General features: G+C 38.5%; 5 protein-coding genes and 2 long non-coding RNA genes across 10 annotated transcripts; 3 read left to right on the forward strand and 4 right to left on the reverse strand.

Moving 5' to 3' along the window:
- The first annotated feature begins 12,890 nt into the window (after nt 1–12,890).
- Nucleotides 12,891–51,946, forward strand: trpm1b (transient receptor potential cation channel, subfamily M, member 1b). Of its 2 annotated transcripts, XM_082159851.1 has the most exons (28): nt 12,891–13,317; nt 28,891–29,115; nt 37,018–37,094; nt 37,519–37,720; nt 38,013–38,226; nt 38,573–38,697; nt 38,850–39,021; nt 39,601–39,775; nt 40,058–40,181; nt 41,743–41,815; nt 41,904–42,004; nt 42,102–42,272; nt 43,084–43,218; nt 43,414–43,464; nt 43,628–43,768; nt 43,853–43,882; nt 43,976–44,268; nt 44,482–44,710; nt 45,310–45,438; nt 46,282–46,413; nt 46,654–46,782; nt 46,907–47,158; nt 47,244–47,418; nt 47,811–47,831; nt 47,981–48,125; nt 48,247–48,449; nt 48,557–48,689; nt 48,793–51,946. In XM_082159851.1, exons 2-28 carry the CDS (start codon nt 29,038–29,040, stop codon nt 50,267–50,269), a joined length of 5,187 nt encoding a protein of 1,728 aa, XP_082015977.1. In that variant the 5' UTR covers nt 12,891–13,317; nt 28,891–29,037; the 3' UTR covers nt 50,270–51,946. The 2 variants fall into 2 exon arrangements, with proteins under 2 accessions (XP_082015977.1, XP_082015976.1); XM_082159850.1 differs by lacking the exons at nt 12,891–13,317; nt 28,891–29,115; nt 41,743–41,815; ... (16 more) ...; nt 48,557–48,689; nt 48,793–51,946 and adding an exon at nt 30,758–35,790 and having other exon boundaries at nt 40,058–40,464.
- LOC309490669 (ras-related protein Rab-8B) lies at nt 50,929–63,125 on the reverse strand. Its single transcript, XM_082159877.1, has 7 exons — nt 62,922–63,125; nt 59,447–59,507; nt 56,904–56,964; nt 54,792–54,869; nt 54,484–54,573; nt 54,139–54,255; nt 50,929–52,718 (listed from the first exon to the last, which is right to left on the reverse strand). Exons 1-7 carry the CDS (start codon nt 63,043–63,045, stop codon nt 52,626–52,628), a joined length of 624 nt encoding a protein of 207 aa, XP_082016003.1. The 5' UTR covers nt 63,046–63,125; the 3' UTR covers nt 50,929–52,625.
- Nucleotides 63,126–64,435: 1,310 nt separating this feature from the next.
- On the forward strand, nt 64,436–66,187 carry rps27l (ribosomal protein S27 like). Its single transcript, XM_082159880.1, has 4 exons — nt 64,436–64,593; nt 65,525–65,633; nt 65,714–65,824; nt 65,977–66,187. Exons 1-4 carry the CDS (start codon nt 64,588–64,590, stop codon nt 66,003–66,005), a joined length of 255 nt encoding a protein of 84 aa, XP_082016006.1. The 5' UTR covers nt 64,436–64,587; the 3' UTR covers nt 66,006–66,187.
- Nucleotides 66,188–66,756: 569 nt separating this feature from the next.
- On the reverse strand, nt 66,757–76,364 carry dnaja (DnaJ heat shock protein family (Hsp40) member A). 3 transcript variants are annotated; one of them, XM_082159855.1, is made up of 8 exons: nt 76,269–76,364; nt 75,800–75,957; nt 72,038–72,212; nt 71,789–71,893; nt 71,449–71,676; nt 71,123–71,353; nt 70,869–70,969; nt 66,757–67,467 (listed from the first exon to the last, which is right to left on the reverse strand). In XM_082159855.1, exons 2-8 carry the CDS (start codon nt 75,929–75,931, stop codon nt 67,252–67,254), a joined length of 1,188 nt encoding a protein of 395 aa, XP_082015981.1. In that variant the 5' UTR covers nt 75,932–75,957; nt 76,269–76,364; the 3' UTR covers nt 66,757–67,251. The 3 variants fall into 3 exon arrangements, with proteins under 3 accessions (XP_082015981.1, XP_082015982.1, XP_082015983.1); XM_082159856.1 differs by lacking the exon at nt 76,269–76,364 and adding an exon at nt 76,118–76,245; XM_082159857.1 differs by lacking the exons at nt 75,800–75,957; nt 76,269–76,364 and adding an exon at nt 75,529–75,791.
- A 44,798-nt stretch (nt 76,365–121,162) lies between these two features.
- Nucleotides 121,163–121,503, reverse strand: LOC309489948. Its single transcript, XR_014202577.1, has 3 exons — nt 121,451–121,503; nt 121,324–121,370; nt 121,163–121,194 (listed from the first exon to the last, which is right to left on the reverse strand). It is a non-coding gene; the product is annotated as an uncharacterized lncRNA (long non-coding RNA).
- Nucleotides 121,504–127,769: 6,266 nt separating this feature from the next.
- LOC309490163 lies at nt 127,770–128,536 on the reverse strand. Its single transcript, XR_014202613.1, has 2 exons — nt 128,126–128,536; nt 127,770–128,095 (listed from the first exon to the last, which is right to left on the reverse strand). It is a non-coding gene; the product is annotated as an uncharacterized lncRNA (long non-coding RNA).
- Nucleotides 128,537–137,040: 8,504 nt separating this feature from the next.
- LOC309490225 (uncharacterized protein) lies at nt 137,041–142,944 on the forward strand. The gene is made up of 2 exons (XM_082159259.1): nt 137,041–142,457; nt 142,847–142,944. The coding sequence occupies exon 1, from the start codon at nt 137,174–137,176 to the stop codon at nt 142,202–142,204; it is 5,031 nt and encodes a 1,676-aa protein (XP_082015385.1). The 5' UTR covers nt 137,041–137,173; the 3' UTR covers nt 142,205–142,457; nt 142,847–142,944.
- Nucleotides 142,945–144,179: the final 1,235 nt, after the last annotated feature.

A 144,179-nucleotide genomic window follows, 5' to 3' on the forward strand; every position in this document is an offset into this window, starting at 1 on the left:
GGCTAAAGCCCAACACTTCAGCTCTAACGATGCACTGTTCTCCTGTGGGAAAGCAATGTATTCTCTTTCAGTCCTATTCACAGTACTTCTCTGGAAAGTTCTAAGTGTTCATTGAGAGCAAGGCTACATGGCATTCAGAGAGCCATCTGGTTGTATTACTTTACATATTCTTTCACCACCACAAGAACTGGCTGTTCTTGCATTTCATTGCAGTGTTTCTGAAGCAAATCACAGGATAACGACAAGACGACAGTTCAAATTTCACAAGATGGCTGCCTCAGGTCTCAAATGGAAGAAAATGACCCCTAAAAAGATCAATTATATTAAAAATATGTATTCATAATTGTAATTAATTATATTTTGTGTTATTATTTTTTTACAGAATTATTTTTGCTCTTTATATAATATTCTGTAAATTATATTCTGCACCTAAATGAGCATTGCATATTAGAATGCATTTAAATGAACATGTCTGTGATTCAATAATAAGTGTAAGATTCTCCAAGAACACACCACAGGATGTATAAGCGCACCTCACCATACAATTTGACTTTTACCATTCAGCAAAATGCATTTTTGATGCCGGTGAGAAAATGTAAATGAAATTCCATGTTCCACACATTGAATATTTGTGTCCTTCTCTCAACAATCAATAAAACGTTTCAGGAGTGTTGAATCACATTCTCAATTTCACCATGCGAGTGAGATGACTCAGCCATTCTTCTATACTATCAAGAAATATTGTATTCCCCTGAGGCTCTGCATCATTAGGCTACTGATGATTGTTACGCTTGTCCTCTCTGGCTTTTGAGATGTAATCCCATTGGACTTACAAACAGTTTGTGAGGACAGCCTGACCGTATGAACAGGTGGAACTGCCCATCCAAGGCCATGCTGTCCTAGAACACAAGGCGCATATAGCCGCATGGGCTGATTAGACTTTTTAGATTAGTTTCCTTGTATGGAACATGGAAAATTTAATATAACCTTTTTATTGTTTATATAGAACTTGACTTAATGAGGCTCTTTCTGCCTTTGTCAATATAGGAAAAAAGAAAAAGTGGTTAGGACAGACAGACAGACAGACATAAGACATACAGACAGACAGATAGATAGATAGATAGATAGATAGATAGATAGATAGATAGATAGATAGATAGATAGATAGATAGATAGATAGATAGATAGATAGATAGATAGATTTTAACCTCCCTCAAAGCCCTGTCAGCTTTACCGAAGCAAGTTGATACGTTTTACGCAGTCATTATAGGTGGAAACTGATACTTTCCAGTCATGACTCATGTGGGTTGTGCATGTGATTCCTTTCCCTCACTAAACAAGCAAAGAAGGACAATAATGTGGCAGCTCTTACAGTGTCTATCATAATCACCACTTGACTGCACGCTTCCTAACAACGTGTCATCGTGATCTGAGAGTCTGATTGGCAAACACACCTCAAAGGACTGAAGGTCACATAATACAGTTCAGTTTGTCTCCTTTCTGTGGAAGCCATAAATTAGAAATGACCTGCACTCCCATCACGGCCTGACTCTGATAACCAGGGCTTGATTGCTTTTGTGTTGCCTTTTCTTTTTTTCTTTTCGCTCTTTCTCTCGGTTATGTTTTTGTGTGTTTTTACATTGACCTTACTGTAGCATTTAAATGTCAATTTAGCAGCTCTGGCACATGTGAAACTCAGAGGCTGTTTACTACTTGTGGTTAAGCTTTGTACTTTTGATCTAGAGTTGGGAAACATATAATTTCCCATCATGCATGTAACAACTCTTCCTGTTCGTCTTTAGACAGTGTCTTTATATGTTGATCTTGGACCAGCTTTGTCTCAGACCAATTCTGATTTTAACCATCAAAAGACAAACCACAGATCTGGTCTCAGATCAGCACCCAAAGACAACTTCAACAACACCCCTCTGCAGACTTCAGCAGCACACGACATATAACAAATGTGCTTATACCTACAAAACAAACTCCACCGTGAGAATAACAACCTGCATGAACTTCCCGAATAACATCAACAGTGCTCTTGCATAATATGCTGACTGGTCAATCATTTCACATGGTGAAATTTCCTCCCTTGTCCTTGGCATGATTTCTGACCTCAATGACTACTGTGGATCACGCTGTTCTGCACTGTCCCAAACACTCCAGAACAAACATCCCACAAAAAGGTACATGAGCTGAGCTTCAACCAGATGCTGCGCTATTGTTTTGTCTGTTCAAGGAGACTAAAGCACAATATAAAACATCAAGCTGTAAAAACGGACAGCTTGTCCAAAATATTAAGCAGTTTCAAGATAAACTGAGAACAATGAGATGTATCATAGATGTTAAAGGGATAGTTCACCTAAAAATAAAAATTCATAAGTGTCTCTGATTCATGTGAGCATAAGTTAAGGATTTAATGCTTCTGAGAGACAAACACAAGTCCAAAGTGCAGTTTATTCAATCAGTGTCCAGAACTTGGCTTTGGTCCAGCTGGATATTTAGGTTACACATGCCACAAAGTTATTTTGTCTATCGCAGCAATAAAGTAGTCAATTAAGTCACTTTAAATACTCCATGGAAATCAAAATGGCCTTATCCCTTGTGCTGTACTCACATAAATGCGTATTTGAAATATATTGTCTGTGTCGTCTGGGAAAACAGACCAAAAATGTTGATGACTTATCCTGCACCACACAGATTTTTGTCCAATCAAATGCTCTCTAGAATTAGAAAGTCCGGCCCCTAAATGACTAGCAAGTAGAACATTTCTTGAGTTGGTACTAATTTTGAATAAGTGATTACTAAAAAAAGTACGTTCTATGTATATGAATGTGTGTGAATGTAAACCGGATGTACTAGATTCATCATGTTGTCATTATCATGTGACCTACTAGCAGGGCCGGAGTGGGGCCACTTTTCAGCCCGGGAGTTTCAGGCCCAAGACCGGCCCACTTTTTCCATGGTGGAATTCCAAACATTAGCACTTTTTCCAAATTGGATAAATGAAGCAACAGTTCAGCTCTTACTATTGTGTTGTTTGTATTAATGCCATGGTTCAACAAATAATGTAAAGGTTAAATCATAATTCACTTAGACTTTATAAGAAGCAATTGCGACTTTATTTCACACAATTCTGACTTTATATCTTGCAATTCTGACTTTATAACATGCAATTGCAACTTTATTTCACGCAATTGCGACTTCATATCTCGCAATTCTTACTTTATAACACGCAATTGCGACTTTATTTCACGCAATTCTGACTTTATATCTCGCAATTCTGACTTCATATCTCGCAATTCTTACTTTATAACACGCAATTGCGACTTTATTTCACGCAATTCTGACTTTATATCTCGCAATTCTGAGAAATAATGATAGAATTGCGAGATGTAAACTCGCAATTGTGAGATAAAAAGTCGCAATTATCTTTTAAAAATGTTTTATTCTGTGGCGGAAACAAGCTTCCATACCTTCTGGCCTCTTCCTCCCATCCATCCTCCCTGACGCGTACCGTTACGGTAGGGCCGGCCCAGCTATCGGTAGGCGCCGGCGGTGCCGCGGTAGCCTACCTGAGAAAACGTTTTGGAAAAGACGGGCTATGGATCCAACCAACTCTATAGGAGGGGAGGGGAGAACTCCCTCACATGGTACAACCCATGCAGAGGCTGCGCGCTGCGGTGTCAGAATGCGGAACGTGTGTAGCCTAATGTAACGTGACAAATGTAAAAAAAAAAAAAATCCTCGACCGGCCCAAAAGTGAAGCGGCCCACCGCGAATTCTCCCGATTCTCCCGATTACCCACCCCCATAGATATCATATATAAACGCTAGATGTCTTATGGCGCCGTCACTTCCGGCATCACCGTTCGGCCATCTTGTCACAGTGAAGCTGTGAATTAGGGTGAGTGATCAGCATGCACACAAATCCTCTTATCTCGCTGAAATCTTGACGGATTTACAAACGGTTTGGTTTCTTACAAACGTTATTAACGTGGCTATAATTCAGAATGCTTGAACATGCATGTTATAATTATTCATATGTATGCAGTGTATGTATGCAGTGTCATAACTACATCTCTGACGTTTATAACAAACCAAACCGTTTGAAAATCGGTAGAAAATTTAGCAAGTTGTGGTTATTTAAAAGTACATGCACCATTAAACGAGTGAGCGAGCGCCCTGTGATAAGATGGCCGCCACGTGCGGACGTCGACCTCCATTGGCCAGCAGCGCGCACGAGACATCTAGCCTTGATATATGATATCTATGCCCACCCCGGGCCTGCCTACTAGTATCAGTTGCGTCACTTCACTGCCATTCATTAATCCGCTTCTGTGGCCTCATGTGTCCATATGCACACTTCAGAATCTCACCGGAAGAAGTAGGTCACAGGTACTTTTTGCCTTTTTGTTTTTTGTAAGTACTGTGAATTCAGACACACTTTTTTTGTGACCTACTGTTTTTCAACTACTATACTGTAGGGCATCGGTTCCCAACAGGGGGGTCGCGGCCCACAAGGGGGCCTCAGCGAGCTCTGTGGGGGGTCGCGTCATATTTTGAAAAGTTTTGAGCAATTTGCATTAAATAAAATTCCTTAATTTTTTTCTGTTCAAAATGTATATAATGAGCGAGTTCATCATGAATCAATTTTCCAAACCGTGTTTTTGTCTTGAATCACTATGGTACACCTATAATAAGTGTTTACATTGGGACTATTTTACCCTGGTTCGGATCGCTGCCGCTGCGGAGTAGCCCAGTACCTGCGTGACTCGTCATAGATGCACACAGAGAGAGAAGTAGTTCTGGCTACAATGTTCTTCCGAAAGACGCATTATTCTGTTAATAAACGCATGTTTGTTATCGCTCGCTATAGCGACAAAAGCCTCAAAATAAAGCCTCACATTGATAAAGCCTCACAAATAACATGCAAGTATTGAGGCCCCAGACAGAAGTCATTTAGTAATAGCCTATATTCATTCTTTTTTTTACCTACACACGTGTGAATACTGATATTTTTGTAATTGCATTTAAAATAGGGCAAATGTATAGGCTACTCCTAGGCTTACATTTTTAAACTACAAAGGGCCTACTAATGTTTTTGTTATTGTATTTTCAATATTATAGGCTATTATTTGTGCATAAACATATCTGTTTATAGTAAACATACCGTTTGTTTGAAAACAACATATTTTGTCATCCTTGCTGCAAGCTTACAAGAGCGATAATATCATTAAATGTGAAGGGGGGCCCTAAAATATTTTCTTGGGAAAAAGGGGGTCTCAGACAAAAAAAGGTTGGGAACCACTGCTGTAGGGAAGTATGCGATTTCGGATGCAGCATTTACTTTTTTTTTTCAACACTTGAATGTCGCGTTTTTGTCAAAATCATCGTCCAAATCAGATTCAGAACAATGATCAATACATATATTGCAGTCCTATACCTCTTCCTGGGTTCTACATTTCATTTGGTAACGTTAGGCAGTTTAGATTTATATGCTGTTGAATGTTTGATGATCACGTTAGCTTACTTATGCATAAACAACTTCTATCTGCTCCTTATGGTTATGCAGATCTTCTTCTTCGCTTGTTTTTGAATCCGGAGCTGCTGTACTATTTCATCCCCTACCATATAACAGTGAAAGCACGGATTGCCGGAAAAACTTGTCAATGGTGGGGGAAGAGTTAATAGCTTTGAAGGGGTAAAACATATTAGCTACAGTTGTAATCACAAGTATTCAACCCCCATTGCAAATCAGGTTTATGGGCAAAATGTATAGACTTTCAGCTGTTTGAAATGAACAAATCAAACAAAAAATTAAATAGCTCAAAACAACAAATGTTTCAAGTGGTTTCCCCAAATTCAACTGAAAATGCATCTTTTAATGACTTCTGTAGTCTCAAAATTACTCAACCCCTTCATGGAAAGCATCTTCAGTACTTAGTAGAACACCCTTTTTCTGTTATGACCTGCTGCAAACAAGATGTATAACTACACACCAGCTTCTGGCAGCATTTCTGAGGAATCTTAGCCCATTCTTCTTGAGCAATGGCCTCCATTTCAGAAATATTCTTTGGTTTGTGTGCTGCAACCGCCTTCTTCAAATTCCACCAGAGATTTTCTATGAGGTTCAAGTCAGGTGACTGTGATGGCCACTATAGAATCTTCCAGGACTTCTTCTGCAACCAAGCCTTGGTGGAATTTGAGGTATGCTTGGGATCATTGTCCTGATGGAAGGTCCAACGACGCCCAAGCGTCAGCTTTCTCACTGAAGGTATGACGTTTTCTCCTAGGATTTCCTGATACTTCAATAAATCCATCTTGCCTTCCACACGCTGCAGGTCTCCAGTGCCAGAGGATGCAAAGCAGCCCCAGAGCATCACTGAGCCCCACCATGCTTAACCTTTTCACATGTAAGTTTAAAATATGCTGGCTGACCCACCAGCGTGAGTTTATCAAGGCGACCGTTATTTAGAACGTGTCACTTTATTGTTTCCATGGTGACACATCATTGCTTGTCACGCTACCACTACAGCGCTGAATGAATGATGATCTACATAGTTCTGGCATGAAATTCTGAATGGTGCAGGCTGATAGGTCTTGAATTTATCGGTAGCAATCATGTAGTTATCTACATAGCACAAGCTGATTTGTTGCTGTTTAATCAGCAGCCAATGAGCTTCCTGCTCATACTTTTAAATACTTGGCATTGTTTGCTGTTTCAGTCAGCAGTACTCTTTCAGAACGCATCTTGAATCAACATCTTAGATAAGTAAATTAGTATTTTTATTACATATCTTTGCGCATATTGTTTGGTCCGGTTACGGAGCAATCTTTACAAGTTTTAAACTAGCTTCATGTTAGAAATGTTTTAAACTAGAGTCATGTCAACAGTGCACGAGCGAATCACTGAAGCATATTGTATAAGCAGCAGTGGTCTGTTGTATATCATTGCTGTTTTGCATGCTGTTAGCATGGATATGAAAACAGTTAAAGTGAAGCATTATACTTGAAATGGCGTTCACCATATATTCAAAGGTATAACTGCATGACGCATTCATTTATTTCCAAGAGGATGTTTTATTAGCGATGCTAAATGTGTGTGGTTGATTAAAATGCTTGTTGTGTTTGAGTCACGCTAAAAGAAGAATCAATACAGTTAAACTAGTTTCATGTTTATAGTCTGGCGAGTATTTACCAAGCATAACCTGAGTGTTATGTAGCTGTGTGTATGCAACAGAAAAAAGAAAAAAAAAGCTATGCTTAATTAGCTATGCTTAACATGTTTACTCCACTTCCCATGTACTCCGTCTTGTCGATGTTGAGCCGTAGGCCATAGCATGAAATATCTGATATTCTGATTGTGTGCAAGTGGATGTGTTTTGTTGTTTAAACACCTTTATAACTATCGCATTAGTTGAGCTGTATGCGCGATGGGTGGCGCCATGTTAGTTTGTGCCACAGTTCAGAGAACCGGATCTGCATTTTCAGTTGAATTTGAGGAAACCACTTGAAACATTTGTTGTGTTGAGCTATTTCAATTAATTTGGTTTGACTTGTTCATTGCAAACAGCTGGAAGTCTGTACATTTTGCCAATAAACCAAATATGCAATGGAGGTTGAATCATTTAGATTACAACTGTATTTTTTAAAGAAACTCATTAATATGGCTCCAACTTCCTGTTCCAAAAGGAAATACATTGACATAAGAATGAAATCTGCTGTGTTTTCAATGCTAACATTTTGATTGTTCAGATTCAATAACCAATGTAGTTATGTTCATTAGCAAAAGTCAGTGACAGGCTAAGTGAAGCGTAGATTGATTTTATTTGGCGGATGCTTGCTGAGGCTAGCAGTAACCCACTCTGAAACAGGGAAAGACTTTGTCGTCTCCACACAATACAGCTAAAAAGAACACATTGGAACAAACACACTTAAACTAAGTCTGCTACTGTAGATGCCAGTGAGGTGCAGCTCTATTCATGAGGCATCAGTCAGTGGGCTGGTGGGACATGTCTGATGGAGGAAACCCTCATATATGTCTCTCTTGCCCTCTCTCCATTCAACCGCACAGTTTGACCCCAGGCTCTGCATTAGCACGCCTTGATGATGGCATGTGTAGAGGGCCTTTGCCTACCCCTATTCAAACTCAGCAGTGACATATAATCTACATGTGCACTATGCACAATCTATGTGCACTATGCTCGTGTAACCTACATCACACAATGACATGGCCTTAGGGCACATGTATTGTACTCAAGGTAGAACTTTGAACATTGTTGTTCCTGTTCTTTAGCAAAAGACCTTTGGCTTTCACTAAAATACTTTTTCCACAGTGACCACACACTTTTTTAGCAGCCTTTGTTACATAATTTTCCCCATTAATTTTCTTCATAGTGATTTCAAGTCGAGTAAAAGGTGCAAGGTGTAATTATTCTTTGAGGTAATTAACTTTTAACCATTACATGCCGAAATGTTTCTGCTAATCATTATTACATATTCAGGTCTTTAGCGACCCGGATCTATATCTAACACTGATGGATCGCTACAGAAGATGGATCTCTCTCTATCGCTGACAGCTTCTTCACCAGATCCACCACCAAGTGACAGTGACAGTTTTGCTGATGATACTTCCTATTCTTTTGTTTTCTACCTGTGGTAATTATGAGTGAAACATCACATCATCATTGTGTAACAGATATTGCCACCTTGTGGAATAAAGGTGAATTGCACTTATTCAGTCATCAAATTTTCAATTATTGTTGTGCAGAAAAAAATATATACTTACACAATTTGTAGAAAAAAATGAATGGGAAAACAGGCATTTTATATAAAAAAATATATAATGAATGGATTGAGGAATACTAAGAAAGTTGATGTCTAACTTTAAAAAAAATAATGAGGAGGAGGGTAGCGAATGACGTCCTGGGTCACTAAAGACCCGAGTGGTATGCGTTTAAGTGTTAATCCAATAAACCATTGCAAATTACCTAATGGAACAAACAAATGTCCCCCTACAACAGTGTTAAACTACTTATATATTTGTATTTAACCTTTGAAAAGTCATATAAATATAGTACATACACTGTAGATAGATAGATAGATAGATAGATAGATAGATAGATAGATAGATAGATAGATAGATAGATAGATAGATAGATAGATAGATCTACTTCATTACAGGAGTGTAGTTTTTTTTTGCACAGAATTTGGCTACTAACCACAATTTATTTAAAAAGAAAAAATGCATTGATTTGTGGCTTGTGATTTACCATTTAACCAAATTGACACTTATGGTCCAGTAAATCTTCAAAGGTTTTTTAATTCTAATGGTTACAATCCATTGAATGAATGGGCTTTTTTCTTACTTCCGGTACCCTACTGTTGCACTCTATTGGGGCACAATCAATAATCACATATAACATCCATCCCACCCCAACTTTGTCATTCAGGATAAACTATGGAAATTGACAGAACATCAATATTCCAACATCCACACCTCACAGCAGATGTCAATAGGGTGAACATATGAAGAGCCAAACAGGCCATGCCCTCTAGCAGCTAATAAGAGAACAGATTAACAAAGCTCTCATTAAATGAGAACAAATCCTTCTGAAACACAAAGAGGTCACAGGCTGGATTTGAAGTCAACTGCCAAACTGAAAAACACCAAGATCATTGTTAAAACCATTAAATGGTATTTTGAACACTTACGATTTAGATCAGTATTTATTTAGTACTGTCCTCATTCAATATCGTTTCAAAAACAAAACAAATATTTGGATTGTTTTTATTGATTTTTTTTTTTTTCTCTGGGGATTTGTGCTTGAAGGAAAAGGTCTCAGGGCAGTCAAACCGACCACAATAAAAACAAGGCTAAACACAAACATAAAATGACCACTGACTCTTTATGGAAACTTGAACTCTATAGGTCTGCATAGTAAACATCTATATTTTTAATTAAATTACTTGAAGCCAGTGTAGTGGGTGTGCATTTCTGCTTTCAAACTTGATTTTTGTCAGGAAATCTTATGAAACCAAAATGAGAATTGCAGCTGGCAGCGCATGAATGTAATTTTCCAGTGCCTGTGATTTTGTGGCTTGTTCTTTTGGTGCTCAACAATGACTCCAAAGGACTGTGATATACAGTCTATAGGTATCCATGTGAAATGTGGATGTAATTATAGCTAACACGAGATATACCCACATAGAAGAACGCATTTTTCAATAAAAAAGCAAATCCAGTACATTGGCTTAAATAACACCATTTATCTGCTGACCTCACCCTTGTTGAGTAATGTATGGACTTTATGGCATATTTTTATTGCGTGCACGAGGTATATGTATTATTGCATGTTCTCACATGCTGAGGTTGTAATGTATTTGTGATTATCGCCTTGAATGGAATTCATTAGTCACATCTGACACATGCTCTTTGCATTCAAAATTGGACTTTGGAAACATAAATAATTGAGCACTGTACACAGAACCACTGTTATCGAGTTGCACAACATAGTGTGGATAAATCACAGGCAATAATGTGAATTATCTTAAACAAGATCTCTGAGAGTTAGGGAATAAGCAGAGATGATTGTAACACTTTTTTGTTTTGATTATTTACTCAGAAAATGTATAGCCTAAAGCTTTGAAATTCTGCGTAAAATATCCTGGCAATTCAAATTAGGTTCCACTTTATTTCGATAGTCCACTTTAGACATTCTACTAACTATAAGTAACTTTGCAACTAAATGTCAACTAACTCTCATTAGAGTATTATACTGTAGTAGACTGTCAGTAGACTGTTAGTTTATGGTTAGGGGTTTGGGTTAGTAGAATAAGTTGACTTGTAGTTGCCAAGTTACTAGTCAGTAGAATATATGTTGGGGAACCATCAAAATAAAGAGTTAGCAGATATTAAGCATACAGTCTACTAATACTCTAATGACCGTAGGCTGACATGTAGTTCCAAAGTTACTTATAGTTAGTAGAATGTCTAAAGTGGACTATCGAAATGGTGTTACCTAAAATTATAACTAAAATGGGTCAGATACAATAAGACACGATTGCATTGGAAGTAGCGAACACCTTTGAAATGGATTATAGAAATAAAAAAATGTTGGGTGGGGACTTTGTTCAATCCACTGGTTGTTGATTGGATGGAGTCAGATGAACGCAAGCTTATAGTCAATTGTAAGAAAGGGGCGGGGTTTATGCGGATGGAATGATTGGGTCCAGCATACGCCACCAGAGAGTAGTCTACAATTTCAAGAAGTCTACAAATATTTTGATAAAGAATTACAATGTAAACATAAAACATACATGGATGAGTCATTCACAATGAGATCAATAAAATGCATTTCTGTCGTTACAACACTCTAAGTGTTTGGCATGGTAATGGTTATGACAATGTTGATATGTTTGGTCTTGACTAATGCGGAATTGATCTGCTAAACTGCTGCTACTGCTGTTGGTTTTTGCTGCTGCAGAGCAAACACGAGACTTGCTACTGCCGACACGCTGCTGTGAGCAAGTAAGATGATGCTGCTGCTGCACAAAATAGCGTACATTAATTACCTGTAGCATATCTATACAGGTGGAGCTGGGGAAGGTGGAGGGTTAATGAAAGCAAACTGCAACAGCAAATGCTGGCCAAGTATTTGAAGGTTGAGCAACAAGCTCATTGGCTAAGGATACAGTAGGAACTAATAAGCTGTGCCCTATTCGCCTTATTTTCGAACGTGGAAGTAAATATGGGTCCAAATTCCGTTTTTTGTGCGGCACTTCCGTTTCCTCGCTTCCCTGGGCTAACTAACGATATTGATCGCGAAGGATTATGCAGAGTTCACAGAAAAATGTTACACATGCCGTAGCAGATGAATACAACAAAGAACTAAAGCCCCGCCTCACCCAGTTCGGGTACCTGACCTGGTTGAAACACTCATGCATCTAGCTGGCAGAGTGCCAAAACTTCGCCGGCGCCTTCAGCACCGCCCTAAACACCGTCGAGCCAACGCTACACTAATATATCTATGGAGGTATTTTGTCATGTCAAATGGATTAATAATGCCATCAGAATGCAACCAAAGCACAGAATAGCAATAAGTAGATGGCTATAAATAATTGTAAATCATACAAAATAAATGTGATGATCATTAGATTTTATAGGTGTTACTATAATGATTTTGTTAATGGTGATCAGCAACCAAATATTGATAATGTGGAAGTTACTGCCTTTTGCCTTGGCATGACTTCTCACTTTTTGCTGACAATACAAAAGCAGAGTACAGTAACTTTAAAATAGTGGTCAAAAGTCAAGATTTTTTTATGTATATAATTTTCATTACAAAACATCTATTTGCCAGATCAGGTCTTGTCTTCACGAAATGAAAAGAACAAACATACGGTCACTTCGGTGGTTTCTTCAAATTTAAAGCTTTTAACCACAGGCGAAGGGATTCCTCATTCTTCGGCGGGGGGTAAGGTCGTAGGGCGCCTCGCAATTACATTCAGCTCTCGTACGCGTTCGATGATTAAAACATTCCTGCTCCAAGTAAATCTTTCTTTTGTACCAGTTATTATGACAACCTCTAACTGCAAAAACAATCCCGGTCTTCATCGAAGCCATAACGATGAGTTGTTACGAGGACTTATTTGATTAACCGCTACGGTGAAAAGTGAGCAAGCCAGTGACCGGAAGTGCCTGACCGGAAGTCTCGCACAAAAAAACGTCAACTGGCTGTGTCCGTATTTCCGATAAAAATAAGGCGAATAGAGAATGATGTGATTGCAAGCAGATTGAGATAAGGGCCGCTCTCAAAAATATATACTTTGTTTTGTTTGTTTTTTCACAAAAAGAGACATGCTTTATGCTGTAGTGTATAGGTGAATGATTTTCATTTGTGTTGAATTATCACTTTAATTTCAGAGGCATTTTAAAAATGATTTATAGCTACTATTGAAATAGATTTTTAATGCACCATCTATGAATACTTCAGTTCATGTATCATAATGGTAGCTTCAATAAGATGTATCCTACCCCTCAGACCGAAAACAAAACCCTCCCCCGTTGAGTGCACATTCTTTGTATGGTTGTTTTCATCGGAGTGCAGCGAGTCAACGGGTTCAAAAGTGGGCGAGGCTCAGAGGCTGCGTAGCCTTCAACTCTTTTCCCCAAACCCAGTGTGCTCTCTCACACGACAAAACGTGTGTTATTCCAGCGATACAACTTAAATATCTCTTTTCTCGCAGCCTTACCAAAAGTGCAGCGCTCAAGAAATACTGTTCACTGTTTGTCCTCAAGTGACCCGCTGCAGAAGTGAGTACATCCCGTTCCTGTGATATTAATAGCTCCCTTGCGTCACCAAATTGTGCTAGACTGCTCTGCTAGACACGCGATGCTAGGCAGCTTCGCATTCACACTCCAAACAAACATCGTTATAAAACAGATATCTATCATGCACCAGATGACTGTCTAGGTCGGATGTGGGAACGTGTGCACAAACATCATACGTGGTGTATTGATTACGCCGGAGGGTTTAACAGGAAATGGTTATGCTAATTTTCTAATTTCAAGAGTATTAGCCTACTTAACAGTAATCTCTCAAGATCACATGCATTTGGAAATGCAATTTTAAATTAAAGTTGCTTAAATTTAAGTTAGTTTAGTCATGAAACCTGTCAGGCAGAGAACTGTAACATAGTTCATGAAATCAGAATGATTGCAGGCTATATACAGTAGGCTACAATAGTAAACCGTCAATTATATTGACTAAATATGTTGTACTCTTAGAATTGGCACAAAACGTAATAGCAGTGTGTTGTCATATTCATTGATCATCTTTGACTTTTTGATACGTAACACACTGGATACATGTTACAGGCATAATGTTATGTTAGTTTGGTTAGGTAATGTAAGTGTACTTTCTAATGGCGACTGTAGCCTAGCGCCATCACAGTACTGTAACATTTTTCATTCAGCACTTCTAAAGGCATTGCTATTAGAGTTTAAAAAATATATATATATCAGTATTTTTCATGCTCATTTCATATATTTTTATATTTAGATTACCTTTGCTGTTATATAACACTCACTTAAAGTTGAGAACACTGTTAAATGTAATCTTTATCAAATCACACATTTTTCATACTGTACATTATAATGTTGCAAGCATACATTGACTTGTAGCATGTAAAATTATTTTATTTTAGTGTTTTAGTTTAAATGTATGTAGACAAAATAGTGTGACATTTTAATAACGGCCATTTGTTTATCATATCGGCCAGAGTTATAATATTTCTTTCCAAATTCACACAGGTAAGTATTCCATTTTTCTCCATGCGTCTCCTCGGGTGAAAGCCAACATTTAAATCCACACCTGATGCTTTGAAATCCCCATGTCAAAACGTATGATTTTGTAAGCCTATTTTGTCATTGCTCTTGATCTTTGTAAACATACTGTATTTGCATGATTCACATCCACACCTGTTGTTTTCAGGAAACTCTTTAACCATCATGCCACGCAGTTTGCAATGACTTGGTAACATGCCCTGCAGTTGCAGCGATGCATAATGTGTACAGTATCTGGTTACATTTTTAGAGCAACCGCTGATAATTATCATTCATTAGCTTAATATAACAATGTGATTAAAAGCAAAGTAAAGCGGACGCGATCGGCTTTGGCCAGCTTCTGCTGGAGTTTAACGCTCGGGTGCAGTGGGATCTTGGCCCGGCCCCAGAGAAAGGGGATAGTAGACAGAGAGGAGGAGGGAGAAAGAGACAGACAGAGGAGGGAGGTGGATCTTTCAATTGCTGGGTTCAGTGCTGTAGTCTGTGGGGAGATGGGGGTGTTGATGCATAGAGACAAACCTGACCGAGCTCCCCTGTGTGTACTGCATACAGACAAACCTATTCAGTCACAAACAACTCACCTAGATATTTTTTTATTTGACTTTATTTGATCTGTGTTACCCGATGGTGTTTTCTTTGTGTGTATGATCCTGTGCTCCATCTAGCTGTTGTCACCAGCTTTTTACCGTACATTTAACTGGATATTATTTTACAGTTTAATTCTGTTTAAAGAAGATCTATTATGCCTTTTAACTTTCTATAGTGTGTAAGGTTGTTAAATATGTGAAAACAAGTACTAGTTGACCACAAAATCAAGAATTTGTAAAAGGGAATAATAGGTCGCAATCTGTTTCAGGCAGTACAATGATAAAGCATGACAACAGTCATTATGTTTTTACTTTTATTTAGAGTTATATATCACAAACTTTTAGTATTCATTTTAGTGCTACTGTTTTATCTTTGAGATAATTGAAAATTTGCTAACTATGGAAGCTTGTTTCCAGGAAAGAAAAAAACATTTTAAAAGATAATTGTGACTTTTTTCTCACTATTGCGAGTTTACATTTTGCAATTCTGACTATTTCTCAGAATTGCGAGATATGAAGTCAGAATTGTGTGAAATAAAGTCGCAATTGCGTGTTATAAAGTCCAATTCTAAGGAAAAAAAAGACTGACTTTAGTTTACATCTCACAATTCTGACTTTATAACACGCAATTGCGACTTTATATCATGCAATTCTGATTTTATATCTCCCAATTGCATGTTATAAAGTCAGTATTGCGAGATATAAACATGCAATTCTGAGAAAAAGTCAGAATTGCACATTTATTTCTCTCATTTGCGAGTTTATATCTCACAAATCTGACTTTATAACACCCAATTGTGACTTTGTCACACAATTCTTACTTTATAACACACAATTGCGACTTTATGTGATACAATTCTGACTTTTAAACCCACAATTGCGACTTTATATTACGCAATTGTGATGAAAAAGTCAGAATTGTGAGAGAAATGACCTTTTTTATTTTTTATTCTGTGGCGGAAACAAGCTTCCATAGCTAACTGTGCTACTGGCATGTGTAAAATAAGTGGAGCAGATCCTCCAGTTCATCACAACCTCCTGTCTACCTAAAGACACATCCCATCTTGGTCCACTTCTGGCAAACCAGCAATTACAGGACCCGTGCATGAGACCAACATCCCCGGGTCTCGGTTCAGTCAGTTCAGTCAGAGCCTCACCCAGACAGCAGGCACCATGCAAATTACAGCACAACCCCAAACACACCCACTTACAATTACCAGTGAGACAGCAGCCCCTACGGAAGGAGCACGTCCCTCTGAAGCAGACCCAGACAGATAGTAGAACAGGACTAACAACTCAGTGATCAACCATTTGAGTCATGAAACGCAGAGGCCCTGCCTATAGGCCTCACATTTTATTACCCATGAGGGTGATTTGTACTGCCATTAGATACTCAGGATCGTAGCTGTGCAATGTTTTGTCATGTCTAAACACAAACCTACTCAGGCTGAATGTGTTGGATGAACAAGCAAACCGTTGTATGGTTATAATGATGTTTGAAACTATTGAGCTCTGAAACTGCTGCTATCTCATATAGATGTGCAGTGCTAGTTGTGTCACTTGTTTACTATAATACTGCTTAGATTGCTTTTTGTTTTCACATGGAAACTGAACACTTTCAGTTCCTGTCCTTACACATGAGTGTTAGGAGATTGTGCTGCATAAGAAGTCTGTGGAAATATGATAAAATTACATTGGTACTTAATGTTCAGAACCTGCAGTCGTGATTCTGGAGAGTTGCGGGTGGCTGCCAGGGTGTTGTTAAGGTGTTCTGTGTGTTTTTTAGCATGTTGCTAGGGTTCTGGGGTTTCGTACTGGCCCTAATTAAAAGAGCCCACTCAGAGTTTCTAGATTTGGCACTGTGTGAAGAAACATTACCTGCCTATAGACTGAACACGAATTCCGCATACGCATGACGTCACCATTTTCACAAATTCAAGTTTTGAGGCGATAACGGTCTCGTTTTCAAAAACTTGGGATTTGAAACCCGATTACAAAAGCATGCATTTGTAGGCCGCCAAAACACTATTGTCATGTAGGCTAACTGAATGGCCAAAATGCATAAAAAGTGTAAACGTTGAACTAAAATAACTAAAACTGAATAACTTAAAACTTAATAAAAACTATATAGGCATCAAAAATAATAATGATAATGACAAAAGCTCGTAACAGACAACAAAATTACTAACACGGACTAAAATAAAAATGAAAAAAGAAATCTAATTAAAAATGTAACAATTTATACTAAAATATTTAAATTATACTAAAATAACACTGGTATTCGCCAGAATTTTTTATTTGGTGCATCCCTATAGTTAGGTGTTCATTCAGATCACTAACCCCAAGTATTATGCATAACATATTTTAACTATATACAATTTAGAGTAAAAGAGTAATACATAGTAATGAGAACATACAAAATGTTATTTGGAAATTCTTGTTCCCTTTATGCTGCTTAGCAACTAAATACTGGGTAAATATTGGGGAAATGTTGTCACTGGGAATTCCTCTTTCTAAAATATGCTGCTGCTAGTTCTAGGTTCTTCTAAAGAGCACAATGTTCAGGACATTATGAATGTGGGTCACATATTTGTGAACAGGGAGAGCCTTTGGTCGTCCATATGGACACAACAAAATCTCATGGTGTTATTTTGTGTGATAATACAGTGTGTGTATGTATGTAATGTGTGTGTGTATGTGTATATATATATATATTAGATAATATGAATGCAAGCTTTAGGGTTCATTTAAAGGCTAAAGCGTTCAAGTATATTGGATCCCCTTTCTTTACAGATACCACATGGCACACACTAATCTCATTTAGCCTTTGCCCACAGTCAACTTGAGCAGGTATATTCTGTCCACTCTGCTGAAGCATAGCCAATTACGACATTTCCTTCCCATTTGCTGTGACCCCCCCTCCCCACACACACCATCTGTTCTTCAGATAATACATCTACAGATAAGGTCCCATAAATACAACGCAAGACAGCTATCATCAGCAAGATTAAACCGATGCTAATAGGCTGACTCCAATCCATGGCTTCGATGAAATGTTATTTTTGAAATGCAGAAGTCTAAGCATTAAGGATGGACATGTTTTATGAATGTCCCTAGTTGCCTTTGATCCACCTCTGTATTTGATGAGTACGTTTTATCTGACTGGATATCGATACAAATTTCCTGTTTCGGTTGGATTCTGAGTCACGAGGTTTCGATTCTAATAGGCCATGTTTTGATTTGATTCAAGTTAATTTGAGTATATTTCATTCGTAATGTCGAGTTTGCTTACATATGAATGAAATCCTCTCTCTGCTAACTCTGTAAAATATAGACAGCAGTGTTTTTTAGACTAAATCAAACCAGTAACTCTTCTTTTTGAACTATTCATTTAAAGAATAGCCTCAAAAAAGTAATTTGGTTTGGAATTAGCCTAAATTATAATCATGAATCACTAAAAAGAATGAGTTCATAAGAGTTTTTTTTATTTTTTATTTTTTATGAATTGGACCACACACGCTGTTTGGTTTCGATACGCTTAAAATAATTGATTCATAAGAGTCAGTTGTTCATGAATTGGACAGTCCACATATGTTTTTGATTCTCTATAAAGAGGTGCACATGCTGTATGTTTATGATTCACCAAAGTGAACCTGTTCATATAGGCCTATATTTCATGCAGCCCATGAGGTCCTCCCAATTGAAAGTTTCTTGTCATTATTTTGCTGTACACTGTCTTTTTATTTACCGGGTAATCCAGAGTTCTCGCGAGAGCACAAATTGAATTTGCTCAGCGAGTTACTCTGGTGTCGAGTAATGATGCTCATTAAATATGCCTCTCTATCTGAGCTGCACCAATCACATCGGGTTATCTGATATAGGCGAGCCAGAGGCGAGATGACGACAGCGCTGCGACGTCGAAGTCATTAGTAAACATTGCAAGATGGCTATGGATGAACACCATTTGTTTGAAACGGCTTTGGCCGCTACAATGAAAGATTTGGACTTTTTCTCTAAAAGAGGAACAGAAGACGGCGCTCGAATCGTTCCTTTGCAAGAAGGGCGTTTTTGCTGTATTGCCGACCGGATACGGTAAGAGTCTAATCTACCAGTTAGCTCCGCTGGTAGCTAAGCAATAACTTGTTGTGATTGGTCGTAGTGTTATCCAATTGCGTGCTGTGAGATTTTCAAATGCATGCTTGGTGCCACCCTTCGAGCTGGCCTATTTTCATTAGTCGACGCCAGACCATTAATCTTTTAGATTTAGGTCTGGATTTCCAGGCTATCTTTTTATTCCATACCATTCAAAATCAGTTGTAAATATGAAATATGAATTTTTACCTAGCCCTTTCATCTGTAAATACTAATGTCAAACCCAAGCAAGAACAATATTGCCAACAATGAAACGGGATGACGGTTCAGTCCTCATCAGACCAAAGATCTTCTATGCACGTTTATTTGAATATTTTTTTCATGTCCCTCGTTTCTTATCGTTTCATCTCAACTGTTGCTTGACGAGTCGGTGCTGGTGCTCCAACGATAAACAACAATTGTCTTCATTGTCTTCTCCACCCAAAATGTTCTGTTGAGAACTAGATAATAACCCTTCTGCATCACTCTTGACAGCAGGCATATTTGTTTTGTGTCTCAGGCTTTCCAGCAGACCCACAATTACGTGCGCTTTTATGCATTCACAATCTGTTCACATCAACCTTTAAAGTTCAATTGCAGGTCACATCTTTGTTGAAAACTGTGGGACATCATAAGTGCCGAAATATAAAATGGCGAGTAAACAAGAGCCTGTGGATGAAATAAAGCACAAGACTACATTTCAGATTTGTTCTGTTAACATGCAGTGTAATCTGCCGAGTGGCGCTGTGGCTCGCCACAAATCACCCTGAATTCCAGCTGAGCTATGTGGTTTACATACTCAACACACTGACCCACATTCGTCTCCTCCATTTAGCAAATAGGATCCTTGGCACAACTAGAAACATCTTAATTGATGATTTGTGTATGCCATATACAATGTTTCAAGGTATCATACTTCAATTGGATTACAGTTCTGTAATATTTATGGGACTTTGAGATGCCATGTTGAGAATGATTAAGCTTCTGTAACCCAACGACAAAGCCTAATTTGGCTAGTGTTGAGTAGCTGACAACATCCTTTGGCTTAGGTGGAACAAATATTGACCATCCATGCTTGTTACACATGCAGCTATCACCCTGTTGCCCAAGACTGGCTTACCACTGAAGCTACGCAGGGTTGAGCCTGGTCACTATCTGGATGGGAGACCTCCTGGGAAAAGTAGGTTGCTGCTGGAAGAGGTGTTAGTGAGGTGCTCAGTGCTCACCCTCTGGTCTGAGTGGGTCTGGGTCCTAACGCCCCAGTAAAGTGACTGGGATACTAGGCTATACTGTCAAAAAGCGCCATCCTTCTTATAAGACGTTAAACCGAGGCCCTGACTCTCTGTGGTCATTAAAATCCTTAGAAAAAGTGTAATTGTAATTGGCCTCTGTCCATCATCATGGCCTCCTAATCATCCCCATATATACCGATTGGCTTTATCACTCCATCTCTTCTCCAACAATAAGCTGGTGCACATCATCCAGGTGGATGCTGCACATTGGTGGTGGTTGCGGAGATTCCCCCCTTCCATATGTAAAGCGCTTTAGGTCACACTTTATATTAGGTGTCCTTAACTACTATGTACGGGCATCAAATATTAAGTACAATGTTCTTATTGTGGTCATATTGTATTGCAAAACACTTTTATTGAGGTGGGATACGGGTATGGTTAGAGACTGGTTTGGTGGTATGAGTCGGTTTAATGGTTATGGTGTAAGAGAAGGGTCAACAGTGTAATTATAGATATAGTTTTAAAAAATACCTGCATGTAATTACAAGTACAATGTATGTAAATAAATATAAATGTAACTTATTATTATTATAAATGTAAACCTCCTTTTGGAACCTTTATTTTTAAGAGTGATAGTCAGTCAAGCATTATCGAGACTGAGACAGATCTTTGGTGATTATATTCTCTTGTTCATTTACATTATGGCCGTATAATGGAGAGTTTGTTACTGTAAAATGCATGTGTGATGGGCCGTGGTTTGAGATGGGGTTTGCCTCACTGTAATTTAGGTTAGTTATAGGATACTATATGCTGGTTAATGTAAACATGTGCAATGTAGACATGTGTAGTAATGCCATATGCCTGTCTCGTGAGTAGCAGACAGCAGACATGTCTATTTTTGTCTCTTGTTGTCTTGCAGTCTTGGAAATTACCCAAACAGCAGATTTGTTGTTCCTCACAACAGTCTGCTGGTGACAAACATCACACTAGTAGTTCGCTCTGGTGCAAATGCAACAAGGTATAGTTCAACCAGAAATGGAAATTCTGTCATTTACTCACTTCCAAATCTGGAAGTGAGTAAAGACTTTCTAGAATCTTGCCTAGAACACAAGAAGTGGATTTTGGAAGAATATTGTGGTCAGTCATTTTTTTATAATGGAAGTGACTGGGGCTTTCAAGCATTAGTTTTCTTAGGTCATACAAGATTTTGCTGTGTGTGGAACAGACTGACATTTCATGAGCCTCCATGAGAGAAGTAGCGATGTCTGATTCATAAACAAACTGTTGTTAGTCAGAATATTTCAGTAAATCAGTTGATTTATTTAACTAGCAGTCTGAATGAGTCAATCACAAATCGGACTGACCTGGTTCTCGAGTTCAACTCACTGACTCAGTTCAATTGCTGCAGTCACCAGCTCACTGGAAAGGTTGTTTATTAGTGAATAACTTTGTAAATTCTGGTCTGTTCATCATGCAAATATAGCATATGACTTCAAAAGACTTTGAATATAATGCACATGTTTTATAAACTTCTTTTGCACCACTTTTCAGTTGAGTTGAGTGTTAAATCTTCAGTCCTTATTTATTATAATCAGTGGAAAAGAGCAACCAGTGCAGTCTTGTTTGACAGAAGAAAGTAAGTCATACAGATTTAGAACAAAATAATACATATTTGATGACACAAGTTTCCCCCCTTTTTTTGCATAATGTCCCTTTAGCAGAACATTTGAGAGATCTTGAAATGGTAGTTTTCTCCTATTTTGTAAAGGCACATCAACTCCAATTGAACCTTGGAAGTTGACTTAGTTTTCATAAGAGGCCACTGCTGAAAGAAAACAGAGGGGCTTAACCTAAGCCTTCCCTCTGAGGAGAGAAGCCACTCTTTTTTTCCGCTAGACAGATTTTTAAGTTAAATCGGACACAGTGCTGACAGGTGACAGGTCAAAGTGACTTGATAGCCAATCTGACATTAGTTTTGTTTACTTAAATAACTACCAGGGTCGCACAAGTTGCTTTCAGTTACAAATTTAAGGGCACCCACAACTCACTGGCCTTCAAAATCCATCACAACTCATCAATTCCAAGCTAGTGAGCAAGAGGAAGCCCCTTCAGAGGGATTTCCCCTCACTCACCCGAGTGTCCTGTTTGGGGGCATGACCTTTTGTCCAACTTTGTTCTCCGAGAGAAAGGGATTGGAACATACAATTACACGGCTCACTGTTCCCCATCACCCTTTCTAGTACTCGAAGAGGGGGATTCATGGAATGCGGTATCCCTCAGGGAGAGTTTCTAAGTAGTGTTTACCCTGAACGTGAGCCCTGTGTTGAAGACCGAGAGAGAGAGAGAGCAAAAGAAAGGGAGGTAGGTTGGTCCTGAAGAGATACACTGAGGTTGTTCCACCCATGAGGCCTCATGATTTCAGGGGCAAATTCGCTCTTTCCCAAGACCCAGAGACAGACTGGATTGCTCCTTCTCCACCAGCTCCCATCCAATCTGGGGCATGACACATAGACGGCCACACCTATTCCTATGTTTCCCGTCAATGCAGAACACCTGCTCTATTTGGATGGTTCAGCCCCCTCGGCAAGGTTTGGGAATAGAGAACTGTTGTTAAAATACTTACATAACATCTAAAGAAAATGATTTTCTCCTCCTCCTTCTCATGACTCAGGAGTAAGATTAACTCATTAATGGGCATTGCTTAGGCCTGAGTTAGCCTACTATTTTGATTGCTCATACTTAAGGTTACGGATTTTAACAAATTGTGGCACATACTGCTATGAACATGAATTATACTTCAAATCATGCAAATTGTTGTGATTAGACGGGTTTATTTTTACCTGGTAAGCAATAAAACTGACAATAAAATCCCATAGACTTAAAATGAAGGAGGGATTAGGCCTAAGGAATAGAATATGATGGAGACTTGGAGGTGGTTGTTTTCTTCAGAAAACATAAATATCTAGCATCTGAGAAGTTGAACCGAAAGTAAATGATTTACTTCGCAAGATTTCATAAGTTTTATAAAGCTCTTTATTGCCAAATGTATATTTATGAATAATTTAAATGATAGTAATGTGCTGTCTTTGCCATGAGTGTATAAGCAATGGCGTCAACATAAATCATATTGAACATCTTGAGTTTCATTGGAAGGGACATTGTGCTTTGAATATTCATCGACACAGAGTGTATCAGAAGAAAGTCTTTTAATAAAAGCAGGAAAACCTCAGAATCAGCATGGAAACTGCACCACTCGAATGTTTACCTAAAACATCCAGTGTAATTACAGTAGGTCTCTCATGAGAGTGATATGACACCTCTCCCTGTCTGTCTCTCGTGTTCCTTCCCTCCCACCCGTCCCAACCCCCACAATTCCACACAGGAAACAAGCTGTAAACCTCATTACTGTTGTTGTTTTTTACTGCTTTGTTAGGGCTTGCTGAGTAGCAGTCAGTCAAGACGAACACGTTTTTGAACTTAAAAATGAACCTCACACTAATATTACAAACATAATTATGTGGAAAGACTGGTTTAATTTGGGTAAAATGGGTAATTATGACTCCTAGCAATAACAAAGGTTGCATATGTACTACAGAAAGAGAAATCTAAAAGTGTGAAACGCCTTTTCTTCTAAGGAAAGTTTAAAAAACAGGCATCTTGGTGTCTGTGGCCAACTTATAAACCAGTACCTGATTCATGTTAAAGGTTTCTTAAAAGCATGGGACTTATATCTTTCCTCACAGCTGAGGATAGTCACTAGTGAATGGTTTAAGCTGTGAACCAGACAAGCACCTTCCATTGAGATGAATGGAAATGCTAACAGGTAACTCCAGGTGTTATAAACCTCCCTGATTTCACATGTTCTGCTGGGCATGAATTGGTACAATATTAAATGAGCCAATTATTAATTAAATAGCATGACTCCTTTTGTATTTTCTTTTTAGCTCACAGTAAGGCTGTCTTTAAGGTTTTATCATTAAAGTTAATAAGTTATCACTAAAAATAAACTTCCCTATGGAGAAAATGAATGGAGGTTTTACTTCTGGAACTCGACTGTTTCACTCTATTCGTATAAAGTTTACACCGCTTTTTTTATTTTTATTTTTTATGTTTTGGAATGCTGAAACTTAAAGGTAAAATTATTTACATGCACAGTTTTAGAAATGCAAATAATCTTTAAAAATTCTTTATAACTACATTTATTTGTAGCAAAATGTTTATATCATATATATGTTTAAGCCCATAACTTCATCCCTACCCTAAACCTGAGCACTTCTTGATAATATAAAAAGCTCAATAGGTAGATAAATGTACAGCAATAATAATTTAAGTGATGTTTAAATGTTCACAAGATTTTCTTACATTTTAAAGCCTTGGGTACATTTCTGAGTATTATAATATCAAATTATGTAAATATGTTCAGGCATAAAACTCTAATCGAGCACTGATTGGTTCTTCCAACTGTTCTTCAGTACTTTCTAATTGGTTCTTCAGTAATTCTTAACCATATATCTTGTACCCTAGCCTGCAATCTCCCTGCTGTGCGATTATGAAAACTTCTGTCCATCCCTCCTCCTCCCCAGCACCACCTGTAGAGATCTACTATGAACGTTTTACCATTTTCTTGCTGCAGCTTCTTGCTTGTCCGCCAAAAATCAAGCCTATGTATATTCCATGCCCCATGCCAATAAATGCTATAATAATCCACTCCGAGAGTTGTCATGACTAAAATGCATTTAATAAATGTGAAAAATGGCATGGAGTATATTTAATGTAATTAAATCTATGCAGCCTTTTAATTCCAGGTCTCAAGAAAGCCAACTAGAGGCCACTGGCCTCAATTTCAACAAATGTGAGTGATGTTTACCTGAAGGTGAGGATGATTAGGAGAGGCGCGTGCTTGTGATGGTCTCACACTCAAAGTATGCAGTGATGTGGTAATAAACGGGTGCGTCCCTCACTGCATGCGATACTGGGACTTTGTTATGACTGTCAGTAAAGACCAATTGCGCACTTAAGTTCACAGTTTTTTTGAGTATGAGGAAATGAAAAGAAAAACAAACAAAGTGAAATGAACAGGATTAATGATTCTAAAGTTCATAACAGTCTCTCCAGTGTCTGTTTTGACATATCCAGTACGTTCTGCTGTACTTCATAGAAGATTGACTAGTTGAGCTTGAGCCACAGGTTCAAATCCTCCTGTCTCAAAGCTCTGCTGGGAGAAATTGGCATGCCGTGGCATGCCCTGATATGAGTTCTGTGTAAAGTTTTCCCTCTGATGCTTGTCCAGCCTGTGTTTCCTTTTTATCGGGATGACATGAATTTTGAAAGACCCAAACGTCCACCTTTTGTACCTTCTCTGAGATGATTCTCTCAGAACATGAGAGTCTGGTGTACGTGATCCACCATTCGTGTCCATCAAGTTACCACTTTCCCGACCCCCACCCCTCATCAAAACACACGTTCAGAGGGTAAGGAGTGGAAACGCATACTTTATGCCTGCTGGGGCTGTTGTCTGTGGCCATAGTAACCAGGTGAGGTTGTCAGCTTCCAGGTAGGACAGACACCTGCTGCATTATTCATCTCTGTAATGCGTAGCTGCCTGTAATCTGACTACGCAGGAACAAATATCTCTTTACTATTTGGTAATATATTGTCTGTAAGGTTACTTTTCCACATTTACTTTGAACCCACTTCTTTTATTCTGTGACTTTGCTTTGTTTTTGACATAAAGGAGGTTGAAAAATGGCCTTGTTATACATTTCTAAGAAGTGTTTTCCATAGATTGCCACATATGGAACTAATTTTGGGGGGTTTAACCTGCCAGCCAGCTGTTTACTATGTTTTCATTCTTTTTGGAAACATGTCAGGGTGAAAACATTTGGAAATTAACAAGTAGAAAACAAAACAATGATTTCATGACAGCTGTTGATCTACAACACAATCAGACTTTGTGTCTGTATATGTTTGTTTAGTCGGCTTGATGGTTCGGGTGACTGGTTGGATTCATTTTTCCGATGTGGACCAAGCGGTGATTCAGATTTTCTGAAAGGTTATTGGACCAAAATGTGAGCTTTTGGGTGAATCTGATGGGTAGACTTTGTACATGACCCACTGCTGTTTGCCTTGACATTGACTCATGGACATGACCACCGGCAAGGTGCTTGTGACAACTGGTTCTGCAAAGATACCTGACATAATTGCCTGAAAACATATGAGTCATTTTCAAACTGTTGACAAGGAGTACAACAGGAGGAGACGTTCAAACATAAAGCAAATTAGTATCTTCAGTAGCCTGGACTGTTGACCTAAAACTTATGCAAATCAGCCAGACAAAGAGATCAGGAAGTGCAAGTTCATGCCAGCAAGTTAGAATAAGTGAAATATGTGAAAAACAATGCTGTGTGAGCGCAATCTAGTGGTAAGAAATATATCACAACCCCAATGTAATGGGTACAAAGACTGTTAAACACCTGATAGACCGTGATAACCTAAACACACACACACACACACACACACAATCAAAAGTATTTTATATATTTAATATTTACAAATTATTTTATTGTACTTAACAGTGCCTTGTCTGTCTGGTAGACTGTTTCTACATTAAGGCAATCTTGTACATTAGCTTTATATAAAACTCATTCTGGATGTGAAATTGGACTTGGATGTGTCCCTACCAGCACAGATGAAATGTTCATGTTCTAAATCCTGCATTGTCAATTAAGGTCTCTGGTAAATGTTAGTGTATGGAAATCCAGATTAAGATGATGGATTGGGTGTCAGCACATTCCTGAGAGGGGAGATCATGTGATTTGTCTTCACATATTAAATAAAATAAATAAAAGCATTCCAATATTTATTTTTTCAGAACAGGTCAAAGGTGTTGGGTAAATACATTTACTGTTTCAAATTACAACCATGTGGTTTCAGGGGGCAACATCAGTTTTTACATTTTTCATGCTAAAAAGCCATATAGTTTAGTTTCAGCAACTACATTCTGTATATAGGAAGCCTCAGTGTTTTTTGGAGAGCTCTGGTGAGCACAACAGGCTCAGGAGTTGTAGGGAATTAGAATGTGCGCCTGAGCCATCTGCGCCCATAAAGCTCATTTGTGTCTGCTTACGAGGAGAAATTATGCATTATCTGTTCTTAAAGCAATGGAAACACTTTGAGTATTGTTTCATGGAGGGAAGGCACTTCTGTTTGAGGAGAAACTTCATTGTTTAGACCACAATATAATCTGATGTGAAGTTCACCGAATTCAGCACAGGTAAGAGCTAGAATGACTGCTGTAGACTCAGCTCATCTTTTGGCACTTCAGATTTTATTATTGTGAGTTTATTGTAGGCCTATGTCCAAGATTCAATTAGCAAATGTACTCATCTGTGGCATTTAATCAAAAGTGTTGGAGGAATTAGTAGATGTTTTCAGCCTGTAAACATATCAGTGTTTGTCCTGGCTTGTTTTAAATCCCCTTGTGCATGAAGCCATTTTTTGGATTGATTTTTTATATTAATTATGATATTTGTCATTTTAGTAAGCACAAAGCCTCACAAATAATACAAAATCAAGCTATCAACAAATCACTACTCTTATGTAACTTTAGAAACTTGTTTTTTGCTAACAAGCTGACAGGTTCCAAATTTTACCTCTACTTAATGCTGTCTTTTTATGCATTAGATGAGGAATCTTATAAACTCATATTATACATATACACTCATAAATATTCTAATATGCATTCTGATATTTATTTGTTCTGGGCAGCCACGATTGGTCAAAGGAAACGAGGAGCATATAGTGAAATGAGATGTAGGGTAATCGATATAATGTTTATAATACAATATAAAGTGTGTGTAACATGGACACTTTAATAAAAAGGGACCCTGAACACACATAGCATAACAACAAGCACAAGGGGGCAGTATTCTATTTTACTTTTTCAAATGTTCACACTGCATTTACAGAAAGGTTCCTCTCAATGTAATTTATTTGAAAGGTTTGGAAGGTGCACATCTGTTTCAGGTTTCATTTGTTTGATTCTTTTATTTCTGTGTGCATGTATTTAGAAAATGAAAAATGAAATTAATTTAATACTTATTTTCAATAATCCCTTGGTTGTAGAGTGCTAGACTCTTGTATTGGACTATTAAAATGGTCCGCTTAACTTTAACCAAAAAATATACCAGGACATTTGTAATAAGATCATCATGATCTAAGCAGGTAAATATTGTTCTACGGTTTGCAAACCTTTCCGTCCTCACAGACTTTCTCTTCACTTTACAACTATACCACAGTCATTCTGACATATCACAGGTAGTGTACCTGTTATCTTCCTGCAACTCAAGTCTTCAGTCCAGGAGACATATCCTCACAAAGTTCTTCATAACCTTTTTGGGCCACAGTGTCCCAAAGTAGATTTACCTTCAATAACCATTTATTAAATCTCTCCCCCATTAAAGTCGCAAGCTCCCAAGAGCTGGCTGCATTAATCCTGATTACAGGCTGTCAAGCGGAGGAAACGGGGTCTATGTGTCAAGCGTGTCATCGAGAGATGTTTTATCCTCATCTGCATCTTTCTGTCTTGTCAGTTAAGGGCGGGAGAACCCAAAGAGTGAACATCAGGAGATGAGCTTTTGCACTGCTAGTGCTGGGACCGCTTTAGAGACAGAGCAAAAGAGGGTCTTAGAGGGTCCGACACGGTCATGAGTCTTTGAGGTGCAGCGTGAACCGGACACATGGAGAGGGGCGGCAGGAGAGCCAGTGGATCCATCACACGGGCCTCCATCAAACGCACACCATCAGGGTCACAGAAGGTAAGAGTGTCCACTGGTTTTAGTGATGTTTAGGGCTGTTTCCTATTATATGATTTAATGATCTAGAGGAGATTGAAAAGAGTGAAAGTATGTTTTTCTTTAAGAGTGAAGTCAGGAGTATGTGACATGATACTGAACCAGGTATTCACAGCAGGATTCTTATCATTAACTAAAACTTAATCCATAAAAATACATTTTCAAGTACTAAAAAAACTAAACACTAAAACTTAAAAACGATTTAGACAAACTTGAAGGGTTTAGTCTTCGTCCAATCAGTTTGTAAGGATGGGGCAGAGTGTAGAAGACAGTCCAATCAGCTTGGGCTACATATTGTTTACAATTCTTTTCATGACATTCCTTTTTAACTTGGATGTGGAATCATTCTGCTTGTTATTATTTCTGTGCATATGCTTCTTAACTTGTTTTTGAATTGTTAGTGAGGCTTGGTAAACTATTATCATATTATATTTGTACTCAATTTGTACAGTTGAAGCAGTTTAGATCAAAGTCTTCGTGAATCAATACTGGTATTCCACAGGGGTCTGTTTTGGGTCCTCTTTTATTTATTATTTATCTTCTACCCCTTGGTAATATTTCAGGAAATTTGGTATTCAATTCCACTACTATGCCAATAATACCCAACTTTACCTGTCCTCCAAACCTACCTCTACTTTTCCTCCATTTATCATCTCAGATTGTATAGCTGAGATTAAAGAGTTTTACATCAAATCTTGTTAAACTTAACAGCAGTAAAACTGAAATTCTTCTTGTTGGTTCAAAAACCAATCTGGCCAAATCTAAATTTTCCCCTTTTGATAATATTATAATTTGCCAGTATCTGTTTCTAAACAGGTTAAATGTTTGGGTGTCATCTTTGACAGTACTTTTTCATTCGAAGCACATATACTGTAAACAGTGTCATTCACTTTGCATATTTCCACATACGTAATATTAATTGACTTAATGCGGCTCTCTCACTAAAGAACACTGCGATTCTTGTTCATGCTTTAGTTACTTCCCGTATTTTTTTCTTTTTTTATGGCCTGCCTTCAAAGCTTCTCTACAAACTCCAGCTAGTACAGAATTCAGCTGCTCGTATTATTTGCAGAACTCCTCTAACTGAACACATTACTCCCATATTACAACACTTGCATTGGCTTTCCGGTTAAATATTGTATTGATTTTAAAATCCTTCTTCTTACTTACAAGGAACTCAGTAATCTTGCCCCTTTATACTTATCTGACCTTCTTCATATTTACACTCCTAGTCGTACTTTAAGATCATCTTCTGCACTCACTCTTGTTCTCCCTCAGACTCGCACAGCTTCTAAGGTTCCGAGCCTTTAGTCATGGAACTTATTTATGGAACTTGTTGCCACAGGATGTGTGAAACAGTGAAAGTCTTCTTGTTTTTAAATCTTGCCTTAAGACCCATCTTTTTAGGCAGGCTTTTATGTGATTGCTTTGATGCTCTTGTCCAGTCTCGCTGTAATAATGATTATTTGTTGTTTAATGTTGATTGTTTTATTGTGTTTGTCCTTGAGTGTCATGTAAAGCACCTATAAATATAATATAATATAATATAATATAATATAATATAATATAATATAATATAATATAATATAATATAATATAATATAATATAATATGCAAAGGGGTAATGTGAAAAATGTATTAGTAAGTTTAAAAAACTGATTTCCCTCTTTAAAACTTGCAGATTATCTCTACAGTTGCACCACTAACCACAGCTGCTCCCATGAAGCTAAAAAGCAAATTTAACTTGTTGCTATATTGCGAAACATGAAGTTAGAGATACATTATATAAAACAGATTTGCATCTTTTAAATCTCTTACTAATCCAAATCCTAATCTTAACGATCGCATGAGAAACCAAAAGGGCGGCTCTAAGCCCGAACAAGCAACGCAACTTTCTCCAGCAGCACCAGAATGAGCGGCACCTCTGTGGTTTGATGCTCCTCTGCTGCCTCTAATCCCCCATAATGCCCAGTATGAGCACCAGCAGCTAGGCAAGATTAAGCACTTTAACTCCCTACTTTCAAATGTACCAATTTCATGTGATTAACAATGAAGATATAGTCTTCAGAAGGAATCGAATATATCTTTACAGCGGTAGACTCTTGTGCCAATGAGGCACATTTTGGACTCATGTAAAGCATGTAGGAGTTGTCAAAGTAAAATCTACTCCGCATCTTCCAGTAGAGGGTAAATGAGTGAGAATACATAAATCAAATTCCTGTGAATGTTTATGAATGTGTGATACCCTTACGAAAAATAAGTATACTTCAAGTTCATTTTATGAGTAATATTCAAGTATATTTTTATGAGTAATATTCAAGTATATTTTTAAGTATACATTATGTAGTAAGTATACTAATGTCAATATGTACTAGTAGTAAATTGTAAGTGTACTATTTTAATACCGCTTGGCACTAAATTGGCCCACTTTTAGTATATAAAAGTATGTTTAAGTGTACTATAAGTGTAACAGTAGTAAACTTTAAGTGCACAACTAGTTCATAATTATTATGTTTCTCATTTGTACTGCAAGTGAACTTATGGGTATACTAGTAGTTTACTATTTTAATACTTGTAGCAACTTTGAAGTATACTCTCAGTAAACTACTAGTTTAGTAGTTTTATACTACAAGTTTTCTTTAAGTGAACTTAACATTATACTTATAGTTTACTATTTATATATAATTTTTGCACTTGCAGTAGCCCTATACTAGCCTACTATGTTCAAATGTTATTTTTTATACTTGAAAAATACCTTTAACTGTAATTTAATTTTTAAAAACATTGTATTAGCTTCATGCATCCTTTATCAACACTTGAATGTTGGTAAGTTTCATAAAGAAAGGCAACATTTCAAACAAAAAAGATGAGAAAATCGATTTTTTGTCAAAGACTACGCCTTGATCAGATTCAGAATGATCAAAACACAGATGGAGTAGATCGAGTCCAACACCCCCAAAGCTTCAAAGTCGTTTTCTCTTCATGGGTTACGCTTCATTTGGAAACATTAAGCAGTTTTGATTTACAAGCTGTTTAATGTTTGATGATCACATTATTTTACATTTGAGTGAGCACGCTTCTATCACTTGTTTCAGCTTCTTCTTCTCCTGTGTTTTGATCCAGAGATTCTGTACTAGAAGATGTGTCATAGCGCCCCCTACCGTATAACAGTGAAAACATGGATAGCTGGAAAATTCAGTCAATAGTGGGGAAAGAGTAAAGTACAATTAAAGTAAATTCCTATGTGCACTACCAGTGGACTACTGGCCTACCCAAAAATTCAGATACGCAGAATTAGAAACATATCTGTTTTATATCAATATTTTAATCAATATTTTCAAACAATGTAAGTTTCATAAGACTGTATATGAAAAACTATGTAAAAAAAAGTATATTTAATAGGCTACTCGATCAAAAGAGTAAACACAACTATACTTTGAATAGTTAATTATACTTTTAAGTATATCTTGATCAAAAGATTGAGTACAAGTACAGGCCAAATATACTTGGACTTTTCTCTTAGTATAAGTCAAGTACACTTAAGTGTAATTAAATATATTTCTGAGAAGTACATAAAGTATATTTTTGAGAAGTATATAAAATGTAGACTGAAAGAATGCTTTCTTCTTTTTAGTTGAAAAGAAGTATACTAATAGAACACCTGCATAAAATTATTTTTCGTAAGGGTAGTGAATAAATGTAATACTGCTATTATTGTTTAGCAGTACAGTGAAAAACAAATTTCACAAGGGGTTGTGTCCAGTCTAAGGATATGGTTATTTAAACACCTCCTTTGACATGTGCATGCATCCTCCAAAAATTCACAATAATTTATCTTTTCGGTCTCTGTCCCTCCCCCCCTCCCAGACAGAGAAAAACACTCTCACACAAACATGGTTGTCTAAAAAATGTGTCTTATGACTAAGAAATCTCAAGCCTAATCAGTGACATGTTGGTCTCATGTGATGATGGCTAACTGGATTTTCAAACCCACAGAGACAATGAGTCTTTTTAGAGACCGAGTAAGAGGGGAAAAGTACTGTTTTAAAAAGGTTAAGCATATTAAACTTGCCCAGAACTCTACAGACCATTGTCTTCGAACTTGGTATAACCTCAATAATACTGAATTGGCAACCATCAGAACAAATTACAGCAAACAAAAAAACATATAGCTTTTCAGTTTAAGATCTTAAAATGGCATAAGTTCTTTACAAGCAAAATCTCAATCTCAATTTATTTATAAAGCACAATAAAACAACAGTAGTTGACCATTGTGTTCAACGTTCAACAGTATGACAGTAAAATGCAACATAAACACATAAATTAAACTTAGACTAGCCTAACTTTTAAGCCTTCTCAAAGAGAGGTTTTGCGTTTTTCTTACTCTCCTTGAGATTTAAGAAATTTAGGGACATCATGCTTTAATACCTGACAAAAAAGCGATTAAAGCACTCAAACCATGGCTGTCATTTTGCTTAAAAGGCACATCGATTTGCATATATAGAGAAAACAAAATAGGGGATAGGATAGATCCTTGGGGAACCTCACAGGTCAAGACTGATTTAGAGGATGAACACCCATCCACAAAGACAGAGAAAGTTCTACTGTAGTTTTCAAATAGGATTTAGGGCAAAAAATTAAACACTCACAAAGTGTTCAAAGATATTTGTCTTTCTCTTGCTAGATGTTCACAAATATACAGTATAGAGCGAGATAGACAGATAGATGGATAGATAGTGTTTTTTTTTTACAAAGTTGTGAGTTGAACTGTGAGCACAAATCAAATCTCACACTGCTCATTAGTTCTAAGGAATGGGTCCCCGGACCGTTGCCCTCTCATGTGATCATCAGTGTCTGGTTTTGAAGAAACTCAAACAATGCATGAAGTGTGTTAACAGGCTATGCTATATAAAATTTTAGAAAGTATGTATTTATTTACCATGTCTTTGTGGGTTTTGCTTTTACAATGTGAAAATGCAGACTTGACCACAAACTGTGGGAAAGTTTTGCATAAACTTTTAATCTGATTTCCCCTTTTCAGCTCTCACAAATCGCAACTGCAATCCTATTTATGAACAAATGCCTTTTTAGTTGAGCAACAATGTGCGAGATGTCTGACTATGTGGAAAGACTCAATGGTGTTGATTGTTGCCAGGTTTGCTATAGGCCTTGTTAATTTGATCAAGAAAATCAGGTTTTTCCTTCCAGAGAGCTTTTGTCCGTTTTCCGAGGAAAACTCTAACAAAGCTGATGAGTGCTCAGCAGATTTGAGTTTTAATTGCTGTGGATAATGAGTTTAAACAAGCCGAAATAAGTGCGTCATACTGGCTGAACTACTGCAGTGGCAAGAGCCCTTTGTCTTCAAGAGCTTTAATTACCAGTAGTCCACGTGGGTTTTGAGGACAGTATCAGACTGCTGAAAGAGTGAGATGGTTGAGGAAATAACCCATTGAAAAGCACTTTAAACCAATGATCTCAGCACATCTATTTGACCCATGAAAGGGCTAAATGGACATCTTCATTTTGGGTGTAATCTCCCCATGTTTACAATGGTTGACCAAGCAACCCTGCTAAATAATATAATATGTAACCAGCCCAATGTCGTTAACTAATCTCCCTGCATGGCCAAATTGGTCAGACTGGTCTGTTTTGAGGGCATTTTAAGCTGGTCATGCTAGTAGACCAGCTAAACACCAGCTTAACCAGGTTGGGAGACCAGCCAAAACCACCTTAGAATGATTTACTGATATTCTTTTATCAACTACTGATAGCTTCATAAAACCAAACCACTAGTTTATTTCACAATGTATTAATAATGTTTTCACAATTGGATCTTTTTAAATCAACAGATGAAACATCTTCTACTGAGTAGTGTTCCTCACTATGGTTGGTGGTTAAAGACTTCTCTATTTATTTGTGTAAAAGATTCTTCCCTAAAAGAATAAAGTCAGTAGAGTCATCAATGCTTAGACGTGATTGTTAGTCCGTCAGAACCATTTTCCCTCCACAATATGGTTGGTGAAAATAGAGATTAACAACAATTAGTGTTGGATGACCTTGCTCCCAACTGGAGTCCTGTCATGTTTTAACTAGGCCTCTTTTCAAAAGAATGCCCAATTCTCTCAATTATGCAAATTGGGCTTGAAATCAAAGTGGTCAGAGGAGGGTGACACTTGCAAATGAAAGGCTTGGTGAGTTCCCATTCCTGTCCATTTCTAGATACAAACCTGACTCTCGTCATCTTGTGAAGAGTGTTTGAGGTAGAAAAGCCGCCGCAAAAGGTTTTCTGAGCTTAAGGAGTGCGTTTCATGGGGGTTGTGAAGCTATCAAAGTAGATTTGTTGTGCTTTGCTCCAGCGAGGGATGAAAATACCCTGTGGGCAAGGAGAGAGGGGTCATGGGACTCCCAAAAGGATTACCTTGAACTGGAGTCATGGGACGTGCCCCGAACAAAGAGCCTGCTCACATGCTCATCATATGAACGGCCCCTCATAAAGTGATGAAGTTTCATGTCCTGTGGGATTCATTGAGCGCTGGCGCTCTGGGAAAGAGCACCCCTCGCCAGCAGAGCTCCAGGAGGGACACAGATGCAGAAAGTTTCCCGTTGGCACTTTCTTAACGCCGACTAGAGGCTCCACAGGTAGGACCCCTGCTAGCTAACACTAGGTGAACAGAAGGAACCCATGGATCCATGGTCTACTGATGCTACTGTGAGGATGGGATAGGAATGATCAGGACTGGGTTTACAAGATCGTAGTATTGAAATCTAAAACTTGAGAATAATTTACCAATATTTTCTTGTGTTTTCTCCCTGCAACAGCAATGAGCAATTTCCAAAAAAAACATCTTTGTTAACAATGTTTACATGTATATTAGTTATCAATGTTTTACAGTTTTAATTGTGCAATGGAAAGTCATGGTTTGGTGGGTTTCTAACATGTTCTGTCTTTCTTATCTTGACTACTGCCCTGTGACTTATTTTTCGGAGGAGATTTGCCTCAAAAGTTTTCGGCTTAATTAGGGCTGAACCAACAACAAAAGCCCAGACAGATATTGCTATGAACCAAAGGTTCATTTCTTCCAGAGCAAGAGGACAAACACAAAGCTGGCACGGCAAAATCTGACATGGTCTTTTGCAAAAGCTAAAAATGTTGGTGGGTTTCCATGGCACTGAACAGAAAAAAGAAAAGAGATGAATATCTCTGGTCTGGAACAGGGTTTGAACTCTATTTGCTATGCACTAATAATTACAAGCAAAACAGGCCACAGCCTAGACTCTCTGGAGGGTCTTTCATTCAACTGATACATCTACACATCCTGACCACAAGCAACAGTTGATTTGCAATGTTATAACTATGGGAACTGTAAATGACCAGCATTATCTGTGTACTAGTATATTACTAAAAGCATATTGATCTGTTTCTGTACATCTACGGCTAGCGCTTACTGTACCACTCATACTTTAGTAAGGATTATCATTGCAAAGAGGATTTACTCCATTCACTCTAGGCAAACTCAAGGGACTAAAAGCAGTTCTTGCTGTAACTGATGTTGAAATATGAGGTCTGATGGTAAAAATGGATGGTACATTAAATACTGTGTAATGTGTAATGTTGAAGGTTTGTGCTTGTATTATTGTTTCTAGAACCAAACTACTATTTATTTTATTTTAATTTCATATTAATGTGAATTGTGAAACTTAAAAACCTATATACGAAGACTCTTCCACTTTATTTACTGCCTTCTCTGCTTCTGAGGGTCAGAAAGGTGTTTTATTTTATTTTAATAATCTGAATTGTGAAACATTAACGTATATTTTCAGATAATTTTACACCATATTTACTACTTTTTCTTCTCCGTTTCCTAGTGCCAGAAAGCTTGGATTGAGAGAACCTTTTACAAAAGAGAATGTATGAATATTTTTCCAGCCAAGGATCCAACTCGGTGAGCTAAAGAACACGCATCCAAGTACATATAATGACACCATTGTGCAAGACAAATTACCTCTATGACTCATTTTGTTTAGAGCCTTTTTAGTCTCTTATGTAATGAGGGGTGATTGTGTGACATCATAAGCCCTTTTACAGATCACTGTGTGGGCATGTTTCAGGGCTGAATATGAAGAGATCGGTGTAGTTCAGTCCACCACACTTCCTGTATGTGGAGGGATGCCAGGGTGTGCGCTGATGCGTGTACCAACACCAACCATGGTTTAGACAGCCCTGATAGGTGGTTTATATGCGTAGAAAGAATAGACAGTACCCTCCAACCAATTATTTCAATGATGAAATGTCAGCTAATTGAGCCACATCTTGTTGCATGCAATAAAACAAACCTCCAACATTACTTCTGCTGTGATTTTCCTCAGGTGCGCCTGTGGTTATCTAGTGACTCAACACACAGCCATTGCAGCAGGCGCCGCCACCAACAAGCCATCAGAAGAGAACCATCTTGTGCAAGTGGACCCTCCTCAAGAAAAATGGTCGGTGGTCAGACATACCCACACCACCCCTACTGACGCTTACGGCACCATTGAATTTCAAGGAGGAGGATTTGTCAACAAAGCCATGGTATCTATTCTGAACATTATTGGGTGAATTCACTTACTAGTTGCGCTACTTTTACACCTGGTATTTCAATGGAAAACGTATTCGTTAACTACCTGTAAGTGCATGGCAATAAACAAACTAACTCTCAATAAATTCCCGCTTGAGAGTTGAATTTTACATCCGACAAAGACTAAATAACCAACCAAACCGCTTTTGTGGTTACATAATTGCAGGAAAAGATTCATGAATCTGCTAGCTTAGTTCGAAAATAAACAAATTTGCCTTTAATCTTAAAATGCAATCTTTCCTACAGTATATTCGGGTGTCGCATGATACTAAGCCGGACAGCTTGCTGCATCTCATGGTGAAGGAATGGCAGCTGGAGTTGCCCACGCTGCTCATATCAGTTCACGGTGGTCTCCAGAACTTTGACCTGCAGCCCAAACTAAAGCAAGTCTTTGGGAAAGGCCTGATCAAGGCTGCCGTGACTACCGGAGCATGGATCTTCACTGGTGGAGTAAGCACCGGTGGGTATATATGGTCTACAACAGGGATAAGCAAATCCAGTCCTAAAGGGCCACTGTCTTGCAGAGGTTAGCTCCATCCCCAGTCAAACATACCTGAAAAATCTAACCAAAATCTTCAGGATAACTAGAAAATAAAAGTTTAATTAGGGATAGAGACGAACTCTGCATGACAGGATCAGAGGTGCCCACTCCTGGTCTACAAGTACGAATTCAATCCACACAGTTGAAATCATCCAACATTTGGATCCATCTTCAATCTGTTTTTTTAGGGATATGTGATTTGTTTGATATCAGATGTGCATAAGAGTGTTTCCTTAATCTGTTTTATGTTACTCTCACAATGTAGGAGTAATCCGGCACGTTGGAGATGCTTTGAAGGACCACTCTTCTAAATCCAGATGGAAGGTCTGCGCTATAGGCATCGCTCCATGGGGAATCCTGGAGAGCAAAGAGGATTTAATTGGAAAAGATGTAAGCATGATCTATCGGTATATAATACAAATCATGATGGTGCTCATATACTCATATACTAAACTAATATTCTGAGGTGTTATGCTACGTCAACTAATAGTAGAAGCTTCATACTTGTCTACTGACATCCGCAATGTTTTGTTCCTCTTCAGGTGAACAAACCGTACCAGGCCATCTCCAACCCTCTGAGCAAACTTGCCGTTCTCAACAATAGCCACTCGCACTTCATACTATCCGATAATGGCACATGTGGGAAATATGGGGCGGAGGTCAAACTACGCAGGCAGTTGGAGAAACACATTTCACTCCAGAAGATTAACACGCGTAAGTGCAGTAGCATCAGTGAATCTTATCTGCTTTAGGTCTAATGTACCTCTGATCTCCTAAGAGGGTGCATTTGAAAGCTCGCTAAGGGTTTGAATGACACAAGATATATCCTGATTATCAGTGATGGGGTCAGGGACCAATGGAGATATGCTCCATGCCATTACAGGTTTGATCAAGGCTTTGCTGTCTGTGACCTGTGGGTTTCCCTTTGTCATCCTATGCCTGGAGCTTGTGATAAGGCAGGGACAGCAAAGGGAGGCTCAGCTGTCACCACTCACATCGTCATCGGCTGATCTAGGATCAGACCCGGGAGCAGCAAATTAAAATGATTGTACTCCCCACATTTCCGACTTTTAAATACCACTCCTTTTGTTAATCACAAAAGGGCTTTTTGATTTTTTTTATGTGCATGCATTTGGAGTAATTGAAAATATGATTTAAAAAACAACACCCAAAAGGCTCAAACATTCAGGCTAATGTTTTGTAATAGTATTATATTGATATGTGCACAATCCCTGTACTAAGAAAATCAAAACATTTAGGTAAGTGAATTGCTTTTTTGTGTATGTGTGTTAGGATTGGGCCAGGGTGTACCGGTGGTGTGTTTGATTGTGGAGGGGGGTCCCAATGTCATCTCCATTGCCCTGGAAAGCCTGCGTGAGGAACCGCCTGTGCCTGTAGTGGTTTGTGATGGCAGTGGTCGAGCCTCTGATATTATTTCCTTCGCCCACAAATACTCAGAGATTGAAGGGTGAGTGTTAATAATCATTATTCAACAGATCTCTGGAATACATTACTTGATTCAGATTTTTCAGTCGCGAAATTCCATAATTGTTTATTTATTTAATTGATGCATAGATGTAATCAAGATCAGACCCCTTTTGCTTCACCCTGAGAGGGTCCCGATTGGCCTTTAGGGGTTTATGTTCCAATAATGACCAGCTACCCATCATTATCTAGTACAGACCCATCATTAATAGGAACACTGAGAATCAGTTGCCCAATCTGTTCATTATCAAAACTGTATTTTCAGACTGGTAAACGAGGACGCAAAAGAGCAACTGTTGGTCACCATCCAGAAAACCTTTAACTACAACAAAATGCAGTCAGGGCAGATTCTGTTAATGGTCATTGAATGCATGAAGAAGAGGGAGTTGGTAAGTATTTACAATGGCGTAAGATCATGTAACAAATGTAGACCAACATTCATTAAAACAAAACCATTCATTTTCTTTCTTGATGAAATAAAAACTGTTATAACCAGTCTAAGATGCTCTTTGGTGGTCTCTCAGTCTGGTCAGGTTTTCTGGTTTTACATTGGTTTTTCAGCTTGTTCTAGAGATACCAGTTTGGCCAGGCTGGGAGACCAGCTAGATCAGACTAAATATTGACTGAATATTTTTTGTGCAAACTTTCATCAATAAACATTTCCATTCATTATTCATTTTGTCATGTGTTTTTCTTCATGTGTCTCTCATGCATTCATCTACATCTGCTCCCTAGTTGTATTAATCAGGTACATCACATCACATCTTTACATTTACATGTAAAGCATTTAGCAGACACTCTTATCAGAAGCGACTAATGATTTTGCTTCACATATAAGACCGTTGTGATTAACAGATGACAAGCATGCAATATACAACATTATTTGGTAGAAAAGAAGTGCTTTCTGAGTCCATTAGTTAGAATGGACTTCACAATCACCAGATATTTACCCAGTGACCCAGTGCTCGGCTAATGGTAATATTTGTGCCGCTGCAGCTTTAACTGAGGGTAAGTGATATGTTAAGTATTTAGTAATACTGCTTCAGGACAGGAGATAATCTGTAGCTCTATACATCTGGACTAGGATCAGTGAAGTGCCACCTGTTCTTGCTTACCAGCTACGCTCATTCACCCTGTTCCTGAATATGAGCAGATGGGGAGGGAGGGAGGGTGGATCCATTTCTCTCTAATCCACACTGTACATCTCCTGCTTATTACAGTGATATCACATCACGTTGTCTGGCATTAGATAGGCTAATGGCTTCCACAACAGTGTTTTACATAAAATGAGATCCTAATGTATGTTAAGAGCTCACGTCCATGTACATACATAAAACCGTTGGTTTATATGGATATTAGGGACATAAATGCACTTAAAAATTTCAAGCACACTATTAAAAGTGACTATTGATAGCTTAGCCAATGCTAGTATGAAAACAAGCATGCTAATGTTTCCCCAAGCAATTTGTGTAAAAAAAAATTTAACCTGAAATTGACATACATTCATTCTCAAAATATTAAGTGTTAAGGTTTAGGTGTTGCAACCCAATGTAGCCATGAGATACTAATCTAACTGCAGACTCAACCATAAGTTTCTCATTAGCAATGAATGCTAACACTCAGGAGTGTCTTGAAATTAGGCCACTCATCCACGTCAGCGTGATTGCATTTAATATTACCGTGCATGTGACAGCAGCTCCGTGGTAATTTAATTTGATACCAGACATCTTAAACAAGGAAAGCAGTATTACTTAATTTGAGAGCTATGAAGTTATGCAGAGTTAATGCTTAATTCTGATCAAATTAAGCCAAACATTTATCCATGAAAACAGATCTTCCATTAATTTTCATCACCATAATTCTGAATGAGCTCACATCCTTGCCCAAAATAAAGGTATTAAAAAGTGTCAAGTGTTAGTTTTGCTGTCCCATTTAACTTGTTTTGTGTAGATAACAGTCTTTCGAATGGGCGCGGAGGGACAAGATGACATTGAAATGGCTATCCTCACTGCATTACTGAAAGGTATTGTGAGAATGCAGACCTTCTAAAATTTCACCACAGTTTTGGTCCATGGTTAAAAATGAGCTCAGATGTGTTCATTGTAATTCAGGAACAAACGCATCAGCTCCAGATCAACTGAGCTTGGCTTTGGCTTGGAATAGAGTTGACATAGCACGCAACCAAATCTTTGTGTATGGGCACAACCTACCAGTGAGTGAAATATGTGACACTTCAAAATATACCCAAGAAATAAGACAATAATGATTTCCCAGAGACTTTTCTTAAGTTGTAAAATGTGTTTTCATAGCCGGCGAGTGCCCTTGCTAGCATCTCCACCAGCACAGCACCAAAAGAAAAGCAGAAAGGAACAACTCAACGTAACAAAGGAAAGGCCAGAGGAAAAAAGGGCAAAGGAGGCAAAGCCAAACCAGAACAACCAGAGGAAACTGACCCCAGAAAGTTAGAACTACTCAACTGGGTAAGACAGTGTGGTCCCTCTGCACCATCATTTCCACCATTATTAAAGTAATTTGTATATAATATTATATAATATAATATAACCCACTTTTAAATGAAGTCTTGCTGGTTTTCCTCATGAACATTAAGTACACAAAACTTGAAATAAAGGATGTGTCAGACTGATTCAATCCAGAAACTCCAGAGTTCTTGAGTCTTTGGCTGCGTCCGAAATCGCATACTCCGAGTAGGTACTTATTTTGAATTTGAGTGATTACTTCAGGGCTGCTAAAAAAGTATATTCTATATTATTATATTCACACCATAATCTCGCTGGAAGTAGAAGGTCATCCAAGTATTTTTTTGCCTACTCTTTTATTACTGTGAATTTGGAAATACTGCTTTTGTCACATACTGTTTTTCGTCTACTATATTAGGGAAGTATGCGATTTTGGACGCAGCTTAGGTTACCAGTTTATTAAAAGAACCAGATTGTAATCAGAGTCATTTGATTGTGAATCAGACTTCACTGTTTGTTCTGTAGGTTTTTGATTCACTAAACAGAAGTGGCTCAGAAGAGTCATTTGATCATGAATCGAATTACATTCATGCAGCTTGCTTAACAGAATTTTTTTCTTTCCATTATTTTGTCGTACACTTTCTGCAGTAATCACTGGTCCTTAAGTGAGACATTTGGAACAGGGTTTATAGTCCACCATTACCAAACTAGATAATCTCACATATACGACATACTTAGGTTTAAGTTTAGTGCTTCAGACAGTGTGTTTAGCTTTTCCTCACTGTAAACTCTTGCTCACTGTCGCCCTCTTCAGGTGAATTCCCTCGAGCAGGCCATGATGGATGCTTTGGTTCTGGACAGAGTGGATTTCGTCAAGCTCCTGATAGAAAACGGTGTAAACATTCACCATTTTCTAACCATCCCTCGATTAGAGGAGTTATACAACACTGTAAGCACCGTAACCATTATCATTTTGGAGCTTATCACAAAAGAAGCACAATAGAGGATGAGAGCAATTCATTAATCCACTGGGGGAAAAAATGCAAGCCCTGCTGTCATATTTTTTAATATTGCTCATTTTATTACTCAATCATATGCAATCTTGAGTGTGTGTGTGTGTTTTGTTTTTGTTTGTTTTTATCAGAAACTTGGTCCTGCCAACACTCTACATATTGTAGTAAGAGATGTTAAAAAGGTAAAGCTATCTGACTTTAATTCTATATTCTCATTAATTCAACTCGACTGCTTATGTTTTTTGAAGAAAATGTAAAAATATAATATTTCGTGCATGTATTTTCAGTAAACTTAATATGACGAACATCTCAGGAGAAATAACATTTGTTCTTTTGATTTCAAAGGGGAATCTCCCACCGGATTACCAAATCACATTGATTGACATTGGATTAGTGGTGGAGTACCTGATGGGCGGAGCCTATCGCTGTAACTACACAAGGAAAAACTTCAGAGCTCTTTACAACAATCTTTATGGACTGAAGAGGGTGAGACGCAGAGGTTAATAAAACTAGTAAATGTTTCAATCATGTACAAATAGTCTAAATAATTTAATGTCCCTTTATTTGTAGCCTAAAGCCTTGAAGCTGCTTGGAATGGAGGTACACGTCAAATATTTGACCTTCTTTTAATTATATTCTCTGACAGATCACACAATATCTTTATTAATATAAATATCCTGCTCACCTCATTAGGATGATGAGCCAAGGTCAAAAGGCAAGAAGAAGCAAAAGAAGAAGAAAGAAGAGGAAGAGGACATTGACGTGGATGACCCAGAGGTCTGTCGCTTCCATTACCCGTTTCATGAGCTGATGGTCTGGGCAGTGCTGATGAAACGGCAGAAGATGTCTCTGTTTCTGTGGCAGAGGGGCGAGGAGGCTATGGCTAAAGCTTTGGTGGCCTGTAAGCTCCTCAAAGCTATGGCTCACGAGTCGTCTCAGAGTGAGATGGTGGATGACATATCTCAAGACCTCGATAACAACTCCAAGTGAGTTAATGCAAAGTCCCTTTCAAGTAAGGTTCACTACTAGACAATAGGCATGCAAGTGCAACTGCTAAATGCATGCTAAGTTAAATGCTAAGTGTTATTTTTCCTAAATTGTTTTACAGTGTTACAGTAAATCAAAACAATTGTATTTGTTACTTAAATACTGCAAAATTGTATTTCTACACTGTAAAATTATTCTTCTGACAATTTTAGGGAGTTTGGAACCTTGGCCTATGAGTTGCTGGATCAGTCCTACAAACATGATGAACAGCTAGCCATGAAACTGTTGACTTACGAGTTAAAGAACTGGAGTAACTCCACCTGTCTGAAGCTGGCAGTGGCTGCCAAGCACAGAGACTTCATAGCCCACACCTGCTGCCAGATGCTCCTCACTGACATGTGGATGGGCAGCCTGAGGATGGGTAAAAACCCAGGACTGAAGGTGAGGCATTTTCTTTGAGACATTTCAAGATAATGTGCAGAGTTCTTCATTTGGAAATGTACATATAATAATTTATTTTACTTGTAAATACAAAGTTCTGTCTTGAAACTCTAGATGGCGCAGGCTGAAGTCAATCTGCTTGCAATCACATCATTCTCTATAGGGCACAGCTGATTGGTTCCTGCTTTATCAGTAGCCAATGAGCTCGCTGCTCAGCTTTCAAATACTGAAAAATACATGAATTCTGAAATACATAATACAGCTCATAGTGAACAAACAAGTGTATTCTATGATTAAAAAAAAAGACTGTTTCAGTCACTCAGTATTTATTTTAATCGTGCTAAAATGGTGTAAGATTTAAGAATTGATAATGTAGCCTATCCATTTTATTGTGAAGAGAACAGAGAACATCTTGGGTCTGTTTAGGACACGGAGAATTCACATAAAAATAAGTAAACAAAATGTAAAATAAACATATGTACACCAAAGAATGAAACAAAATAGTTATAAGTTTGATATAATATAAAATATACATGTATAAATTGGTAGTAAGCTATTTCTTGTTTGTCATATGCGTTTTGCTTCTGTCACTCTTCCAGGTGATATTCAACCTCTTTTTCCCGCCTTTTATCCTGCTGTTGGATTTCCGTCTGGGTGATGACATGTCTCATCAAGTCACTGTGGATAATGAGGACAAGAACACCAAGGATCATGATAAGTCCAGCCGGGTAAACTGCACCACTCCTTCTATTCAAACAAACCCCTCCTCTATTAGATCAGTGTAGTGTACATAACTGAAAGCACTTGGCCTGAAATAATATGAGCCTAACCTATCAGTAAACACACAGGTATTGCGTGACACATCCACACATGATGTAGATAGAAAGCGGAAGGAAAAAATTTAATTAGTTATAGAAAGCATTTGTGACCCTGGATCACAAAACCAGTCACATGTCGCACAGGTGTATTTGTGGCAATAGCCATCAATACATTGTATGGGTCAAAATGATCGATTTATCTTTTATGCCAAAAATCATTAGGATATTAAGTAAAGATAATGTTCCATGAAGATATTTTGTAAATTTCCTACCGTAAATATATAAAACATTTATTTTTGTGAGTGAATGCAGCACAATCGCGAACATAAATGGACAACTTTTAAGGAGATTTTCTCAATGTTTAGATTTTTAGACACTCAGATTCCAGATATTCAAATAGTTGTATCTCAGCCAAATATTGTCCCATCCTGACAAACCATACATCAACGGAAAGCTTATTTATTCAACTGATGGATAAATCTCAATTTCAAAAAATGTACCCATGTGACTGGTTTTGTGGTCCAGGGTCACATATAGTGTGCAGATACTTTTACAATCTATTACAAACCGAGTAATGATGGTTAATCTGGCAGTCGGGGAACTCTAGATGAGAGGTTAATGCTGCATCAAACAGCTTCTTAATCTTATGTTTGGTCTGGTTAAAACAAATCCAGGATGATTTAGTTTTTGGATTTTAGCAACTGCTGTTTCTATGAATCCTACATGTTGCGAAAATTCCTCATGTTTATCTAGGATGCCAACGCAGATGCAGCCTCTAAGAAAGGAGATGAGGAGGAAGGCGATAAGAAAATGAGGCAGATTCCAATTGGGAGAAAAATCTTTGAGTTCTACAATGCCCCTTTCACCAAATTTTGGTTCAATACTGTGAGTAGAATATTCATTTATCCATTTTCCAAACCGCTTGTCCTAAGGTCGAAAGGATGCCTATACCCAGAACAGATTGGGTAGTATATATTTTTAAATATATTATTTTATGTTGTAAAATAATGGTTTTATTTAATGCAATAAAATAAAATAAATTGTGTATATTTTTGTTATATTATTAATAAAATAAATAAAATAAAGTTTTTTTTCTAAAATGCAAAATTGCCTTGCATTGGGCAGATTTCCTACCTTGGCTATCTCATGCTGTACAATTACATAGTACTGGTGAAGATGGAGCGTTGGCCATGTTTACAAGAGTGGATCGTCATTTCATACATCATCACTTTGGGGCTAGAGAAAGTCAGACAGGTAAAGATGTAAATATCTCTCCTTAAATCACCAGCTCTAGAAATCGATGCAATTAAGTTAAATCAACTAAGACAAAGTTGTAAAGAATCAGTTTGTTGCCTATTTCTGGTACTCTCTCTTCCAGATCTTGATGTCTGAACCAGGCAAGCTCAAGCAAAAGATAAACGTGTGGATGGAGGAGTACTGGAACATCACAGATATGGTGGCCATCGCCACTTTCTTGTTCGGGGTATTACTTAGGCTACAGAATGAACCCTACATGGGCTACGGTCGTGTGATCTACTGTGTGGACATTATCTTCTGGTATATCCGCGTGCTGGACATATTCGGGGTCAACAAGTACCTAGGACCCTATGTCATGATGATAGGGAAAATGGTAACGTAATTCATTGTACTAAAGTTATTATACTTTTATAAATTGTAAACTTGATTATCAACTATATGGACTTTTTGACTTGCAGATGATTGACATGCTGTATTTTGTGGTGATCATGTTGGTGGTCCTGATGAGTTTCGGTGTGGCACGACAGGCCATCCTCCACCCAGATGAGGAGCCCACATGGCGCTTGGCCCGCAACATCTTCTACATGCCTTATTGGATGATTTACGGAGAGGTGTTTGCAGATTCGATAGACCGTAAGACTAGAATTTATAGTAAGATTTTGTTTCCTGCCTCCAGGGTAGATAGATAACAGTCTGATCCACCATCCTAACACCTCACTAATATCTTCATTACCTCTGTGATCCTGTTGTTTGTTGTAGTTTCCCCTATAACTTCATGCTTAGTGGCTTTCTTGTTGAGTTATGAACGTTTAGTTACTTCAAACTTGGAGACAGAAAAATGTGTTGGTCAAATTGTTGTTATTTCAGTATTTCAGGCTGTACACACTGCAGCAGTTTTCTAGTTGATTATCCTGCCTGTCTCTTGATTGATATTGTGTTTGATTAATTCTTGTTGCACACATTGGTTTCCAATTGCACTAACTCACTTGTTCGTCTCTATTTTGCCCTTCTGGAATGGCCTGAAGTTTACGCAATGGAAATAAATCGTAAGCACAACGATGAACATTTGACACAATGACAAACACTGTTTTCAAAAATAACACTACTAATGGTATAATGGCATTGGAATTGTTGTGAATGCAAAACAAATTCATCGCTGGTACTATAATGTAACAAGAAAGCTTTTTCTAAACAGCCCCCTGTGGAGATAATTTATATGATGAGGATGGGAAAAAGCTTCCACCCTGCATCCCTGGAGCATGGCTGACTCCAGCCATCATGGCCTGTTATTTGTTAGTGGCCAACATCCTGCTTGTGAACTTGCTCATTGCTGTCTTCAAGTAAGAATGCTACCATTACAATGTTTTGATGACTTATTTGCATGTAAAAACAAACAGTGTAAGATCGGCTGCAAATCATGGTTTTGATTTGCTAGTTGTTATGTGTTTCCTCCCAATAAAGCAACACGTTCTTTGAGGTTAAGTCCATCTCCAACCAGGTGTGGAAATTTCAGAGATATCAACTCATCATGACCTTTCATGACAGACCTGTGCTACCTCCACCACTCATTATATTTAGCCACCTCTACATCCTATTCCGCAAACTCTGCTGTCGCTGTAACAAGAAAAAGGAGGGAGAACTGGATGAGAAGGATAAAGGATTAAGTGAGTTTCATAAAATAATTAGACCAAATTATAAAGGATCAAGATGCAGGTGGTCAAACTGAACATGAGCTAAATATTTGTCTGTATTCTCTGTTTTCGTCATAAAGAGCTTATTCTTACCCCGGAAGAGCTGAAGATGCTGTATGAGTTTGAGGAGCAATGTGTGGAGGAATATTTCAGGGAGAGAGAAGACGAGCAACTGTCTTCAAATGATGAGCGTATCAGGGTTACAAATGAAAGGTAACTGAAATACACTAATACAGGTAAACTTCTTAAATATTCCTTTGCATACTTCTTTTTTATGTGATCATCACATTAACATACTCTTCTTGTTCCTGCACAGGGTAGAGAACATGTCCATGCGCCTTGAGGAGGTGAATGAGAGGGAGAACACAATGAAGGCCTCCCTTCAGACAGTGGACCTTCGTTTAGCCCAGCTGGAAGACATTAATGGCCGAATGGTGAATGCCTTGGAACGACTGGTGGGAATCGACCACTCTGAATTGACCCGGACACGCTCAACGACCTCCTCTATTTGTGACCCCTCTAATCTTCAACGTCACAGTAGCATCAACAGTGCTGATGGGTACAGCCTCTACCGTTATTACCTGGGTGTTGATGAACGTCCACCTGAGGAAAAAGAGGCAGATCAGAGTAAAACAATTAGCACTACAAACCTCAACACAAAGGAATATGGCCAGAATCTAGAGGTAGATGTTCCAGGGACAAGAAGACGTCTTGGCTCATGTGTGGACATCCGAATCTTCCCTTGTGAGAAGGGTGTTGAGGTTGATGGGACAAAGCCAGAATCACCAAAATCTTCAGTTCCTGACAACCAGACTTCTTCAGATAGTGCCACACAGAAAGAAGGCTTGATGACTGAGAGAAAGAAACTTCAGGCGACTACCTCCTATCCTCTAGAAAAGGTGAAAGCTTTCAGATACTATCCCACAGAAATACAAAGCACATCCCCGTCCACTGTACGAAAGTATAGGAGCACAATCTCATTTGATCAAGCAAGTGAAAGGGAAGCAAATCAAGAAGGGGAAGGAATGGATGCGTCTCCAGCGACAAGACGTTGGAGTGCTGGTTATGAGTATAAGGTACACCCTAGTCTTTTTGGTCAGATGCCAAAGGTATCAATGGTAAGACCCTTGGTAGACCAGATTGACAAGTTTAGCAACAGTTTCAAGGTAGATCAACATTCTGACCTGCCTGAACAACAGAGGCTGATAATTTCTACTATAGACCGTAAAGAGGAGATGGGAATGCATGAAGGAGAGAAGACCCTGGACAGTTCGGATGGACCAATGAATCACGAAAGAGTTCAGCTGAAAATAGAAGATGGGATGACAAAGGGTGAAGAGCTACCCCCAACAGGGGTGACTGGTATAGAGCCATTGCTGGATGTAGATCAGGTAAACCAGGAAGAAAGAAGTGACGAAGTGGACAAACACCTGAAAGATACTCAACAGAAGATGGAAAAGGATCCAGATGATCCTGAAGGAAGTCTGGGAAAGGAAAAAAGTTCAGAGAAGCAAGATGGAGACCAAACAGAGGAGAAAACTACAGGTGCCGTTTCCAGTGATTCTGAAGTCCAAGTTGATGGTAGCCTGCCTCTGCCAGAGGACACAATGTTCCTCCCTGGAAGATCCAAAAGCTGGTCCACAAAACCCTGCAAGTCCTTAGGAAACAGTTTGAAAAGAGCCCATGAATCAAGCAGTGAAAGAGACCTTACTGGAGCCTGTGGAGACTCTCCTGATGATCCAGGGAAACCAGCACAGAAGACAACTGATGATGTACCTTCAAACGAGCCGTAGCCATACACAAAGGGGACACTCTTGAAGGAGTCCAATAAGAAGATACATTCCTCAGATAAGAACGATGCACACATTCAATCCCTTTTATGCACCTGTAACACTAGATACTTACATTAGAATGATGTACTCAGGTGTCATAATCAAGTTAAATGAGTAGCAAATCTCTGAAACCATATCATCAACTGTTCATTAATTGTGTGCTTGCACTAAAAGTATTTTCATCATTATATATATGTAAGTTACAAAATACATTATATTACAGTATGTAACCTTGCTCACTGTTCTGGTCTTCATCATGCCATTTATGTGTTATGGTTTAGAAGTTTTGGATTGGTATACAGTATTAGTAACAGTATCCAGTATAATGACAATTAGTGTAAGGCTATGCAAACTGAACTAATCAAGAGACAAAATGAGCCTACCTCAATGCAAAATGTTTGAAGTTAGCAGGTTGTATGCAAGGTGCATTCTGTTTATTGTTGTGATAAGACTGTCTAATAGCACCATCTACTGTTCTGTATGATGTATTGCTGACAAAAAGAAGATGAAAGTACAGCCGTGGAAAAAATAAGCTGAAAAGTATACAGATATGTTTATACAGTATTTACTTTGGTTATATGTAGAATAAAAATCTAGAATGAATAAAACCACACTTCAAATTCTTGTTCACATTTTCTTTGTTAAGGTTTTAACATGTTTAAACAAGTATATTAGCTTTTCAGGTAACTAGTTGCGTTATATGTCTCTTTAAAAAGATCGGTCATACAGTCACAAATATGAAAGAAAATACATGCATTACAATGGTCCCATCTGAATATCAGTGGTCATGATATATGCTACATTTGTCAAAGTAAAATGATAATCATCAAAACATTCTTTCAAAATACTACGGCAGTATCTGTCCAACTCAGATTAATGGGCACAGATCCAAGGCTTTAAGGTCCCTAATATCAGCACAAGTAGTCGGGAGTAATTCCCAAATAGGGACATTTTATTGCTGTAATCTGTACTACTTCTGACACCGCCTTTAGTGCAGTTTCAATAGGAGACCAAAATGTCTCACACATTTGAAACATAAGTGCTGATTTAACCAGTTGAATTCACCCTGGATCCTTTGACTAAAACAACTTACACACATTGACAGTCAAGCATGAAAATCACATAATACCACTTTTTGGCAACTTTATGTTTCTTTTAAGAGCCTATGGTGAAAAAAAAAAAAGTAAACCGTAACTAAAAGTTGTTTGTACAGTACTAATATATCATGCACTGGATATTTTCAATCAAAAAATGAAAAAGAGCTAAAAATGTGAGAAATATCAAATTGAAATACAAAAAAGCTCAGTTTCCGTTAATGGATTTACATAAACATGCATCAGTGACTTTCTTTTTTATCATGTTACAAAACATTATACTGTAGCATTAACACAAGGACCCTAGCATTCATTTTAAATGCTAATTAAATAGTTAATGATCATCCTCATATTCAAAAAAATGTCACATAATTTTCACAAATCAGTGCTGGACTGAATTTGAACATAAACCCTATGCTTATAACCCTAAAGCTAAGGATCTACAACACAGGCACAATTTTTCTTATTCCCTTAATACTGATGGTTCTCAGGTTTGACTGGCTGTGGCAGACACTCACTTCCAATGGGTGATTGTGATTTTGCCAAGTAAGACGTGTTTCCCTTTGATACCCTATTCCTTTACCCATCATGCTCTGCAGCCATCATGTTCTATCTTTGCAACCTTCCAGCGGGTGGATTGATGTCCGTCTGTGCTATACATGGACATGTGCCTGTGAGAAGAGCTCATTGAAAACACATGTAAAGTGCTTTTAACCCACTAGAGTTCCAAAAATTGCATTTTTACAGATCTTCTCTATTACATTTTTTGAACCAGTGCAAGAACAGTGTATATGCAGTATAAAAGACACTCAGGAACATATTACAACAAAACAGACTCGCTCACTACTTCATAAATATTGTACGCGATACATTTAAGCCTTCAGCAGCAAAAGTTTTAAGCCAGCCTATAAGCTGTGTCTATATAGAATATTTTACAAAGCCAAACATTCATATTTGATCCATTATCTTTTGACACAATCATCACGATTATCACCACACAACAAAGGAGACATTTCCTATTGTGACTCTAGCACAGAGTGAACCATGTAAATCTCTCAAAACGACATCATTCCTCTGTTCCATCTTGAATTTAAGGGCTTGGAAACACGAACCTTCTTGAGCCTGATGGTCCAGCTCTTTTGCAGGGGCTCATGTGATATGTTATACCAGCTGAGCTGCCGCAGAGACACAGCAAGTGAACGTATCCACGCGCTGCAAATGAGTTACAGCAGAGCACACTTAAAGATGCTGTGCTTTTTGGTGCGCTTCTCTGAAATCTTCACCGGCCCCCCACCATCTGCTTGACCACCATCATTCTAGTCAACAGAAAGACAGACACATTTTAATTTTGCTTTGTAAAACCTATAAAAAAAGAAATTAAGTTAATAATATCAGGTTTGCAAAACAAGTAATCCTGAGACTTTTTGTACTTAATTGCTGAACTGGTATCAAACTAGATGTAGTAATAAAATAATGGGGCTGTTTTTTTACCCCATGATGTGATATGATTCATTGTAACAGTTATACATGTTTTAAATTATTTAAAGTCCCTCTGTAGTCAATAATTTTAGCCCTTAAAACTCATCTTTGATCACCAAAATTACATATTTAAGTATGTAAAGACGTTTTGTCAGGGTTTTCCTAGCCTGGAAATCCAGACCCAAATCTGAAAGATTAATGGTCTGGCATCGACTAATGAAAATCGGCCAGCTCGAGGGGCGGCACCAAGCGTGCATTTGAAAATCTCACTGCACGCAATTGGATAACACTACGACCAATCACAACAAGCCCCATACGCTTAGCTACCAGCGGAGCTAACTGGTAGATTAAACTCTTGCCGTATCCGGTCAGCAAAACAGCAAAAACGCCCTTCTTGCAAAGCAACGATTTGAGCGCCGTCTTCTGTTCCTCTTTTAGTCTAACTTGTTCATTGTAGTGGCCAAAGCCGTTTCAAACAACTGGTGTTCATCCATAGCCATCTTCCAATGTTTACTAATGACTTCGACGTCACAGCGCTGTCGTCATCTGTTTAGCTCGCCTCTGGCCCGCCTATATCAGATAACCCGATGTGATTGGTGCAGCTCAGCTAGAGGGGCATATTTAATGAGCATCATTACTCTACGCCAGAGTAAACTCGCTGAGCAAATTCAACTTGTGCTCTCGCGAGAACTCTGGATTTCCAGGGTAGGGTTTTCCCAGGCTAATATAAAACTAAATGCAGTTAAAAAATAAAAGGTCTGTTTTTGGTAACACTTTACAATAAGCTTTTTAATTTGTAACATTATTTAACTACATTAATTAACATGAATAATAAACAATACTTCTACAGCATTTATTAATCTTAGTTCATGTTCATTTCTACATTTAGTAATGCATTATTTAAAATCTAAATGTGTGTATGTTAACATTTGTTAAATGCACTCTGACATTGTTTAACATGAACAAACAATGTATTAGTACTAACTAACATTAACAAAGATTAATGAATGCTCTAAAAATATATTGTCAGTTCATGTTAGCTAATGCATTAACTAATGTTAACAACTGAGACCTTATTGTAAAGTGTTACCATCTTTTTACCCACAGTAGTGATTGTTTTAAAACGATTCAAAGTAACAATGATTGATGTTTACAATTATTAGAATTTTTTTTTAATAACTATAAGACAATTAATCATAAATGATATCCAGTATAATGCATTTGTGTTTTGTTTTGGAAGATTTACAAAAAACAAACCATTTTTCTGTTGAGTCGAGCCATAATGTCTCTGCCAAGGGTGAAAAAGGCCTCTTCGACATTTACACTGGTTTTTGCACTTGTTTCCAAAAACTTGATCCCGTAATCAATTGCAAGCTGGGGGAAAAAAATGGCAAAAATCACAACAGTTATTAACAAATATCCAGTATCACACAAACTAGCTCATTCCAAATAATACACCTATAAATACTGTAAGTAGTATTACAATAATGACATTTAAAAAATAAAATACAATATATATTTTTTATTAATTTTAAATTATTTTTTTTATACATATATTTGTGTGAAATACTGTAAAAGCGTATAAGATGTGAGAGATCTCACTTTCTCTCCTCTCTCTTTGGACACCTGTCTCCTGTCGTTCATGTCACATTTGTTTCCGAGGATCATCTTCTCTACGTCAGATGATGCATGCTGAAATGAGGGATTGAGAAGTTCAGCAGTCAAAAGAAATCAAATACTTGAAAAATTATATTAGATATGAATTTACAGTGTGGGTAACAAGCCTATTATACAATGCCCTCCAATTAATTCGACAAGCAGTGTACAAACCAATAAAAAATAAGGACCGGATCTGTTTTCTAATGTAAATCATTTTGCTTTATCAATTGAACATATGTAATGTCAGTAACCTCCTCAATGTTGCGGATCCAGTTTTTAATGTTCTCAAATGACTTTTCACTGGTGATGTCATATACCAACATAATGCCCTGAAAACAAAACCAGCAGAAATATGAAACATCCATCTTCGTCAATCAAAACTTAGACATATGTGTACACTGCAAATATATTCTAGTTTAGTATTTTTGTCTTGTTTTCCAGTACAAATATCTAATAATTCAAATCAAGATACATTTAATTAAATAGCTAAATTACTTTAGATATTAAGGTTGTGTTCAAACTTGGCAGGTTTGGTTTGATTAAAATAAACTATGGTGCGATTGCTCTAGTGCGGTTCATTTGAAGAACTCTTTACTAGTAAAAATACAGTATACCATCATATGTGCACACATACAACGAGCACGTTTAGCCCAGCACACAGCATTGGTTTAGATGTTCGTAAGTTCTGTCGCAAAATATACGTAAGAAAAGCCCTTTTTTGTATAGTACCTTTCATGAATTTGGTTGCCCATAAGCTATTAAAGGGTAACTCTCGCCAAAATTGAACCTAGGCTCTTTTTGTTAATCTACCCGAGTCAAACTTTAGTGTAAAAGCATAATTAGAATGGAAACACCACTTTTAAGATTGACTGTATTTTCGTTTTAGGTCAAAATGCCTTGTGAATGGGAGTGAATGGGGCACTTCTATGATAGAACCAAAATCGCTATTTTTAAAACACTAAGAAGGCTCGACACAACATAAAATTGTGCTCGAAGTATCACCAGGGGCTCTACACATGAGCTTGAGAATTGACCACATTGTTTGTGTACACAAAGTTTACTAAAAAGAAAGGTTTTGTACGACTTACTTTATCAGTTAGTGTTTCCGGTGGCTGGAATTTTGTCAGTCAAAAGTAGTCGATCTCCGAATGCAACGTAATGAACAGAAATGTCATGAACTTGTAATTTCGATGAAAAGCATGATAACTTAGATTAAAAATGATCCGTTAATTTATATGGAAACAAGCTTTAGGAGCTTTTCCACCTTTACTCTCCTCATGTTACGTTGCATTCGGAGATCGATACTTCGAGCACAATTTTATGTTGTGTCGAGCCTTTTTAGTGTTTTAAAAATAGCGATTTTTTATGCTATCATAGAAATGTCCCATGCACTCCCATTCAAAAGGCATGTATGCATTGGTTTCTATGGCAATGACTTGCGTTAGTAGGCATACGCCAAAAACAACAACAACCACAACATGGAGGGTTTTGCACTGCAGATGCTGCCTTCTTTACAACATGACTATGTGAAGCCGCTGCGCTGGACTACTTTGTCTTATGAGGCAACGGCAGAGGCTGGTTTGTGCGGATTTATGCCATGCTGTCGTCTCCGCCGGTTTCAAAACATGTCTCCATTTTATTGTCATTTTCTGCTTTTCCGGCACTTTGCAACAACACAACATTGTTTCTGCAGCGACTTTCGGCAGTCTAACCGGTTTACATTTTACGTGGCGTGAAAAAAAGTCACATAAACCACACAAAATCCGATCAGAGCGTTCAGACCGAAAAAGATTTACAGTAATGAAATTTGAATAGGATTTCAAACCACATATGAATGTAGCTTGAAACGGATTTGTACAAATTTCATGTGACTTTTTGCCGTTCACACTTGCTAAATCTGCTCGGATTTCAATCAGATATGCACAAAAATCGTATTTGGACTGACAGTCGGAACAAGGCTTTAATCTGGACCAAAAGAACCAAGAGAACCGAACTACAAGTGTGAACACTCCCTTGTCTTGTTTACTAAAAACTAGATCAAAATTTAGTTTATACTTAATTATACTTAAAATATTTTATATTTATTTATATATATACATATGTATGTATATGTATATATACATACCATACATACATATATATATATAGAGAGAGAGAGAGAGAGAGAGAGAGAGAGAGAGAATTAAAAATTATACTTAATTGTTTTGTTTTTTTTACTTTTTGTTCAGAAAATAAGATAATATCTCAAGTAAATCTATCTTGATTTAAGAATTTTAGATATTTGTACTGGAAATCAAGACAAAAGTACGGAGTAAGAATTTTTATTTAATTTTTTTGCAGTGATGTACCCAGTAGTGTCTTACCATAGCGCCTCTGTAATACGCCGTGGTGATCGTCCTAAATCTTTCCTGCCCTGCAGTGTCCCTGTAAAACAACCAGACAGTCACACGCAAATATGCACCCTCACCTCGTTCCTTCCGTCTTTTGTCACCTCGCTCAACCTCAACACTTTACATTGGTTTGCGGTGAATCCCACCCTGTTCTTTCCTACATTTTTATATAAACATCCTGTAGAATGTGCAGATAGAAGGCACGGATGTCCATGACACTATTGTCTGCACGTCTCATCCTTCATTAGTCTTCTGGACAGGGTGTGTGAGCATTATGACTGTTACCAGGAAGAATAGCCACAGTGTGTGATGTCATTTCCTTCTTACTTATCAAGTACACTCAAGGACCATTATAATATCAGCACTTAAGGATCCCAAAAACCTTCGTATAGTGCCTAGATATTAACTAGCATATTGCTAGCACATGAACTGGTTTCTTTAACTGTTTTATCTTTTGTTTTGACATATTTCCAGTTTTAAAGGGATTATCCAGTTTTAGAGCAGAAAAAGTGCAAAGTGCAGAGTGTTAGTGAAACCAAAAATAACAAACCATGATTAGCTACTTGCTACTGGTAATCATAGGCAAGTTAGTTGTAATAAAAAGAAAGTACACTTCATTGTATTGAATGTGCACTTGTAGTGTTTTTCAAATCTTAACAGTGTGTTTTTAAAAGACAATAATATAAATTAAATAAAAGGCCACTTAAGTGTACTTAACACACTTATTTATTGTACACTTTTCGAAAAGTGCACTTTGTAATAATGTCGCATTCAAAGTTTTACTTTAAAGTACATTTTAAATCATTTAGATGTGTTGCCTAACATGCTAAACCACACATATATTTTAAATGTACTAAATTGCAACTACATACAGTACAGGCCAAACGTTTGGAAACATTACTATTTTTAATGTTTTTGAAAGAAGTTTCTTGGGCTCATCAAGCCTGCATTTATTTGATAAAAAAACAGAATAATTTTTTTATATTTTGATATATTATTACAATTTAAAATAATTGGTTTTCAATTTATTATACTTTAAATTATCATTTATTTCTGTGATGCAAAGCTGAATTTTCAGCATCATTACTCCAGTCTTCAGTGTCATCCAGTCTATCACATGATCCTTTAGAAATCATTCTAATATTCTGATTTATTATGAGTGTTGGAAACAGTTCTGCTGCTTTCAAAATATATTTGATGAATAAAAGGTTAAAAAGAACTGCATTTATTCTAAACAATTTATTCTTCTTTCCTATCACTTTTTATCAATTTAACACATCCTTGCTGAATAAAAGTATTGATTTATTTCAAAAAAAGAAAGAAAAAAAATTACTCACCCCAAATTACTGACCAGTAGTATATATTATTTTTACAAAAGATTTCTATTTTTAAAACATTTGCTTTTTTATTATTATTTTTGTATTTATTTATTTTACTTTTTATTCATCAAAGTATCCTAAAAAAGTATCACAGGTTATGAAAAAATATTAGGCTGCAGAACTGTTTCCAACTTTGATAATGAATCATCATATTAGAATGATTTCTAAAGGATCATGTGATAGACTGGATGTCACATGTGACACTGAAGACTGGAGTAATGATCCTGAAAATTCAGCTTTGCATCACAGAAATAAATGATAATTTAAAGTATAATAAATTGAAAACCAATTATTTTAAATTGTAATAATATATCACAATATTACATTTTTTTCTGTATTTTTGATCAAATAAATGCAGGCTTGATGAGCAGAAGAAACTTCTTTCAAAAACATTAAAAATAGTCATGTGTCCAAACTTTTGGCCTGTTGTAATTACAAATGTATAATTACAAATATATTTCAATACAAGTTTCAATAGAAATTTACATTAAAGTTTATTTTAGTACATTCAGAAGTACACTTTAACCATATTTCAAAGGCAACGTGTAATTATGAAATTACATATAAAAATGGACTCAAGTGGGCCAAATAAGCAGTCTTAAGTTTTACTAATTGCATTTAATAAAAACTGTATAATACAATTCATTTAATTGCAAATGACATGCAGTTAAGTGTCTGAAAACATATTCAGTTCGCAATTAAGTATATTATTTTTTAAATGTATATTTTTTGTATTAAGTACTCCTTTTAAAAGTATGCTAAAGTGTACTTCTATTTTCACAAGTGCATTGTCATTCTAGAGAGCATTTTATTGGACAAAAAATGTGAATATTTGTGTGCAAGATGAATAAAATGTTGGTATGTGCTTTTTTAGCATAATAGCCTCAAAGCTAACTGGTGTAATGTTTAAAAGCAACAAAACTCTAACTCTAAACTCTAATTAGCAATAAAACTCTAACTCTAAGTGTAGAATCTGTTCCCTATATTCAAAAGTCTGTTTAGGGTGTGAGTATCTCTTTTAACAAACCAAGAGTCTACACAGCTTTAAATATCTGTAAAGACGAAGTGTAAATGATGACATAACAGGATATAAAACACAACTTGGCACTGCATATTAATGACAAACAAAAGGCTCACCATATCTGCAGCTTGATTTTCTTGCCGTTCAGCTCGATAGTTCTGATTTTGAAATCGATTCCTGGCAACAGAGAAAAAGAGAAACATTGTCAGATCTTCAGTGACTGGCACCACATGGAATCAATGGTACAATCAATGTTACTCTGCAGTGGTGAAGATATAATGAGCTATTTCCAGTTCCTGGGGTTAAACTGCTCCTCTTGCCTTTTTTTTTTCTTTTTGTCCTGCTGGTTAGTGGAAAATTGCTTGTTGCTTGTATCAGGCAACAAGTTGTGTACTTTGCAACAAACCTAACATTTTAGGTTGTTCTCTGAATATCTGTATATCTGACATCTTAAACCTATTGATGTTGTAGAAAGATGATTTCCATTCAAGAAGCTTATTTATGAAACAAATTCAATAGCAATTCAAAAAGATGCCTTACACTCAATATAACTAGTCAAACGGGAGGCTTTGTGATGTGGTTTTCCTGTGGAAACATGTCTAATGCTACAACAATATAGTAGTTCAACTTCAAGATCTGGGCTGGTAACTAAGAGGTTTATACTAAAGAACAGTTCTTGTTTTACACATAAAACTTATTAAATTTAGTTTGATTTCTCTGACAATAAGATCTTTATCTTATGTCATTTTGGCATACAAATACATCTATCTTGTTAGATATACTGGAAAACAAGACCATAATACTGACTAAAGGCCCCTTCACCTTAAAAACCATGAAGCTAACTATAACAATTTGCGTTGACACCAACGCACAATAACGTTCTGTTTATTATAAACACGCGCTGCAGTTTTGTCATCTGACGCTTTAAATGCTCGAGCTCTCTCGGGATGGATTCTGATTGGCTGTCAATGTTTTTATCGTTCATCAGCTGGAAAAGAATTGTGAAAGTGATTCCAACGATATTGTGGCGTTATTGTTGTAGTTGTGGTGTGGACTCTGCTATTCTTTTAAATAAAATTTTTTTTTAAACTCTATCGTTATCATTACAGTTATCGTCCTTGGTGTGAACGGTCCTTAAAGGAACACGCTGACTTTTTGGGACTTTAGCTTATTCACCGTATCCCCCAGAGTTAGATAAGTCCATGCATACCCTTCTCATCTCCGTGCGTGCCATAATTCTGTCTGATGCACCCACAGCTAGCCTAGCTTAGCACAAAGACTGGAGGTAAATGGCTCCAGCTAGCATACTGCAAAATTACGCCAACATTTTCCTATTTACATGTTGTGATTTGCTTCGCCTTCGGAGAATATAGTTCCCAGTATGTATACGGTTAGAAGATGACCGTGTCTCATGTGACTTTGTTATTTGTACACGCTGTGACTATACAAATCACAACATGTAAATAGGAAAATGTTGGCGTTATTTTGTCACTTATTGGGAGCAGTATGCTAGCTGGAGCCGTTTACCTCCAGTCTTTGAGCTAAGCTAGGCTAGCGGTGGGTGCGTCAGACAGAGTTACGGCACGCACGGAGATAAGAAGGGTATGGCCTTATCTAACTCTGGGGGATACGGTGAATAAGCTAAAGTCCCAAAAAGTTGCCGTGTTCCTTTAAGACATTTTTTTTTTTTTTTTTTTTTTTCAGTATAGAGACCAGAATATCATATTTGGAGACTTGGGTGTTGTCTGAGAACACCCAAACACCACTCAACCATTTTGTAGTTCATTGGCATTTCAGTCAATGAAAGTTTGTATATTACATTTACATTCAGTAATTTACCAGATGCTAAGCTACAGTTAAAATAAGGGACATGACAAGCAATTTATCAAGCAATTAAGCAATATCACAACCCTGAGAGAAACACACACACACACACACACACACACACACAGTCACAGGAAGTGGAGGTGGACAGCTCAGAGAAGTGTGGGGAAGTATGCAGAGTGGCCACAACTGGGGTCATGGACGTCCTGGCACAAGAAAGCAGATGCCAGTCAAATACTCCACTGCATTGGCGGAAGAATGCCGAGATGGGCTGAGTGAATATCACGAGAACATGATGGGGATTCAAACAGTACAGCTCTCTGTTCACGGTCAAGTCTACTATGATGACCCCACACAAAGGAACCATACTTTCCCCAGCACTCCGTCCTGACATTGTCATCAAAATATTGTTTATGCAGAGTGGTCGTGATGATTTCTAACATATAAAAAAAAAAAAAAAGCTACTTTTTTCAGGGAAATTGCTGTTTTGACTCAGAGAATGTGCCAGTTTTGCAGATAAATGGGATGTAAATACAAATGAAGTCTGAAAGAAAGTCGAGGCTCAGAGACCCCATTGCAAGACAGCATTGCAAACAAAGGCAGAGGGGGGCGGTGACGTTTTAATCAGATGGAAAAACTGACAAAGGAAATGACTAAACTCTCTGTGCAGGCAGACGAAAGACAACTGTGCAGCTTTCACACACACAATGCAAAAAGTATCCTTTAAGCAAGATAAATGTGCATGAGAAGTTAAATTGTATAAGAAATTAACACCTGTCATCAATTTCTTTCTTTTTTTATCGTATATGTAACAAAATGTTATGAGGTTTATGCTGACAGGGAAAAACAGTTATAGAAAATCTATTTGAGAAAAGCTGATAAGCATTTGCTATTCATCCTGTACGCATATGAACATTATTTTACAGCATCTTAGGTTTTCTGCATCAAGAGGAAGCATGTTCCTTGTTTGTCATCATATGGAAAACAGCATATGGTCATGGGTTTTAAACCTGAACAGTGAACACTACAGCAAAACATCTAACAGCAACTTACTAAGTGGCTTGAACTCAATAATACAGTTAATGTTTCTCTTGTGTAGACCCCTGTATGAACTTGTAAGGCCATTAGTGAACAGGGTTTGACAGGTTAAAAGTAGATACAGCTGTGGTCAGCAAAATATGACTCTCACACCTTCACCAACAGCATTGTTTCCAGAATATCTCTGTGGATCTGTATCAGATATAGATAGACTCTATCCATCTACCTATCTATCTATTTATTCATCTATCTATCTAGGATTATTTGCCTACATATTTTATTAGTTAATACTTGTTTTTAATATTAATACTGATTTGTACAGAAATAAAAACACATAATACATATTTAAAATATTAAAATAAAAACTATTTATACTATTACATACATATATATATATATATATATATATATATATATATATATATATATATATATATATATATATATATATATATATTAAACAAAACATTATGAGAAATATATATTTTAATTTGTATACATGAGCTATGTAATCAAAGGCCTATATGCATGTCTAAATAAATCTATGTTTAAAACATAATCATATAATTAACTGGAAGAAAAAAACACATGTGCTTTTCAAACCTACTTTATCAATGCAAATTAAACAAGAAACTTAATTATTACAGTTGTACTGTATCTGAACACTATTGTCCTGCATATAACGGGACACCGTCCAATACCTTCTACCCAGATCACCGGTGAACTGACCGATTGTGGAGATGAAGGTGGTGTTAAACGCGTCCTCGCTGAATCTGAACAGCAGACATGTCTTTCCCACTCCACTGTCTCCAATTAGCAAGAGTTTGAAAAGGTAATCGTAAGTCTTCGCCATTTACCAAGCCAGTATTTCCTTAATGAATGACAGTGCACAGTTTCCCTTGTTCATGGCATTGACACAAAAATCATAGGGTCTCGAGCGAGGGCGGGGCCTCGTTGTATGACGTCAGCGCGACGGGCACGTACGCGATTGGTCAATGTAGTTTCTAGGAGGACAGTTTTTTCCTTTTAGGAGGACAGTGACACGGTACTCTAGGAGCCCATAGACATAATTATGTCTATGTAGGAGCCCCCTAGATACATCACGGGTGGTTATAGAGAAAGCACTGCATATATTACCAAAAATAATTAATCTATTGTGTGGCTTAACACATTTTTGTAAGAAGGATTTTTTGTCTTTAGAAAGTCTTTGGACATCAAGGTTCACTTTTCAGAAGAAAAAAATCAACATCTGTCATTTGGGATTTATGATATCAGCGTTTTTCCCAAGTCCATTTAGTAGGCTAATGGTTTCGTTTTGAAAAAATATCTATCTATCTATCTATCTATCTATCTATCTATCTATCTATCTATCTATCTATCTATCTATCTATCTATCTATCTATCTATCTATCTATCTATCTATCTATCTATCTATAGGGTTAGAAAAACCCTGGTCTAGAAAATAACTGTATACAGTGGTAATATATATATATATATATATATATATATATATATATATATATATATATATATTACCACTGTATACAGTTATTTTCTACAGTTTATAATTCTGCCATTTAACAGCCACTAGGGGGCGTAGTCACTCGACCAGATTACTGTAAACAGATTGTACATAACAGATAGATTAAAGAGTAGATGTGCGTCTACTCAACGTTCGTTATTACACTTCAGTCAAAGAAGAATAAAGAACAGCAAGTAAACTAAATCAAACAATGAAATGTGTTTTGTAGTGGAGGAAGCTTCTAAGAATAAAGAAATGAACTGCATCTTAGGAGCTCTGAGAAATGTCAGGGTTGCCAGTACGGGAAATATCAACCCAAAGGGTCTATTTGTTTTATTTTATTGCAATTGGAAATTATACGACTTTATCATTTTTTGATAGATAGATAGATAGATAGATAGATAGATAGATAGATAGATAGATAGATAGATAGATAGATAGATAGATAGATAGATAGATAGATAGATAGATAGATAGATAGATAGATAGATAGATAGATAGATAGAATCTGATACAGATCCACAGACTCTGGAAATAGATAGATGGACGGACGGATAGATAGACAGACAGACAGATAGACAGTTAAGGTCCTTGCACACTGAGTCCGAAATTGAATCATAATACGAAAAAACGCATACGAAAATTTCGGTTCAGACTCAGTGTTCAAGAACCTTTAGACAGATAGATAGTTTTACAGGGGCCAAATGTACAAAGGAGTGTTTTATTGTTGAGCATGTCTGGGCATGTCTGATCAGATTTACTTTATGAAGCTGCGCGTGGCAACCCTGCAGTTCCCCGAGCGAGGAGGAAAGCAGCACACACACACACACACACACACATCCACACGAATGCGAAAATCAGCAGCTCCCGACAATGCCAGTAAGTGGATTTGCTCAGCTAGACAACGAATCTTGCATTTGACAGTTGTTAATATAGATTATATCGTCTGCCGTTTTAATATTAATCCAGCTGTTTATTTTAACCGTGCGATACACATGGGGAAAGTTTTTGACCTCACATGGCGCTGGTTCAGTAAGGCCTAATGTTTCACTTTACACGAGGAACATTTCAACTGTTACATTGCACCGAGCAAAACGATAGATTGAATCAGATTGATGTTTCATTTGTGTTTTTAAAAGTAAGCCATTATAGTTTTCAGACTGACAAAGAGGGAAGTGATCAATATGGCTGTTGGAACAATGTTGTTTATGTGTGAAAGAAGCATGCTTAAAATAGATTGCAGATTTTCTAATCAAAAGATTAAAGTAACTGTCATATTGTTGAAGGAAATGTATATAGTACGTGTGTGTTTGTGTTTGTTTATGTGTGTGTGTGTGTGTGTGTGTGTGTGTGTATATATATATATACATATATCAAAATTGTAGTGTCCAAAATGAGCATTGACTACATCATAATCAGTTATTAATATTTTGTTGGTTCTCTGTTGTTGTTGTTTTGCATGTTTATAATTTCTCTGTATGATAGCCTGGCCGAAAGTCATGACAACTCAATTTGGCATGTTTCACAGCGTTATCACAAATAAAACAATTGACTCTAAGCACAACTACGCAATATGCTAACACAACCTTTAACACATTTGTAATATTAATAATGTTTAAATAAAAGGTGAAGACGTCAAATGTCCAAGGCCGGACATTACTTTTGGCCACTACTGTGTTTGTGTTTGTGTGTGTGTGTGTGTGTGTGTGTGTGTGTGTGTGTGTGTGTGTGTGTGTGTGTGTGTGTTTTTATATATATATATAAATATATATTCATTAGTATATTTATTAATATATTCTTATTGTAACAGCTGGCCAAAGATCTACTCAACCCGTCCTTTGATTTTGAACGAAGGCAGCATAAGAAGAAAAGGCTTGTGCAGAGTCCCAACTCATACTTCATGGATGTAAAATGTCCAGGTTTGAGATCTATAGAAGAAACTTTGTGTGTAATATTTCACTTGTAGAAAATGTAATATTTTCTTCTTATTTCCATATAGGTTGTTATAAGATCACAACTGTGTTTAGTCATGCGCAGACTGTTGTGTTGTGTGTTGGGTGTTCAACCGTTCTCTGCCAGCCAACAGGAGGAAAAGCTAGGCTGACTGAGGGTGTGTATTTATTTACTGTATGACTGTAATATGTCCAGGGTTACTGTTGATTTTGTATTTTTGCATCAGAAGTTACTGAATATAATGTTATCTGATGATACAGCGTCTCATATTGAAATATATGAAGCTACATGTTTTCTTTTTCCAAATAGGTTGCTCTTTCAGAAGAAAGCAACACTGAGAAGGATGAAAAAGGAATGATGCTTTGAATACAAAGAAATTGTGCAACTTCTTAATGCCTTACTTTTTCATTGATTACAATGAATGAACTTTAAATGTGATTATGAATGGTGCATGGCAGGTTCTTTCTACCATGTTTATCAGTTCAGTGGTTCTGAATAAAGATTCTTCTGCATGATACAACTGCATCCTGCAATTTAATTCTGTGTGATGTTTTACGTTTAATTTCTCATCTTGTGCAATAATCAGCTTGTTCATGTTATGTCGTTTTTACCCTCAAAGCTTTCAAAGTTGTTGAGGATATTGTTATCCTTGCCGTTAATAAAAGTTTGGGGTCAGAAGATTTTTTAAAATGTTTTTATGTTATGAATTCTTATGTTTGTTTATTTGACCAAAATATAGTAAAAACTTATATTGTCGAAAGATCATTCTAATATGATGCTGCTCCAGAAACATTTGTTGAAAACAGTTGTGCTACTAAACAATTTTGTGGAAACTGAAAGTTCATGCTAAATAAATGTATACATTTCTTTAAAGACACAAAAAAATCTTGCTGACCCTAAACTTTTGATTGGTACATGTGTGGGTCTTGTACAGCAAAAAATCAGCTAGAACACCAAAAAACGTAATGTTTCACCTTAGATTTTATGGTGTCTTCATCTAGAACTTTTTGCTTAAAGAAATTAAAAATATACCATTCCTAAATCGCTTCCATTCAGTTGTGATTATGTCTACTCATGTAAACAAAGGAGGAAATGTAATGAAATGTTTTATTTGTGAAAAATAGAACACATTCAAGGGAAGAAACTTGACAAGTAAAACACGTCACATTCTTAGAAAATGTACAAATACCGATTCTTTTTTTAACTGGCAAAAAAGTGCACCAGCTCGACCAAAGCACATCTAACAGATAAACATAAACGTGAACATACTCACACAGGATGAATATTTTACATGCAAATAAGAAGTTACTATTAAATTCTACATGTATATTTTTATTCAAAATAATTCCTTTGTCTGTTAATACTTGTGGTGAATGTTACAAAACATTCCTGGTTCCTCCTCATCAGACATTTCAGAATTAAGAATTCCAATGGTGACAAGAAAATGATAATTTTTTTAAGGCTTTGGTAGGGGGAAATCCTTGCTGTACGCATTGAAGAACTAAATTTAACCATTCTAAAAGTCAGTGTAGACTTGCAGTCATATTTCAAGAAGTATTGCACAAATGTTCCTGATCCTGACATTTATTGAGTCTGGCATTGGACGCCACTCTGCCTGGGGCCTTCATCTTCATCACAGGCTTCACTGCTGTAGTTTCTCTTTTGTCTTTCATAATCTACTTCACAGAGGTCAACCTCTTCCATATCATCTGTCACCATGACGTAATCTCTGTCGGGAAGCAACCTCTCCAGGTCAGGCAGCATGTGCTCAGGTAGCCAGTGTTTATCTGGGAATTCAATCTGAGGGAACAGAAATGATTCTGTGAGATGTGATCATCCCAACACAACAATTGTTTAAAAAAAAAAAAAAAATTATATATATATATATATATACAGTTTTGTTAATCCGGTCCCATGTTTTAGTTCAATCAAACTCATTCCCGTTTTAGGTACACAACGCTGTTTTCAACAAAAAATGGAAACCTTTTTATGCGTTTTGGCCGTTAATTTACACAACAACAGCGTTTTGGGGGCCCTAAAAAAGCAATTTCTTTTAAACTACAAAAATGTAAATTTGTGAAAACGGTGACATTATACGCATGCATATTACGTGCTCGATGCTTTTACCATCTTGACTGTTTGTATTAATTTCTCTGCACTCATAGATAATATTTTTTGTCATTTTCGCGGATCCATGTGAACGGGGAGCGTTTTGACAACGTTGTCGCCTGTATGCAAAACTTTTAAAAAATGCGAAGGAAAATCTTTTAAGTTTTTAGTACATTGTTGCCGTGTAAACGTACCCTCAGTTAAGTCGAAACAAGGGAACGTATTAGTACAACCTAGCCACGATTTACTAAATAATGAAAAGATTTAATAAGCTATGGGAATTAATTCTTAAAGGGACTCTGTGTAGGAATTTCTCCCATCTAGTGGTGAAATTGTATTTTGCATTCAAATGAATAATGCTCTCCAGCGCCTCACTTTTTCAAATGCGCGTTGCATCTACGGTAGCTGTTATGTGCCAAAAAGCTATGACAGGATGTCTTATAATAGCACTTCGAGTTTTTCTTGGTGAAACTGAAACTTGAAACAACGAAAAAAAGATTGTTAGTTATCAATTACTGACTGTGGAAAACATTAACTATGGTAATTAGTAGTAATGCCTTCTTTACTCGTTATATTTTTTGAAGTACGTGCATTGTTAGATATCATCATCATCAGAGCCTTCTCTATCGTTACTTTACTCAATAGCTGCTATTCATCAAAGAGTCTGTTTAACTTTTAACTATAAATGTTCTACTGTCTATATAACATAGCTGTCAACTTTTGAGTTTTGCTTGGAGTGAGATTTATGGAGGAGCGGGGGGTGGGGGGGATATCTACACAAGATAGGCATTAATTTTTCTCAAGAAAAAAACAACTCACCTAATGCTGTAAACATACAGAAAGGTAACATAATGCGTTTTTTTTTATTATAATAACTTTATTTAATGATATAAATAAAAATATAATAAATATGTAATATAGTACACATATTTAGCAAAATACTCTTTATAGCTCTTTTTTCTAGCCAACTAACTGCTAGCCTTTATTATGGTCATTAAATGGCTTTCCTGAGGTAAATGTTGTGACATACATAATTGTTCTCCAGCTGTTTACCATTTGTTTGATTGATTGGTCGATATAATGTATGAGGAATATACATTTCGGTAAGTTGTACTGTATCTTTCAACATTGTTCATTTGTGTTTATTTACTGCTACTAGCTAGAGATGATCGGTTCACGTGCCGCTAGGGATCCGTCGTGACTCGCGTCACATTTACAAGCGCCAAAAACAGTATATATTGTTTGAATTTCGTAATAAAAGTGACAGAATCTGAGAGCTGAGATTTTTATATATCATAAGTAACCTGCTCTGTCTATTCTGTCAGTCTCCGTGTCCTCTTTGCTTCGCGATAAAGTACACAACCAAGCAATGAAAAAAAAGCTTGTAATTAAGGCCGTAACATTGACTTACCTGTCGAGAAGAAAGCAGGAAACTTCAGCGTCTCTTTTGAAAGCTTTCTCCTGCGTTAGCTATCCCGACATTAACCCTTGTTTTTGTAATCTCCGGTCACGTTTCCTTTTACGGTCTATTTTGAACTTTTTCGACGACGAGGACTCCTTATCCTGTGACTCAGCATATGTATGAATGAACGGTGTATAAATAACCGTGCAGTGCAGCCTTTTAAACTTGCCGGTGCAGTGACAAGCGCCTCTCACTGCTCTGCGCCTCCGCTTCTGCTGGCTTCAGTCACGTGACGCTGGCTCTGAACGAAACGCGTTGTGGAAACGCGTTGGCCTAGTACTTTTTGTTCCTCTCTGCTATTATAGTTTTTCAAGATGGCGGAACTACATGGAAGCCTCCGTGGACTTACCCGTCCCATGTATATAAAGATAATAAATTCTTCGTTTACGAGGATTAGTCTGATCATTGGCATAGGTATTTGTACACCATTGAGGGCATATTTATGAATAAAAATATTGATTTTAGATAATAAAATACCTAAAAAGCTACACATAGTCCCTTTAAAGGGTTAGTTAACCCCAAAATTTTTATTTTGTCATCAATTACTCACCCTTCATGTCTTTTTAATGATTTTTAATGAAATCTGAGAGATTTCTGTCCCTCCATTGACAGTCTACACAACTACCACTTTGACACTTCAAGGTGTTCATAAAGACATCGTAAAACTAATCCATATGAATTGAGCAGTTTAGTCCAAATTTTCTGAAGAGACTCGATCGCTTTATATGATGAACAGATTGAATTTAGGCTTTTATTCACACATCAGTTGTGGCAAATGGAAGCTCAAGCATGTTTGCTTGGCGTGCATGAACCAATGAGGTTCATTCTCATGTGTTACGCAGCACGTTTGAGCTTCAGCAAGAACCAATGAGGTTCATTCTCATGTGTTACGCAGCACGTTTGAGCTTCAGCAAGAACCAATGAGGTTCATTCTCATGTGTTACGCAGCACGTTTGAGCTTCAGCAAGAACCAACGAGGTTCATTCTCGTGTTACGCAGCGCGTTTGAGCTTCAGCAAGAACCAATGAGGTTTGTTCTTGCACGTCAAGCAAGTACAATTGAGCTTCTGTTTATGTCCACTGATCAATGTTTATTTGTGAATAAAAGCCAAAATCCAATCTGTTCATGATGTAAAACGATTGAGTCTCTTCGGAAAATTTTGACTAAACTGCTTGATTCATGTGGATTAGTTTTACAATGTGTATGAAAACTTTTGAACCGACAAAGTGGTAGTTGAGTGTCAATAGAGAGACAATTTATTCAAAAAAATTGTGTTTCAAAGATGAGCACAGGTCTTGCATGTTTTGAACGACATGAGGCAGAGTAATTAATGAAAAAAGAAAAAAAAAAATTCTGCGAACTATTCAATTTGTGACCATGATTTAACTAAAATGAGGGAACAAATTAGTAAATCATGACCACAATTTACTAAAATGAGAGAATTAAATCTTAATTTGTGACCACAATATATATATTTTTGTCCGCATGTCATGTGTAGGGCTCTTTACTTTCACAGACGTTTTTCTCCATATTTTAATTAATTTTAATTTAATTAATTTTTTACAAAATATCAGAGAACAATTTTTTTCAATTTAAAATAAAAAACGTATAACACAGGGCACCGACTTACCTCAAATACTATGATGAGAAGACCTTTCTCACAAGGGTCTCTGTACAGAGGCATGCCCTCGTTATGAATACATTTTAGTTCATTAGGTTTTATTACTTGACCTAAAACAAAAAAGACAATAAAAATTCAAACTGAATCAAAATTTAACTAATTAATTACTAAATGTTAATTGAAATATTTACACAAATGAATAGTTTAAATATCATTTAAAAAAATCTAATTTTATACACAATTAAATGGTACATAGTAAATACCTGGAGATGAACTGATGATCAGTGATCTGTTATCTAATGTGCGGATTGTTTTTTTAAACCCACAGAGTGCCTCCACCAGCTTGATCTTCATCTTCATGGTGAGGTTGTCATCTTGCCTTTGGAAGACAGGGTGTTCTTTCAAATCCAGTACGATTAAAACATCACCAGGCTCCAGTCCAGGCTCTTGATCTCCTTCTCCATGGAATGTGATTTTCTGGCCATCCTTCATACCTGCGACAAAGACCATTATTCATATACTTCTGGAACGCTTGCTCCAAATAATTGAAACAGAAGGTTTCTAAGAAAAGTTTGTGTTATATACATACCTTTGTCAATGTGAACTTCAAGAATCTTCTTCTTGCGCTCAACTTTGTGTCCATTGCAGTTTTTGCAGCGGTCCTTGGAGTTGAACTTCTCTCCTTGTCCTTGGCAATCTGAGCACATGCTCTGAATCTGCTGGATCATTCCGGGTCCAATCTGTTGCACCTGGACCTGAACCCCTCGTCCTTTGCAAGTTGAGCATTTTTCAATTGTGCCTTTTTTGCCACCATAACCTGCAACCATTCACATCTTACATTGAGAAATCAACATTGGGTCTTTAAGAATAATATTAATATAACAAGTTTTCCAATAAAGGTGCACAAATTAAATAATAACCCTTCTTACCGTCACATTTCTCACAGATCACATTCTTCTGAAGACCAAGTTTCCTCGTTGAGCCATTGTACAATTCCTCCAGTGTGACCCCAAGTTGGTGAACCACATTTTTACCTGAATAAGGGAAAAGAACAACATACAAGTTATGAATGGATATTACTAAACTTAAACTTTGAAGTGCATAATATGTATGCAAGACCCCCCAAACCTTTTTGTTTAGACTTTCAATGGGGGGACATAAGTGCACATATGTCTCACCTCTCCTTTCTCTCTGCATTCTGCCTCCACCACCAAAGAACATGTTGAAAATGTCCATGGGAGATTCTCCTCCTGCCATGCCTCCCTCCTTGATGGCTTGTTCACCACCTTGGTCATACAAATCCCGCTTTTTGGGATCTGACAGGACATCGTAGGCTTGTGATATGAGTTTGAACTGGAGAATAGAAAAGATCCTAATATTACTAATTTTAATAATGCATGAACAAACACATTCCAGGAAAAACACTTCACATCCTTGATCAGTGTCCATTCTGCATTTAACAGATCAAATGAGTTCCGGAAACTCTGCCTGTCTTAGTCTTTTTTTCTTTATCTTTCTGTACTAAAATAACTTTTTTTGGTAACACTTTAGTTTTGGGTCCAATTCTCACCTTTAACTAGTTGCTCATTAGCATGTATATTACTAGGATATTGGCTGTTTATTAGTACATATGAATGCCTTATTCTGCATGACCATATTCTACATCCCTTAAAGTAGGGTGACCAAACGTCCTGTTTTCCCAGGACATGTCCTGTTTTCACGTCCTGTCCTGGCCGTCCTGTCTGTTTTTTAAAAAGTGATGAAAATGTCCTGGTTTTCATTATTTTTCATTGGGCCATTAAGAGTGTTCTTTAAATACACGCTTGCCTTTGCACACAAAACAAATGAAACCGGCTTCGTCACGTCTTGTTATAATCAGCGCGTTCTTCAAACCGCAGCAGCAAGCAGAGAGCACGTCAGAATACAGAGGCCTGTGTGTGTGTGTGTGTGTGTGTGTGTGTGTGTCTGTTCATCGCAGCCTCATTGTCATTGGTCTGTCACTGCTTGTCCATGTCAGAAAATTTAAATGACCAATCAAATCAAAGTAGGCGGACTTTACGTTCACAGAATTTTAGCAACGTGACGCTTTACGCTTTCAGTTTACGGTCAAGTGCGAGGTAAGATGTAAGTAGCTAACAGCAAAAAAAAAAAAAAGAAAAGAAAAAGCCCAAATGTAAATTCACAGATGATTTACAGAGAAAATTCCTGTGTTTTCGTTTCGGTCGGGATCCGTATAAAGCAGAATGCATGAACTGCAAAGCTGGCACGTACGTGTCAGTGTCAAATAAAGGTGTTAGCGACCTAAAAGCGCACATAAAGAAAGTATAGGCTAAGAGAACATCAGGAGGACTGAAATTGTTTTTTTACTGAAATAGTATAGTAGATTTTTTTTTTTTTTTTTAGTAGTAGATTTTTAACCTGCTATGGCCATGAAAAGAAATAGTGTCATGTAAAAGGGGTTAAAAGCTAAACTTTTTTTATATATATATATAGTATTCTATTGTTGCGTGCCAAACATTGAATGGAAAGGATGTATTACTTTATGTATTAAAGTATAACATAGTTGCAAGGTTGTGAATGCATTTGTATTTTTTGATGCATTCTCCCCCAAACCACGCCCCCACCCATTAACCACGCCTCCCCAAAAATCATGCCCCGCCCATCAACCACGCCCCCGTCCTGTTTTCTGAAAACTAAAATATGGTCACCCTACCTTAAAGGGTTAGTTCACAGAAAAAATTTAAATTCTGTCATTAATTACTCACCCTCGTGTCGTTCCAAACCTGTAAGACCTTCGTTCATCTTCGGAACACAAATTAAGATATTTTTGATGAAATCCGAGAGCTCTCTGACCCCGTCCATAGACAGAAATTTAATTACCACTTTCAAGGCCCAGAAAGACATCTTTAAAATAGTCCATGTGACTCCAGTGATTCACCATTAATGTTATGAAGCGACGAGAATACTTTTTTTGCGCAAAAAACCCCCACGTAGAACCCAGAAGCACTGCACTGTGTTTACTACGTGAACAGCGTAGGAGACTGACAGGGAAGAGAAGAAATTGTTGAATAAAGTCTTTTTTTTCGCACAAAAAGTATTCTCATCACTTCATAACATTAAAGGCCCGTGCACACCGGGACGATTATCGTGCGCGCTTATCACGTGCCTGGAGCTGCTGAAGTTACAGTACTTGGTGGCGCTCAAGCACAAAATGGTCTTGCCGAGCACACATTGATAGAAGAAGACGACGACGAAGAGGAAGTAAGTAGACGAAGAAGAAGATGCAACAAGGCAAGATGAATGTAGAGCTGCTGGTCTCTTTGGTGTCTGAACACAAAGAACTTTATGACAGACAGCGACTACAAAAAGTGTGTGAATGGTTTTGGCAAGCACGTAAATGCTGGCTCTCTTCTTCTGTGTGACAAACGAGTGTCAGAAGCGTAAAGTTGCAACAGCGCCACCGTTTCAATAAGCACCATCTACTGTTAGGGAATGAATTTGCATGTTCATTCGGTGCATCACCAGTGAAAATCGCTTGGATATTAACACAAAGACGCGTCGAAAAACGCCTCAAAAGACGCTGGCGATAAGCGCGCGCGATAATTGTCCTGTTGTGTACAAGGTTTAAAGTTGAACCACTGGAGTCACATGGACTATTTTAACTATGTATTTACTACCTTTCTGGGCCTTGAAAGTGGTAATTAAATTACTGTCTAAAGAGGGGTCAGAGAGCTCTCGGGATTTATCAAAAATATCTTAATTTGTGTTCCGAAAATGAACGTAGGTCTTACGGGCTTGGAACAACATAAGGGCGAGTAAAACCCTATATGTCGAATGTCGCATGACCAAACCGGAACACTGGTTTTATCGCATCCGCTTGTCAGAAAAAGTGTTAACAGCAGTATGAACTGATACCAATATATATAGTCAGCTAAAGTAGTTCCCTTTGTTATTGGCTTTTTATTCTATTTAAATATCTAAACGTTAGTGTGAAAAACTTTTAGATATCAATCTGCATTTGTGAGGGACATTGGTTATGCTCATCTTTGCTCGCTCCTTTTCAGTTATCTTGAGTAAAACAGCTAATTTTTTCACGAAGCACATACAAAAGACCTGAACCCGAAGCGATACGATCTGTTTTTACAGAATACGGAAGTTAAGTTGCACATAACCCATATTAATGACAGAATTTCACTTTTGGGTGAACTAATCCTTTAATCCTACCCAATTCCTACCAATACCTAAACATAACAACAACCATCCTAACTATTAATAAGCAGTAATTAGATGTTTGAGGCAAAAGTCATAGTTAATAGTTAGTTAATAGGGAGAATTGGGCTTTAATCTAAAGTGGGATCCTTTTTGTTTTACACCTTCCTTCTTTCCCTAGGCCATTTTTTCCCCTGCATTCTTTACTTTTCTTTTTTCACATCATTTTTCTACATGCAACATTTTTATGTTTGTTTTCTTTTTTAGGCTCTTTTCTTTGGCTTTTTAACTTTTATTTAGCCTGTTTATTTGTTAGGCCTACTTCATTCCTCCAATATTTTTATTTTTATTTATTTGTTTTTGGAAAATTGGCAGTTTGGTCTGTTCCCTTCAAAATTACAAAAAAATAAATATATAAATAAAATAAAACAACATTATAAAATGAAATGAAATAAAGCACCTATAAATCCACTCGTGTTGTATCGCCCGACTGTTCAGGGATGTGTTTTTTTTTTTTCTCTTTTTTTATGCTTTATTCAAAACAAAAACAAAAATACAAAGCATTCACAATTTGCATCAATAACATCCATAGCAATGCAATCCTTCGCCGGCTCACATAAGTGTTCGGGACACTTCCAGAAAGTTCCTCTCGTTTCTGTCGCTGTCATTTAAAAGGCAACGTGAAACACTACACTCACTGTATCTGCATTTGGCTCAGCACATCCACTTACTTTCTCTCCTTCATTCGGGTTCTTATCCGGGTGATATTTCAACGCCAGTTTCCGATATGCCTTTTTGATCTCGTCCAGCGAGGCTTTGGGACTCACGCCGAGCAGGTCGTAGTAACCGGTTTCTCGAACCATCTTTGATAGGAATCAACTACAGTAGCCTATAGAAAATAATATCAACAGTCCTGCTCACTTCAAGAGTATGCAAGCTATGCGTATGACATTGTATTAAGCTTTAAATTACGTTTAATCATGCCACGAGACATATGTTTGTTCAATTAAAAAAAACAACAACATTAGAGCAGGTTTATTGAGTGTTACCTATAGGCTATGTCACTGTTAGTTCTTGAGAGAAAGCTAACGTGTTCCTCAAAACTGTCCCATATATTCGCGAATAAGTCTAGAGAACACTTCTACTGAAGCCTCGCGCTTGTAGCATACTTGTGAATGTTATAAGTTTTATAATACTCACACAAATAAAAGAAGAGGAAAAGCCGGTTCGCTGTGTCGCCGGGTTCGTCTCTCTATCTGTGACTGTTGTACTTCTGTGTGAACGCAGCGCGCGCTGTAGCTCTTATATAAACGGTGGCGCTCCAGAACCTTCTCGAGCTCGCGCGCCGGAACCTTCGATGCGAAGAATATATAGATCATGGGATGGGTTGAAAGAAGGGCAGGCCGATTCCTAATCCCATGCGTTTTGAGTCGAGACTAATGTGTATGATTTTTATGCTGCCAATAATAAATCTATGCTATTCATTATAAATGTTATGTATAATGAATTTGCATGATGTTTTAGAGCAGGTTTTCAAACTGGGCTCCGGGGATCCCCAGGGGGCACAAGGAAGTGTTAGGGTCTTAGGGGGTCCGTGGAAATGTTTAGAGAAAAACAGTGTAAACAAAATGTAAAAAATAAATACATAATAATCATAAAAAAAAAAATAGTATATGAAAAAATTGATTAAAATACAAATGTAGTACTATAAATAAATAAAAAACAAAATATTATATTAAAATAAACAAATAACCAATACACCGTGCAGTAGGCTAGGCTGCTATAGTGGGTAGAAGAAGAAGAAGAAGAAGAGAAAAAAAAAAAACCTTCGGTCCCTGTGCCCCTCTGGTCGACTCTCGACAATCGAGCCGGCCCCTCACGCACACACTATATTCTTGCATTGCAAACTTTACATTGTAGCCTGTTCATTATCAAAATAAAATACATTTTGGTGGTCTGTTCTGGCAAACACCCAGCAGAGGTCGCTATTTAACAATCTAACATTTTCTGCCAGAAAATAAATGAATATGATGGATCTTGTAATAGAATATATGAATATGTTATTACCGTGTATGGTGATCTTATTCTGATCAACTGCAGCATACGTCTGTCAACGCCTGGTTTTAGGAGGAGCTCAGACTCGCCAGCGACTACGACAGCGCAGAATGCAAATAGCTGGCAGCGACTGCTTCAACATGTTTCCCAGTTCCTGCTGGAGCGCATTATACAAAGATTCATTTGAGGAAGGACGACTTCGCTATCTGATGTCTGACCGAGAACGTTGTCTCCGATACCGAAGACACAGCGGACCAACAGACTCGGCGGACTCTCTCCTACACGCTTCAGACATGTTGATGGGGCATATTAAGGAACGCTATCCGATCTACTATTCTTCAAACACTAAGATGCCTTTCCCTGTTCTCCAAATGGACACGCATTTTCAAAAAAAGAAAGAAAGAAAAAGCAACTATTTTTATGGTAGCCTAGCTTATAAAATGTTAAATAATTGTATTTTTAATCTCTGGACATATTTTCTTTTTACATGGTTAACGTCTTATTAGTTCTACATTCATTGTTGTATGCAATTTTTCCACTCTTTATTTCCTTTTCTGTATGTGGATTTGGGCAGAAGTACTTGATGACCTCATTGTAAAAGTTGAACAATTCTGTTGAATAAAAAGAATTCTCCAAATGGACACGCATTTTCAAAAAAAGAAAGAAAGAAAAAGCAACTATTTTTATGGTAGCCTAAGCTTATAAAATGTTAAATAATTGTATTTTCAATCTCTGGACATATTTTTTTTTTTTACATGGTTAACGTCTAATTAGTTCTACATTTATTGTTGTATGCTATTTTTCCACTCTTTATTTCCTTTTCTGTATGTGGATTTGGGCAGAAGTACTTGATGACCTCATTGTAAAAGTTTAACAATTCTGTTGAATAAAAAGAATGAAAACTTCTTTAAGTAGTGAGTGTGTCATTATGGCTGTGTCTTTATTTGGGTCGGTCTAAAAAAAAAAAAAAACGTACAAATGTTTAGATTATGAATAAAGTATAGTCCTTTTATAGTCCCATAGATAGTTATAGTAATGAAAGTCACCAGTGACAATAAAACCCGTGAGGAACTATAAAAAATTTTTTTTAGAAGAGGATTTCAACATCAAATCATTCATATAATGATGAAAATGTAACATCAATGACATGTTTAACTAAACCATATGAAAACGTAAATCATACAATTGATCACACCAATGACAATAAAAATAAATAAATCTCAGACAAGTTTCTTTTCAAATGATTTATTATATGAATTACTTATTTTGATTACCTTTATTTACACAATTGTTAGATCTTGTACTAATGCTTAACCCTGGAAAATAACATAAAATAATAAAACAAAACAAAAATGTCACAGAAGCACATTTTTAAATTATTTTAAAAAGTGGACAATCTATAGAGTCAAACTATTTCATTGTATTTAATAAATTGTCATTGTAGGAAAATACATTTTCTGTATTTTATTATAAAGTCAAGGGTAGAGGATTGTCACCATATTTTGATATTGACCAAGATACACTAATTGTCCATTCAAATCAATTGTCCAAATAACCTGTTATGTTAGTCTACAGTCCTCACACATATAGTTTTCAGTTCTGTCTGGCAACAAATTTTGCATTGCCTTCAAACACTCTGATTGGTTCTTCTGCTTGACATACTATTATTTCCAGACACCTCCCTTACAAAAAAGAAGTTTATTCAAGTTTGCTATTTATTTACTCCTTTTAAACTGAAAATAAGAAAGTATACTTTGTCTACTTTTTATGTACTTTTCAGAAATAGTATACTTAAAATTACACTTAAGTATACTTGACTTATACTGACAGAAAAGTTGAAGTATGATTGGCCTATATGTGTACTAATACTTTTAAGTATATCTCGATCAAAAGATTAAAGAAGTATTCTAAGTATACTTGGTTTGTAGTTGTGTTTACTCTTTTGATTAATCCGCCTATTAAATGCTTTTTTCAAATTTTTTACATATATACTTATATTTCTTATAAACTTACATTGTTAGAAAATATTGATGTATATAGAAAACAGCCAGACTTCCGGTCATTCATGCCAATGCCAAATGTCGGTTTCAGTGGGGCCAACAATGCTTGGGCTTCAACCTTCACAGTCTTTCCCACATCCGTGAGAGTCACAGTGTGGAGAAACCCAAAAGAAGCTTCACATCCAGACTGTTACGTGCCCAGAGTGAAGCACAAGAGTGGATCAGTGATGGTTTGGGCTGCAATATCACAGCATTCCCTACTGCGCTTGATGGGCGCATCACTGCCAAGGAAACATTCTGGAGGACCATGCGTGCACCTAATGGTTCAAACATTGTACCCTGAAGGAGGTGCCGTGCATCATCATGATAATGCACCAATACACACACACACACACACACACACACACACACACACACACACACACACACACACACACACACACACACACACACACACACACACACAGCAAGACGGTGACAGAGCGGTTTGATGAACATGGAAGTGAAGTTGAACATCTCCCATGGCCTACACAGTCACCATGGCTGTGCCAGGTGGAGGAAAATTGCTCCTTAGGCCAGAAGATTGCAGCAAATATTTCTCGAGGGCGGGGCCAAATGCTGAAAACTGTCCAGGAATGTAGGGAAGTCGGTTGTGTGTATATATAGGCTTACTTTCATGCTGATAGGATTAGACGTGATGATTTCTGATGACAAGTTGATGGGATAGAACATTAGAATGTGCTCCCCCAAAGTTTTATAATAAAACATCATTTTGTAAAAAAAAAAAAAAAAAAACTTTAGTTACAGTACTTGAGTAGATTGTTTTGTACTTTCTTGAGTATAGTTAAATTGTGGTCATTTTACTTTTACTTGAGTTGAATAAAAATAAAGTATTCAACTTCGCTACATTTATTTTTCACCAAAAGTACAAAGTAAGTGCCAACGGAGCAACAGCATTTGACAGACACTTTTCAAACTATTGCGGTGGAGCCCTGTGCTTCAGCCAATAACTGACAGGTCTGACTCGGGTGCAAAACTAATCAAAACGTCCAGTTCGGCTGGGGGGCGGGGCGTTCAAACTGCGCTTTGACAGTCAATCACTGTTGAATCAGTAATGCTAACGTTTCAACATTTTAGTGAATGTACTGTAAGTGAGCTATGCTAATATTCTGAATTTTAAATTGTAATTTTGGTAGCTCCTGAAATGGGTAATACCATTGATATTATCAGAGCATTGAGCAGTTGAAGTAAATAGAAAACTTGGGCTCATACAAGGACACAGTTATTGCATGGACGGAGCAAGAACAATGCAAGTGTCTAAAATGCACACAGTTCAGTTTAATGCTTTAGCTTGCTCTCTTTAACAATGCAGTTAAACTAAACGTACAAAGCAAATTTCGTACGAAGCTGAAATAACCTCGACGTTAGCAGCAACAGATAAGAGCACATGATTTATCTGTCAATAAGATGCACATAAAGTGTTTCATTACTATAGCAACAGTTGGCTCCTGGCATTTTCAGTAGAAAATACCACTTCCTGCTCAGCTACTGTTCGGACGCTCTTGCTTACTGCTCCGCGCTTTGCTCTATCGCTTTTATATTTTATCCTATATTTTTATATTTTATCTCCTTTTATCACCTAATTTTAACTTCAGCAAATCAGCACAGTGCTCAAACGAAAAAGTTTGGATTACTACAAAAACGCAGAATTCTTTTACCCGGACAGCTTACATTCCGGGGAAAGGAAAACACAACTGCCTTCATAAGGATAAGAGAGAAAATGCCTCTTCTGGTTCAAGAATCTACTTGCTGCACTGACTGCCACAGACTTAAACAAAGGATTGCAGTTCTTGAAACAAAGTTACTTACGGGACCACCAAACCAGACGGAACACACAACAGAGCTTCGTCATGGACACCCTCAGCATATAGCCGGTGAGTCCCATGAAACTAGTGCTCCTCGACAGGTAGAGAAACAAGCCGATCGACTTACAAATCGATGGCACAAACAGGGAGCGAGACCCAAAGGCACTCGAGACATCAGATTGTCACAAGCATCACATATTACCGCAGTAGCATCCTCTACCCCAGATACAGCTCTGACAAAGATTGCAAACACTGGTCTCCTACCACCGCCTATTCATCTTGAGAACAGATTTGAAATACTAATGCATGTAAATGAGGAATCCCCAAACGTGATGAATGTGATCGAACACAGACTGAATGGGCCAGTAGCTAACACTGATGCTAACTGGCGCTCAAGGTCGAACAGACAGCGGCACTCAGCTCAGAGCGCAGCCGAGCCCAGGACTCTGATAGTGGGGGACTCCATAATCAGAAACATTAGCAGCAGGGATACAACTACGTGCTGCCTTCCACAAGCAACAACTTGTACAGTTGTACAAAATATAAACAGGGAACTTCAGAACATTCTGATGAAACATAAGACTGCAAATCGACTCATCATTCATATGGGGAAGAATGATATTCATAAAGAGCAGTCAGAAATCATTAAGACGGATTTCAATGAACTTTTTGAAACACTTAAAAGACTGAAAGTTCAAACATTCATCAGTGGACCCCTCCCAGCAAGAGGAACAAACAGGTTTTCACGGTTGCTTGGGCTTAATATATGGCTGCAAAAAAACTGCAATATAAAAGGAGTGAACTTCATTAACAACTTCAATCTCTTCTGGAGTCAGAGACAACTGTTTCATCAAGATGGCCACCACCCAAACAAATTTGGTTCAAGAGTGCTAAAGGACAATATCTACTTCTCCCTCAATCATCCTTCTGCAGTGTGTGCCAATACACTCAATCGGAACGGCACACAAACACCTGGACACAGTATGAATGACCACAGGACTTCGCTTCAGCAGCAAAATGGACATGCGGTTGACATATCACACAAGGACAATGATAACACCACTCAGCCACAACAACCTCTGCTCACGGACACAATCTCAGCTGAGCCCTGCCCACAGAGCTCACCACAGACAGACATATCAGAACTGCTCCAAGATTCAGCACCCAAGGACGACTTCCTGGAAAACAGCCAGGGAAGCCAGGACAGCATATTACAGCCTCCGATAACGCCTGAGCAACAGCCCCTCTCACCAGACACTTTTTCCCTCTCTCCATTATCTACACTTCTGTGCTTCTCACAGAAAATGGAAGAACTGGTGTATGCTGGAACCAAACTATCCCACTCTTTTGCTGCAAGCTCCCAGATATCAATCAAAAAACGGCAGGCCCCGCAACCACCAAAGCCTGCGGGCCAGGCTCGCCCTCCCCCTCCTTCTGTGAGAGCTCTTCGGCCTCTGCCACAACGCCAGGGCCCACACCCTCCTCCATCTGCTCGAGGTGAACCAAAAACAACTGATACCAGCACTCAGTGATATGTGTTGGGTCCCCGCTATGATAACAGCAACTTTCTCAAATGTTTACAGAACAACCGGGAACCCAGTGTGCCTGTATCTTTCTCTATTGCTGTTATATTACAAGATAGAAAGTCTAAGGCCTTCAATAGCTGTACAGCAAACCCAACTAATCTGGTGCCTATTACACGTCAAACTAAGATTGCTGTGGGGACAAAAAGTGTGCCTAGTATGAGTGCGTGTGATGGTAAGACTGTTAAGTTATAGCACTTTTAAACATTCGCTCACTTAAAAATAAATCACTTCTAGTCAACGACTTAATAACCACAAACAACCTGGATTTTATGCTTCTAAATGAAACCTAGCTAGACAGCTGCAGTGCAACAATCCTCAATGAAACATCCCCTCCTAACTCCTTTCATGAGTGTCTGCAGAGCTGTTAAGAGAGGTGGGGGTCTAGCTGCTCTTTTTAAAGATATCTATCAATGTAAGCAAATATCATTTGGGAATTAACCATCTTTCGAATATCTGGGTATTGTGTTAAAAGGTGCTCCACGCATTTTACTTATCATTATTTACGGGCCTCCAAAATACTCTCCAGCCTTTGCTGAGTCAAGTCAAGTCAAGTCATCTTAATTTATATAGCGCTTTTAACAATGTAGATTGTTTCAAAGCAGCTTTACAGAGACAAGCGTATAATTTAAGGTAACAGAGATTGTTTTGGCTTTATAGCAGGTCTTTAATAAAGTTATTTTCAAGCTAAAGTTATTTTTGATTGATTTGCTTCCGTCGCAACGATCATTTTTTTATTATTAAATTAGGGGCCGCTAAGACGACACCATTCTCTCTACATAGACTTTAAACGCGAACCTGTGAGAAACGCTGATGGCGTTCACATGCGCATTAAGAATTGGTTCTATAGTTATGTGCGTTTGAATATATGTACGCAGGTTTGTAATTCCCTACAAACCAAGCCTAAACAAAGTACTGGTGTTTCCTTATAATTTTTGATACAGAATTTTATTTTATTTTATCAATTCGGGGTAGATACGCAAATTGAGTTTCCCGACAACGCTTTATCTGTAGAGTGGTAAAGGGATCCTCCATAGGGAGAGACTAGTTGGCACTTCAGCACTGCGTTGTCATCGGGTCCAGGCGAAGGTCCTTCATCAGATCTGGATACGGCCTGGATCCGGCAGGCTGCGGGAAAACCTCGGGATAAACAAAGACACTAAAATTAGCGTAGATGCCATTCTTCTTATGATGTAACGAGTACATCAGGATTTATGGGAAGTGTTCCCGGTTCCAGCTGACCTAATCTATGCAGCCTAACATTGAATTATAGAAGTCTATAATGTATTATGTGAAAGCTAGGTCAAAGAGATGTGTTTTTAGTCTAGCTTTGAACTGACAGAGTATGTCTCCTTCCCGGACAATGGTAGGAAGGCTGTTCCAAAGTTTTGGTGCTAAATAAGAGAAGGATCTACCGCCAGCAGTCGATTTTGATATTCTAGGTATTATCAACTGGCCGGAATTTTGAGATCGCAATAGACGTGAAGGACTATAATGCGTTAAGAGCTCGCTCAAGTACTGCGGAGCTAAACCATTTAGTGCTTTGTAAGTGATCAGCAATATTTTAAAATTGATGCGATGTTTAATAGGCAGCCAATGCAGTTTTGCCAGAACCGGGCTAATATGGTCATACTTCCTGGTTCTGGTAAGAACTCGAGCTGCTGCGTTTTGAACTAGCTGTAGTTTGTTTATTAAGCGTGCAGGGCAACCACCCAGTAGAGCATTACAATAATCTAGCCTTGAGGTCATGAACGCATGAACTAATTGTTCCGCATTTGTCAATATTTTTAAGATGGAAAAATGCAGTTTTACAGATACTGGACACGTGACTTTCAAATGAAAGATTGGTATCAAAGAGCACACCCAGGTTCCTAACCGACGACGAAGACTTAACAGAGCAGCCATCAAGTGTTAGACAGTATTCTAGGTTATTACGTGAGGACGTTTTTTGTCCAATAATTAGAAACTCTGTTTTTTCAGAATTTAGAAGTAGGAAATTACGAGTCATCCAATTTTTTATATCCGCTATGCATTCCGTTAATTTTGTGAATTGGTAAGTTTCGTTAGGTTTTGAAGAAATATAGAGCTGAGTATCGTCGGCATAACAGTGAAAGCTAATGCCATGTTTCCTAATGATATCTCCTAATGGTAGCATGTACAGAGTGAACAGCAACGGTCCTAGTACTGAGCCTTGTGGTACGCCATACTGAACTTGTGATCGATGAGACATCTCTTCATTTACTGCTACAAACTGATAATGGTCAGATAAGTATGATTTAAACCATGCTAGTACAATTCCACTAATGCCAACATAATTTTCGAGTCTATTTAAAAGAATGTTGTGGTTGATAGTGTCAAATGCAGCACTAAGATCGAGTAACACTAATAGAGAGACACAACCACCATCGGATGATAAGAGCAAATCATTTGTGACTCTAACGAGAGCAGTCTCAGTACTATGGTACGGTCTAAATCAGGGGTGGGCAACTCCGGTCCTGGAGGGCCACTGTCCTACAGAGTTTAGCTTCAACCCTAATCAAACACACCTGAACAAGCTAATCAAGATCCTCAGGATTACTAGAAAATTACAGGCAGGTGATTTTTTCAGGGTTGGAGCTAAACTCTGTAGGACAGTGGCCCTCCAGGACCGAAGTTGCCCACCCCTGGTCTAAATCCTGACTGGAAATCCTCGCAGATATAATTTCTTTCAAGAAAGGAACACACTTGTGAGGATACTGCTTTTTCTAATATCTTTGACAGAAAAGGTAGATTCGAGATCGGCCTGTAATTGACTAATTCTGTAGGATCAAGTTGCGTTTTTTTAACAAGCGGTTTAATCATAGCCAGCTTAAAGGTTTTTGGTACGTATCCTAGAGACAAAGATGAATTAATGATATTAAGAAGAGGATCTATGACCTCTGGAAGTATTTCTTTCAGTAGCTTAGTCGGTATAGGGTCTAACATACATGTTATAGATTTAGATGATTTAACGAGTTTAGTAAATTCTTCCTCTTCTATAGCAACGAACGAATCAAATTTTTCCTCCGGGAAACTACAATGCACTGCCTGATGCGATACAGTAGACGGTTGCATAGTTATAATTTTCTCCCTGATATTATCAATCTTATAAGTGAAGAAGTTCATAAAGTCATTACTGCTGTGTTGCTTGGAAACTTCGGTGCTTGAAGCTTTCTTTTTCGTTAGTTCAGCCACCGTTTCAAATAAATACCTAGGATTATGTTTATTTTCTTCTAATAGGTTTGAAAAATAAGCAGATCTAGCAAAATACCAAGCGAAATACCTCGAGTTTTGTTTTCTTCCAGTTGCGCTCCATTTTTCTGGCTGGTCTCTTAAGGGCCTGAGTGTGCTCGTTGTACCACGGCGTTGGACTATTTTCTTTAATCTTCTTTAAGCGCAATGGAGCAACATGTGTCTAAAGTGCTGGAAAAGAGAGAGTTAAAAGTTTCTGTTGCAATATCGAGTTCTTCTAAGCTATCTGGGATGCTGAGATGGTGAAACTGATTAGGAAGATTATTAATAAAGCAATCTTTAGTGGCAGAAGTGATAGGTCTAACATATTTGAAACACAGAGTCGGCTTTGCAGCCTTGGCTAAATGAAGTTTACACGAGACTAGATAATGATCTGAGACGTCATCACTCTGCTGCAGAATTTCAACGGCATCAACATCTATTCCATGTGATAATATTAGATCTAGAGTATGATTACGACGATGAGTAGGTCCTGACACGTGTTGTCAACTCCAATTGAGTTTACAATGTCTTTAAATGCCAATCCCAATGCATCTTTTTCATTATCGATGTGTATATTAAAATCACCAACAATTAGTACTTTATCTGCAGTCAATATTAATTCTGATAGAAAGTCCGCAAATTCTTTGATAACATCTTTATGGTGCCCTGGTGGCCTGTATACAGTAGCCAGGACAAATCTCAAACGTGATTTATCATTTATACTATATATTTTTACATTAAGTACTAAGACTTCAAAAGAATTATATTTAAAACTTGATTTCTTAGTGGTTTTGAAAATATTACTATAGATTACAGAAACTCCTCCCCCTTTGCGTTTCAAACGAGGCTCATGTTTATAACAGTAATCTTGCGGGGTGGACTCATTTAAAGTAATGTGTTACGATCTTTTAAAAGTCTAGGAGATGTTTCGCAACACTTATTTTATTATTACTGCTGATGACTGAATAAAGTGGAAAAAACACATGTCAGACTCAACTTAAAGAGACAAACTGGATTTTATTGACACAAAGCCGAAGCCACTAGATCCAGTTCTAGTAATAAGGAAGTGCGCTATGTACAATGTTTAAATATATAAATGATCAAACAACAATAAAAAGGAAGAGAACCAAAAAGTGGCGCCAAAGAAAAGAACAGAATATAACAAAACAATCCTTATACTAAACCTAAACCTAACAAAAGAAAAATGTGAAAAGAAAACCGAAGTCTTCGGTGCATCCGGCACCTAAATAAACTAGCTACTAAAACAAAACATACACAGAGTGGCGCTCACTCGTAACCTAGTGTATCTAACAAATAAACAACACTACGGGCATGTATACCGCGGCATACTGACCTGTCGTTCTCTTCCCCAAAGAGCCGTGTTACAGGACCCCATAGCATTGAACTTGGACACACATCGAAACTATTGTCTCTAAGATTGAAACATAACAAGTACTAAAGGTAACAAACCGAGCACAAAGCACACAACTCATTCCACTACAAAGAGCAAGACTTCACTATATGGATCCTCATTCCACTACAAAGAGCAAGGCTTCACTATATGGATCTAGATTCACATTTTTGATAACTCAGACCGCTACACGAGCTCATGGTCGCTTCCGAGAGAGAGAGCATGAATGAGCACGCCATCCCTTTGAACCCAGCTGGACAACTCTGATTGGCTCCCGGGCGCCGCCCCAATGATGAGTGACGTCCCGCTAGGCCAGTCACAGCAGCCTGTGAGCCGAGAGCGAGCTAAAAAACAGAGAGAGATAATGAGCACAAACAATCAACACGTGCGAAGTATACTAGCGTGCGCAGACCAGTGACAACAAGACAAAACACACGTGGAACGTAACATAATGTAATCGTTTGGTTTTAGCCAGGTTTCTGTCAAACACAGCACATCTAGGTTATTATCTGAAATCATATCATTAACAATGAGTGCTTTTGAAGTAAGCGATCGAATATTCAGCAACCCAAGCTTTAGCATTTGCTCATCTGTATCATAGCTGTTTTTTATTTGTTGAACATCAATTAAATTTTTAACCTTAGATGGGTTTAAACGTTTTTTTGGATTTCCAAATTCGGGGAACAGACACAGTCTCTATATGATGATAGCTAGGTGAAAGAGGCTCTATGTGATGGGATTTATCTGACCTTGGTGATGCGAGGCCGCTAGCAGACGGTCGGTTAAGCCAGTCTGTCTGCTTCCTGACCTGAGCCCCAGATTGTCATGTTTGAGCTCTAAGACTATGTGCCATATTACTAGAGAGAAGAGCAGCACCATCCCAGGAGGGATGAATACCATCTCTTTTCAACAGGTCAGGTTTGCCCCAAAAACTTTTCCAATTGTCTATAAATTCTATATTATGTTGCGTACACCACTTATGGCGCTTTTCCACTACACAGTACCAGCTCGCCTCGGCTCGCCTCGACTCGACTCGGCTCTGTTTGGTTTTCCACTGTGTAAAAGTTGTACCTGTACCTGCTTCCAGGTACTTTTTTTCGTACCACCTCCGGCGAGGTTCCAAGCGAGCTGAGGCGAGCTGAGGCGATACTAAAATGTGACGTGAAAACACGGCAGACTGCTGATTGGTCACAGAGAATCGTCACTATTCACTGCGTCATCATTGCACGCGCCAGACGGAGTATCCTGAATAAAAAACAGCAAAAACAAAAACAAAAACATCCAAAAACAGCATACACTCGATTTCCTCCATTGTCCTGTGTGTGTGGGTAGCGGGTGTGTCTCGCGCGTCTCCCGTAAAAGATTAAGTCACGGCAGTTTCCTGCGGCGTCGCTATGATGACCAGGTACTATTGTGGAGGTACTATCTGCAATGGAAAACGGAGCGAAAAGCGAGCCGAGCTGAGTCGAGTCGAGTCGAGTCGAGTCGAGTCGAGCTGGTACTGGTAATGGAAAAGCGCCATTATACAGCCAACCGGTAAGGGAACAGAATCTACTAACTATCTCATCACTCCTGCGAACAGGAAGGGGGCCAGAGCAAATTACAGTGCTTGACATCGTACTTGCGAGTTGACACACCTCTTTAATATTAATTTTGGTGATCTCCGACTGGCGGAGTCGAACATCATTAGTGCCGACGTGAATAATGATCTTAGAGAATTTACGATTAGCATTAGCCAGCACTTTTAAATTTGCTTTGATGTCAGGCGCTCTGGCTCCCGGCAAACATGTGACTATGGTGGTTGGTGTCTCTATTTTCACGTTCCGTGTAATAGAATCGCCAATAACTAGGGCACAATCATACTCAGTGGGTGTTTCACTGAGCGGGGCAAATCGATTTGTTATGGTAATCGGAACGGAAGAGTGGTTTTTTGATCCGCGACTAGAGCGATCCCTCACTGTCACCCATTTGACCTGCTGCGCAGGCACTAATTCAGCTGGAACCGCATCATGTAAAGAGTTCACTATGCTAGGCGCATCCAAAATAGTATCTGAAGCTCTAGCACTCCTACTGTCCTCAATTAAAGTTTGGATGCGTGTTTCTAGTTCTGAAATCTTCTCTGTCAGCCTAACTGTCTCCTTGCATTTATCACATATAAATCCTATATTGCCAACAGAGAAGGCTATGCTAAACATGTATCAATGAAGTGCAGGTGACAATGACAGGACAAGACATTACTCACCGTGTTTGTTGAGTGATTCTTACTCACCTGAGCTTTTATAAACTCAAAGGCGCGAGAGAAAAATAAATAAATAAATATAGCTGAGCGCACGGGTGGCGCGTTAACAGGCTAGCGAATTACTAGCGTGTTGTGCTAGTAGTAATGGAAGCTAGCGATGTCAGGTTAATCTGAGATGTTGGGTAAGCTGTATTTAGTAGTAGTATAAACAACTAGAAATTTTAGTAAATGATGGTTCAAAACAAGGAAATACGAGGCTAAGACGGAGCTTTCAGCACCGAAGCAAACACACTCACAGCAGGCAGCGAGGCAGACAGGAGCCATAATCTAATATCAAGCACCTGGCCACAAGGTGCACTGAAAATAACCAGCTCCTCAACACCACCAAAACGAAGGAGCTCATCGTGGACTTCAGGAAAGAGTCAAGAGGCACACACGACACCATCCACATCAATGGAATGGCTGTTGAGCGTGTCTCCAGTTTCAAGTTCCTGGGGACCCACATCTCGGCGGACATGTCCTGGACAACCAACACTTCCTGCCTGGTCAAGAAGGCTCACCAGCGCCTTTTCTTCCTGAGGACACTGAGGAAGAATCAGCTTTCATCGACTATCCTGGTGAACTTCTATCGCTGTGCAATAGAAAGCATCCTGACCAACTGTGCTACAGTGTGGTATGGGAGCTGTTCTGTTGCAGAGCGCAAGGCACTGCAGCGGGTGGTGAAAACCGCCCAGCGCATCACTGGGACTCCACTACCTGCCATCGAGCACATCCAGAGGAAACGCTGTCTGCATCGAGCTCGCAGCATCCTTAAGGACTCCTCTCACCCAGCCCACAGACTGTTTTCTCTCCTGCCCTCCGGCAGGCGTTTCAGGTGCCTCCGGACCAGGACCAGCAGACTAAAGAACAGTTTTTTCCCCAGAGCTGTCTCTTTATTAAACTCTAACCCTCATTGATTCCACTCCCCTCATATACTGATTGACTCTCCTCTCCCTCCTCACACCTGCCTCCATTTTGTTATTTGCAATACTATAATGTTCATTTGCACTGCTGACTGTCAGTGGTGGACGAAGTACACATACCATGTACTTGAGTTAAAGTAAAGATACTCAAGGTAAAATATTACTCAAGTAAAAGTAGAAGTGCTGCCTTTAAACATTCACTTGAGTAAAAGTACAAAAGTATTTGCCTTCAAATGTACTTAAGTATCCAAGTACTGTGATTTTTTTTTATGGCTATAATGTCCTATTATAATTTTTGTCACAAGACTCTTGCTTAACTCAGTCTACGTGAAGACTCTAATGTCACTCTTGGCACATCAATCTATTAATAAAATGACATTAATTAGTCATATATATATTTGAATTGAATAAATTTTTTGTGTGTTTAATTTTTGACGGAAGGGGACTGTTCCCATAAGGTATAATACATTTACAGTATTTACTGTACAGATTTTTCACGAGCGTCTATGGTCATAATTATAAACATCCTAATGTTATGATACATTCACATAAACCTGCACAATGCCATTGAATATATATATATATATATATATACACACTACATTATGGGAGCAGCCAATTTCCCTACAAAATTAAACACCAAAACGTATTAATGCAGTGTTTCTGCTACTCCTCAGAAAAAAAAAAAATGCTATTATATGCAAGTAATTTTAGTGTCAACGTAATAAGCAATGTTCATTATGCGTCAGTATTTACCGATAATTGCTGCATTAATAGCTGCTGCTCTCTGCCCCGCTTAAAATTATTGGCAACACAAATTGTTTGGAACTATTGAGAGCTACACGAATCACGTGACCGCGCGTCGGCGAGATCACAGTAGGCTTGTTCGACTTGAAACGGCACACTGCACAGACCAATCGGTGAATGACATTAAAATACTGCGAGAGCGATTAGAGAGTAGACGGCTCTGTATGCTTTTCAATCGCTCTCGCGATTTCGCTCTATACTTTGATGTCATAAACTGATCGGTCTGTGCAGCGCCGGTTCAAGTCGAACAAGCCGTGTGTGTCGCAACCTCTTATATACTGTCTATGGTCGCAATTCTCATATTTAACGGCTCTGGTTCGCGCTTAGTAGATACCGCCAAGGCAAGTTCAAAACAAAGCGCGCACGTTGTAGGCTACTGTGATTGGTGGCTCGTTTGACCAGTTAAGTTTTTATCCACTCATAAATAAAAAGGAACGACTGATTTTGAAAATGTAGTAGAGTAAAAAGTAAGATATTTGACTTTGAAATGTAGTGGAGTTAAAGTAAAAGTCTTCCCAAATTTAAATACTTCAGTAAAGTACAGATACGCAAAAAAGCTACTTAAGTACAGTAACGAATTACATTTACTTCGTTACTGTCCACCACTGCTGACTGTTATTATAGTAACAACTGTTTACATATGCATCTTGCACTACTTACCTACTTACCTTGGAATATGCTCAATTTGCACTGCCGACTGTTTATTTATACAGTACCAATTGTTTACATATACATTTGCAATACTGTACTTTAACTGTATATGCAATTACTTTCCACTGCACTTTTACTCGGATAGCTTCTGTCCAAACTTTATTTGCACTACTTTAAATCCATTGTTATACTGCTCATCTTAGCCTAATTTATCTAATCTAATCTAATCTATTTTCTGTCTGTTTTTTTTTAATCTGAAGCCAAATTAGATCACAGAAGATTATTTAAAACACTTGACTTGCGTTATAAAGTAAGTTTGGAGCACAAACATGGTTTTAATCTCATAAATGGTCGTGTGCATAACATGCTAGCTAGCCCAGGTGCACCTGCCACCTAGAAGTTATTCTTTTATGATTTTTTTTTCTAAATGGGCTGGTAACACTTTACGGTAAGGGTACATGAATTATCATGAATTCATGTATAAATTCATGCATGAAATATGCATTCATTCATGCATTAATATCTCATGAATCATCAGGAACTAACATGAGTTCAACGTTTTTCATTCATGACTTCATGGATGAACAACACCTTAATTAAAACATTAACTAAGATGAGTACATCATCATGAATTATGATTTATTACGCATGATCATGATGTTTTCTTTGTTCACACAAAAAAATTGGTCTTTACCACCCATTGTGGATAAAGCTATGGTTATGGTACATTAATCATCATGAATTCATGCATTCAAGACTACTCTTCGAATTATTAAAGGAATGTACAAAAATCCACATTATCTAATGCATGCATACAGGCTAGAACAGTATATCAATTAATGTGAGAACTTTTTTTCTGAATTATGATCTGAGTTTCAAGCATGTTCATGTCTTCTTCATAGCCTGCAGGTAAATGGACAGACCCCAAAATTGGCCAATCACAGCACATAACATACGAATTATGTTGGCGTTCAAATACAGTAGTCATCATTAACTAAGCATTATTTATCAATGACTTCATCATGTGTGTGGCCCCTCAACTAAAGTGGTGACTTGGTGCTTTGAAACACTGATGAACAATGTGTTTTCATTATGATCTGAGTTATCCAGCATGTTCATGTCTTCTTCAGAGCCTGCAGGTAAATGGACAGACCCCAAAATTGGCCAATCACAGCACATAACATACGAATTATGTTGGCGTTCAAATACAGTAGTCATCATTAACTAAGCATTATTTATCAATGACTTCATCATGTGTGTGGCCCCTCAACTAAAGTGGTGACTTGGTGCTTTGAAACACTGATGAACAATGTGTTTTCATTATGATCTGAGTTATCCAGCATGTTCATGTCTTCTTCAGAGCCTGCAGGTAAATGGACAGACCCTAAAATTGGCCAATCACAGCACATAACATACGAATTATGTTGGCGTTCAAATACAGTAGTCATCATTAACTAAGCATTATTTATCAATGACTTCATCATGTGTGTGGCCCCTAAACTAAAGTGGTGACTTGGTGCTTTGAAACACTGATGAACAATGTGGCATAACTGTGAAATGACATGCACATGCACAAATGGACTTTGATCTTAACTTTACTGCTATATTCTTAAACGGTATAAACCAGTTAAAAAACTAAAAGCTGTTAAAAAATTAATTAAAAAATGTTTCACAAACAGCTTGATGTCTTTTTGGGTAAAGAGTCACCTTTTAATGTATAAAGCTACTGTATGTGACTCCTCCATATCATGAAATTGTAAAACAGCTTTATGGTTTTGTAAAGAGTTTTCAGATATACAGGCACTTAAAATAAAGTTCATGGTGTATACTGAATTCCTGCTCAGCTCTTTCCAGCTGTTGATTTAACTGGTTTATACCGTTTGGTTTCAGAATAAAGCAGTAAAGTTACAGCCTGTGGTCTCATTGTTAATACGCAGGTATTAATACGTAATTTTCAAAGATAGAAAGCGTACTTTTTTGTACGTTTTGGATATATGCTGAAACGTATAATATGGACGTATCTGCAACGTTTAAACGTAACATTATTACGATTTTACAGCTAAAAAACGTACGTTAAACTATTTACGAATATTTCATAAAGATATCTGTATAATTTCCCTTTTACCATTTTATAGATTATAAATGTAAGATCCCTTAACCCTACTCCACACCTAAACATACCCATTTTATAGACAATATTAAAAGGATAAAACGTAATGGACAGATATAGGGCAGTTTTATTAACAACAATTATCATTAAAAGATAGTTTGAGCCACTAATCCTACCCCTAACACTAAACCTAACAATTTCTTAAAACTACGTAGGCTACACTTATAAATTAAGTTAAAACAACAGACAGACAATCACAATCATTTATTTATTGAGAAAATGTCAAAACCGGTACCAAAAGTCGTTCACATGACGACGTGTCGCAGTCCTCTCTGGCAGTATATAATAGTTTTGTATGAGGTAACGTTACAGAGGAGAATTTAAGTTATTAATCCATGAAAATATTGATTCGGTTTCGGTTTGCTGTTCGCTCTGTGAGGGCGCGCGCGCTTCTCCAATTCAAATGTAGTACACAACTTAAACACGGCATGTCGCAATCTGTGACGAAGCATGCGAGAGCCAATGAGCGTTTGATATCACTACCGTAAAACATGTCGTAACGCTTCGGGCGCAATATTTGAATTTGAATTCACCACGAGCGCAGGATTTGACGTTGACGGTCTCCGCTGAGAAATGGAGATGAAGATCACTGGATAAAGGGCTGCATTTGGATCTGTTTCTTGCAAACAACGTATGGATTCTAAAGTATTTGGATTACATTAAGCTAATAAAATTGATTTCTTTTGTGAATTTATGTTGTGTTTTAGTGTACTATGGGTCTATAGGAGAAAACGCCTTTTGTGTCTCACGGTAAATAAACCAAATATTACAAAATGGTTAAACGATTAAAGAAGGTATTTTTAAGGTTTTAAGGTGTATTCTTGTTGAACACCATTTAGGCTAATCCTCCGAAACGAGTTTGCAGCAGAAGGCACGAACAGAGCGAAATGTTATTATTTATGAGTAGCCTAACGTCATTATAACGTTAAACTGTATTAATAAGTGCGACTGAAAATTTAATTGATAAGACAATTGAATGCAATAGAGTCAAAACATTAATGCCACGATTTTAATATGCATAAGTTAAATAGGAATACGCCCAAATTTGTACGTCGTTGTTTAAGTTGTTTATACGAAAATAAATGACGTTTTTGTGCTGTCAATACGTAAATGGTATACGTTTTAGTTAGAGATGGGGAGTCGACTCCAAAAGAGTCGATTCCTCGACTCTCACTAGCCCTAGTGTCGGAATCGACTCCAGGTCAGGAATCGACTCCCAGTGTCGAGTGTTTTTTTCAAGTTCAACACAGCAACAGTTCATTATAACGAAAAGATTATAATGAATGTAAAGATACGGAAATTAAAATAAAAAGATAAAGAAATTAGAGGGAAAAAAAAGTAATGCCAGGAAAACAAAGAACAATAATGTATAGATAGATAGGCTACCTTATACGCTGAGTTTTGGTTCATTTATGAGACGCGCTTCAGTTCACTCGCCGGCGCCTACGTGTCGTGATTATCTATTTTCTACTATATTTACTTATTTATTAAATCCTGGATGAAACATTGATTAAAATTAAGATACAATTAATACAAAACGAAATTCACTTTAAAAAAAAGGCTTTGTGCTTTCTGTTTGAGGTCTCAGTGAAAGTTTTAAAGTCGCTTTCAGAGCGGTCATGTCCGTAACAGAGAACTGTCACGTCTTTTGTTTTTTCCTCATAAATGGGAACACGAAAAATAAAATAAAATCAATATTTTATGTTCTGTGGAGAGCCAACCCTTCTTCATCCGGTGGGTATTACTTTTGGTTTGCGCAGTGTAATTCACAGAATTAGGTACAAAAAAAATATTTTGCTACCTAAAAGTGAAAGATTTTTTGTGTCCCGTAACGCATGTGTAGCCTAGGCTATTTCCCATTAAATATAAAACGCATACTGATATTTTTCAATATGTATTAAATGCATTTTCTGAGAATTTATATTTCAAGTTTTTACTGCAAATGTCCCGTTTACAACGATGGAATTGCCCAATATTAAATAATTTACCCTCAACTAGTTTTGTGGTGTAGGTCTACGTATTGTAGGCTATAATGTTAACTTCAAAAAAGGTGTGTGTCGCGATTCTGCCTTCTCACCGCGACACAGGTTCGTAGATCTGAGTGTAGCGATTTCGGATTCATATTGCATATTGTTACAGCCCTAATTATTAGAATATAGACATTAAGAGAATAAATTGTTATGCAAGTACTTTTACTTTTAATACTTAAAGTACATTTAAAATCAGGTAGGCTACTTTTTACTTAAGTAGGGTTTTCATTGTGGTACTTCTACTTTTACTAAAGTAAATATGTCTCTGGTTATTTGTACTTTTACTTAAGTACTGAGATTCAGTACTTCCTCCACCACTGGTAATAATATAACTAATATTTTTCAATGTTAAACAAAAAAAGTTAAAAAATAAAGTTAAACATGCTTAAGTTAAAGTTCATAGCTTCACTACATTAAAATTATATAAAATAATATACAAAATAAATAGATAAATACACTGTCTAAAACAAGTCTGCTTTTACAAGTTTAATGATTAATACTAACATATTGCACACTTAAATATGATTTGAAGAAGCTGCGATGTGAAAAGGAGGGGGATTTATAAAGTTTAGTTGATTAAACATTTTAGTATAGGAAACATTTGTATCCTCGCTCTTGACTCCTCAGGAAGCCTCCTCGTTCCTCGCCCCCCTCCCGGTGGAATTAAAGAATTTAGATGTCCTACATGAGAGCGGAGCTCGATCGGTTTCAGGGTCGTAGGACATACGAGCGAGAAACGAGGAAGCATATTGAGACGCACCTTCTGAATCCTGACCCTATTTTAATTCAAAGTAAATGGAGTCGAGGAGTCGATTCCACCGACTCCAAAATTAGGAGTCGGGAGTCGGAGTCGACTCCAAAAAAACCGGAACCGAACACCCCTAGTTTTAGTGCTGTAAATGGGTGTTTCTGCAACTACGGGCACTTTTAAGTCCCAGGAGTGAAATTTTAGATTTATGTTAAAATTTGTCATTTGATGTTTCATAAATATAAACGTAGTGTCAATACACACCTTGACATAAATAATTATGAATAAATAATATGATTTAATGTAAAATTATGAAGCATTTATAGGTCCAAACACCATTTTTGCTCATGTCCCACACCCGTGGTTTCAATGTTGAGATACTTAAAATTAGCTCATTCTTTTACAATATGACATTATTTCAAATGGAATTGTTTAATATACAGATTCATTTACAGAATCTTAAAATTCTTTGTATTATTTACTGATCATTTTTATGATTTTTTTTTTTAACTAAATGTGCCTGTCCCACACTTTTGAGTCCTTACCGCAACAATGAAAAAAAGCTTTTATTATGAAATTTTATCGAACACAAACAAGTCTAGTTTCTATGGAAACAGAAACTATCACTTGAGCACATTGCTGACAGACTGGACCACCACACTACCTCACTCACAAGATAACAAAAAAATAAGGTAAACATCATCTTTTCTGCTCTAGTATTTATTGTGCGTCCTTACCATTCAGCTTAATAATTGTGTATTTATAACTACATTTTAAAAATAAATGTATTTTACTGTTGAATTCATGTATATTAAGATGTTAAGATTCAAAACTAATGTGGTAGGCCTTGATAGCTGCCAATTAGCAAAAATATTAGCAAAAATGTCATTTCCGCAACATGTCTTTACCGCAGCAAATGTAGGTGTTGCGGTAAAGACCTTGTGTTGCGGTAGAGACAAATTCAAGGTGTACTGTATATTAAATGACAAATATTCAGTATATTATTAGTACTGAAGTATATATTTGTATATTTATTAGTATATATATATAAACATGCCATTTTTTACATAAAAAAAAAAATTTTGTCCTTACCGACTCAAGATGTCATTACCGCAGCACTGCTCTATTTTCATTTTTTTTCACATTTTGATTTGCAAAAAAAAATTTTTTACACTTAAGTTGAGATGATTAACACATTGAAATTGCAACATCTGTCATAAAAAGTTAATTATGTTATCTTTTGTGTGTATGGAAACAATTGACATCTAAGGTTACTGTAAATTTTTTACATGGCATAGAAAAAAACATGAAATTCCCTATTTTGTATATTATTTTTTTATATCAGTATTTACAAAACTGCATCAAATTTGAAAAAGCTATTTAAATATGTAAAAAAATTATAGAAATTACTAAAGAAAAATTTATAAAATGAACGTTATTGTAACATTGCGGTAAGGACACTTTTTAAGAAGATGACCCGAAAAACATAAAAAATAAACATGTTCCAGATTAAAATCTTAACGACTACATTCTATTTTGTGTAAATCTTTATATGTATTACAGACTGTGATGGTTAAAATTGAAATTCATAGAGGTTGATCTTTTTAAAATTGGGATAGTCAAAAGTGCCCGTAGTTGCAGAAACACCCAAATACGTTACGTTGCTGTGTGTATAAAACGTAAATAAATGTACGTATGGTAGAACTACACTTTACGTAAAAATACACACGAATTCTCATGAGATCACGTTGCAAGTTAAGATCAAAGTCCATTTGTGTCCACAGTACATTGTTTGCAAAGGCTTGAACTTCCATGTTCATATGCATGTCATTTCACAGTTATGCCACATTGTTCATCAGTGTTTCAAAGCACCAAGTCACCACTTTAGTTTAGGGGCCACACACATGATGAAGTCATTGATAAATAATGCTTAGTTAATGATGACTACTGTATTTGAACGCCAACATAATTCGTATGTTATGTGCTGTGATTGGCCAATTTTAGGGTCTGTCCATTTACCTGCAGGCTCTGAAGAAGACATGAACATGCTGGATAACTCAGATCATAATGAAAACACATTGTTCATCAGTGTTTCAAAGCACCAAGTCACCACTTTAGTTGAGGGGCCACACACATGATGAAGTCATTGATAAATAATGCTTAGTTAATGATGACTACTGTATTTGAACGGCAACATAATTCGTATGTTATGTGCTGTGATTGGCCAATTTTGGGGTCTGTCCATTTACCTGCAGGCTATGAAGAAGACATGAACATGCTTGAAACTCAGATCATAATTCAGAAAAAAAGTTCTCACATTAATTGATATACTGTTCTAGCCTGTATGCATGCATTAGATAATGTGGATTTTTATACATTCCTTTAATAATTCGAAGAGTAGTCTTGCATGCACACTCTAAAAACTAATTCAGAGGACCTTTAGTCATTACTTAAATATATATATTGTTGTGAAATAAAAAATCAAGTTCTGAGATGCTGTTAGACTTTTTACTTGTAATTGTTATTTTATTGAGCTGGGATGACACACAAATTATGCCTATTGATTCAATATACTATCATGACTTGTCAGAGTTGAACATTTTCAGTTAATCAAAAATTAATTTAATTTTAAGTTCTGTTAATGTAAAAAACAATTTGATGACGTGTAAACGGTCCACAGTTTCCTTGCGCATGTTTAAGGCCAGAGGAGTGTGGCCACAGCTGAAACTCGCTGAAGCGTAATGTGGTGAATGGTAAGTAATTTTATGCTTACACATATTCGCATTCGCTCAGGATTCTGTTGGTGATAGCCTACTGTAACCGAATACCGAAATCTGGAAGTCCTTACTCTGAAATTTGAGCAGTGTTGATAGTATACGTTAGTCTGTGTGCCGAGGTTAAGTTAGCTAGTAGCTGTAGCCTGTCACTGATTGAGTATAGCTAACATTATACTATTTGTTCAGATACTTTGCTCAAAACAAGTCGGAGTTATGTAGGGCCCTATGAATTCCGTTTTAGTTTTCCAAATTTCGTTTTTATTGTTTACAATTGTGACAGGCGCCCGCATGTTACTGAGAGAACGAGCAGAGAGAGAGATACACCCTCCTCCGGCCGCGCGCGCGCATTCTCACAGTCTTCAAACTGTCTTGCTCTCCTTCCCTCGCGCATATTAACGTTAATCAAAATTGATATTACCATCAAAATCAATAGAGAATTGACACCATGGTAATAGGTCGGAAGTCCGAAGTTTCACGTTAAGCATTCAGAGATTTTTTTTCTCCGAGTTACCGCTGGGTGTGAATTGTACTAAAATAACGTTGCCTTATCTTCTCTGAAAAGCGTTCGGCACATTCAGCTGACGAACGAAACCTATCCAGTGATGAAATGTTTTCTGTGTTCAAACTTCACAGAGGCAATTTATGAGATCAATGTAGATCGGAGGAGAACAAAAAAGTGTTGGCTGATTTTTATTGACAGATTGTCACACTCTACAGCCAATGATATCGTTAACAGTGTGCGCGCCTGTCCAATGACAGTGTATTGACCATACATTTCAATTGAATGTTTGATTTGAAGTGATAAGTACACAGGTTGATTTCTAAGAAAATGTATGCTTTACGTTGTATTAGAAAGGACATGGTAATACAGTTCATTTAAATGTTTTGAAAGGGAAATATATTAAAAGATGAATGTTACATGTATGTTTAAAAGAGTAATCAACTTCAAATCAAATCAAAAGGGCTCAACTTAACTCTTGCAGAGATCAACTTAATTATTAAGTTCATGTTACTTAGAAATGTGTTTTATTGTGGCCAAAAAACTCCTTCACCTAACTTAAAACATTATGTTGGATCAACTTAATTACTTGCATTCATGTTGAAAATTATTAAGTTCATGTTACTTAGAAATGCGTTTTATTGTGGCCCAAAAAAAGTAATTCACCATACTCAAAACATCGCTTTGAATTAATGTAATTCTGCCAGTAGTCTTAACATAAAAATTCTAGTGGAAAACGTTAACATATTTTTTTTTGTTGACCCAATGTTTTATTTTTTAGAGTGCATGAATTCATGATGATTCATGTACCATAACCATAGCTTTATCCACAATGGGTGGTAAAGACCAATTTTTTGTGTGAACAAAGAAAACATCATGATCATGCGTAATAAATCATAATTCATGATGATGTACTCATCTTAGTTAATGTTTTAATTAAGGTGTTGTTCATCCATGAAGTCATGAATGAAAAACGTTGAACTCATGTTAGTTCCTGATGATTCATGAGATATTAATGCATGAATGAATGCATATTCCATGCATGAATTTATACATGAATTCATGATAATTCATGTACCCTTACCGTAAAGTGTTAAATGTTTTAGTGCATTTGATACAGTTTCAAATGTAAGTGAGAACTTTGATAAAATAAATTAGGGATTGAAACCCTATGAATAGCCTGTGAATAGCCAGTCGTTAGTAACTATAATGCAGACAAAAGATATGCATATTTAGAGCCATAACCAGGCTGGAGAGGTGTGAATGTGTGCCTGGGGAGACTGAGACTGAATGGGGCTCGTTTGCACCACAAAACAATAGAGACAATAGACTGAATAGATGACTTAGATGATGACTAAACAGTAGCATTTTTAGAGTCTAATCAAAATAATGTAATTTGACATGATCTTGAAAAACATTTAACTGGGGATTTTTCAAAAGTGGGGTTGCAGCTTAACAGGTTAAGCACAGTGTCAAACTTATGAACACATTTATGAGATTAATATCATGTGCTCCAAAATCACTATATGTACTGTACATATCAGTCATGTTTTAAATAAATTGCTTCTGTGGTTCCATGTTGATTCTTAACAGAGTAGGACAGAAAATATATAATTGTATAAAAAAAAAAAAAACTATACTCTGATAAATGATGTTTTATTAACAAAGTTCGGGAGGAGCAGGTTCAGATAATTAACCAAATTATGCACAGCTGGAGATTAATCAGTAATCAACTCAATGACAGAGTATAAATTCACAGCAGACCTATCTCTGTTCATTGAAAGTTTGTCAGCATTTGGCTGCGCCCTATCTTGCCAAGATGTCCGAATCAAGCTCTCCCATCCGATGAAGGAATTTTCCGTCCTTTTGGGAATATTTGCCAGAATCCTCGGGTGTTATATTGCGGGCGTCAAGCCAAATAAACGGGTCTTTGCCACCACGGGCGAAATACCAGCGATCTTCTTCCGCATTTTTTTTTTTTTTTCTTTTTTTTTTTTTTTCTAAACCAGATCATTCAAGTAACGTTTTTCCCTGCCATTGAGAATGGTCATAGGGCCTGCAAGCACCACGCTCGCGTTTTGGGCAAGCGTTCCTCTTCACGCGAAGACCGGGCTTCTCCAACAGCTCCAGGCCGAAGCCGCAGGCCCTCAAAGACCAGCGCCGCAGATTCAGTACCGGTCGACCAGCCTACGCTCTCAACCCCGTTGGCTGAACACTGCGAGCGCTCCGCTCTGTGGTTAAATTTCGCATCGCATTCAGTTGTTCAGTTATAACGAGGGGGACACGTTTTAAATGGTGTTGGTCCAAATTATATTCTGTCATTAACGCGCTGCTTTCTTGTGACTAAAACTCACAAGTAGGCCTACAGTAGCTCGCGGCCTCGTGCATTACGTGCTGAACGCATGCGCTCAGAATCAGAATCTTTAACCTAACTTGTATCATTAACCATGTCCTGCAATTTATCTGCATAAATCGCGTAGAAACGTAGTTATAGTATAAATGTTTTTATACATGGTTACAAGCAATGTGCTTTACACCAATAGTTCAATGATCCTTAAATGAAACAAAATGAAACAAACACAAAGTGCCTAAACTAAATTCAGGCAAAGAGTTGTCTTTTACGTAAGCTGTCTCCTTAGAAACCAGCAACAGATAAACGAACAATCGTTATCAAAAATCAGAGTGTACTTGACGTTGCTTCTCTGTAACTCTGGCTATTTGCTCCATTGCCGCAGCAGTGATGTTTTCTTCTGCTACCACAGGTTTTATCTTACTCCGGCTTTTTCTCCATTGCCGCAACAGTGTCTCCTCTGCTCCCGCAGGAGCTCTGTTCCCTTAGCTAATCTTGTTTACTGCCACTGCAGTGTCTCCTCTGCTCCCACAGGATTTCCGTTTCTCTCTCTAATTTTCTCCCCTGCCACAGCAGTGATGTCTCCTCTGCTCCTGCAGGAACTGTTTCTCCGGCTAATTCTCCTCTGCTCCCGCAGGTTTTCTGTATACTCCGGCTAATACTCAACTGCCACAGCAGTGATGTTTTCCTCTGCTCCCGCAGGTTTTGTTACTCCAGCTAATTCTCAACTGCCACAGCAGTGATGTTTCCTCTGCTCCCACAGGTTTTCTGTTACTCCGGCTAATTCTCCACTGCCACAGCAGTGATGTCTCCTCTGCTCCCGCAGGTTTTCTGTTACTCCAGCTAATTCTCCACTGCCACAGCAGTGATGTTTCCTCTGCTCCCGCAGGTTTTGTTACTTCGGCTAATTCTCCACTGCCACAGCAGTGATGTTTCCTCTGCTCCCGCAGGTTTTCTGTTACTCCAACTAATTCTCCACTGCCACAGCAGTGATGTTTCCTCTGCTCCCGCAGGTTTTGTTACTCCAGCTAATTCTCCACTACCACAGCAGTGATGTTTCCTCTGCTCCCACAGGTTTTCTGTTACTCCGGCTAATTCTCCACTGCCACAGCAGTGATGTTTCCTCTGCTCCCGCAGGTTTTGTTACTCCGGCTAATTCTCCACTGCCACAGCAGTGATGTTTCCTCTGCTCCCACAGGTTTTCTGTAACTCCAGCTAATTCTCCACTGTCGCAGCAGTGATGTTTCCTCTGCTCCTGCAGGAGACCCGTTTCTTTAGCTAATCTTGTTTAATGCCACTGTAGTGATGTTCCTCTGCTCCCACAGGTTTTCTGTTACTCTGGCTATTTTCTCGACTGCCACAGCAGTTATGTCTCCTCTGCTCCCACAGGTTTTCCGTTACTTCGGCTATTTTCTCCACTGCCTCCGCACTGATGTCTCCTCTGCTCCCGCAGGAGCCCTGTTTCTTTAGCTAATCTTGTTTAATGCCACTGCATTGATGTCTCCTCTGCTCCCGCAGGAACGCTATTTCCCCAACTAATTTTCTATGCTGCTGTAACAAGGCTGTCTCCTGCTCTCGCAAGAGCTCTGTTTCTCTGGCTAATTCTCTACTGCCACAGCAGTAAGGTTTTCCTTCGCTCTCATGGGTTTTCTGTTACTGGCTATTTTCTCTCCTGCCGCAGCAGCAATGTCTCCTCTGCTCCTGCAGGAACTGTTTCTCCGGCTAATTCTCTACTGCCACAGCAATGAGGTTCCTTTGCTCCCTCAGGATTTCTGTTACTCTAACTACTTTCTCCCCTGCCGCAGTAGTGATGTCTCCTATGCTCCCACAAGCTCTGTTTCTCTGGCTAATTCTCTACTGCCACAGCAGTGAGGTTTCCTTTGCTCCCACAGGATTTGTTACTCCAGTTCATTTTCTCTACTGCTAGCAGGGATGGGTCTGCTCCAGCAGGAGAACTGGTCTCCCAGCGGACACTGCATGCATCCATTTTACTCTCTTCTCTTTCCAGCGAGCATTGGTCTCCCAGCGGGCACTGCATACATTTTTCTCTCTTCTCTGTCCAGCGAGCATTGGTCTCACAGCGGACACTGCATGTATCTGTTTTCTCTTCTCTGCAAGCATCGATCTCACAGCGGAGGCAGTCCTTCCGTCCAACCTCATAGACTGCCCAAATAATTCCAAACACGAATTCTTCTCGCCGCTCGGCCACCTAAACGATGCTATACACATAATTCCGCAAGGCCGCCCTTTCATCACGCACCTCCTCGCCCTAAGTTTATGGATAACTAACTCTAATCAGTGGAATTGCTTAACCTTTTTCTACGATTACATCTCTCTCTCACTCCCCCTCGATTAAGCCGTTGACAGCTCCTTCCAATAGTCGTCACGGCTTTCCCAGAGGGGAAAGTGGTCAATTAACAGAATCCTGGTCCATCGCGACAAACTAAACTATGCACTGCATCAACTAAGGTCGTTCTTACTCACCCGCGTTAATTGCCACTCCTCAGATGCCTCATCTGGAACTCCGCTTGATCAGTTGTAATACAGTAACTGCCAAACGCGTTCCAGGAGCACAAAATCAAATCGCTGACTCTCCCATTACTCTTTGCAGAAATTCAGGACGTTGGTGCCAGAAGCATAAAAAGCTTAAAAGAGCTATCTAACCAGCATTCAGTTTTCAATAAATTAGTCTACGGTAAGCCTGCCCCCCGCCATAAATAAATCTCAAACATTCCTGCTCATTAAAGGATTCAAGAACTTATCCCACTCGTCTGGATACCAGTTAATCTATTGCAATTGACATACTCACCAAATGTATTCCGACACTGTCTCGCATTCCACCAACTCCGTCTGCGCACTGGAAGCACGTCTGTCTTAGCCGTCTTCGGTTTTCTCCACCGCTCCGAATTGACTATCACATCTAACGTCGACTCAAATACCCATCCTTCAATCTCATATTTACAGATCGTAGATATCGAAACCATATTTTCTTCATTAAACAAGTAGTAAACTGATCGAGCAAAAAGTTCACTTCGTTGATATTTTCAATCCGCCAATCCCATCCAACTGTACCACTCTCGTTTGATTTACTGCATTATAAACGTTCAATGTTCAAATCCCTACTCGGCCCACATCAGAAGCGTTCAAAACCTACATCAGATCCAGCCGCTTCCACATCAAAACGCTCACCAAGCCATAATTAAATCATTCATTTCCATCACCTGCTGCGCTCCATCCATTGTCACTCTCAGTACCAAGTTCCAACCCACTTCCAGTATCATTTGGTTCGCTGCGTTCAAGCTCGATACAATAAACATCTACAATACAGCGTATTTTTACAAACAATGGCAGGCTCCCCCGTTCGCACACGTAACGGCTCCTCATTCAAGGGCCGGGCTCTGTCCCCCTTCCGAAGCGCTGATCGAGCCCTTCCGTTCGAATCGCAGTGAGAGTCTGCCCGTCTTAGTCGTCGTGGGACGGCCGCGCTCGTGTCGCTGTGTGGGCTCCCCATTCGTCGGGCCGCGAGGGTTCTGTTCCCGTGTCCCAGCCCCCTTCGAAGCGCTGGTCGAGCCCCCCGACAGAGTCCAGCGGGCGCCCTCCCTTCCGCTGGCGAGGCCTACCCATCCGATGCCGTGAGCATCCAAGTTCCCGTCGGACGCTGCGAGGGCCCTCCCAGTTGAATGGCTAAACTCTTTCTCAAATCATGCTCGTAAAAATCTTGCGTCATCGAGTTGACAGTTCAACTGCCGAATGGGCTTATCCGTCCGATGCCGTGAGCATCCAAGTTCCCGTCGGATGTCGCGAGAGCCCTCCCGGTCGAACAGTCAAGCTCGTTTTTAGTAAATACCTTCTCATGCCCTGCACTTTTTGGGGGGATTAATTCCACATCATTTTACGATTGCTGTCCTGCGCTCACCTGGCTTTTATGGGGGGAGTACTCTGGGTTCGGGCCTAACTCCGAGCTCGGAGCCCTCCCCCCGGACAGCACGCCAAATACGCATAAACTTATTGTACTAATTATATGTAGATGTGAACTCGTGAAATGATGTTTTATTAACAAAGTTCGGGAGGAGCAGGTTCAGATAATTAACCAAATTATGCACAGCTGGAGATTAATCAGTAATCAACTCAATGACAGAGTATAAATTCACAGCAGACCTATCTCTGTTCATTGAAAGTTTGTCAGCATCCCTCCTCCACCCCATCTCCTCACTTCCAGTTCCATCTACACTTACCAACTGGGGGGAGTACTCTGGGTTCGGGCCTAACTCCGAGCTCGGAGCCCTCCCCCCGGACAGCACGCCAAATACGCATAAACTTATTGTACTAATTATATGTAGATGTGAACTCGTGAAAGGCTATGTCGATTAGCGTTGCGTTAGCCTATAGATTCTTATGAAAATACCTGAGATAGCAGGTCTTGAAAAACACAGATAAACACGGATCATTGCAGTCTTGTTTATTGTCTTCATGTTTCATTAGTCAAAAGGTCTCTATCTGCATGTTATTCAAGGGATTTCCTATAAAGGCGCCCTCTGGCCTCCAGTTTGAATGAAACAGAAATTAGTATTTAGCGCTCCAAATTGCCAACATTGCCTCATTTTGGATAAAAATAGAAAAATATACTAACGTACTTTGTAACGAAGTAACTTTTTTTGTGATCAATATTTTTAAGTTATCATACCAGAAACATATCAAAGCTCACTGAACTATTGTAACGTAGTAACTTGAGTAGTTTTTGAGCAAACTACTTATTTACTCATTCTTGAGTCATATTATATTCCAGTACTTCTACTTCAAGTAAATTATTTCTAAAGTAGCAATACTTTTACTTACTATTTTTTTTAGGACTCTTTCCACCACTGCATCCAGGCTAATTCTTGAGCTATGGCTATAAACATAATAGTCTTTTCCTTTTTTTTTTTTTTTTTTAAATCAATGCAAATAGGACCATTTTCCTTTACATTCATTTCATTTACAATGAAGACTCACTCCTTCCACTTAGAGCACTTTCCATTGGTCTGTAAGGATCGTGACCTGCACAAATTAAAATTTAATCTACAATGTTTTTTTGGGGGGTTCAAAGTGAATATTTGACTCCAGTATATTGTTAATTTCTGAACATTCAAACAAAGAGTTGTTTTATAAACCTCACTGCATTTTAAAATTGTTATCTGAAACATTATCACAACCGCTTTGATGCCAGACTATGCTTTCTCCGTGTGTCACTGTCACTTGCTGTATATACGCATGTTGGCTTGAAAGACAAATTCTTGGCAATATACAAACGGTCATGTATATTAAACTGGAAAGCTTCTAGAGCCTCCACATTTTGGCTTGAATGATCGTTCAATACATCATCTGTGGTGTTTAAGCCTTTTTCTCTGATGCCTGAAGAAACATCCGACACCATGAATGTGATTACCGTGAATGGTGATCTTATTCTGATCAACTGCAGCATACGTCTGTCAACGCCTGGTTTTAGGAGGAGCTCAGACTCGCCAGCGACTACGACAGAGCAGAATGCAAATAGCTGGCAGCGACTGCTTCAACATGTTTCCCAGTTCCTGCTGGAGCGCATTATACAAAGATTCATTTGAGGAAGGACGACTTCGCTATCTGATGTCTGACCGAGAACGTTGTCTCCGATACCGAAGACACACCGGACCAACAGACTCGGCGGACTCTCTCCTACACGCTTCAGACATGTTGATGGGGCATATTAAGGAACGCTATCCGATCTACTATTCTTCAAACACTAAGATGCCTTTCCCTGTTCTCCAAATGGACACGCATTTTCAAAAAAAGAAAGAAAGAAAAAGCAACTATTTTTATGGTAGCTTATAAAATGTTAAATAATTGTATTTTTAATCTCTGGACATATTTTCTTTTTACATGGTTAACGTCTTATTAGTTCTACATTCATTGTTGTATGCTATTTTTCCACTCTTTATTTCCTTTTCTGTATGTGGATTTGGGCAGAAGTACTTGATGACCTCATTGTAAAAGTTTAACAATTCTGTTGAATAAAAATAATTCTCCAAATGGACACGCATTTTCAAAAAAAGAAAGAAAGACAATGCAACTATTTTTATGGTAGCCTAAGCTTATAAAATGTTAAATAATTGTATTTTTAATCTCTGGACATATTTTCTTTTTACATGGTTAACGTCTAATTAGTTCTACATTCATTGTTGTGTGCTATTTTTCCACTCTTTATTTCCTTTTCTGTATGTGGATTTGGGCAGAAGTACTTGATGACCTCATTGTAAAAGTTTAACAATTCTGTTGAATAAAAAGAATGAAAAAGTCTTTAAGTAGTGAGTGTGTCATTATGGCTGTCTTTATTTGGGTCCGTTTTAAAAAAAACGTACAAAATGTTTAGATTATGAATAAAGTTTTTTTTTTTTTTTTTTTTTTTGCCCATAAAAAATCTCTGATTGGCTCTTCTGCTTTAGTAGCCAACTCTTTCCACCACTTTATCCAGGCTAATTCTTGAGCTATGGCTATAAACATAGTCTTTTACTTTTCATGTTTTTAAAATCAATGCAGATAGGACCATTTTTCTTTACACTCATTTACAATGACTCACTCTTTCCACTTGGAGCACTTTCCATTGTTCTGTAAGGATCGTGACCTGCACAAATTTAAATTTAATCTACAATGTTTTTTTTTGTTTTGTTTTTTATGGAAAAATTCAAAACTTATTCAAAACACGAGATCAGCAGCTGAGTATGAGGTAATTGTTATGCTCCCTGAACATCTCTGAATGTTTAGTCCTGGTTTAAGTATGTATTCCTCCACACCATCATGTCGGAGGTCACATCATCGCATTCGGAGGGAAACACTCGCCAGTGTGCACATTTAGTCCTGGCTCTGACAAGTCCATTGCCTACTGTATGCCCGTCAGTGTGTATGGTTGTGTGAAGCCTGACAGGTTTATTCACTGTAAGAAAAACAACAACAGCCTCGTACAGTCACAATGGGGTTGAAAGTGAATATTTGACTCCAGTATATTGTTAATTTCTGAACATTCAAACAAAGAGTTGTTTTATAAACCTCACTGCATTTTAAAATTGTTATCTGAAACATTATCACAACCGCTTTGATGCCAGACTATGCTTTCTCCGTGTGTCACTGTCACTTGCTGTATATACGCATGTTGGCTTGAAAGACAAATTCTTGGCAATATACAAACGGTCATGTATATTAAACTGGAAAGCTTCTAGAGCCTCCACATTTTGGCTTGAATGATCGTTCAATACATCATCTGTGGTGTTTAAGCCTTTTTCTCTGATGCCTGAAGAAACATCCGACACCATGAATGTGATTACCGTGAATGGTGATCTTATTCTGATCAACTGCAGCATACGTCTGTCAACGCCTGGTTTTAGGAGGAGCTCAGACTCGCCAGCGACTACGACAGAGCAGAATGCAAATAGCTGGCAGCGACTGCTTCAACATGTTTCCCAGTTCCTGCTGGAGCGCATTATACAAAGATTCATTTGAGGAAGGACGACTTCGCTATCTGATGTCTGACCGAGAACGTTGTCTCCGATACCGAAGACACACCGGACCAACAGACTCGGCGGACTCTCTCCTACACGCTTCAGACATGTTGATGGGGCATATTAAGGAACGCTATCCGATCTACTATTCTTCAAACACTAAGATGCCTTTCCCTGTTCTCCAAATGGACACGCATTTTCAAAAAAAGAAAGAAATAAAAAGCAACTATTTTTATGGTAGCCTAAGCTTATAAAATGTTAAATAATTGTATTTTTAATCTCTGGACATATTTTCTTTTTACATGGTTAACGTCTAATTAGTTCTACATTCATTGTTGTATGCTATTTTTCCACTCTTTATTTCCTTTTCTGTATGTGGATTTGGGCAGAAGTACTTGATGACCTCATTGTAAAAGTTTAACAATTCTGTTGAATAAAAAGAATGAAAAAGTCTTTAAGGAGTGAGTGTGTCATTATGGCTGTCTTTATTTGGGTCCGTTTAAAAAAAAACGTACAAAATGTTTAGATTATGAATAAAGTTTTTTTTTTTTCTTTTTTTTTTTGCCCATAAAAAATCTCTGATTGGCTCTTCTGCTTTAGTAGCCAACTCTTTCCACCACTTTATCCAGGCTAATTCTTGAGCTATGGCTATAAACATAGTCTTTTACTTTTCATGTTTTTAAAATCAATGCAGATAGGACCATTTTTCTTTACACTCATTTACAATGACTCACTCTTTCCACTTGGAGCACTTTCCATTGTTCTGTAAGGATCGTGACCTGCACAAATTTAAATTTAATCTACAATGTTTTTTTTTGTTTTGTTTTTTATGGAAAAATTCAAAACTTATTCAAAACACGAGATCAGCAGCTGAGTATGAGGTCATTGTTATGCTCCCTGAACATCTCTGAATGTTTAGTCCTGGTTTAAGTATGTATTCCTCCACACCATCATGTCGGAGGTCACATCATCGCATTCGGAGGGAAACACTCGCCAGTGTGCACATTTAGTCCTGGCTCTGACAAGTCCATTGCCTACTGTATGCCCGTCAGTGTGTATGGTTGTGTGAAGCCTGACAGGTTTATTCACTGTAAGAAAAACAACAACAGCCTCGTACAGTCACAATGGGGTTGAAAGTGAATATTTGACTCCAGTATATTGTTAATTTCTGAACATTCAAACAAAGAGTTGTTTTATAAACCTCACTGCATTTTAAAATTGTTATCTGAAACATTATCACAACCGCTTTGATGCCAGACTATGCTTTCTCCGTGTGTCACTGTCACTTGCTGTATATACGCATGTTGGCTTGAAAGACAAATTCTTGGCAATATACAAACGGTCATGTATATTAAACTGGAAAGCTTCTAGAGCCTCCACATTTTGGCTTGAATGATCGTTCAATACATCATCTGTGGTGTTTAAGCCTTTTTCTCTGATGCCTGAAGAAACATCCGACACCATGAATGTGATTACCGTGAATGGTGATCTTATTCTGATCAACTGCAGCATACGTCTGTCAACGCCTGGTTTTAGGAGGAGCTCAGACTCGCCAGCGACTACGACAGAGCAGAATGCAAATAGCTGGCAGCGACTGCTTCAACATGTTTCCCAGTTCCTGCTGGAGCGCATTATACAAAGATTCATTTGAGGAAGGACGACTTCGCTATCTGATGTCTGACCGAGAACGTTGTCTCCGATACTGAAGACACACCGGACCAACAGACTCGGCGGACTCTCTCCTACACGCTTCAGACATGTTGATGGGGCATATTAAGGAACGCTATCCGATCTACTATTCTTCAAACACTAAGATGCCTTTCCCTGTTCTCCAAATGGACACGCATTTTCAAAAAAAGAAAGAAAGAAAAAGCAACTATTTTTATGGTAGCCTAAGCCTATAAAATGATCAATAATTGTATTTTTAATCTCTGGACATATTTTCTTTTTACATGGTTAACGTCTAATTAGTTCTACATTCATTGTTGTATGCTATTTTTCCACTCTTTATTTCCTTTTCTGTATGTGGATTTGGGCAGAAGTACTTGATGACCTCATTGTAAAAGTTTAACAATTCTGTTGAATAAAAAGAATGAAAAAGTCTTTAAGTAGCGAGTGTGTCATTATGGCTGTCTTTATTTGGGTCTGTCTAAAAAAAAACGTACAAAATGTTTAGATTATGAATAAAGTTCTTTTTTTTTTTTTTTTTTTTTTACTTATTGGCTCTTCTGCTTTAGTAGCCAACTCTTTCCACCACTTTATCCAGGCTAATTCTTGAGCTATGGCTATAAACATAGTCTTTTACTTGGCATGTTTTTAAAATCAATGCAGATAGGACCATTTTTCTTTACACTCATTTACAATGACTCACTCTTTCCACTTGGAGCACTTTCCATTGTTCTGTAAGGATCGTGACCTGCACAAATTTAAATTTAATCTACAATGTTTTTTTTTTTGTTTTTTTTTTATGGAAAAATTCAAAACTTATTCAAAACACGAGATCAGCAGCTGAGTATGAGGTAATTGTTATGCTCCCTGAACATCTCTGAATGTTTAGTCCTGGTTTAAGTATGTATTCCTCCACACCATCATGTCGGAGGTCACATCATCGCATTCAGACGGAAACACTCGCCAGTGTGCACATTTAGTCCTGGCTCTGACAAGTCCATTGCCTACTGTATGCCCGTCAGTGTGTATGGTTGTGTGAAGCCTGACAGGTTTATTCACTGTAAGAAAAACAACAACAGCCTCGTACAGTCACAATGGGGTTGAAAGTGAATATTTGACTCCAGTATATTGTTAATTTCTGAACATTCAAACAAAGAGTTGTTTTATAAACCTCACTGCATTTTAAAATTGTTATCTGAAACATTATCACAACCGCTTTGATGCCAGACTATGCTTTCTCCGTGTGTCACTGTCACTTGCTGTATATACGCATGTTGGCTTGAAAGACTAATTCTTGGCAATATACAAACGGTCATGTATATTAAACTGGAAAGCTTCTAGAGCCTCCACATTTTGGCTTGAATGATCGTTCAATACATCATCTGTGGTGTTTAAGCCTTTTTCTCTGATGCCTGAAGAAACATCCGACACCATGAATGTGATTACCGTGAATGGTGATCTTATTCTGATCAACTGCAGCATACGTCTGTCAACGCCTGGTTTTAGGAGGAGCTCAGACTCGCCAGCGACTACGACAGCGCAGAATGCAAATAGCTGGCAGCGACTGCTTCAACATGTTTCCCAGTTCCTGCTGGAGCGCATTATACAAAGATTCATTTGAGGAAGGACGACTTCGCTATCTGATGTCTGACCGAGAACGTTGTCTCCGATACCGAAGACACACCGGACCAACAGACTCGGCGGACTCTCTCCTACACGCTTCAGACATGTTGATGGGGCATATTAAGGAACGCTATCCGATCTACTTTTCTTCAAACACTAAGATGCCTTTCCCTGTTCTCCAAATGGACACGCATTTTCAAAAAAAGAAAGAAAGAAAATGCAACTATTTTTATGGTAGCTTATAAAATGTTAAATAATTGTATTTTTAATCTCTGGACATATTTTCTTTTTACATGGTTAACGTCTAATTAGTTCTACATTCATTGTTGTATGCTATTTTTCCACTCTTTATTTACTTTTCTGTATGTGGATTTGGGCAGAAGTACTTGATGACCTCATTGTAAAAGTTTAACAATTCTGTTGAATAAAAAGAATTCTCCAAATGGACACACATTTTCAAAAAAAGAAAGAAATAAAAAGCAACTATTTTTATGGTAGCCTAAGCTTATAAAATGTTAAATAATTGTATTTTTAATCTCTGGACATATTTTCTTTTTACATGGTTAACGTCTAATTAGTTCTACATTCATTGTTGTATGCTATTTTTTGTATGCATTGTTGTATACTCTTTATTTCCTTTTCTGTATGTGGATTTGGGCAGAAGTACTTGATGACCTCATTGTAAAAGTTTAACAATTCTGTTGAATAAAAAGAATGAAAAAGTCTTTAAGTAGTGAGTGTGTCATTATGGCTGTCTTTATTTGGGTCCGTCTAAAAAAAAACATACAAAATGTTTAGATTAGGCTATGAATAAAGTTCTTTTGGTGATCTTATTCTGATCAACTGCAGCATACGTCTGTCAACGCCTGGTTCTCTTACGAGAGGTTCTCTCGTACTGCGTAAGTCTTACGCTGGGGGAAAATCTCTTTTCCGCGAGATACTGAAGCCAAAAAATTATCCTTAATTTTTGAAATAATGTAAAACGCGTTGCGGCAGCATGCAGACACAGGCGGGACAGCTCGCGCGCCTATTGGCTGCCCTGCGGCAACTGCAGCAGCCTATCGATAAGGCCTTCTCGGGACGTCAGTTCCAATGGGGGCGCTTCGCGCCCAATACGTCACGTCCCGCCGAAACGGGCGTGGCCTTGGGCTATAAACATAGCTTCGAGAGGCTAGCTAACTGATTTTTTATCTCTTCAGCGAAGCTCTCGCATCGCTGGATCCGGAGAGAAGCCGCGCCGTCTGAAGGAGCCTTTCAGCGGGACGAGTTGACACTCTGAAGCCGCTGGCCGCGCCGCCTTCAGTCGCCTTCCTGCTGCGCTATCCGGCGTTATATCCTTTCTCTGCTACTGTGTTTTGTGTATGTGTGTGTGCTCGCTGCCGTGACACACACTCTCATTGCACTAAAAGAGCCGGGCGTCTTTTTCAAGACGCCCCTTTCCTGAGGATCACGCAGCTCTCGCGTTCGCTGACGGCGACTGCCCTCACTGCGAGCTAGTTACTGCCTATGGTGACTCTGAGGACTCACCTGGCATCCTTCTCCGAGACTGCTCCTCCGCCCCCCCAACCCGCAAAGCTCGCCGGTTCGCCCGCTTGCCTTGCCTGCTTGGGGGATGATACCTGCTCTCCCTCTGTTCGAGCCGCGCAAACTGCGCCGTTCACAAGGGAGGCGGGAAGCGGACGGTCGGGGTTAGTTTTTCTTTACGTACAAGAAAGCTACCCTGCCCCTGCACCCCATTCACGCGTCACTCACCGGCGAAAGGAGAAAAGAGTGTTTATAGTCCCGCCAAGGCCGGACTGACCTCAAATTTCTCACACATTTCTCAGTTCCCTGATCAGGCGACTGGAAATGTCATTATTGCAGCATACGAGCCTGTTATAATACACGCACGCCTGCAAGCAAACGCCGAAGAAAACATGTTGACGCTCTTATATGCTCGTGCATCTGAAAGCCTTTGAGTTCCCCCCCGTGGCTCAGTGGCGGAATCTTAGGTTTTTCGCACGAGAGACTGGTGTTCGAATCCCGGTCTAACGGCAGATAAATTATGCCGCCAATGCTTCTCTCTGTCAGTTCCCTGAAGGCGACTGCAGATGTGCATTTTGCAGCCAACGAGCGCGTTGTACAACCCGCTCGCCTGCACCCAAACACCGTTTCTATGGTTCCCGTGCGTCACTGGCGAAAGGAGAAAAGAGTGTTTTATGTCCCGCTGCGGCCGGGCCGACTTCCATTCCTCACACATTTCTCATTCCCCTCTGAAGTTCAGGCGACTAAAAATGTCAATATTGCAGTGAGTGAGCCTGTTGTAATACACGCACGCCTGCAAACAAACGCCAGCATGTTGACGCTCTCTGATAATACTTGCACTAACTGTATGCCTATGTGTCTTCCCCTGTGGCCCAGTGGCAGATTCTCAGGCTTTTGCGCCAGAGACCCGTATTCGAATCCCGGGTCTACCGGCAGATAATATTATGCCGTCAATGCTCGCTCTGACAGTTCCCTGAAAAGACGACTGCAGATGTGTATTTTGCAGCCAACGAGCGCTTTGTACAACCCGCTCGCCTGCACCCAAACACCGTTTCTATGGTTTCCGTGCGTCACTGGCGAAAGGAGAAAAGAGTGTTCCTAGTCCAGCTGCGGCTGGACCGATCTCCATTTCTCACACATTTCTCATTCCCCTCTGAAGTTCAGGCGAACGGAAATGTCAATATTGCAGTGGACGAGCCTGTTGTAATACACGCACGCCTGCAAACAAACGCCAGCATGTTGACGCTCTCTGTTTCTATGGCAATTTCTCGCTCGTTCAGTTCCAGTAAATGCGACTGTTCCAGTGTATTCTGCAGTAAACAAGTCGGCGACACAGCCCGCTTGCCTGCACACAAACGCCGCTTTTACGGCTACCCAGATAAATCCCATACAGTGTATTTTCTGGTGTCCCGGCCACGGCTGATGGTGTTATGAGTGTAGACAAAATGCCCACTGCCCAGTGTTCATTCCTGCACACAAACAGCCCGTCACACAGGGCTCGCGCACATGAAATCGACCCAGATCGATTGCGCATTAAACGTGGTAAATGTGCCCACTGCCCAGTGCCCACAAACACTACGTTCTGCATGTCTCAAGGTTTCTGTAAAAACGAAACCAACGTGCATCCGCTCTGCTCAGGCGGACAATGCTCTCAGTGTTGTAAATGTGCCCGCTATCCCGCGCCCACATTCACACATAGACATGACAGGTCTTATGTTGCAGCACACATTTTGTTTGCCAATTTTTGCTAATATGTTAAATATATTATGTTTTGTCAATGTAGGCTATATTCGAAGTAATGAATCCTTAACTTTGAAATATGTATGATAAAATGTATACTTTAGTTTTTACAAAGAAAGATTACACTTCAATTGTTGTTGTAATTGTAACTTTTTTAATAAAAAAATATATTTACAAGGTAGATGTAAACAAATTTTAAAAGGTAAATATAAGCCTTTTATTGTGATTATATAAAAATATAATAATTTTTATTGTGTTTTATTATTGACAAATTTGGGGAGAGGATACATATTCCAAAACTGAAAATACAGTATGAGAATTAACTGCACAATTACTAGACATGTTTTCCTTGGATATTATACAATTTGCAAGCAAAATTTGTGAAAAAATAAATAAAATAAAAATATTGACATGCTTCCAACTGTGAACCAATTTGGTAGAATATATATATATATATATATATATATATATATATATATATATATTGCTCTTGCATTCTTTCTTGTGGCTATAGGTGACACACCTGAATGAATGGCTCATTAAGTATGCGGGCCCCATTGTCTCCTCAGGTGTGAACCACTACATATGCATGATGCTGTTGAATTGTTGACGCCCCTTGAGCATATTGCCTTTACAAACAAAAAGTGTTTTACAAGATTTAAATCAATGTATTGTGTTATGTGAATGATAAGGGCAGGATGATTTTCACATCATTTTGAAGAAAAAACTCTAGGCAACGACATCCATTAGTCAAAAGTCTTATTGTCACATATTTAGTATGTGTTTTGTGGCCTTATTTCAGAAACTTTAGTTTTTAGTTTTTTCAATAACCATGCATAAACATTATTCTCTCAAAAATACAAACATGTACATGCATGTTGCTCACATATTATGGTAGCCCTGTTTGTGCTAAATAGAGTGTAATTATACCTTTGCCATTAATATGTTTATAAGCAACTGAAAAAAGCACAAATGTCAGGGCATGTCAGAACATCTCAAGGACCCCAAAAAGCCATATGCGAAGAGGCGTGATCATCTCATGAATATGTAAGCCTTCAACACCTGAGAAAGACAAAGACACTCCCCTAACTGCCCTATTAGGAGCGATCAGGCCCTGTCATTCAGAGCAACCTTGCACAAAGAATGAGGAGATTTAAAAAAGAATGGCTTTTAGATTGTTTGGATTTATTTACAACACAACATAATCCAAAAATACACAACAAATGACAAAAGAGCACATTGAAAACAATGATCCAAAGACAGAGACCTTTGTGCCATTCCTAAAAACATTGTACATACCTTTCATTTCCAAGGTGTTTGATTTTCACTTTACCATGTTCATGTACAGAGACTCAGCAGTTGAAGTCAGCAGGACTCAGTTGCATCTGGTCCCTGAAAGAAAATAAAAAAAGTGAACATACTGGTATCAAGAGAAACTAGGCCTGCACGATTTTGGGAATACATTTTAGATTTTTCTGGTTAAAATTGCTTTTTAAAATTCACAGAATACACACACACACACACACACACACACACAAATGTTTCCAACAATATATAATATAATGAACACCATGTTTGTTGTGCCTTGTAGGCATACGCTATGTGCAGTACTGCATAAAATAATTATAACAATAACCTATAGCAGCCTATAAATCTTCCAAAAGATTTCAGTAACAATGCTAGAGAAAAATATATTGATTATCTTATGTTACTTCAAATGTTTCCATTCGTTATGATGATATGAAATGAGATAATAGTAAAAACATAAAGCCTAATGTTTGGTGCATTTTTCCTTTCAAACGCAATCGCGCTCCAAAATATGATACATTCAAACCCACAGCGCGCTCCAAAATATGATACATTCAAACGCCATCGCGCTCCAAAATATTAAACATTATGGTTATACATATCTATGTTTGAGCAGATATCCACAAACAGTATTTAACAGTAAACACGGGTCTAAATAGTATAATATTCACCATATATCTAGCAACAGTTCAACTGCAATGTGAAGTTTATGCAACAATACCATAAACTAATAAGTAAGAACTTCTTACCTTACATCTTTCTTGTCTTCAAATTTTGTTCTTCTTCTTCTTAGGTAAATCCAATGTAAGCTCAGACGTGTCTTCCAAACCGAACGAAAAGCAGAGACTTGTGAAGTTTTTTGGTGTTTTGTGTTTGAGGTAACGAGGGCGTTCGCGTCCCATGTGGACGATTTGCATGTGAATCACTTTTGCGCGAGTGGGCGTGGTCGAATTAAAAGTAATTAGCAAGCGTTTGAGATACTGGACATCCTGTTGGTTTTATACAAATTACTTAAACAGAGAATATTTGTTTTCAGTTTGAATCCGATCATTTAAAAGTACACACTTAAATGTGAATAAAGGTATATGGCTCATAAATGTGTGACAAGTATTCGCTGAGTTTTGTTTCAGTTTATAGACGTGCTCAAGAAAAAAAGTTCACCGCGACGGAGAGGCAGAACGCACACCCTGTTTATTTTCTTTATTTTACAAAAGCACAATGTTTTGATTTGATTGTAAGTGGACACATACAAAAGTAGAAATATCACAGATTCTTTTTTTATATTTCTTTTTTCTGTATAACCATAAATGATGGAGTAATTTAAGTTTATTGTACTACAATGTGAAGAAAATCCAGCAAAACGCGGCGGCGCGTTTGCCGACCTCAGAGGGTTAAACACGATCACGCAGGCTAGAGCTCCGTCTACGCGACGTCTCTATTCCTCGAAATGGTCAGTGTTCTCCAGCTGGTGCACAGCTCGTGGCGTGTCGCCCCCAGACTGTGGGGTGATGGAGGTTCTCTCCTTCCTACAAGAGCTGTTGGACAAGGGCAGGTCCCCTTCCACGCTCAAAGTTTATGTGGCGGCCATAGCAGTGTTCTCAAAAACAACGCTTGGTCAGTCAATAGGAAGGAACGGTTTAGTCATCCGCTTCCTTAGAGGAGCTAAGAGACTGAATCCTCCCAGACCTCCCTCAGTCCCTGTATGGGACCTTTCTACGGTACTGGAAGCCATGAAAGGTGACCCATTCGAGCCTTTACAGACAATTGATCTTAAACACCTGTCTTTCAAGACAGTGTTTCTTCTGGCTCTCGCTTCAGTGAAGCGCATAAGGGACTTACACGCGTTCTCGGTAAGCGCGACGTGCATGGAGTTTGGGCCTAATGACTATATTCTATATTATATATTATTATATATATATTGACTATATTATACTCAAACCTAGGCACGGTTATGTTCCAAAATCCCTCAACACACCGTTTAGGGCGCAGGTCATTTCCCTGTCAGCCCTACCGGTCTCTGACGAGGAAGGAGACGCGAGCTTCCTTTGTCCAGTCAGGGCATTAAGAGCTTATGTGTCTTGCTCATCTGTCGTCAGACAGACGGAGCAGCTCTTCGTTTCGTTCAGCGGACGTTCCAAGGGACTAGCCGCGTCGAAACAGAGCCTATCCAGATGGATAGTTGACGCCATTGCGCTGGCGTACACTTCCAAGGGTATGCAGTGCCCGTTGGGTGTCAGAGCGTACTCCACGAGAACCATGGCTTCATCGTGGGCCTGGTCAAGTGGGATTGCCTTGCAAGATATATGTATGGTGGCAGGCTGGGCCTCCCCGTCTACATTTATAAGGTTCTACAACCTAGAGGTTCCCGCCCTGCAGGCCAGGCTGCTGTCGGTCTAAGTTAACCAGTATTATCTGACCTGATGCTATCAGCTCAGAATGCTGCGTCTACTGAGCACAGCTCTGTGATCGACAGTGAAAAGCAGTAGCACGAGATGTGCCTGGGCAAACTGTGTAAGACCCACATTTCCCCATCAGTTCAGGCCGTACCCCGCCCTGTCTGTATGATGAAATTCGCGTATAAGCGACGCTGCCATATGTGGAAGAGTGCGGCTTAGCCCCTCCCTCTTCCCGGACTCCCTGTGAGTTCCCTGGGTGATTGTGCACTATATGAACGCCGGGCTTTCGCCCTTGGGTCTTTGGTGTCAGATCTCAGCATGCACGCCGTTTTGCATTGGGTCCCCTAACGTAAGATATCTTACGCAGTACGAGGGACCTCTCGTAAGAGAACGTACTCGGTTACTAACGTAACCTCGGTTCTCTCTAGAAGAGGGAACGAGTACTGCGTATCTTGCCGTGCATGCACACGCTCTGGTTGCTTCGATGATGAAAAACCAGATAATAGCTGCCTGCGAGCGGTATTTATAGGCCTAGACCACGCCCGTTTCGGCGGGACGTGACGCAGCGGGCGCGAAGCACCCTCATTGGGTCTGGTGTCACGCCAGGCCTCACTCGATAGGCTGCTGCAGTTTCCACAGAGCAGCCAATAGGCGCGCGAGCTGCCTCGCCTATGTCTGCATGCTGCCGCAACGCGTTTTGCATTATTACAAAATGAAGGATAATTTTTGGCTTCAATATCTCGCGGAAAAAGGATTTTCCCCTAGCGTAAGATATCTTACGCAGTACTCGTTCCCTCTTCTAGAGAGAACCGAGGTTACGTTAGTAACCGAGTATGTTACATAATGTAGTTCTAAACAAATTCTACAGAATTAAACTGTGACATTTACTGGAAATCACTGAACTGTGTTGATCTGTGCAACAGAAGTTGATGGACCGTCCTCCTGCTGTTCTTCCACACTCTGGGGGCGGGCGGAGAGATAAGAATACCTGTTTATTCTTAGATTTAAACTTAGATTCTCCACATAAAAATGTGAAAAAATCTGAATGTGTAGATTGTTTGATGTGTAGACACATAATATTAATATTACCTCTGTAGGCCTCTCTGTGGCAGCAGAAACTATTTATCCCCATCGTCCTGTGAAGATGAGCATTTGGTTGAGTACACTTTATAACACTATTTGTCATAATTTCTGGTGTATTGAGTAGGCTACTTACGACTGCCTGGGGTTCTGTTGGGACAGGAGGCTCCAAAAGACAGATATTACCATCATAATCTGTTGGGACCAACACAAAATCCAACCCAAAGTAATATAAATGGAAATATCAAAAATAGCCTATATAAAAAATGTAAACCTCTTACATTTTATGAAGGCCCTTGGATCTTCGGGAGTGACTGGCTCTGAAGTCCCTCCAGGAATTCCCTCAGCCAAAAATGCTGCTGCACTGCTAGACACTGGATGCTATTTAGTTATTTAAAATGTCAAATGTTTGTAAAGTCAGGTAGCCTACACCCATGATATGCTCAAGCCTTACTTGATTGAATTATGTTTTTATATTTAATTTTCAGCTGCTGCCATGTTCTTTTAATACCTGCAGGATTGCCCCTGCATGAAAATTAAAATTAGGTTGAATAACATACTGTTCTTCCAGTTTCACCTCTGATATTACTAACTACAAATGACATCTTCAACAGTGTAATTAGATTAATGGAATAATGACTATCTTTAGAAAGCATTGGTCTACTTATTACTAATTACTAAATCCCATATCAACCTTAACCACTTGAACAATACAAGGAGAGACAAGAAACTGCACTTTTAATGCTTTCAAATAAACAATAGACAATTGCATGAATTATTCTTGAATTGAACAAAAAAGTGTGTAGAGGGAGAAGGTTACATTAAAAATATACTTTTTTAAAATATATGTTAAATATACAGAATTGTTCTGTAGTCTAATGCAATTACATCAGTTTTTCCTTTAAATTACAGAAGAATTAAGAGTAATCCCTTTAATTAAATTACAGTATTAATGTTCTAATACTGTAAAATTACAGTAATAATGTTCGTACTCTCCATATGCTTGCAGAAGCACATCCAGTTCTGCTGGTGAGAAATACCCATGGTGCAGTCCTGAGATCTCTCTCGCACACAATAACTGAAGCATATGTGCAGGCTGCAATGATGGCACTTTTCGTCCTCCTCCGCCTCAAAGTCATGGTGATGTTTGGCGAACTTTGCATATATCGTAGAGCTAATATCAAGCATATTTCGTGTTCGTCCATCTGTGCAAGAGAATTTAACCCTTTAAGCATGCGCAATGTTTCAGATATGGCAAGTGTAAACACATGAATCGGATATGGGTCACAGTTGAAAGAACGGAAAAAAAAACGGATAAAGATAACAAATCAGAATTGAGCATCAAAACCTGCAGTGTATTTTCAGAATAATAACAATTTAACTTTTTAAATGTATTAATTTAAACTTACTATTAGGCTATAATTTTTACCATGCTCTGGTGCCCCCCTGGGGAGGCGCGCCCCACACTTTGAAAACCCCTGGCATAGAGCATCATATAGCCATGGCAAAAAGAAAACAAGGTAGATTAATTAATTTTGGTTTTGCTAAGAAATTGTGTAGTGATGACGTTATTAGCATGACCGATTCACCTGCTGCAAGCCCTGTTAGCACACCTCCCGCCGGGGTGACAACGCAAGAAATAAAGTCCTCTCTGGCTGAAGATGGTGGTGGTAATAGCTCAGAGAATGTGTTGTCCTAACCCCTCTTGCTCCTCTCTCCCGGTAAACTGGAACAGCCAGCAGTAGAGAGACTGGAAGAGCCGATATACATGGCTGTTTGTGAAGGATGGAAGCTTGGGGTGCATCGCTTGTAGGGACGCAAAAACCCATGTCTAAAAAGGTACCTGGCACACACTTGTTTGAGGAGTGGATTAATGGGGAAGTAAGCAGCACTAATCAGAACAAGTTGCGAAAAAAGATATATAAACATAGGGACAGAATTGCACACAAGAGTGCACACAAGAGCACACATTGAAGTGGCATTGACTAAGCAAAGGGTGATTCTGCCAAATTAATGGAGGAGACCGCAACATCATTCAGGTCTGCCTATATGGAGGCTACGGAAAGGCTGTCTTACAGAAAGCTCACCCCTTTAATGAAGCTTCAGGAGCTAAATGGCGCAAAGGTGGGAACTGCACATAAATCAGATAACTCCTGCGCTGAGATTATAGGTCATATTGCACAGCAAATGCAGAAGAAGTTTGTTTCTGATATTCAAGAGCTCAATTCAATAATTTGCATCACCATAGACGAAAGCGCAGTACATGGTCGTACCTATCTCATAGTATATGTGAGGTGTAATGTGAGTGGCAAAAGAGATATAGAAAATATTTTTTTTAGACATTGTAGAGCTGACGCAGGGCACAAATGCAGAGTCCATTTACAACAGGTTAAGGCAGTGCCTTCGTAAAGCGGGATTAGATGATGGGAAACAACCTCATCAGCATCGCCACAGATGGGGCTTCGGTTCTCACTGGCAAATCCACTGGATTCAATGCAAGGCTTAAGCGTGACTTTCCAAACATCCAGTCCATACATTGCTTGGCCCATCGCCTTGAATTGGCTGTCCATGATTCTTTGAAAGTGGTTGCTGGATGTTATCATTTCAAGTTTTTCATTGCCAAGCTGTATTCTCTGTACCACCAGTCTGCAAAGAATGTGAGATTGCTTGAGGAAGCAGCTACAGATCTAAATATGCAGATTTTGAGAATTGGACAGGTATTCACTATCAGATGGGTGGTGAGTAGTTTCAATACTGTAAAGGTGGTCTGGAATAACTACCTTGCTTTAGCGCTTCAAAATTGCAAGTGAGGATGCATCTCGCAATGACACAGAGAGAAAGAAATTCCTGGCGCTATACAAACACCTCACAAACTCAGGGTTTTTACTTGATTTGGCTTGCATGTAAGACATTCTCCGTGAGATGCAGGGCATGTCACTGAAATGTCAGCAAAGAGATATCACTAGTTGATGCCAGTTGCCACATTCTGCAGTCTATTGATATAGTGAAAGCAATGAAAGCGAGTGGAGGGAAATTAACATAGAAGGCAATTATTATTCCAACCTGTCTTCTTCTTCTTCTTCTTCTTCTTCTTCTTCTTCTTCTTCTTCTTCTTCCCGTTTTTTGGCAGTTCGCACCAATTTCGCGCATTACCGCCACCTACTGTGAACTCGATCCAGAGACTCTTACCATTTACCGACTTCCTCCATCCTCCCTCGCTAAATAAAAAAATGCTTCAGCCAGCGCGTGTTCAGCTCCTCTGGCTTAAAAAAAATAAAAAAAAATAATTCTCAAATCCTTTTAATTAAACCTGTGTTCTCCAAATATTTAAATAAAGCTTCTCTGTTATTATGTCTTTGTTCGGGGTTTAATAGGTATCTCAAATTAATATCAATCTCCTCTTCTCTCTGAACCTCTTCTAATAACTTTTCTCTGTCATTTTTATACTTTGCACAATACATGATTATGTGTTCTACTGTTTCGTTTTCTCCACACCATTCACATTGTCCTGTCGGATGCTTTGACATTAATTGCATCTTTGACATTAATTGCATCATTTTATTAAGTCCTGTATGTCCTATTCTGAGTCTGGATAAAATGTTTTCCTCTCTTCTACTTCCACCTGAGTGCCTACTTTCCCCCACTTTTGGCTGTTTTACATACATACAGTGGGGAGAACAAGTATTTGATACACTGCCGATTTTGCAGGTTTTCCCACTTACAAAGCATGTAGAGGTCTGTAATTTTAATCATAGGTACTCTTCAACTGTGAGTGACGGAATCTAAATCAAACATCCAGAAAATCACATTGTATGATTTTTAAGTAATTAATTTGCATTTTATTGCATGACATAAGTATTTGATAGATCAGAAAAGCAGAACTTAATATTTGGAACTTAATATTAATACTCCAGGACCTTGTGATGCCTCACTCCTTAGTTGCCCTGGCTGTGTGTTTCGGGTCGTTGTCATGCTGGAAGACCCAGCCACGACCCATCTTCAATGCTCTTACTGAAGGAAGGAGGTTGTTGGCCAAGATCTCGCGATACATGGCCCCATCCATCCTCCTCTGGATCATCTAGATGGTCATTGGCAAACTTCAGACGGGCCTGGACATGCGCTGGCTTGAGCAGGGGGACCTTGCGTGCGCTGCAGGATTTTAATCCATGACGGCGTAGTGTGTTACTAATGGTTTTCTTTGAGACTGTGGTCCCAGCTCTCTTCAGGTCATTGACCAGGTCCTGCCGTGTAGTTCTGGGCTGATCCCTCACCTTCCTCATGATCATTGATGCCCCACGAGGTGAGATCTTGCATGGTGCCCCAGACCGAGGGAGATTGACCTTCATCTTGAACTTCTTCCATTTTCTAATAAAAAATGCCAACAGTTGTTGCCTTCTCACCAACCTGCTTGCCTATTGTCCTGTAGCCCATCCCAGCCTTGTGCAGGTATACAATTTTATCCCTGATGTCCTTACACAGCTCTCTGGTCTTGGCCATTGTGGAGAGGTTGGAGTCTGTTTGTTTGATTGAGTGTGTGGACAGGTGTCTTTTATACAGGTAACGAGTTCAAACAGGTGCAGTTAATACAGGTAATGAGTGGAGAACAGGAGTGCTTCTTAAAGAAAAACTAACAGGTCTGTGAGAGCCGGAATTCTTACTGGTTGGTAGGCGATCAAATACTTATGTCATGCAATAAAATGCAAATTAATTATTTAAAACTCATACAATGTGATATTCTGGATTTTTTTTTTAGATTCCGTCTCTCACAGTTGAAGTGTACCTATGATAAAAATGACAGACTTCTACATGCTTTGTAAATGGGAAAACCTGCAAAATCGGCAGTGTATCTTATGGCGCTTTTCCATTACCAGTACCAGCTCAACTCGACTCGACTCGACTCGCCTCGTCTCGGCTCGGCTCGCTTTTCGCTCCGTTTTCCATTGCAGATAGTACCTCCACAATAGTACCTGGTCGTCATAGCGACGCCGCAGGAAACTGCCGTGACTTAATCTTTTACGCGAGACGCGCGAGATACACCCGCTACCCACACACACAGGACAATGGAGGAAATCGAGTGTATGCTGTTTTTGGATGTTTTTGTTTTTGTTTTTGCTGTTTTTTATTCAGGATACTCCGTCTGGCGCGTGCAATGATGATGCAGTGAATAGTGACGATTCTCTCTGACCAATCAGCAGTCTGCCTTGTTTTCACGTCACATTTTAGTATCGCCTCAGCTCGGCTCAGCTTGCTTAGAACCTCGCCGGAGGTGGTACGAAAAAAAGTACCTGGAAGCAGGTACAGGTACAACTTTTACACAGTGGAAAACCAAACAGAGCCGAGTCGAGTCGAGTCGAGGCGAGCCGAGGCGAGCTGGTACTGTGTAGTGGAAAAGCGCCAAAATACTTGTTCTCCCCACTGTATGTGTACCTTTACTTCCTGTTTCCCACTGTTGTTGCCATCTTTGATTTATTTGTTTTTTAATTATAGCTTTAATTTCATATCTACTATATTTCTATTCTAGTGTCCTCCAGAGCTTGTTTCGCCAGTTTGTCTGCTGCTTCATTCCCTTTCACCCCGACGTGAGCTGGAACCCATATGAATATTATCCTTACACTTTTTTGCTGTAATAGATATCATTCCTGCAGAATTTCCACCGCTAAATCCTGCCTCGTGTCTGATTGTTGTGCTTCAATGCTCATAAGAGCAGAACTGGGCCCCGTTCTTCGTACGTCTCTAACTCAGTTAGCTGGATTTGATTGTTGACGATTTGGCATGATCTTGGATTGTTTGGTTCTTCGAAGCTCATCCTGGACTTGCTGTCATAGCAACAGGTCCGTAAGCTTAAACCTGCTCGGGAGCAGGCTTATTTCATGTAAACAGGATTAGACTGCGGCTTTATAAGCGGAGCTGATACGGGAAGTCGAGCGCAGCGCGATAGTGCACTTTCTGAGATGTAAATTTTTTCTCGTGACTCGTGAGATTGTCGTTTACATTATTAAATTGTTGGAAACGCACATTTATTTTTGACTTCTCGGAGTCTGGCTTTAACTACAGCACAAACTGTTTGCATTGCCTTAAGATTATTTGCGAGTGGCTCTTTCCTTTACACTATTGGAGATGCGGAGAACTTGATGGAAAGTGCTGTCTGTCGTGTCATTCGGAGTTTACCTGGCGCTTTTAGGTTTAAAAAAAAGAGTTTTAGGTTTTTTTGTGTCATTTCCAAGCCACTTAAGACCCAATGTTGTAAAGCAGTTTTTTTTTAAAGCAATTTTTTTTTTTAGGCTATCATAATTTTTTATGAAGATCATGCAATCATGACCATGCCGATTACAGTATATGTCACTCAGGCTTCACAAACGTGATTGGTACCATAGACCATTGGTTCCCAACAGGGGGGTCGCGGCCCACAAGGGGGCCTCAGCGAGCTCTGTGGGGGGTCGCGTCATATTTTGAAAAGTTTTGAGCAATTTGTATTAAATAAAAGTCCTTAACTTTTTTCTGTTCAAAATGTATATAATGAGCGAGTTCATCATGAATCCATTTTCCAAACCGTGTTTTTGTCTTATCCTGAATCACTATGGTACACCTATAATAAGTGATTACATTGGGACTATTTTACCCTGGTTCGGATCGCTGCCGCTGCGGAGTAGCCCAGTACCTGCGTGACTCGTCATAGACGCACACAGAGAGAGAAGTAGTTCCGGCTACAATGTTCTTCTGAAAGACGCATTATTCTGTTAATAAACGCATGTTTGTTATCGCTCGCTATAGCACCAAAAGCCTAAAAAATAAAGCCTCACATTGATAAAGCCTCACAAATAACATGCAAGTATTGAGGCCCCAGACAGAAGTCATTTAGTAATAGCCTATATTCATTATTTTTTTACCTACACACAAGTGTGAATACTGATATTTTTTTTATTGCATTTAAAATAGGGCAAATTTATAGGCTACTCCTAGGCTTACATTTTTTAATTACAAAGGGCCTACTAATGTTTTTGTTATTGTATTTTCAATATTATAGGCTATTATTTATGCATAAACATATCTGTTTATAGTAAACATACCGTTTGTTTGAAAACAACATATTTTGTCATCCTTGCTGCAAGCTTACAAGAGCGATAATATAATTAAATGTGAAGGGGGGCCCTAAAATATTTTCTTGGGAAAAAGGGGGTCTCAGACAAAAAAAGGTTGGGAACCACTGCCATAGACTATAGGCTACCATAGACTGTCATCAAGGCCTCAATGAAGGGGATTATGTGAACAGAAAGGGGGTTCACAATGTAAATGTGCAGCCCAGTTACTATTGGGATTCTTAATATTCCAGATTAATAATATTATATCAAATAAAAAAAAGGCAGTTGACTAAAATCTTCCATATCACAAATGCGAAAGCAAAATGGCCAGGATCTGTGCATGACTTAAGAATTTTCAGAGATTCACATTTATGCACATTATTTGAAAGTGGTAAGAAAAGTTCCACAATTAAATATCAAGCTCACTGTATTACATACACTTATGCTGATCCTAACAGAACTGCATTTTTTCATAGGTGATTATGACATGTTCCTGCCTGCAGACAGTATGACCCCATTCCCTGACCCAAACCAGTTACAATTAGTTCATGCGTTCATGACCTCAAGGCTAGATTACTGTAATGCTCTGGTTGCCCTGCACACTTAATAAACAAACTACAGCTAGTTCAAAACGCAGCAGCTCGAGTTCTTACCAGAACCAGGAAGTATGACCATATTAGCCCGGTTCTGTCAAAACTGCACTGGCTCCCTATTAAACATCGCATCAATTTTAAAATATTGCTGATCACGTACAAAGCACTAAATGGTTTAGCTCCGCAGTACTTGAGCGAGCTCTTAACACATTATAGTCCTTCACGTCTATTGCGATCTCAAAATTCCGGCCAGTTGATAATACCTAGAATATCAAAATCGACTGCTGGCGGTAGATCCTTTTCCTATTTAGCACCAAAACTTTGGAACAGCCTTCCTACCATTGTCCGGGAAGCAGACACACTCTGTCAGTTCAAAGCTAGACTAAAAACACATCTCTTTGACCTAGCTTTCACATAATACATTATAGACTTCTATAATTTAATGTTAGGCTGCATAGATTAGGTCAGCTGGAACCGGGAACACTTCCCATAAATCCTGATGTACTCGTTACATCATAAGAAGAATGGCATCTATGCTAATTTTAGTGTCTTTGTTTATCCCGAGGTTTTCCCGCAGCCTGCCGGATTCAGGCCGTATCCAGATCTGATGAAGGACCTTCGCCTGGACCCGATGACAACGCAGTGCTGAAGTGCCAACTAGTCTCTCCCTATGGAGGATCCCTTTACCACTCTACAGATAAAGCGTTGTCGGGAAACTCAATTCGCGTATCTACCCCGAATTGATAAAATAAAATAAATTCTGTATCAAAAGTTATAAGGAAACACCAGTAGGCTACTTTGTTTAGGCTTGGTTTGTAGGGAATTACAAACCTGCGTACATATATTCAAACGCACATAACTATAGAACCAATTTTAAATGCGCATGTGAACGCCATCAGCGTTTCTCACAGGTTCGCGTTTAAAGTCTAGAGAATTGTGTCGTCTTAGCGGCCCCTAATTTAATAACAAATGATTGTTGCGACGGAAGCGAATCAATCATAACTAACCTTAGCTGGAAAATAACTTTAATAAAGAACCGATATAAAGCCAAAACAATCTCTGTTACCATAAATTATACGTTTATCTCTGTAAAGCTGCTTTGAAACAATCTACATTGTTAAAAGCGCTATATAAATGAAGATGACTTGACTTGACTATGCAGCTCTAGCCAGGACAAGGGCACACAATGAAATGAACTTTGGCTAAAGGGAAGATTTCAGTGTCTGATAAGTCTGAGGGTTGCACACCTGACATTGTTGCATCTGCCATATTACACAACATTGCCACAAAAAAAAAAATATTTGTAAAGAAAAGCCAGTGTTCAAATGCCTGCAACAAGAGATATTAGACACATGCCTCATGCAACAAATAAAAAGGAAAAGTTGTCTATCCACTGCCCACCTGTAGGCCTATGTCTCCTCTGTCTGTGCAGACTCTTCTGTAGGCCTTTCTGTAGATGTAGAATCCTGCAACTTATATTGCAGCCATAAAGCATACAAGTATAAATGAAGTAAAGTTATTTATGCACTTGCAGGTAGGCTAGTTCCTCCATATGACTGTTATCTGAGAGGGTTTATTCACTGTCCAGTGCAATGGAAACAAATGGACATTACAAAGTCTTATACTTTCTTTCCTTTGGAAAGTTAGAAAATGTCCACTTACTGCACATATTTCAGCCACCACTTTCTTGGGAACAGATACAAGTGTTGGTGTATTATGTAAAAGTGCACAAAAGAGGAAAACACAATGTCATTACAATGAACTACACTGGGGAAAAATGTGATCAATAACTCATGGCAAAATATTTTTACATTAACATAAGTTTATCAGTTTTCACTTTCACAAGTCAAAGCAATTCATCATTACTCAAGATTTAACAGTTGAAATGACTATACGGCCTTAATTTAATGCAGCAAAAATTATTTTACAGTGTAGGCTACTAAGATCTTTCTTTTTTCTCAGCCTTTTTCTTGGTTGCTTTTATAAACAGACAACCATTTATTTAACAGTGCCTTTTATTAAAGAGACTATAATATAACTAAAAAATTACCATTATGTAGAATATTTTTGTACTTCACTTTTATTTGTTCCCATGTTCTAGTGTGGTGACTCTGACATTACAATGAACAAAGTAATTATGCAACTATTAAAATACAAAAAAATATAGGCTATAAGTGATAAAAAAACATCTAACATGGCCTTACGGATTTAAATTATCTGCTACTTTTTGCCAGCCCTCTCTCCTGGCTTTTGTAGACTTTGAGGTGTTCCCTGGCGTTTTGATTAAACATTAAAATTCTGAATAAACTTCGACTATTAGTTCTTGCTCTGCTGAGGAGAAAAACTGAGCGTGCTCTTTGGCCACGCTGAACAGCCAATAGCAGCGTTGCTGATCAATGTTTCTACTATCGATACATATCCCCTTTTAAACCAGCGCATGAACGCGCAATTATCTCAGATAACTCAATCCAGCTATACTAATCATATCCGGCAAGTGTGTTCGAAGAACCGAGTTAGCCAGATCATGATTAGCACGATGATATCATCTTGGATGTGTCATTTGATCTCGGATGTAATAAGCAACGTACGAAGAACGGGCCCCTGGAGTCTAAACAAACCAACACATCTTTTAATTCTGTCTCACTTATCCATCTTAATGCCATCATTATTGCAATTAACTCCCCTGAAAAAACAGATCATTTATTTGAGATCCTTACTTATCTGTATATTTGAATTTTTGGAATGACAAACGCTATTAAAAAGTTATTCAAGCTAGTGTTTGAATAAAGCATATATTTTTCTAAATTCGTAAAAAATGCACCTTGCTTTAGTAAAGTTTATTAGGAATTTCCTGAATAAAATTCTAACGTCATTTAACAGATTTCTTAAAGTGCAGGAGACATGAACATGTGCAAGAATGTTACACTGCAAACATAGCCCATGCATGTCTTGCATCCGTCAGTGCTTGCATTCAGAGCACATTGCTCCTTTTGAAGGCAGATGAAGATGGACAATAAAAAAAGAGAAGCACCCTCCTGATAATGCTGACATTGATTACACATTGAGTTGTTGTCGACAGCATAATCACCTGACCTGGGACTTGATGATATCCTGTGCCTTATCACTGCTTAATCAGGTAATCATTAATATTCCTGAATGTATTAAATTTGAGAAATGTAATTTCCATTCAGTTTAGTTTAGTTTCCACTGAAACACAATAATAAAAAATAAAAAGCTCTTGTGTTTATTAAGAAAGTGACTGACATGGCTATTTTGTGATATTTAAAAAGATTAAGGTCTACATAAGGTGAATCTGCAGCTTCAAAGGGATAGTTCAGGCCGAAATGAAAATTATGTCATAATTTATTCACCCTCAAGTTGTTACGAATTTCTGTCTTCTGCTGCACTCAAAAGCAGATAGAGTGAAGAATGTTGGTAACCAGACAGTTGATGGTAGCCATTGACTATGGTATTTATTTCCTACTAAAATCAATGGCCAACATCAACTTTCTGGTTACCAACATTCTTTAAAATATCTTATTTTGTGTTCAACAGAAGAAAGAAACTCAAACAGGTTTGTAACAACTTGAGGGTGAGTAAATTATGACAGAATTTTCATTTCAGGCTGAACTATTAATATCAATAATATTACCGTTGATTTTTGGTTGAAATCTCAACATTGCTCAACCATTAACTGAGGGTGCAAGAGTGATGCTAAAGCAACATCACTTTGTAACGTTAATTCAATGTAATTAGCGTTGATGCATCAACACTGACTCAACATTGTTTCAATGATTACATGCTATCTGGGTTAGTATTCGTACAATTTACGATTTAAAAGTTAGGGAAAGTGATTCCTTCACATACATTAGTTAAAAACGTTAAAAACAACAGTGTTCAATCATTTAAAAACTAATTTTACTTAGTTATTTTAAAGATATCAGAAAAAGGGTAAAGTCTGTTTCTAAAACAGTTCAAGCTTGACCATTAAAACACATCAAACAACAGAGGTTAAAAATACAAATATTTTCGAATATACAACGTTTTTTCCTTTACATACAACTTTAATAACTTTTTTAAATGATGCAGACCTTTAAAATACAAAGGTGTAGGCTAGTAATTAAAACGTTATCAGAACATTTTAAAACAAGTTAGAATGTTTTCCTTCACTACAGATTTTAAAACCGTTAATAACAAAAAAAGTCAATGTTCCATAATTTAAGTAAGGAATAATTGACGACAGGCCGTTGAATTATTAGAAAAATAATGCACACCCGAGGTGGTAATGCGGTCACGACGCGAAGCGGAGTGCATTATTCACCTCGGGTGCATTACACCTCGGGTGTGCATTATTTTTCTAATAATTCAACGGCCTGAAGTCAATTATTCCGCTTATACTACATTTACCACACCTCGAAACATTTGTTCAGATTTTGTATTTCAAGACGTTTGTAAAGTTTTTGTCATTAAAACGCTCTTGTATGTAGGACTAATTTCTTACGCATCTAATCCCATGCCTCCGTTGCTAATTCCAAAACGTCATTTCAGAGTTAGTAACGGAGGTTTGAGCCACTAATGCTGGGGACACACGACTCGCTGACACATTCTCTGACTGGTTTCATCGACTGCAGCAGATTTTAAACACCGACTTTGAACACAGACTGAACGCGCTGAACACGCGTTTGGGCATGATCAGTCATAAGTATCAAATTACATTCATAACCGGCCTTAAAGTGTGTTCCCGGCTTTATGCAGTTATTAATGCAGTTATTAGAGAGAGATGTTGCAATAATGAGACAGAAAAGCATGTGCGTCAATATTATTATTTATTAATTAATTCAATTCGTTTTAATTAATTCGTTCATTCTTTTTTTTAATTTTTATTATTGACAGATGACAGTAGACTAGCCAAATAAATGAAACCCAAAGCCCTTTTAACAAGTAGGCCTATCAATAATTATTTATTTGTTAAATTATCTGCAATAAAAATCCGTGCTGCAGGACTATCCATTTATTTAGCCTATATTCAGTTTAATTTTCTATTGATTATAGATAGGACTTTATAGTTTATTTATTCAAATTAAACTGCATGTTTCTATTGATTGTGAAGCTAGACATTGAAAATTGCAGATCAAGCGCACGGGGCGAAATGCTTTTTCTTGTTATGAATTGTATCCTATTTTCCGTTATTACAGTTGACTACGCGAAGTGATATGGAACTGTAATGCGGTCAAGACCTGCCTGGAACTACTTTAGCCGTGCGTTTCCCTGAAAATAATGCACACCTTAGAACGTTCGTCAACCAATCAGATTCAAGCATTCAACGGCCCTGTAGTATAAAACAAGTTATAGAATGTCTTTCACGAACGACTTTTACCTGATAGCCTACCAGAAAAATGGTAAATTATGTTTTCTAAAACAATGTTTCAAACGTGAGCATTAAACATATCAAACAACAACAGTTAAGCATTAAATAGTGGTTATCTCTTCTGCTGCTCACCTTTCGCATCTCATACGTTATAATTCATCATATTTTTTCATAAATAATTGTAACAAAAGTTCAAATGCATTTGATTATAGGAATATATACATATATGCATTTGATAAAAGGAATATAACAGATTCCTTGTTACATCTGAAAATGGCTTTTTTTGTCATGCAGTTTTTCATTATTCTTTCCAAAGGCGTATTACAATCACTGCTACATTTATTCATGTGAACACATGCAGTACAAGGTGTATTACAAGGCATAATTAATTATTAATACTTTTATAATGCAAAGGCTTTAAGTGATAGCCTACCGAACTGAAGTTTTCAACGGGAAATAAATCGATGAGATATACAGGACTTTATGATCTTTTATTAAAAATATATATAGCCTACATCTTTGACAAAGTCATGCTAAAAACTTAATCACATAATTGTTGATGAGACACAAACACAAATGAATGGTTTTACAGAATAAAAGTGCCCGGGCCGGGACGACTCGGACGAGGTTGTGAAAGTTCAGGAGATGAGATCAGATCAGCCGTGGGTTTCTAGTCTTGGTCAGAGTGACAGGCTGTCAGATTGTCTGTCGATCCACTTTTGCAGATTTCGCCGTCAATTGTCCCATCGTCAGACTCACTGAGTGTGGATATGGATGAATGGAAAGAAAAATCTCTGCTGCCACATCTATGTTCCAATCAGTTGTTATCTCCAACCCTGTATGGGGTGAGTATGATCCACTGCCAAACACGCCGAAGCAGGTAGAAGATGGTGTTCAGACCGAACTGAGTTTGAGAGTTAAAGGCAGTGCTCACTCTCCACTAAAGTCCACGCCCATCATTCGTTATATCCACTTCCACTTTAACACTCATGTACGAAAGCCCAACAATGCCCCCTGGAGGTATCTTTATGTAAGTTACTTTGTTGTTGCTTGCACGGCATGGACAAGTCTGGGCATGTCTGAATTAGTAACAGAGGGCAGTTCATATACATAAGTGGAGAGACTGACTTGCTTTCTTACACAAAGCGGACTTTTGCATGTTTGTTGTTCCCGTGAGTGATTGATTAAGAAGTAAGTTATCTGTTTTACATTCTATGCTGTTCGAACTTTAATATTCTGTATATTCAGTTACTGTCATCTGTGCAATGTACTAGTTCAACTAGTAATTTGAATATTTATATTTCTGTGTGAATTGCATACTATCTAAATTCATGTAAAGTCATATTGAAACTAGTTTGATACTGTTCAGTGGTTTATGTTCTGCAGTATAATTCAGATATGTAAGCAAATCATTTATGCTATATATTTAGATTCTAAATAACTGAATACACTTTACCAGAGTAATGATAACTTGATTTACTATTACTTCTGTTTTGTATAGTGACTATTCTTTATGCTATCGGTAATACTGTTTATACTAGCAAACTTATATTGTATTTTGTTTTCTCTGTTCATTGTAGACCACACATACCTATGGGCAAATGCCTGTAATACTTCATACATGCTGAAATAATCAAAATAAAACCCTTCTGCTGGGACACTCTCTCTCTGGCTACAGTTTCTCTAACCGGAAATTCCCACCACCATTTCTACTAGTGCTTAACGAACCCTTTGAGCGTCCCATACGCTCGTATATGGTCCTTCGAGCCGGATGTACTTCAGTAGAAATGGATCCTGATACTGCCAACACAGCAGATCCCGCGGTCAGACCCCGCACACAAAGAGAGCGACATCTCCCAGCCCATCTTGAAGATTATGAAGTCCAGCTCCCTGCACACCTGCACTCAGCTCCAACCCCAGCTGACGCCTCTTCACAGAGACATTCTAGACATTCATCTAAGTCCATTTCCTCTGGTACAGCCTCCAACACTACATCCAGATCACGCCACAGTACATCAAGTAGATCACCAAGACACGCTCTCTCTGACGTCCAAGCTGCATTGCTAGAAGAGAGATTAAAGGCTCTTGAACTAGAGGAACTACAACGCCAGGTCGAAGAGGACACTACAGCAGATAAAGAATGTCAGAGACTTGATGACCAAGCTAGAGAAGCACTCAAAGCCAGAGAAGCCTTGGCTAAACAAATTGCGACACGACGGCGTCTCAAGAAAGTACAAAATGAGCTTGAGGTTGCTAAGCTAGTCACCTCACTCCTTAAACAGGACACCCATGATGTTAGCAAATCTGGATCACGATCTAGCATCACCAGTAACTCACCTGAAGCACTACCTGAAGCAAACCCACTTCAACACAGAGCTGCTACTAGTGATATTTTCATAACATCTGACCAGCAAATGCAGGGGCATTCCACACCACAACCTGTATTTCTTACTTCTGAGGCATCAGTATTGCCTCCTCCAGCACCACATGTGTTACCAACCACAGCCTTAGCAACTGTAGCTTCCTTCAGTGCCCCAGACTTTACTCCTGATGTGCGCCATCCTAACGTAGTGACATGGTCATCACCCCCTCTTGCAGCAGCTCAGCCCACTTCAGAGTCTAGAACTGCTCTCACTTTTCCTGCACCTATTTACCCAGTTGCAGTTACAGTGTAGCAAACCCCTCCTGTCACCACTGTAACCCACCAACAAATACCGGCTGTTAGTGTGCCTCCCTCAATAGCTTCACCTCTGAACCCTGTAACCTTAGGGGCTTCAGTACATCCTCATCCATACCAAGTACTTTATCCTCACTCTCAAATGGCATTCCCAGCCACTCACCCAGTTCCATCTCATGCACTTCCAGCTCAGACAACAATGTATATCCCTCAAGCCCAGCCGCCAGGAATAGAGATGTTAGCTGCTTCTGCCTATGGTGTCCCAAAATCTGTCATACCGACCTTTGAATCTGGACGTGAAAGTGACTTTGCACTGCTCAAAATGGCACTGGACAACCTAATGAACAACCAACAACACTTAAGTGAACAGTACAAGTATCAAGTGCTATTAGGTCACTTAAAGCTTCCCAGTGCTCTCCAGCTTGCAAAGGCATACATGCACGATCCCAGGCCATACACAGCTGCATTACAAGCACTGCAAGATAAATATGGTCAACCACGCCAACTAGTCCAGTGTGAGCTAGGTGCCATACTAAATGCTCCTGCTCTAAAGTTTGGAGATGCTGAAGCATTTGACGACTTCGCCTTATCTATCCATTCATTTGTAGGGATGCTCAGGACTTTAGAAGGCCCGAATGGCTATGAGTTAAGATGTGGATCTCATGTTGATCGCCTTCTGAGCAAAATGCCACCGTCATACCGTGACAGTTTTGTGGAGTACTGCTTTAGCCATGGCATTCTCCAGACTGGCACCGACCGCACCTACACTCTATCTGATTTCTCTGCATGGCTGCAGCTAAAGTCTCAGGCTAAGCGCATTTCAAACAGAGCAGCAGCGCTTTATCAAAGTGAGGTAACCAGGACACCTAAGAAGGATCCACGCACACCTTATCGTTCTAAGGACAGATCCACCTCAATCCTTTACTCCACTAACAGTACCTCAGGACAAGCAGGAATCAAGGCACCCAAGTTCCAACCGTACTGTCCATATTGCAACAATAAGGACCATTTCCTGAACTCTTGCTCTAAATTTAAGCTACTAACCACAGAGCAAATACTGAAGTGGATAACGGATGGAAAGCGTTGTTGGAAATGTGGAAGGACACATGCTTCGGACAACTGCACTCTGAAGCGAGGGTGCAAGACCTGTAAAGAGCTGCACCTTACCATTCTTCATGAAGCAGTACTGCAAACACAAAAGAGTGTTCTTATGGTCAATGTTCCCCCTTCACAGGTATACTTAGATCGTCCGAACCGATCTCCAAAGGTGATGCTTAAGGTAGTTAAGCTCCTACTTCATAACGGAGATAAAGCCATGGAGACATATGCGGTGTTAGACGATGGCTCTGAGCGTAGCATTGTACTGCCACAAGCCGTGGAGCAGTTAAACCTCACCAAAGTGCCTGAAACTCTCACGTTACGTACAATACGTCAGGATGTACTTCAATTAAATGGAGCATCTGTTTCCCTCTCTGTGTCACCTCTAAACAGACCAACTAAGAAGTTCCAGATTAATCATGTCTTCACTGCAGCGAATCTGAGACTGTCGGAACATTCTTATCCAGTAGCTGCTCTTCAACGCAAATATGCCCATATCCGGTCCTTACCATTGCCACAGATTGAGCAAGCACAACCCTTGCTACTCATTGGGTCAGACATGCCTCACTTACTTGTACCAGTTCAACCCATACGAATGGGACCTCCTAATGCCCCAATAGCTGTTCACACCAGACTTGGTTGGACTCTTCAAGGCCCTGTGGGGTACAGCCAAACTGCTCCCTGTGATCAACAATGTCTGAACATCTCTATAGATGCTCAGAATGCTGAGTTACTCAAGAACGTTGAGCGTCTCTGGCAGATTGACACCCTGCCCTACATTAATGAAACAGCAGCTACTCGTTCTAAACAGGACCAGCATGCTCTGACAGTACTCCAAACATGCACTTCTAGGATAGAGGTGGACGGCATCCTACGATATGCCACTCCTTTGCTCAGACGACCAAATACTGTCACCCTTAAAGCTCCAAAGGAAGCAGTGCTGGCAAGCCTTCGCAGCACTGAAAGGAGACTCGCCAAAGACTCAAACCTCTCTGAAGCATACTGCACTGAGATGAACAAATTAGAGCAAGCTGGTTACGTGGCAGAAATCTCCACTCAGGAAGCTGAGAAGACCACTGAATCCTGGTACATTCCACACCATATGGTGAATCACAATGGCAAAAACAGGATTGTGTTTAACTGTTCTTTCTCGTATCAGGGTCAATCATTGAATGAGCTCCTCATTCCTGGTCCCATACTTGGTCCATCTTTACTTGGAGTTCTGCTTCGGTTCAGACAACACACCGTGGCTGTTAGCGGAGATGTGAAAGGAATGTTTCACCAAGTTCGCCTATTGCCAGATGACAAGGCAATCCTGCGCTTCCTCTGGAGAAACATGCAAAGGAGTGAGCAGCCAAAGATATATGAGTGGCAAGTCCTACCTTTTGGCACAACGTGCAGTCCTTGTTGTGCCATATATGCACTGCAACAAATAGCCCATGACAACAGTGAAACTGATCCCATTCTCGTAGAATCAGTTACCCAGTCATTCTATGTAGACAATTGTCTTCAAAGTATGGAATCAACGGAAAAGGCTAGAGCTCTTGTAGATGGCCTACGGCAATTGCTGCTTACTGGAGGGTTTGATCTCCGCCAATGGGCCAGCAACAAACCAGAAGTCATTGAACACCTTCCATCAGAAGCAAGGTCACAAAGCAGTGAGCTATGGTTATCCCAAAAGAGTCCAGATCTCTTAGAGGGCACACTTGGATTGAGATGGAATTGTCTCAGTGATTCCTTAGGATACAAGCCCCGCCAAGTGGAATGTCTTAAACCAACCTTGAGAAATATTTACAAGGTATTGGCATCGCAGTATGACCCTCTCGGGTACCTGATTCCATTCACCACCCAAGCCAAGATACTCATTCAGGATCTGTGGAAAATTCATGTGGGATGGGATGACCTCATTGAGTCTGACAGTCTACGAAACAGATGGCAAACCTGGGTACAGGAACTACCTGATTTGGAGGAACAAGAGATTCCCAGATGCTACACTCCATTTCAAGTGCATGATGAAACATTCACCAGAGACCTACACATCTTCTGTGATGCCTCGGAGAGAGCATACGGCTCAGTATCATATATGCGCACAGAAGACAAAGATGGTCATGTACACATTTCATTTGTACTGGCCCATTCACGTGTAGCCCCCCGGAAACAAATGTCAATGCCACGACTTGAACTAAGTGCAGCACTTACTGGAGCACAAGTAGCTAAAGTCCTCCAAACAGAACTCACAGTAACCATCAGGCAAGTGATTCTCTGGTCAGATTCCACCATTGTCCTTCGCTGGCTGCTGGCTGACTCCTGCAGATATAAAGTCTTTGTAGGAACTCGAGTTGCTGCAATTCAGTCCCTCACAGATGTTAATTCCTGGAGGTATGTGGATTCTGGCAATAACCCAGCAGACGACATTACCCGTGGAAAGTCCTTAAAGGAGTTGACACAATCATACCGTTGGGCTAAGGGACCTGACTTCTTGTATCAACCAGAAACATCCTGGCCAATCATGCTTGTTGCTGACCCTGAACCAGACACTGAATTAAAGAAGTCAGCACTCTGTCTGCACCTACGCACTAGTCCTGATGTACAACTCCCAGATGCAAAGCAGTATAACACCTGGAAAGACTTGGTAAAGGCCACAGTGGCGTGCCTACACGGGGCGGCTCAATCTTCCATATTGCCAGCAGACGTAGCTGAACATTATGTTACTGCAGAAAGGCTCCTTCTCCAACAAGCCCAAAGAGACTCATTTCCAGAGGAGGTTAAGGCTCTATCATCAAACCGATCCTTACCATTCAATAGCCGGCTAGTGTCTCTGTCTCCTGAGTATGATAAAGATGCTTTGCTGATTAGGGTTGGAGGGAGACTGCGTCATGCTGAACATATAGACATGAATGCCCTGCATCCCATAGTCCTTGATCCTAGTCATCAAATAGCTAAACTCCTTATTAAGGAATATGATCTCAATCTCCTTCATCCTGGACCAGAAAGAGTCCTTGCAGAGCTCAGACGTCACTATTGGATTTTGAGAGGCAGAGCAGCCATCAAGAAACATCAACTCGGCTGTATTGAATGCCAAAAGTGGCGTGCCCAACCTAGCATCCCTATGATGGCAGATCTCCCACCAGCTCGTCTTAGGCTTTATAAGCCCCCCTTCTATTCCACTGGAATGGACTGTTTTGGTCCATTCACAGTAAAAATAGGACGACGAACTGAAAAGAGATGGGGAATAGTCTTCAAATGTATGACCACCCGATGCCTCCATCTGGATCTACTTGAGAGTCTCGACACTGACGCCTTCTTGATGTCTCTACGGAGATTTATAGCTAGAAGAGGCAAGCCTTTCGAGCTCTTCTCTGATAATGGCACCAACTTTGTTGGAGGGAACAGAGAGATTAAAGAGGCATATGAAGCTATGGCACCTCGATTAAAGGAGCAATTAGCCGAACAGAAAATCTCTTGCAGATTTAATCCTCCTAGTGCTCCGCATTTTGGTGGTATTTGGGAGAGAGAAGTAAAATCAGTGAAACAAGCCTTGAAAGTCATTCTAAAGGAACAGACAGTCCCTGAAACAGTCCTTCGCACTGTTTTGATTGAGGTGGAGGGCATCATGAATGCCAAGCCATTAGGCTACGTATCCTCGGATATTGCAGACCCAGACCCAATTACACCCAGTATCTTGCTCATGGGTCGCCATGATTCCTCTCTCCCACAAGTAATGTATGACTCCAGCAATCTTTTGGGAACCAGGAGATGGAGGCATAGCCAAATACTTGCGGACCAATTCTGGGCTAGATTTATTAATCACTATCTGCCAAGTCTCCAGGAAAGACAAAAATGGCAAAAGGATACTGACAAGCTCAGGGTTGACCAAGTAGTACTCATCATTGACCCACAACTTCCACGAGCTCTCTGGCCAGTGGGCAAGGTGACCCGTACCTTCCCTGGACCTGATGGACGTATAAGGACAGTTACAGTTCAGGTTCAAGATCGGACTTATGTTAGACCTGTAGCTCGGTTAATTCCACTTCCCAAACTCATTGATGATGACAACACCAATCCTGCCACCTAGGAAGGGCTTTCTACCAGGTGCAAATGTTGCGAGCAACATTTGGGGGCGGCTGTGTACGAAAGCCCAACAATGCCCCCTGGAGGTATCTTTATGTAAGTTACTTTGTTGTTGCTTGCACGGCATGGACAAGTCTGAGCATGTCTGAATTAGTAACAGAGGGCAGTTCATATACATAAGTGGAGAGACTGACTTGCTTTCTTACACAAAGCGGACTTTTGCATGTTTGTTGTTCCCGTGAGTGATTGATTAAGAAGTAAGTTATCTGTTTTACATTCTATGCTGTTCGAACTTTAATATTCTGTATATTCAGTTACTGTCATCTGTGCAATGTACTAGTTCAACTAGTAATTTGAATATTTATATTTCTGTGTGAATTGCATACTATCTAAATTCATGTAAAGTCATATTGAAACTAGTTTGATACTGTTCAGTGGTTTATGTTCTGCAGTATAATTCAGATATGTAAGCAAATCATTTATGCTATATATTTAGATTCTAAATAACTGAATACACTTTACCAGAGTAATGATAACTTGATTTACTATTACTTCTGTTTTGTATAGTGACTATTCTTTATGCTATCGGTAATACTGTTTATACTAGCGAACTTATATTGTATTTTGTTTTCTCTGTTCATTGTAGACCACACATACCTATGGGCAAATGCCTGTAATACTTCATACATGCTGAAATAATCAAAATAAAACCCTTCTGCTGGGACACTCTCTCTCTGGCTACAGTTTCTCTAACCGGAAATTCCCACCACCATTTCTACTAGTGCTTAACGAACCCTTTGAGCGTCCCATACGCTCGTATAACTCATGTTGAAAGTAACTGTGTCCGTGCCGTATGATTTTCTTCAGGTTTTTTTGAGAATAAAATGACATTCGAATCCATCTGTGCTACATTTACAGGCTTGAACACGGCGGGTGTCCTGACATTTCATCCAACCAGTCAGGCTATTATCCAACCATGGTTTAGGCTATTTATCAATATAGAATATATGAATATGTTAGCCTATATATATTCCTAATTATCGATGTCTGTGCATTAACAACAATAGGAGTAACATTATATTATTTATTTAGCTACTGTATTTTTATGGATTTAAAAGGATTTAAAAACAAGTTTTAGTAGATTCAGTAGATTTCTTTGTGTAGACTTTGTGTTTAATTTCGAAGTTTATCCTATATATTAAACACACACACAGTTAGAACTTTCTATTGACTTCTATTGTTTTTATACTGGGCCACATGTTATATTTGTTAAATGATACATGTATCAAGCACGTTACCGCTCTGCAGGCTCGGGGAACGTTCTCTCAGTGGCTCGGGGACTGCTGTCTTTTGATGCTTTATTAACATCCATACCGACCCTTTCCCTAAAACTACCCTTAAAACTATGCAAACTATATATGAAGAGTTGAGATGCAAAAGCCTCTAAGTGCCATCTGAAATTTTCTTCTAAAATGGCCATTTTTTATCAAGCTCGTATTTAAGTTAACTCAAAAGACAGCAGTCCCCGAGCCACTGAGAGAACGTTCCCCGAGCCCGCAGAGCGGTAACGTGCTTGATACATGTATAATTTAACAAATATAACATGTAGCCCAGTATAAAAACAATAGAAGTCAATAGAAAGTTCTGACTGTGTGCGTGTAGGCTAAACTTCGAAATTAAACACAAAGACAAACAACTGAATCTACTAAAACTTGTTTTTAAATCCTTTTAAATCCATAAAAATACAGTAGCTAAATAAATAATATATTGTTACTCCTATTGTTGTTAATGCACAGACATCGATATTTAGGAATACATAGGTGAATAACCTCCGTGAAGTTGGCACCCCATAAAACGAAATAATTTCCAAAACTATGCCATTCGTTTGTGCTGATTTGTGCCGCAAAAACGAACGTTTGTGCTGGTTTGGTGTTTGAGATATTGAACATTATTTTTTGGGGTTGTGTGACGTCACTCTC

The sequence above is a fragment of the Leuciscus leuciscus genome (genome assembly GCF_965113295.1).
Source record: "Leuciscus leuciscus genome assembly, chromosome: 25".
In the NCBI taxonomy this organism is placed as follows: domain Eukaryota; kingdom Metazoa; phylum Chordata; class Actinopteri; order Cypriniformes; family Leuciscidae; genus Leuciscus; species Leuciscus leuciscus.

Excerpts from the sequence above, each read along its gene's own strand:
- dnaja (XM_082159855.1), bottom strand. The coding sequence starts at position 75,931 with ATGGTTCGAGAAACCGGTTACTACGACCTGCTCGGCGTGAGTCCCAAA. Across the intron at positions 72,213-75,799 it reads ACCCGAATGAAGGAGAGAAA|TTCAAACTCATATCACAAGC; the intron begins GTAAGTGGATGT and ends TCTATTCTCCAG. Across the intron at positions 70,970-71,122 it reads GATCATCAGTTCATCTCCAG|GTCAAGTAATAAAACCTAAT; the intron begins GTATTTACTATG and ends TTTTTGTTTTAG.
- LOC309490225 (XM_082159259.1), top strand. The coding sequence starts at position 137,174 with ATGGCATTCCCAGCCACTCACCCAGTTCCATCTCATGCACTTCCAGCT.
- LOC309490669 (XM_082159877.1), bottom strand. The coding sequence starts at position 63,045 with ATGGCGAAGACTTACGATTACCTTTTCAAACTCTTGCTAATTGGAGAC. Across the intron at positions 54,870-56,903 it reads CGTATTACAGAGGCGCTATG|GGCATTATGTTGGTATATGA; the intron begins GTAAGACACTAC and ends TTTTGTTTTCAG. Across the intron at positions 52,719-54,138 it reads CTCGACTCAACAGAAAAATG|AATGATGGTGGTCAAGCAGA; the intron begins GTTTGTTTTTTG and ends TCTGTTGACTAG.
- rps27l (XM_082159880.1), top strand. Across the intron at positions 65,634-65,713 it reads CATGGATGTAAAATGTCCAG|GTTGTTATAAGATCACAACT; the intron begins GTTTGAGATCTA and ends ATTTCCATATAG. Across the intron at positions 65,825-65,976 it reads AAAAGCTAGGCTGACTGAGG|GTTGCTCTTTCAGAAGAAAG; the intron begins GTGTGTATTTAT and ends TTTTCCAAATAG.
- trpm1b (XM_082159851.1), top strand. The coding sequence starts at position 29,038 with ATGGAGAGGGGCGGCAGGAGAGCCAGTGGATCCATCACACGGGCCTCC. Across the intron at positions 48,126-48,246 it reads TTGCTCATTGCTGTCTTCAA|CAACACGTTCTTTGAGGTTA; the intron begins GTAAGAATGCTA and ends CTCCCAATAAAG. Across the intron at positions 48,690-48,792 it reads ATCAGGGTTACAAATGAAAG|GGTAGAGAACATGTCCATGC; the intron begins GTAACTGAAATA and ends GTTCCTGCACAG.